The sequence below is a fragment of the Narcine bancroftii genome, chromosome 6 (assembly GCF_036971445.1).
Source record: "Narcine bancroftii isolate sNarBan1 chromosome 6, sNarBan1.hap1, whole genome shotgun sequence".
Lineage (NCBI taxonomy): Eukaryota > Metazoa > Chordata > Chondrichthyes > Torpediniformes > Narcinidae > Narcine > Narcine bancroftii.
Genome location: NC_091474.1, coordinates 209788355 through 209932533, shown reverse-complemented (window position 1 = coordinate 209932533; position 144179 = coordinate 209788355). Strand labels below are relative to the sequence as shown.

At 39.9% G+C, this 144179-nt stretch overlaps 2 long non-coding RNA genes across 6 annotated transcripts; one reads left to right on the top strand and one right to left on the bottom strand.

The window, feature by feature from the left end:
* Nucleotides 1–31002: 31002 nt before the first annotated feature.
* Nucleotides 31003–88337, top strand: LOC138737743 (uncharacterized). Of its 4 annotated transcripts, none has more exons than XR_011341195.1 (4): nucleotides 31003–31099; nucleotides 33232–33351; nucleotides 86387–86481; nucleotides 88002–88337. It is a non-coding gene; the product is annotated as an uncharacterized lncRNA (long non-coding RNA). The 4 variants fall into 4 exon arrangements; XR_011341194.1 differs by having other exon boundaries at nucleotides 86387–86486; XR_011341193.1 differs by having other exon boundaries at nucleotides 86387–86506.
* Nucleotides 88338–108201: 19864 nt separating this feature from the next.
* Nucleotides 108202–131085, bottom strand: LOC138737742 (uncharacterized). Of its 2 annotated transcripts, none has more exons than XR_011341190.1 (4): nucleotides 131019–131085; nucleotides 130761–130912; nucleotides 114324–114399; nucleotides 108202–108358 (listed from the first exon to the last, which is right to left on the bottom strand). It is a non-coding gene; the product is annotated as an uncharacterized lncRNA (long non-coding RNA). The 2 variants fall into 2 exon arrangements; XR_011341191.1 differs by lacking the exon at nucleotides 108202–108358 and adding an exon at nucleotides 110996–111058.
* Nucleotides 131086–144179: the final 13094 nt, after the last annotated feature.

Below are 144179 nucleotides of genomic sequence, written 5' to 3'. Positions count from 1 at the left end.
ACGGGAAGAAAAGAAGAAGGAAAGATGATGGAAGAGAAAGGTGAAGGCCTTACCTGCATGAAAAAGCAGGGATCCGCCGTGGAAACAGGAGCCCGCGCCCCAAGGTTAGTGCAGACCCCGCAGGGTTGCAACCCACTGACCGCGGGACTTCAAAAATGGCTCACTGGGCCAAACAGAGGTGAGCAACTGCGCATGTGCGATGCACACGACAAGGAGAACACCGACGGGAGGGGGTACCAGCTGTGGAGTGAAACTCCATAGCATGAACAGCTGAGAGATGCCCGATAGCAGGGCTCCCAGCTGGAAGACAAAGAAAGCAACAGGAAAGGGAGGGGTGTGAAAGAAAACCAGCCCGGAAGAAGAGGAACAACATCAAGAAATTATGGAAAAGAAAATACCCAACAAACTGAGACAAGCAACTCAACAAGAAAGTTAAAAGAGACACAGATACAAGGAAGAGAAGTAGAAGACACAAACCTAAGAGCAGACACTGAAGAAGTAGAAGAAGAAGAAGAAGAAGAAGAAGAAAAAGAAGAAAAAGAAAAAGAAGAAGAAGAAGAAGAAGAAGAAGAAGAAGAAGAAGACCAAGCTCTGCACAGAGGAATAGGAGGTAAAATGAATGGACAGAACATAGATTTTTTTAAAAATTTCAAGAACAAATGAAAGCATTAAAAGAATGGTTGACACTAGAATTTAGTGAAATGAAAAGAAAAATGAAAAGTACAGAAGAAAAAGAAAGTAGAATAGAGCTGGTCATAACAGATGTAGGGAAAGGATTAGAAAATGTGGAAGAATGTGTAATGGCGGTAGAAATGGAAGTGAATGACTTAAAAAGAAAATTGGAAGAAAGTGATAAAAAAGTTAATGAAGTTGTTAGCTCAGAAGATGGATATAATGGAAAATTATAGTAGGCGAAACAATATAAAGATAGTCGGCCTAAAGGAAGATGAAGAAGGCAAAGATATGGAAGAATTTATAAAAGAATGGATCCCAAAAGTCCTGGGAATGCCAGAAATGCAGGAAGGAATGGAAATAGAAAGGGCACTCAGAACATTAACCCTGAAATCACAGTCACAACAAAAACCAAGATTCATTTTACTAAAATTTCTGAGATACATGACAAGAGAAAATATATTGGAGAAGGCAATTAATAAAATTAGAGAAGACAAGAAAACACTGGAATACAAAGATCACAAAAAAAATTCTACCCAGACATAAGTTTTGAGCTCCTAAAGAAGAGGAAGGAGTTTAACACAGCAAAATCGATCCTATGGAAAAAAGGCTATAAATTTATGTTAAGATATCAGTGGAGCTTAAAATGGTTATCCTGGGGCAGCAAAACAGACTGTTCTAGGATCCAGAGAAAGCACGAGAATTTGCAGAACGCCTGCAAGACAGAAAGAGAGATGAAGAGATGTAACAAGAAAAAAGAACGATGACAAACTAGATATAAAGATGTAAAAATAATGTACAAGTAAGAACTAAAAGAGGGAAGAAAAGGGAAGTAAGGAAAAAGGGGGGATAAAAAGAAAGAGGAGGGGTTTTTAAAAAAATAAGAAAAAGAGAAGAAAAGAGGGGGAGCTTTGTTGTAATGTGAACATAAAAGTCTTTTCTGGTGGTGGTTGGGTGGGAGAGAATAACAGTCACTGCGAAATCAGTTGACACTTTTGCAGTGCGAAAGGAGAGGGGAGTTGTGGTTGCCCATCAAGGGATGAGGAGTGACTCAGAGAGGGGGGTGACACTTGGGTTAAAGGAATTTTAGATGTGGGAATGGTTGAAATATTTTATGTTTTAGAAGTGTTGTCATACAGTGAGTTCAAAAAAGAAAACTGAGAAATGGAAATGGGGAAAAGGGGAAAGGTGATGGTGAGGAAGCGGAAATTAGATGAAAACAGAATATGAGATGGCCATGTTGAACTATATGACTATAAATATTAATGGAATACATAACCAAATCAAAAGGAAGAGGCCATTAAATTTACTGAAAAAAAGAAAAAAATAGATATAGCATTTGTGCAGGAAACACATCTAATTAAAGCGGAACACAATAAATCAAGGAGAGACTGGGTAGGGTATATAAGAGCAGCATCATATAACTCAAAATCCAAAGGTGTAGCTATATTAATTAATAAAAATATACAAATCAAAATAGAGGAGGAAATAATAGATCCAGCAGGGAAATATGTAATAATAAAAATGTCAGATATATTCAGAACTCTGGAATTTGGTCAATATATATGCACCTAATGAAGAGGATCAAAAGTTTCTGCAAGATATTTATTTGAAGATTGTAGATATGCAAGGGAATATATTGATAGAAGGGGATTTAACCTTAATTTGGACTCAAAGATGGATAACATTGGACAAAAGACTAGCAGAAAGAATAAGGTAGCCAAATTTATGCTTAAATCAATGCAGGAAATTCAACTTTTGGATATATGGAGGAGACAACACCCAAAGGAGAAGGAATACTCATATTATTCGAGTAGACATAAAACATATTCAAGGATTTACCTGTTCCAGTTGTCAGCTCATATCTAAGGGAGAGTTAGGAAAACAGAATATAAAGCTAGATGTTATCTGATTACTCACCCCTGTTATTAGCAATAGAACTAGAGGACATCCCACCAAGAACATATAGATGAAGATTAAACTCCATGCTACTTAAAAGACAGGATTTTAGAGAATTTAATGAGCGCCAAATTATAATGTATTTTGAAATAAATATGGAATCAGTGAAAGACAAATTTATATTATGCGATGCAATGAAAGCCTTCATCAGAGGCCAGATAATAAGTTATGTAACTAAGATGAAAAAGGACTACAATCGGGAAATAGAACAGCTGGAAAGGGAAATAGTAAGTACAGAAAAAGAACTAGCAACAAGGGAAGATACAACAAAAAGAAGAGAATTGGTGGACAAAAAAATAAAGTACAAAAATTACAAACGTATAAAGTGGAGAAGATCACAATGAAAATAAAGCAGAAGTATTACGAGCTAGGAGAAAAAACGCATAAAATACTAGCCTGGCAACTTAAAACAGAACAAGCTAAAAGAACGGTATTGGCATCAAGGAAAAAGGACAAACAAATTACATATAACCCAACAGAGATCAATGAAAACTTTAAGGAATTTTAGGAACAATTATACCAAATTAAGAACGAGGGGAAAGAAGAAAAAATAGAAGAGTTAATAGCTAAAATTGAACTACCAAAATTGCAAGAAGAGGAGCAAAACAAATTGATAAAATCATTTGAAATAGAGGAGATACAAGATATATTAAAAAAGCTACTGAACAATAAAAAGCCTGGGGAGGACAGACTCCCAGTAAAATTCTATAAAACATTAAAAGAGTTACTAATTCCTCCTCTCCTGGAAGTAATGAACCAGATAGAAGAAACACAAAACTTGCCAGATCCATGTAAAACAGCAATAATTACAGTAATACCAAAGACAGGGAAAGATCCACTAACACCAGTGTTGCATAAACCATTATCTCTACTTAACTCAGATAATAAGATAATAGCAAAACTATTAGCTAACAGATTGGCCGACTGTGTACCAAAAATAGTAAAACTAGATCAAACTGGATTTATTGAGAAAAGATGAACAACGGACAATGTTTGTAAGTTCATTAACTTAATCCATGCAGTACAAGGAAATAAGAAGCCAACAGTGGCTGTTGCTTTAGATGCAGAGAAAGCCTTTGACAGGGTAGAATGGAATTATTTATTCAAAGTATTACAGAAGTTCATCCTACCAGAGAAATATATTAATTGGATTAAAGCATTATATAAGGGTCCAATGGCAAAAGTGACAGTAAATGGATATATATTGAACCAATTTAAATTAAGCAGGTCAACTAAGCAGGGATGTCCACTATCTCCCTCACTGTTCGCTTTAGCAATAGAACCACTGGCAGAACTGATAAGAACAGAAAATAAAATAAAAGGGATAAAAATAAAAGAGAAGGAATCTAAAATCAGTCTATTTGCAGATGACATCATAGTATACTTAACAGAATCAGAATTATCAATAAAAGAATTACATAAGAAATTAAAGGAATATGGAGAAATATCGGGGTACAAGATCAACCCAAATAAAAGTGAAGCGATGCCAATGAATAATGTGGATTTCACAAAGTTTAAAAAAGAATCACAATTTAAATGGCAAACACAAGCAATCCGATACCTAGGTATTAGACTAGATAATAATCTAGGCCATCTATACAAATTAAATTATCAGCCATTAATTAAGAAATTACAGGAAGACTTAGATCATTGGAAAGATTTACCACTAACACTGATAGGAAGGATAAATTGCATTAAAATGAATATCTTCCCAAGGATACAATACCTATTTCAATCGTTACCAATTCCCTCAACAGAGAAATTCTTCAATGAGCTAAAGAAAACATAAGGAAATTCTTATGGAAAGGGGGGAAACTGAGGATAGCGCTAGATAAATTAACAGAATGGTACAAACAAGGTGGTTTGCAGCTACCAAACTTTAAGAATTACTATAGAGCAGCACTATTAAGATATCTATCAGATTTTTATCAAACAAGGGAAAAACCAGATTAGACCAGGATAGAGCTAGATAAAATAGGGGAGAAGGTACCAGAACATATACTTTATAAATGGGATGAAAAACTGGTGCAATATAGACGTTCACCAGTACTGCACCATCTGCTCAACATTTGGAAGAAGATTCAAGTAGAAAGGAAAAAAACAAATGACCAACTACCAAAGTTACTATTAACGCAAAATCAACTAATCCCTTTATCCTAATAGATAACCTTTCCTTTAGAGAATGGGAGAGAAAAGGAATTAAAAGAATAGAAAGTTGTTTTTGGGAAATAATTTATTATCATTTGAACAAATGAAGTACAAATATGGTATAACTCACAGTACAATGTTTGCATACCACCAACTGAAAACCTACTTAAAGGACAAATTGGGAAACACACTGAGGTTGCCAGAAGGAAGCAGCTTTGAATATGTGATTACAGACACAATGATAATTAAAAGATTTATAACAAACATGTACATCAAGCTGCAAGAGAAAGAAAATGATGAAATAAGCTGTAAACCCAAACAAAAGTGGGAACAAGATCTAAACATAAAGATAAAAAATTGAAATATGGGAAAAGCTATGCTCCTGAACTATGAGAAATACAATAAACACGAGGTTACGCATGATACAATATAATTGGTAACACAGGCTATACACCACGGCCCAAAAGTTAAATAAATGGGACCCAACAGTATCAGATAGATGTTTTCGCTGTAAGAAGGAAACGAGAACAACAGTACATGCAATTTGGTCATGTGAGAAAGTAGAAAAGTTTTCAGAAGATCTAAATAAAATCACAAAAAGCAACCTACCAAAAAATCCAGAGATCTTTCTTCTAAGTAATACAAGAAGTAAAGAATTAGGCCTCGAACTGGATGAAGTCAAAAAAGATTTATTATGATAGCCTTCTTCTTTCTTTGGCTTGGCTTCGCGGATGAAGATTTATGGAGGGGGTAAAAGTCCACGTCAGCTGCAGGCTCGTTTGTGGCTGACAAGTCCGATGCGGGACAGGCAGACACGGTTGCAGCGGCTGCAGGGGAAAATTGGTTGGTTGGGGTTGGGTGTTGGGTTTTTCCTCCTTTGCCTTTTGTCAGTGAGGTGGGCTCTGCGGTCTTCTTCAAAGGAGGTTGCTGCCCGCCAAACTGTGAGGCGCCAAGATGCACGGTTTGAGGTGATATCAGCCCACTGGCGGTGGTCAATGTGGCAGGCACCAAGAGATTTCTTTAGGCAGTCCTTGTACCTTTTCTTTGGTGCACCTCTGTCACTGTGGCCAGTGGAGAGCTCGCCATATAACACGATCTTGGGAAGGCGATGGTCCTCCATTCTGGAGACGTGACCCATCTAGCGCAGCTGGATCTTTAGCAGCGTGGACTCGATGCTGTCGACCTCTGCCATCTCGAGTACTTCGACGTTAGGGATGAAAGCGCTCCAATGGATGTTGAGGATGGAGCGGAGACAACGCTGGTGGAAGCGTTCTAGGAGCCGTAGGTGATGCCGGTAGAGGACCCATGATTCGCAGCCGAACAGGAGTGTGGGTATGACAACGGCTCTGTATACGCTTATCTTTGTGAGGTTTTTCAGTTGGTTGTTTTTCCAGACTCTTTTGTGTAGTCTTCCAAAGGCGCTATTTGCCTTGGCGAGTCTGTTGTCTATCTCATTGTCGATCCTTGCATCTGATGAAATGGTGCAGCCGAGATAGGTAAACTGGTTGACCGTTTTGAGTTTTGTGTGCCCGATGGAGATGTGGGGGGGCTGGTAGTCATGGTGGGGAGCTGGCTGATGGAGGACCTCAGTTTTCTTCAGGCTGACTTCCAGGCCAAACATTTTGGCAGTTTCCGCAAAGCAGGACGTCAAGCGCTGAATAGCTGGCTCTGAATGGGCAACTAAAGCGGCATCGTCTGCAAAGAGTAGTTCACGGACAAGTTTCTCTTGTGTCTTGGTGTGAGCTTGCAGGCGCCTCAGATTGAAGAGACTGCCATCCGTGCGGTACCAGATGTAAACAGCGTCTTCATTGTTGGGGTCTTTCATGGCTTGGTTCAGCATCATGCTGAAGAAGATTGAAAAGAGGGTTGGTGCAAAAAAATGTATAATGTCAACTTGGAAATCAGAAGAGAGCCTGAGAGTACAGCAATGGTACATAGAAATGAATAAATGTATGCATTGGAATAAATAACATATAATTTAAAAAATAAAGTCATATTATTTGAACAAATTTGGGAACCATACATGGAACACAACAGAGAGGCCCTACCATGGACCTCCACCACCTAAAATGTTAGAATGAGAAGAAGATTAAATGAACTGACCCAGTATGTAACAGTAGATGACACAATTTTCTTGTTTATTTTCATTGTGTGATGACATTGTTTAATGGGTTAATTGTATTGTATATGTTGAACGTTTAATGGGTTTGGAGGGGGGTGGGAAGGAGGGAGGGAAAGGAGGGGGGAAAAGGGGAGAAAATGACACTGTGTTATATTCAAGAGGGAAATGTTTGTGTCTACTGTGATTAATATGGTTCATAGAGTGAAAAATAAGAAGAGCAAAATAAGCATTGAGATGAATGTTTTGATCAAGTCAGTCAGACTTCCGGGGGGGGGGGGGTTAACATTACTGCAATAATAGAGTTCCACTGTATATTGTTCTTTTAATACAAAATATGTATTTGACCAGTAGTTTTAATAAAGATTTTTAAAAATTTCAGTTGTATGTGCAGGTGAATGTAACTCGTGTAAGTTGGAAGTTGAGGACTACCTGTAAACAAAGTCATTTTTCCTTCTCGTACCACATCCACTGGCATGAAACATCTGCATATTATCTTGTTCACATTTCACACTGCAGACTATCTTGTTTAACACTAATTAGTCTCTGTACCCCTCTCTCCGTCCAATGTTGCCTCTTCCCCCTTTCCTTCTCTCTCCTATTCATCCCCATTTCCCCGACATCCCCATTACTCAAGATCAATTCATGTCAAATCATCAATTCAGATCAAATCAATGACGTTTCACTGTACATCAATCAATGCATCAGCACACCTGTGTCACCCTTCCATATAGCCAGTCCACATTGACCAAGATGCCTACCAGAGCCAGTCCCATTTGATTGCACGTGGCCTTATCCATATCTGTGTAGCTTCCCAAATATTTTTTAAACATTTTAATTGTACCTTCTTCTATCACTTCCTCTAGCAGCTCGTTCCATATATCTATCATCCTGTGCGTGAAAAATGTGTCACTCAGGCCTCTTTTAAATATTTCTCCTCTAGCCTTAAATCTATCCCATCTAGTTTTAGACTTTCCAATCCTGGATCAAAGACAATTCACCTCATCCATGCTCATGATTTTATATAAACTCTGTAATCTCCCACACTCCAGGGTGAAAAAGGCTACCCTATCCAACCGCTGCTCATTATTCGAGCTCTGCAGTCCCACTAAGGCCATTGTAACTCCTTCTTCTGTTCCGAAACAGATGCAAAAGCTCAGTCAAGTTTATAACAGAAAGTTAACAATCTCACATTGGGTAACCCATATTTACTTACTTCTCCCTCTTATCACTTTTCTGTGGTGCAATGTGTGGCTTCAGCTGAGACAGAGCTAAGTTATTCCCATGTCTGCTCCAAAGGCTGTTGGGTGATACCCTCCACATTGTGGAGCCTATTTCATGCCCAACATATGCTTGATCATGTAGTTGGCAAATAAACTGAGCCTTAGAAATACGAGGCAAGAGTGAGGGAACATTGATAACAGGCTTTGAGCCAAGTCCTTCTCTTTTTCCGGAAACATCTTTATCATGTCTCAGCCACATTTTGCTATCATCTTCAGATCTTTAAATGACCAGACCAAGATATCATTCACGCTCTTATTACACATTCTCATTATTCATTCAGGATGGGGGTATCTCTTGCAAGGCCAGAATTTATTGCTCTTCCTTAATTGTCTTGAAGAATATGCTGATGAATTGTCCACAACTGAATTGCTTGTGGGCCAATTACAAGATATCTAAAAATCAACCAAATATGGCAGGTGTGGAGTTTCAACTAGGTCAGACTAGGTAAGAGTGGCAGATTTCATGCCCTTTAGGGTGTGTGTGACCCAGATGGGTTTTTACAACAATCTGTTCCTTCATGTGATCATGTTTACTAAGGTGATGTTTTTGCATTGAACATAAAAGTGCATTTAAATTCCACTGCTAACTCCAGTTTTTAGATGACTAGTAACTGTGTGATGCGTGATCAATTACACAAAGACTGAAGTTATTGGAAGCTGAAGGCTTTTATTAGCAAGAGATAGACAGCAAACGTTGTGTTGCTGGCTCACACTGACCTGGACTTGAACTGGAGGCAGACTTGTCGCATGACAGACGTCATGGGGAAGAAAGGAGAGGAGTCACAAGCAGGCCAGTGAGAGCAAGGTCAAACATAAAAGGTCATGTCATTTACATACAACAGTGGTTTCAACACACTGTGGCAACACTGTTATGTCTGAAAAATCTTAATCATAATATAGGTTTACATAAGTTGGCAAAATATTGTAGGCTGACGAGCCTGTAATCCTCCATGTTTTATATTCTATAATATGGAATCCATAGGGTGAAGAGTTGCATGGTTGCTACATTAAGAGAATCCATGCAAAGCTTTGCAATGCTATACAGCATTTCTTGAGGAACCCTTGCAGTCTGTCTGCAAGGGGCATTTTGCAACTGGGAATCCTGCCCATAAATCACTTGTTTCACCTCCACCATCCATTGTTTCCAATTGATGAATGGGCTGAAGATACAACATGTCCACCCTGATGCAGATGAATTTCTTTCTCCATTGGATTTGTGAAACTTCTCGTGAAAACCCAGTGACCTGACCCTGATCCCACTGATGTCAACTTTCTGAAGTGGCACACATTAAAGAGTTAAAGTTGCATAAATGTGGTCAAGCTGGAGATGGTGCAGAGAAGATTTATGAGGATGTGCCAGGACTCAGAGGTCTGAGGGAGGGGATGAGCAGGCTAGGGCTTGATACCTTGGAGTGCAGGAGGATGAGAGGTGTACAAAATCATGACAGGAATAGATCAGATAAACACAGAGGCAGGGATCCCCGAACCAGAGGACAAAGGTTTGGGGAGTAATAATAGGAACTGGAGGGGTACCTTTATATAAAGTGGGTGGTGGATGTATGGAACGAGCTACCGGAGAAGGTAGCTGAAGCAGGTACTATTGCAAAATATAAGAAACATTTATATGGATAGGATAGGTTTAGAGGGATAGGGGCCAAATGCAGTCAAGTGGGACTATTGTGGGTAGGATGTTTTGGTGGGCATTGGCAGATTGGGCCAAACAGCCTGTTGCACACTGCATGACCTCTACGACTAATAGCAAAGGTAGTTTTTTTTAAATGTGGAGCTATAATATTGAAAAGGATGAAATAAATTTATTTGCAAACATCTCACTGCTGTGAAGGAGTACAATATTATTCAAAATTGCCCTCCATAAAACTACTAAAATTTGTTTTGATTAATTCATGTTTCTTAAGCGCTATCCAATTGACTTTGCATTTGGACTTATTTACCGTTTAGGTAATTTAATTAGTCAATCATCAATAATATTGTCAACAAAGAAAAATACCTCAGATGAAGGTGCCATATATATTTATTTAAAAGTCGATATCATGTAAAAGTTGATCTCCTATTTTTGGCTAAAAATTCTAGAATTTTCCATATATTTCATTTGAAAGTTGGCCCTAGTTTTTAAAGGTAACAGATTACAGATCAACATTTGCACGTTCCTTATGATAAGAAAATGAATAGTTGAGGATGACTGAACTACTTGTAGAGGTGAGTGCTAGAGAATTGTTACCAACTTTTATCATTATGTTTCTTCCTCTAAAATGTTCAGTCTCGGGGTATAACTAAAAAATGCGAGGAATCACAATGTGTTTGCATACAATTGTCCCTGCCTTTTTTGCTAGTACAGCAAAACCCCTGGTATTTAGCACCTTTGGGGATTGGTAGATGCTGGATAAGTGAATTTTCTGGTTGCTTGAGATTGCATGTTGCATTATTGGCAAACTAATGGAAAGGCTTGCCAATTTTAAAATTCTGTATTTTTACCTATTTATTTTCCACAATTTTTTTTTTGCCTGTTGCTTGAGGCTGCTGGTTGCTTGAATTCCAGATTACAGAGGTCTGTTTTACTGTAGTTTTGTTTGATGTCAATAATTTTACTTTCTATCCCTTTAAAATTGCTTCTGCTTCCTAAGGGACATCCTCACAGGATCTCATCAGTATCTTTACTGTTGTTGATGTTGTAACCAGCAAGGGAGGTGCAGTTCACCCTTATAACAAGAGGGGAATGCTTTCTGACTGCTGGTGTGTAACGGGGGAATAGTGAGATGCAATTTCACAGCGTGTATGTGCAGAATCAGCTAAGAGAGAGCAAGTGCTATAGTGGTCAAATTGTGGCATTGCTTTACGGATAATTGATGCATAATGTTAAACTTCTCAACCGATTACCACGTACCCAGCTCGACACATGGCAGATCAGCATCTGCTTGAGGGACAAATAATCTCTCACTCTGTATTATAACTTTAATTCATAGTGTTTTTGTTCTTTATTCATTTAGAGATCATTTAGACCTGCCACTGAAACAGTATTTTGGATTCCAGTGTGAATTTCATCTCCTGAAAAGTAATATCCATGTAATAGTCAACCCCATAAATTTAACATAAAGAATGGTCCAGAAAAATTCATCATTTACACGAGACTATATGGTGCACAAGGCTGGAAGTTTTTTTGCACCAGGAACACCTGTCAGAAATTTGGGCACATGCTATCTGACCAGTTAAATTAATAGAAAAATCAGAAAATCAATCCACTGAAAATTTCTACTTCGAAAAATCTGAAGCCTTCACTTAAAATTTTACCCCTCAAACTTAACCTTTAATTTTTATCCATTTAATGGTATTTCATTTATTGGATGAGACTTATCAGCTATCAGTTTAAAAAAAATCCTTCTGCTTTCATCTAAGGACCGGATGATTGTTCATAATGATAAACCCCAGGACTTGTGAAACCTACAAAATCTTGCAATGATAGTACAGTGTGCACAAAATTAATATAGAAACACCAGCTTATGGCTTGTTCCTGTGTGATGGGGCCTTTGCTAAGAGCAATTATCTGCTGCAATATAAAACCAATAAAACTATGAGGAGCTGGGTTATGTTGTGATAGGTGCTTGATAGCAATTGGCTTCCGAAGTAAAAATAGTAAAAGGTTCACTCCTTGCAAGGTGTTATAGAGACTTCCACAAGGAACTTAACTTTCCAATGAAAGTTTAATAAAATGTGTAATGCTTGTGCATACAAAAGATTGTGACGATCTATCTCAGCTGTACCATTTGGGGATATTTTTAACCTTCCTCCCTTGAAAAGTAAACAGCCTGAACAGAAGGCTCATTGCCTTCTTCTCTGTGGCATCTTTCCATTGCAGTTACATTGTAAATTAATTGGATTCAATGTCCAAGAAGGGATGGCAGAATTTATTCCACTGGAAATAAGTCGACGTACCAAAGGAGCTAGACATCCATAAATCTAAGTTATCACTTAAAAGTAAATCTAGTCGCAATATTTACAACAATGGAAACACATTGCAATGTTTAAATCATTAACATGTAATAGGCACAGAGGGACTTCCTACAGTGTTTATATTTCTCGATACCATATCCTCACCACCACAATTGTTCATCACCAGAGATGAGGAACTTCAGCAATATGGAGTGATTGCAGAAGCAATTGTTGAACTCCTGAAGGCATAAAATAAATTGGAAATATGATAGATGTGTTGCAAATAACCAATGATATTGATTGTAAAAGGAGAAATGTTTTCATAACTAAAAGACATAAACAAGATGCTTAGCAGCAGTATGCTACAATCTATGTTTTACAGTCAGAAGTGGTGGAGGAAGTAGATTCAACGGTAATTTTCAAATACTTGAAGTTTATTAGAAAGAAAAAGATACTGCATTGACTCAATGAGCTGGATGTCATTCAGTGCCTGATTCTATGGCATTATACTTTTGTTCTGTCCTAAGAGTAATAATTATTTTGAGGCTTGATAATATGTCTAGATTCCTTCCATATTAATTTTCAATTGAATTACTTCATTTAGGTTCTGAATTACTTCAATGTGGACAGTTTTGAATTCTCTGAGTGAAGATTCCTGCATAAGTCTTGTGTTACAGATGACTGATCTCCTTGATGTCCATTGGTGGACTCCAGCTTAATTACCCAGGTCCTTCCAGCACCATTCAGAGATAAGTTTACCTGCTTTACATTATGAAAGCTAAATTTGTCTGGTCCCCTTATTTAGAGGTGTTAAAATAAAATCTCAACAACTAAAATATTGCTTTGCAAAGAAAAATGGGAAAGAATTTCCTGCATTTGTCAGGCTGCAATGAGTGTAGAACCTCAAGAGTTACAAAAGCAAAGCATTATTGATGTGTGAGGTGTCCATTCCTTCTAATTCAACACCTAACACAAGTTCAGAAAGAGCAGCAAGTTCTCTTGTCTGCCAGGTTTTGGTTCCGTACATGAGTGTAATCAAGAGTAACTTTGTGCAGAACTTTCCATCCACTCTCACGATTGGCAAAATGTCTTTCCTCTTTTGTCAATTTTGTGCATCCATATTTTGGGGACTGCACGCTTTTTGTTTCAAAACAAGTTGAGATGTATTTCATGAAAGGGTGCTGAAATTGTACAAAAGAACCAACACCTGAGCAACCTTTCATAAAGAGAAGAAGATTCATGTTATATGATGAAGTTGTCTAAATCCTGAACATTGGTAAATACATTCAACAAATGTGTTGGAAGGAATTTCCTTCCAGCAACAAAGGAAAGTGACAATTCCAAAAATTACATCTCTCCAAAGATGGCTTTTCCTTTAGCTCCTTTCACCCCATCACTCCTGGTTGTGGCAAAAAGTACTATGGCTCTTTATACTGAAATGTTCTCCCCAAACCTATAAAACTGTTCCTGAACCTACTTCAGATTTTCAGATTTCAGATTTATCGTCAGAAGACGTACAAAACATCACGTACAACCCTGAGATTCTTCTTCCTGTAGGTGAGGCAGAATTATAACTTATTGCAAATAAAAACTGTACACAAAAACTGTCCAATGAGTAAACAAATAAAGAACTGCAAACAGATAACAAATGTAAGCAAACTGTGCAATGCAGTGAGAATTTCTTTTAAATCAACAAAGTGCACAAGTAAGAATCCTTAAATAAGTCCCTGATTGAGTTTGTCATTGAGGGGTACCAGCTGTTCCTGAACCATGTGGTGTGAGTCTTGTGGCTCCTATATATCTTTCCTGATGGCAGCAGCGAGAACAGAGTGTGAGCTGGGTGGTGAGGGTCCTTGATGATTGCTGCTGCTCTCTGACAGAAGTGTTCCCTGTAGATGTTCTTAAGATATTCTTCAAGACCTTGTTAAGAATTGATATTTCAGCCATGTTTTCAGTCTCCTTCTCTCATACTTTCTTGGCTTGCCAATAATATGGGTCTAATCACACCTGTGAAGAGCCCAAGATAAATTATAACACTCAGAGCAAGATAAAGCAAATGCAATTGGTGTTGAATGTTCTGCTAATATTTTACATAGAACATTGAATATTTCAGCACATTAAAGCCCTTGATCTTGTGACAACCTCTATATTCCTACCAAAAAAGACTAAGCCCTTCCTACCTCATAACCCTCTATCATCCATGTGCCTGTCTAAGAGTCTCTTAAATGCCCCTAATGTTTCAGACTCCATCTCTACACCCTGCAAGGCATTCCAGGCACTGATAACTGTCTGTGTGAAAAACTTACCCCTGATCTCTTCCCTAAAATTTCCTCCCTTCACTTCATCTACATGTCCTCTGGTGTTTGCTATTCTTGCTCTCTCAGAATTTTGTAGACCTCCATCAAGATTCCTTTCATTCTTCTTCATTCCAAAGAGAAAGTCCCAGCTTTGTAAACCTTGCCTCATAAGAAGTTTTCCAATCCAGACAACATGCTAGTAAATCTTATCTGCACCCTCTCCTTAGCTTCCACATACTTCCACTAATGAGGTGACCATAATGGTCCTTCTGCTCCTCTGTTAACCTTATAGTCTTTTGGTTTGACATACCTCACACTTATCTGGATGGAACTTCATCTGCCATTTTTCTGCCCAACTCTACATCCTATTTATACCCTTTGGTAACTTACTACAATCTTCAGCACCATTCACAACTCTTCTAACTTTCATATTATCCACAAACTTACTTACCCATCCTTCCACTTCTTCATCTAGGTCATTTATAAAAATTACAAAGAGTAGGGTTCCCAGAATAGATCATTGCAGAACTCCATTAGCCACTGACCTTCAGGCAGAATACTTTCCATCCACTACTACTCTCTGCTTTCTACATGCAAGCCAATTTTTAATCCACACAGCCAAATTTCCATGTATCCCATGCCTCATGAATCTCTGAACAAATCTCTCTTGGAGGATCTTGACAATGGCTTTGCTAAAATCCATGCAGACCACACCTACCTTCGTCAATTTCTTTTGTTACCTCCTCAAAAAACTTATTTAGGCTTGTGAGACATGACCTTCCCCTCACAAAGCCATGCTGACTATACCTGAGTAATCTGTACTTCTCCAAATGTTCATAGAATCCTCGCCAATAGTTTGCACACCACTGATGTAAGTCTCACTGGTCTATAATTCCCAGGATACTCCTTATTAATTTTTGAAACAAGAGGATAATGTTTGCAGTTCTTCAATCTTCCAGTACCTCCCCTGTGGATAAGATGGACTCAAAGATGGACTCTCAGGAAGTGGTACGGTTAACCATCCATCTCGAAAGCAGTGTACGCTGGTACTTAGGGTGGATAGGGAGCTGGTGATAAGCAGACTTGAGGTCTATGGTCGAGTACACCCTGTACTGGGAAATCTGGTTCACCATGTCAGATATGCGGGTTAGGGGGTATGCGTCAAGCCAGGTGAACCTGTTGATGGTCTGGGAATAATCTATGACCATCTGGTGTTTCTCCCCACTCTTCACTACAAAGACTTGGGCTTTCCAGGGGCTCATACTCTGTTCTATCACCCTCTCAGCGAGGAGAAGTCTCACCTCGGACTTAATAAATTCTGTGACCCTGGCACTATATCGCTGGCTTTTAGTGGTGACAGGCTTAAAGGGTGAGGTTAGCGAATAAGGGGGGTTGAGAGAGTAATCTTGAGCATGGAGAGGCCACATATCAGATGCGGTGATTGAGTTTGGGGTTGTTGGTCAGCCACGTGGTGACGGATGGGCAGGTGGTACAGACCATGATGGGAGGGTGGGGCCCATTGTACTCCATGGTGGTGCTCTTTAAGTTGCACTGAAAGTCTAACCCCAGTAGGATGAGTGCGCAGAGCTGTGGAGAACTAGGTGCTTGACGTCACGGTATACCATGCCTTGGATAGTCAGTGTCACAGTACAACTGCCACAAACTTAAGCCGATTTGGATTTGGAGGCTAAGGAGATGCTTTGCCTCTTGTGCTTCACCCCGAGGGAGTAGTGCTGAACAGTGTTCAGGTGAATGTAGCTTACCGTGCTTCCACTATCAAATAGGCAGGCAGTGGGGCGGCCGTTTATCTGCACATTTACCTGAACATCCATCATGGCTCTGGAAAGTTGGTATGGTCTGCGTTGATCCAGGGTTACCAGTGCCAGCATCAGTTTGTCGTCTGAGGAGTTCTGCTGGCTGTTGGCAATCTGAAAGATGGCAGCCCCTATGGCGTGCACATGGCACAGTCAACAATCACTGGAAGGGAAGAGGGAGAAGACAGAAGTAACATCATCGCAATCGGAGATCTCTGCAGTGCGCACCTACAAGCATTCCAGGTCCCCGGATGTGGCGGTGGAAGTGACTACATTAAAGATGGCATCACCCACTTGCACGCACTGCTGCTGGCCTTTGGGGTTTACAGACCTTTGCGAGTGTCCCTTCTTCCCGCAACTGGAGCAGATGGCACCTTGGCAGGGCAGTATTTCCGTGGATGCTTGTAGAGGTCAGTTCGAGGCTGGTAGGCGTTTTCAATCCTGCCTCCCAAGATGGCGGCACCCGTGTCCCCCACGTGATGGCCGTGTGTTCGCTGGAGAATGATTCTGCATTGTGGATGGCTTCTTCCAGATTGTTTGCCAGTTCGATTGTTTGAGGTAGGCTCAGTCTTTTCTACTCGAGCAGCCTCTACCTCACGTAATCAGAGCAGACGCCTGTTGCACAGACATCTCTGATCAGCAGCTGGGTGTCCTGTTCTGCACTCACAGCCTGACAGTTGCAATCCCCTCGCAAGCTCCTGCAGGGCCCTGAAAAAGGTAGTGAACATTTCCCTGGGTCGCTGCCTGCATGAGTGGAGTACATGCTGTGCATAGACTTCATTCACCTGTACCTAGTACTGGTCTTTCAGGGTGTCCATGGCTTCTCCGTAGATCTGCCATCCCAGACCATCTGGTAGACTCAGAGCCCAATGTATGAGGATGGTAGATGGAGTTTGTCTTCTTCGTCCTAGCTTGCAGCTTCAGCGGTGCAAGAGTGTGAATTTGTCAGCTGCTTCGGGTTCTCTCGGGTCGATTTCTAGATGATCCAGCTTTAAGTATTTGTGCATGTTCTGAAGAAACAAAGTCTTGCTAATAAAATTGATGCCCGATCAATTAAGCAAAGACTGAAGTTACTGGAACTGAAAGCTGTTATTAGCAAGAGATGGACAGCTTCCCTTGTGTTGCTGACTCTCCCTGACCCGGACTCGAACTGGGGGCCAGCCTGTGGCATGACAGCCTTTATGGGGGATAAAGGGGCGGAGTCACAAATCAGCAAGTGAGAGCAGGGTCAAACATAAAAGATCATATCATTTACATACAATAGTCGTTTCACCACAGGTGTTGTGGTCACTAACATTGAAATGCTCCCCCACTGAGAGGTCTGTCACCTGACCAGGTTCATTACCCAGAATTAGATCCTTTATGGCCTCTCCTCTCATCGGCTTCTCCACTTACTGTGTTAGGAATCCTTCTTCGGCATACCTGACAAATTCAACTTTTGCATTCAGGAAGTTTCAGTCATTATTAGGGAAGTTGAGTCTCCCATACATCAACCCTGTAATTTCTACACAATTCCCAAAATCTGCTCACATATCTGTTCCTCAATGTCCCAAGGGCTATTTGGGGGCCTATAGAGTATTCCCAGCACAGTGATAGCTCCCTTCCTATTTCTAACTTCCAACCACAGTGATTCAGTAGACACTCCCACTGCAGCCTCCTCCCTTTCTATAGCCATGATCGATCCCTGACCAATAATGGTTCTCAGCTGCTCCCCTCTCTTATCTTCCATCCTATTCCTTTCAAAACACCTAAATCCCGGTACTTTCATCAGCCAATCCCGTCCTTCCAACCAGCCAAGTCTCTGCAACGGCCACAGCATCATACTTCCACATACTGATCCATGCTCAAATTTCATTTCCTTTATTCTTCATATTCCTAGTGTCCAAATGGACACATTTCAAACCCTGTAACTGATTCCTTTCCTGCCTGTCCTTCTCACAAAACTCATAGCATCATGCTTTTCACCTTCTGCCCTATTCTCTACGCTCACATTCTGATTCCCACCTCCCCACCTCCACCCCTGCACCACCAAACTAGTTTAAACCCTGCTCTAGCAAACTTGCCCAGTTCAGATGTAGCCTGTTCTGTTTGTACAGATCAGACCTTCCCCAGAAGAGGTCTCAATGATCCTCAATCATTTCAGCTCTCCTCTTCTCCCCCCCTTCCCTTCTGAGCCAAAGGGCCACACTTTGTGCCAGAGACATAACCACCACAACTTGTCCCTGGTAGATCATTTCCCCCCCCCCAAAAAAAAAACCAATATCCAAAGCGGTATACTTACTGCTGAGGGGAATGGCTGCAGGAGTGCTCTGCATTGACTGCCTATTCCCCCTCCCTCTCCTAACAGTCACCCAGCTACCTGCCTCCTGACTTTTGAGGGTGAATTTCTCTGTGAAGTTTCAGTCTAGCATCCACTCTGTCTCCCAAGTGACCCAGAGTTCATCCAGCTACAACTCCAGTTCCTTAGCTATGTCTGTAAGGAACTGCAGTTGGTGTACCTTTCACAGGTGTAGTGTTGTAGGAGATAATTATGCTCTCCCAAATTTCCCACACCCTGTATTCAGAGCATTCCACTGCCCTAGCTGCCATTTGCATTACCTATTCTTGTTAATATGCAATGATCTTACCTGACCTTAGCTTACCAGAAAGAAACTCACCCTCACCCTTTGCTTGCAGAAGCCTTTCAAGCCAAAGCCTCAAAGTCCCACGCCGACACTGAGCCACTCACATACTGGACACACTGGACACTCCTCCAATGGCTGCACTGCTTGGGCTTCTCTTCTTTTTATTCACTGGAGTTAATTTGCCAATGGAAAGGTTCAAAAGAACACAGCACTCCCGTTGTCTATTTACCTGCTCGTTCCGCCTCTCACTCACCGCTTATTCTCACAGTTCCCAGTCAGATGAGATTTTTTTTAAAGTTGTAACTGTTTGTTACAAAGAATCCATGGCTCCCGTGTTCTATTTCTATGTTATATTTAATGTATATTGTACACAGATACCTCTGCCTCCACATGCCCTATTGCATGTATCCCTGTGCATCATTGGATATTATACCAATAGTTTGGTTTCATTGGAGATTTACTGTTTAGTTCTGTAATTTAGCACAATCTGTTGACTTTGTCCATAGCTGATTTGCCATGATAGAATATATTTTATTTCAATTTTATTAAAAGTGCAAGGATAATGGTTCCTCATAATTAGCCAAATGGTCTCCTTCTGTATTTCCTCCGTCTGTAGTTCTTTAATTGAAACACCATTTAGGTGTATTGTTTGCACTTATTATATCTTGTCTGCATCTAAAATGATGTCAATATTTTATCCAGCTCATTTTCGGTTAATTTATGTTATCTAATCCCATAGCTCTATTCCTTCATTTGAATCGTGCTCCAAAGTTCGCTTGTATAACAGGCAATTGGGACCAATGTCTCTGGTCGATTATCAGATTACTGGCTCTTCAGTTCATGGATTCAAAGGCGAAGTGCTGACTAATTCTGTGATGGCGATCAGTGGCATCACTCTAACCTCCTAGTATGTGATTGTATCTCATTCCAGATCATGAGCACCAAATGTGGCTGCAAACTCCAATGCAAATTGAGGAAGCCCTGTTAAATCGAATCACTTGTTGGTGAAAACAATCCCGGTGTCATTCCAGGCAGATAATGTGAGATCTTCCCAGCATTGTAGCGGGGGTTGTAGGTCAATTGGGTGTAATTGGGCGGCATGGGCTCGTAGGCCAAAATGAGCTGATATTTGCTGTATGCTTAATTTTTTTTAAAAATTTTAAATCCTGCCCAATAATAATCTCTGAATGAACATCCCAAAAGTTGCTCAGCTAGCTATTATCATATCGCAGGTTTGGAACCATGCTTTGTACAAGCTGTCTGCTTAAATCAAAAATTCACCAAACCCATAAAAACATACAGCTGTAGGCACCACTCAGTGCTTCAACCACATCTCTCCAGTGAAGTCAGGAATCAGTTATGGCTCTGATGGAAGGTTGAGATGGCAACATTTAAGTTGAGAGGTGGTGGCTCCCAATAAGATTTTTCTGAAGGCCAAGCCGAGATATAGTCGGGAAGTGGATATAAATACAGCAGAGGTTAAGGCAGTATCAGTTCTCTGCACAAGCCAATGGATTCCAAAGACTCCCGGGAATCGTGAGCAGGGGTTGAGCAAGTGCGGTGGGTCTGGCAGTTGGATACGGTGTCAAAATCAGTATCCAGGGAGGCAGTTACTGTAGAGGAGACTTACTAACTCTCATGTTTTCTTGTCTTCACTTTTTTATTTGCATGCCTACTCTTGCATGTCTAAACATATCGAACTACCACAAAAACCTGGTATCCAACACCTATGGGGATTGGTAGATGCCAAATAAGTTAATTTTCCGCTTGCTTGAGATTGAGTGTTGTGTAATTGACAAACTAGTAGTGAGGTGCCAATTTTAAACTTCTGTATTTTTAAAATTGTTTATTTTCCATGATTTTTTTGCTGGCTACTTAAGGCTAATGAGTGATAAAAACTTTACAAATATGGCATACTGAGCAAAAAATGAAATGGGGATCAAAAGGCATCTAAGTGGCGAGAGGGCAAATGAATGAAGCACGGAAGGATCAATTGCTGACCTACTTCCTGAATACACATGAATTTTGATGGTGTGTACCAGCCAGTCATGTGATATCTTGTCACGTAGAAATCCAAACACACCACATTAATATTTTATTAATGCTGTTAAAATCTCCTCAAAAATTCTGATAAATTCATCAAACATTATTTTGATACTTCTTCAAAAACCTTTCACAAAACTATATTGACCTGGTTTGATTTCAGTAGGCTTATCTGCATAACTAGCTATTTCCTTCTTGATTAGCGATTACATCATTTAACCAAGCATAGGTGTTAAGGTAACACTCCATTGTGTCTCTCTCCCTTCTGCAACATGAAAGTTATATTTACGATATTCCACTCTATTGTTACCCTGCCACAATTAGGTGAGTTTCAAAAATCTTCACTTTCTCTACAATCCCTTCCTTGATGACAAGTGTCCCTTTGGTCCCACTAGTTGCTCCAATACCCTGAGTTCCTTTCTCTTTAAATGTGCCCTTGCAATATTGGCTCGCGTAAGAAGATTCCTGAAAGCTGTCTTTGGGATGATCTCGACTGATTGATAGTCTTGTTGGTTACACCATCACAATCCTTTCAGTCAATGATAAAATCATTTCAGTTGGCTACCTTTGACTAATATATATCATGCTATAACATCCATATGCTTCAGACTATGTATTCTCAGCTAAAATAGTTTACTGCACAACATGGAAATCCATAAGTAATTTATTTCTCACCCATTTAATTGCCCAAAAAACCCTTTATGTACAAATCAATATTCCTTCTTCACAGGACTGAGAACATGATTATTGCAAATAAACCTACAAAAACCATCCTGTCTTTAGTGTACTGTGTGATCCTATGAAATTTCTCCAGCGAACAGCTTTTTTTCTCCCATTCGTGCAATGCTTTCTCCTGCCAGATCCAATGTACATTTTAAATTACTTATGGAAATGTGGGCCTAAGGTTCATATTCCTGGTTCTGCCACATGAAAGATTACCAGCCCCATCAAGGAGAACAAGGCCCAGCAACACCTTGTCAAGTGAATCTCGGGGTGAGAATGAAATGGTGCCCTCATCAGTGAGATTCGGCGGGCAGCAACCTCCTTTGAAGAAGACCGCAGAGCCCACCTCACTGACAAAAGACAAAGGAGGAAAAACCCAACACCCAACCCCAACCAACCAATTTTCCCCTGCAACCGCTGCAACCGTGTCTGCCTGTCCCGCATCGGACTTGTCAGCCACAAACGAGCCTGTAGCTGACGTGGACATTTACCCCCTCTATAAATCTTCGTCCGCGAAGCCAAGCCAAAGAAAGAAGAAGACTAAGAATTGGTAAGCTGTACCTCTGAGAGTATAGAAGACCGTAAGTGCTCTATTGTGTGACATTGCCATCTGAGGCAATACGCTGAAACCTCTGACACAGAGGAACAAGTGCTACTGGTTGAGACAAGACTAACCACAATACTTTCAGCTGCACTTAACGTGTATCTCAGGAGTTATACCAGCTGGAAGTTTAAATCCTTTAGAATCAAAACACATTGGCTCATTGATGATTCATTGGGCCCTGGCAAATGAGTTATCTGGATAGTTTTATTCAATCAGAAGAATGTTTTTACCACTATTTTAGGGATTGCATTTATTGTTTAGATCCTTTATAATTAGAGATAGTGATTAGGCAAGTCAAATTCTGTCAGTCTGCTGTTGGTTTGTTTTTCCATGAAAAGAAAACTGACAGCAATTTGAGCTATCACCTTGACTAACAAAACAATTTGGTAAGCGTTGGGTGTCAGATCTAATTAAAGAGAGAGTCATATATTGCCTCTTACACAAGAATAAGAAAAAGTTTGTTGGTGGTGTTGCCTTAAGATGAGGGCTTGAATCCAATAAATGAAGAGTTGATTCATTCAGTTGAATGAAATGGTTTGAATGGTTTGGACTATCCTTAGATGTTAGTCCAATGTTTTAAATAAGAGTGCCAACACATAGTAATACAAAATTATGGGGTGAGGTTTGAAAATAATTATGTCTGTCTAAAGATGATAATGAGTTCAAAGCCATCCCAGAGCCTTGAGTTACACCTAACACTTCAGCATAGGACTGAGAGAATCAGTTGAGAAATAACTATCAAGTCCATCTGGTCATTAAGGACTTAATGGGACTATTTCAAAGAGCTTTTAAGTATTTTTGGGGTCCTGCGTACTCAAACAACACTTTTAAAACAGATGATCCAATCAATATCCATGTTGTTGGGCCCTCCAGAACCGTGTCTTTTACAGCTGCCAAACGATACTCCTAAACATGATACCACAGATTCCAAATGCTATTGGGGGTTATTTCAATATTCTTGATATTTTACTCATTCCTGGAATGTGGGCATTGCTATTAAGGCCTTTATTTATTGTTCACTCATAATTGCCCCTGAACAGGTAATGCAACCCATTTTCTTGACCACCAGCTGTCTATCTTAAGTTAGAAATGGATGTCAGTGTAGTAAATGTAAGTGTACTGTTATGGGTCCAGAGGACCCCAAAACCCAGCAGCACTAGAAATTCATCAAGACAAGTAGTTACTTAAACAAAAGTCATTTTAAATTTTATTTAAACATAAAAACAGGATCAAACTTTAACTTATTACTATTAACCATCTTCTAATTCTAAGCACACGTGTATGTAATGTGTATAAGATTATAAAAGCTATTTGATTCACATTCTAATCTCACTTCTCACTCCTCCAAGTACACTGGAATCAGGTAATGCTTATACTGTCTACTGAATTTAACATTTAGCAGTCGGGAGAGGAGAGGACAGAAGACAGAAAAGAAAAGAGTCGGGGGAAGGTAGGAAAACTTTTTTTTTAAAAAGTCTCTTACCAGGGCCTGAGGGGAGGAGTCGGCGTTGGAGGCGGCCATTGGTCGGGAGGCCGTGCAGGTGAGCGTGTCGGGAAGGTAAGGCGTTTTAAAAAGGCTTTTACCGGGGACAGGGCCTAGCAGTCGGGAGAGGAGAGGACAGAAGACAGAAAAGAAAAGTCGGGGGAAGGTAGGAAAGCTTTTTTTTTAAAAAGTCTCTTACCAGGGCCTGAGGGGAGGAGTCGGCGTTGGAGGCGGCTATTGGTCAGGAGGCCGTACAGGTGAGCGTGTCGGGGTTAATTGGGTAAAAGGCAGATAAATAAGAGGCCCAGCGCGTGAGTGGCCCAGCGCGTGAGTGGCCCAGCGAAGGAGTGGGACTTCCAGGCTTTGGCTCATCAGGCTTCGGCGTAAGCAGGCGTAGAGAAAGACCTTCCTAGGTAAAGTGCATTGTGAGTACCCTACCATTAAAAGGCTGAGCCATGTCCATGGGGTTGGTGCTATGCTCAAGTTGCCAGATGTGGGAGCCATGGGTGACCTCCACCCTCCCAAAAGACCATATCTGTGCCAGGTGCAAGGAGGTGGGGTTCCTTAGGGGCAGAGTTGAGGTACTGGAGCTCCAACTAGATGACCTTAGGCTCACCAGTGAGTGTGAGGAGGTTGGTGACAAGACCATAAACATTTCCACAGGACATACCTGCAGGGGATGTAATGAAACACAAGCATTTAGGAAAAAAATTAAAGAAATGGAGATGCAGCTAGATGATCTGAGGCTAATCAGAGAGAGCGAGGAATTTATTGATTCAACACTCAGGGAAGTGCTTACCCCTGGATTGGGAGGGTCAGGAAAGTGGACTACTGTCAGGAGTGGGGCAAAAGTTGCTAGCTCTGTGGAGAGCACCCCAGTGGCTACAGATCTTAGCAACGAATATACAGTATTGGATGAAGTAGGGGGAGATAACCTGCCAGAGGTAGCGCCAAAGGAGACAGTGGTACGGAAGGAGAAGAAGGGGAACAAGGTGGTCATTGGGGACTCCATCGTTAGGGGAACGGACAGAAGATTCTGCGAACCTGACAAGTGTTCCCGTATGGTGTGTTGCCTCCCAGGAGCCAGGGTACGTGACGTCTCGGATAGGGTTCAGAGTATCCTGGGGGGGAAGGAGACCGGCCAGAGGTCCTGATACACGTGGGCACAAATGACGTAGATAGATTGAAGGAGGAGATCCTGAAGAGAGACTACCATGAGCTCGGAAGGAGGTTGAGAAGCAGGACCTCCAGGATTGTAATCTCGGGGCTGCTTCCTGTACTGTGCGAGGGTGGGGGCAAGAATAATAAAATCAAGAGGTTAAATATGTGGCTGAGGGAATGGTGCAGAGTGCAGGGATTCAGGTTCATTGACCATTGGGATCTCTTCTGGGGAAGACGGGACCTATACAGGAGGGATGGTTTACACCTGAATGCGAAGGGGGCCAATATACTGGCAGTTAGGTTTAATAAAGCTGTCGGAGCTGATTTAAACTAATTTGGCAGGGGGAAGGGAACAGGACTGATAGGGAAGTAGATAGGAGAGAGAATATAGGGGTGGTTCCGATAGACGGTGAAACAATAAGGAATAAGGGAGCTAAAAGTGATAGGAGAATAAGAACGAATGCACCAAGAACCAAGGTGGAGGGAGAAAGGAGGTATGGCATCAAGGTATTGTGTATGAATGCAAGGAGTGTAAGGAATAAAATGGATGAGCTTGAGGCGCAAATGGCAATGGGAGGTTATGACATTGTCGGAATAACGGAGACATGGCTGTGGGAAGGGCAGGTTTGGGAAATAACTGTTCCAGGGTACACGTCCTTTAGAAAGGACAGAAAGTTAAGAAGAGGAGGTGGGGTAGCTCTGTTGGTAAGAAATGAGATTCAGGCGTTTGAAAGGAAGGACATTGAAACAGGTGAGGTAGAGTCTGTTTGGATTAAATTAAGAAATTGCAAGGGCAAGAGGAATATAATGGGGGTCATTTACAGGCCTCCGAAAAGTAGCTCAGATATCGGTAGTAGTATAAATCAGGAATTAAGAGTGGCATGTCAAAGTGGTAGCAATACGGTAGTTATGGGGGACTTCAACATGAAGGTGGACTGGGATAATCAGACGGGGGCAGGAACACAAGAGAGCAAGTTTATAGAATGTCTACGAGATACTTTCTTGGAACAGCTAGTAGAGGAACCTATCAGGGGGAAGTCGATTCTAGACTGGGTGCTGTGCAGCGACGCAGACTTAATAAGTGACCTTGATGTAGGGGAGCCATTAGGGAATAGTGACCATGGTATGGTTACTTTTAAGCTGCAATTAGAAAGGGAAATGGAAAGGAAGTCGGAAGCATCTGTATTTCAGTTAAATAAAGGGAATTTTGCAGCTATGAGGGAGGAGCTATCCAAAATAAAATGGGAAGATACACTAGCTGGGAGGACAACTGGAGAAAAATGGCAGGTTTTTATGGACATTTTTCACAGGATTTAGGACAAATTTATTCCAAAGTGGAGGAAAGGCTCTAGGAGATGCAAATGGCAGCCCTGGCTAACTAAGGAAATCAAGTGCATTATCAAATCCAAAGGGAGTAATTATAAGATAGCGAAGCGGAGTGGGAAATTAGAGGATTGGGAAACCTTCAAAGAACATCAGAGGGTAACTCTTCTTTTCTTCCCTTCTTTGGCTTGGCTTCGCGGACGAAGATTTATGGAGGGTAACTAAGAAAGCCATAAGAGACGGGAAAATGAAATACGAGAGGAAATTAGCAGATAATATTGCGGAGGATAGCAAAAGCTTTTTTAAGTATGTGAAGAGGAAGAAATTGGTTCGGTCTAAAATTGGCCCTTTGAAAATGGGCAAGGGTGAAATTATTACCGGAAACAAGGAGATGGCAGAGGAATTTAACAAATACTTTGCAACTGTCTTCACCAAGGAGGATATAGGTTATAGTCAGTTAGGGGGTAGTGGTCATGCGGTACCAAGAGACTTGGGGAACTTTACTGGGGAGGTAGGGGATCTAATGGATATCCGGATCCAGAAGCAGGAGGTTATGAGTAAATTGTTGGGACTGAGGGCTGATAAATCCCCAGGGCCTGATGGGCTGCATCCTAGGGTGCTTAAAGAGGTGGCTATGGAAATTGTGGAGGCACTGGTCGACATTTTCCAAAGTTCCATAGATTCCGGGGAGGTCCCTGAGGATTGGAGAGTGGTTGATGTGGTGCCGCTTTTTAAGAAAGGAGGGAGGGAGAAAGCGGGAAATTATAGACCGGTTAGCCTGACTTCAGTGGTGGGGAAGATATTGGAGTCCATCATAAAAGGAGAAATAGCAGAACACTTAGTCAGTAATAATAGTATAAGGGCTAGTCAGCATGGATTCCTTAAGGGTAAGTCATGCTCGACTAACCTTCTGGAATTTTTTGAGGATGTGACAAAGAGGGTGGACTCGGGAGAGCCAGTGGATGTGGTGTATTTGGACTTCCAGAAGGCCTTTGATAAGGTACCGCACGGGAGTCTAGTGGACAAGATCAGGGAGCATGGTATTGGAGGTAAGGTGCTGACATGGATAGGAAATTGGTTAAGAGATAGGAAACAAAGGGTTGGAGTGAATGGGTCTTTTTCAGAATGGCAGGATGTGACGAGTGGAGTGCCTCAGGGATCGGTGTTGGGTCCTCAGTTGTTTGTAGTTTATGTTGATGATTTGGATGAGGGGATTGTGAATAACATGAGCAAATTTGCAGATGACACTAAACTGGGTGGCGGTGTGGGGTGTGAGGAGGATGTAAGGAAAATGCAGAGGGACTTGGACAGGCTGGAGGAGTGGGCGGCTAAATGGAAGATGAATTTCAATGTGAACAAATGTGAGGTTATTCATTTTAGGGGAAGTAATAGGAAAGCTGAGTATTATTTAAATGGAGACAAGCTAGGGAGTGGGGAAGTGCAAATGGATCTGGGTGTACTTGTTCACTGGTCACTGAAGGCTAGCATGCAGGTTCAGAAAGCTGTGAAGAAGGCAAATGGAATGTTGGCTTTCATAAAGAGGGGATTGGAGTATAGGAACAGAGACGCCCTTCTGCAGTTATGCAGGGCCCTGGTGAGACCCCACCTGGAGTATTGCATCCAGTTCTGGTCTCCAAACTTGAGGAAGGACATACTAGCTATAGAGGGTGTGCAGCGCAGATTTACAAGGTTAGTTCCAGGGATGGCAGGGTTGTCATATGCAGCAAGGCTAGAAAAACTGGACTTGATTCCACTGGAGTTTAGAAGGATGAGGGGGGACATGATTGAGGTATACAAAATCATCAGGGGGATAGACAAGGTGAAGTCTGATTACTTGTTCCCAATGATGGGGGAGACGAGGACTAGAGGGCATAGTTTAAGAATACAGGGTAGGCCCTTTAGGACGGAGATGAGAAAGCATTTTTTTACCCAGAGAAGTGTGAATCTGTGGAATGCTCTGCCACAGAGGGTGGTAGAGGCGGATTCGCTGACTATGTTCAAAAGAGAGTTAGATAAGACTCTTGTGGGTAATGGAGTTAAGGGTTATGGGGATAAGGCTGGAAAGGGGTACTGATGGTAATGATCAGCCATGATCTAAAATGGCGGTGCTGGCCCAACGGGCCAAATGGCCTACTCCAGCTCCTATTGTCTATTGTCTATTGTTTATGAATTTTCACAAGACTTTGGTGCTAAAAGTTAAATGGTTACCACTCAGGAAGGTTCTTATTGGTTTCAGAGAGAGCAATCTGTTGCTCATTGGACACACACAAACTGATTTACTTCCATCAGTTACTTCAGTGTCTTGCCAAAAAAACTTGCCCCATCCGGGTTTTCCAAATGATAATCTCTTTTTCCAGGTCACCACAGAGTTCCTCATGTTTCCCTTATTTCAGGTGAAACACTCTAGCCAGCCATCTCCTCTTGTAAGGACCACAAGGGTTTTCACCAAACTGAACTCAGAATTCACAACCCGACTTCCAAAATGGGTAACTTTATAGCCCTCATCCAAGAAGGATAATGAGGGTTTATTACATTCAATAAAAGATATTCTGTTTGATATTTCTACCTTTCATACAAGAACCAAAGGAGCAAACATTCCTCTTGTGACCACTCCTCTTTAAACCACTCAGACTAATTGTGAGTGGGCTTGGACTTGAAACAAAATGAGGTTACTGGCAGCAGAGTAATTAAATAAAAGGCCTCAAATTACAACTAATTAAATAAAGTAAGGATACAGAATCAGGTGATGTGCTCTAGCTGCATGATGTGGGAGCTGGTGGATCCTGCAGCGGTTCCAAGTGACCACATCTGCACCAAGTGTTGGTTGCTTGAGGAACTCAGGCTCAATGTGGATGACTTGGAAACTGAGCTTCAAACACTGTGACACATCAGGGAGGGGGAGGGTTACCAAGACACTGCATTTCAGGAGGCAGTCACGTTCATTAGTTTAACAGTTTTAGTTTGGGTCTGTGGTCAGGGAGAAGAGGATACGACCTGGGTAGGGCAATCTAAAAGGTAGTTCTGAAGCAGCCTCAGTCCTTGAGCTTGTCCATTAAGTCAGATATTCTTGCTTCCTGTGTTGGTGAGAGTAGAGATTGTAGGAGGGATGAGCAACCTATCTGTGGCCCTATGGTTCAGAGAGCCATAAAGCCAGGGGTGGGGGAGAGAGAAGAGAAATTTGGGATAGTATCATCAGGGAATTGACACAGTTTTCTGAAGTGAGGATTGAGAGTCCCAAAGACTGTGTTTTCTTCCCAGGTTCGGGCCATCTTATCTGACCTGCAGAGGAATTTGAAGTGGGAGGGATAAGACCAGTCATCATAGTCCATGTGGGTACCAATGACATAGGTGCTGCTGAGCAGCCATAGACTAAATTATAAAGCAGGTTTTCTACCTGAGCCATGTACAAATGGAGGAATTAAATGTCTGGCTTAAAGATTTGTGTGGGAGTAGTTGGTTTAATGCATGGAACACTGGTTCCTGATATTGGGGAAGGAAGGAACTGTTCCAATGGGACTAGATCCACATGAACTGTGCTGTGATCAGAATCCTGGAGAATTGCAGAACTAGGCCTGTAAATAGGACTAATCTAACTAGTAAGAGGGTGGTCTCAACAGATTGGAAAAGTATGGATAAAGCTGAAGGGAAGGAAAGCACTGGAGAAGTTTTTGAAGTCTTCAGAATAAAAAAAAGGACAGAAAATTCAGAAAGGGATAAGCATTTAACCTCATGTCACGCTGAGACAAAATGAGAAGCAGGGTGGTGAATACAGGACTGAAGGCAAGTAGTGTACAAAACAAGATAAGAAGAGCTTAAAGTACAGACAAAATTTGGCAGGAACAACATTGTGGGAATAACAGAGTTGTGGCTGAAAGTGGGTGTGATAATACAGATTCTATCACCAATGTGATAGATTGTAGTGTAGGATGACTGTGATTGGCTGAGAGTGTAGCCACACCTACTGGCAGGTCTTAAAGAATTGCTCCTACCCAGACCAGGTCATTCTGGACTGGTCAACCTACTTGTGATATGCTCCTGTCTTTTAGTTAATAAAAGCCTTGGTTTGGATCAATGTCTTTGGTTCTTTCGACGCACAATACAGAGGGTCACCACTGGGAATTACACATCTAAGGATACACATCCTATCAAAACAAAAGAGACCCAGATGAACAGAGGTTTGGGGTGGCTCTGTGGGTAAAAAATGAAATCAAATTCTTAGCAAGAAGGGACGTAGGATCAGAATATGTAGGATCCTTGTGGATAGAGTTGAGAAATGCAAGGGTAAAAATAAATTGTATACAGGCCTCCAAAGAGCAGCCATGATGTGGAGTACAAATTACAACAAGAATTAGAGAAGGTATTAAAAAAAAAGACAATATTACATTGACCACGGGGGATTTGGAAAATTTGAACACTCAGAGAAAGAACTTCTCGGATGCTTCTGAGTAGGCTCAACCACAAAAAGGCAATTCTGGATTGGATGTTGTGCAATGAACAAGATTTGAATAGCGAGCTGGAGGTAAAAAAAATCCTTGGGAGTTCGTGATCATAATATAATAAAATTCTCTCTTCATTTTGAAAGGGAAAAGCTAAAATTGAATGTGTCGGTATTATAGTGGAGTAAATGTAATTAAGAGAGGAGAAGCCCAAAGTTGATTGGAAGTGGAATCCAGGAGGGAAGACAGTGGGATAACAATGGCAGGAGTTTTTAGGAACAGTTTGGAAGTTACATGATCATTTCATCACAAAGAAAAAGAAACATTCTAAAGAGACGATATGGAAACTGTGACTGACACAGGAAGTCAAAGACCACATAAAAGCAAAAATATGAGCACTCAGTGCGGCAAAAGTTAACAGGAAGCCAGAAGATTAAAAATGAACAGAAGGCAACTGAAAAAGCAGTAAGGGAAGAAATATGAAATATGGAGATAAGCCAGCTAATCATGTAAAAGTGAATTAAGATTAAAGTTTATTTCAGAGATATAAAGAATAAAAGTGAGGCAAGAGTGGACAACAGACCACTGGAGAACAATTCTGCAGAAGTGGTAATGGGGAACAAAGAAATAGCAGATGAACTGAATAAGTAGTTTTTTGCCATTCTTCACTGTGACATGCTACAAATTTAAAAATCTAGAGGAAGTGAGTGGAGAGGAGTTTCTGTTACTAAGGAGAATGTGTTTTGGAAGTGAAGGGATTGAAGGTGAATATATCGCTTGAACTCGATGGACTACACCCCAGGGTTCTGAAAGAGGTAGCTGAAGAGATTATGGAGGCATTAGTAATGATCTTTCAAGAGCACTAGAGTCGGGAATTGTTCCAGAGGATGAGAAAATCACCATTGTTACTCCACTCTTTTAGAAGGGAGAGAGGTAAAGGACATTAAATTATAGGCCTCTTAGCATAACTTTAATGGTTGCCAAGATTTTAGAGTCCATTATAGAGGATGAAGTTTCAAGGTAAAATTCTGAGGTCTTTGAAATGACATGATAAAATAGGCCAAAGTCAGCGTGGTTTCCTTCGGGGGAAATCTTGTTGGACAAACCTGTTGGAAGGAGCAGGACAGACAAAGGAGTCAAAGTGTGGGAATAAATGGCGTTGGCTGCCGATGAACAGTGGTATTCCACAGGGGTCAGATTTGGGACTTTTGCTTTTTGTATCCTACGTAAATTATTTAGATGATGGAATTGATGGCCTTATGGCCAAGTTTGAGAATTATATAAAGTTTGGTATAGGGGGAGGGGTTTAGTGCTGAGGAAGTAGGGACTCTGCAGAGGGACTTGGATAGGTTGGGAGAATAGTCAAAGAAGTAGCAGATGGAATACAGCATGTGGAAGATGATGGCGATCCACTTAAGCAGAAGGAATAAAGAAGTAGCCTATTTTCTCACTGGGGAGAGAATTCAGAAAGGGAGAGGGGCCTAAAGTGATTTGCAAGTCTTAGTACAGGATTCCCTAAAGTTTAATTTGCAGGTTGAGTTGATAGTCAGGAAGGCAAATGCAATGTTATCATTCATTTTGACTGGACAAGAATATAAAAGCAAGGATGCAATGCTGAGGCTTTATTAGACATTGGTCAAACCACATTTGGAGCATTGTGAGTAGTTTTGGCCCCATATCTAAGAAAGGATGTATTTGCATTGGAGAGAATCCAGGAGAGGTTTACATGAATGATACTGGGATGAGAGGATTCATGTATGAGGAATTAGGAGTTCGTCGAGGTTTGGTATGACATCGGAAATCCTGGCACAGATGTGTAGTGGAAAGGGTGCTGACTGACTGCATCACAGTCTGGTATGGGGATATCAATACCCCAGAGTGTAAAGCCTTGCAAAAGGCAGTGGACAAAGCCCAGGACATCACAGGCAAAACCCTCCCACCATCAAGAACATCGACAGGGAGCATTGCCGTCGGAGAGCATCATCAATCATCAAGGATACACACCACCCTGCACACACTCTGTTCTTCCTGCTGCCATCAGGAAAGAGGTATAGGTGCCAGAAAATCTGCACCACCAAGTTCAAGAACAGCTGCTACAGACTCCTCAACAATAAACTCAATCAGGGACTCATTTAAGGACTCTTACTTTTGCACTTTACTGTTTGTTTTGTCTTTCTCCACTCTGTATTACACAGTCAGTTTGTTTACATTTCTTTATTTGTTTGCATGTGTATGCTGCGTACAGGATTTTTTTTTTGCCTTATCATTAAGTCATTCTGCCTCACTCACAGAAAAAGTAATCTCAGGATTGTATGTGATGTCATGTATGTACTCTGATAATAAATCTGAAATCTGAAAATCTTCCAGGCTTGGTTAGCAAACACCATGTTAAGCACATTTCTGGACCTTGTAAAAAATCACACTTTTCTCTTCTAAACACATCAAGATTCCTGTCACAATATACAGAGGTCTGCAATACGACTGCACCAATCAACACAGATGTTAATCTCTTTTATAAAATGTATTTATTGTGCGTAAAAAAAAAACAATTTTGTACATTATACCAATGTACATTGTGCTCCTATTTTCTTATTTAGCAGTTAAAACACAGATGGTAATCTCAAGCTTCGCCCTTCAAAATTGTCCGGAGCATCCAAACTGATCATCATCTACTGCAGATGTTTGATGATACATACGTGCACAGTGTGATGAGTCCTGTGAGTTTAATTAATGTAATAGATTTATTATTACCTCCACAGTTCAACGCCTTTGAAAATAGGACCAATGGTTTGGACATTTGCACTTACTGAGCATCAATCATAATGTAGCTGGAGCATCAGAACTCTTTTTCTCTGGCCCATCGTATAATTTGCCAGACTATATTTCATTTCTACTAAAGATGATATAAAATTGGACAAAGAAAACTATTAACAAATAATATATTAATGTGAGAAATTCCCTTCTGTGCCAAGATCAGTTTCAACTCTCCACTTGGATGGGGAACTTAGTTTAAGTGGCTCTAGGCTCCAAACATTTCTACCTTTTATTTAATGAGGAAGGAAATGCATTTGGGACAGACTTTTATTTTCTAAAAACCCCTTTTTCAGCTCATTTGTTTGAGGTGATACAAACTGCCATATCACCTAACCCTCTGTGGTGGAACACAGCATTGCATGTACAGTATACTGTATAGGCTGGCCCACCTCCAACTCTGTAACTCCTCCCTAATAAAGGCTGAGCCACCCTAGTCTCCTCCCTTCATACCACCCTTGGAACCAGGCCACCAGGGTCTGTGTTTTAAGTTTTATGAAAGTTCTTAATCACTCGTTTCATGGTTATGGATCACGCTACACCCTCATACTTTCTGAATTTTATATAAAATTGCTGGAGAAACTCAGCAAATCATGCAACATTCTTTTGGGCTTAATACATTGATGTAGGCATCAGGCCTGAAACATTGGTTCTGTACCTTTATCCGTGCTACATAAAGAATGCTTCATGACTTGCTGAGTTTCTCCAGCAATTTTGTGTGAACTACAATTACAGCATCTGCAGACTTTTTTATTTATCTGGATGCTTTTGGCTTGATAGTCTCTCTGTCCATGTTTATAGCATGTTTCTGCAAGCAGTGGTGATCTCAAATTGGTAAATAGAATGATTTTATACTCTGCTAAGATGAAATTAAATCAACACTTTTGCCTAAAACTTGTTATTTAAAGATTCTGCATTGAATGTCAGTGCTTCTGTGGTAAACTATAAAAGTGCAACCATTTTCAAGTTTTGCAAATTGAAGAATTACTTCTCTGCTCCTTCAAGCTGTAGGTTCATGTCAGATGTATCCTTAGTCAGAGCATTGCCAACTGAAATCGTTGTTCAATTGCAGAAACCTCATTGACCACTCACGAGAGCTCACAGTTCTGCAAGGCACATTTCAATGTGTGGTACTGAAATATCACTGGATTGATAGATGAGAATAAAATGTATTTCTCCTTGTAATACACAGAAAGTGCTGGAGAAGCTCAGCGGGTCATGCAGCATCCATGGAAAGCAAAAGGGAGATGATGTTTCATCAGGAGGGCTTAGAATCTTGCTTCCTACTAATAGTGCTGTGTGAGCTGGGGCTGTGGGGCAGGGGACTACGGTAAGATGTGCCTGGTAACACTGAAGGAGGAGATCCAAGCTGAGAATCACATTCCAACTCCTTGTCTTCTGAAGAGCATTCGGGGATAATGTTTCCTAAGTCAGTGGTTATGAGATCTGTGACATACTGCGGGAAACGCAACAGCCTTGTATCTAAATAGATTGGCTCAAACAAGGCAAAGTCTTCTGAATTGATCTCCTGAACTTCCTAACATTAAAATTATTCCAGCCAGAGACAGCTATATTTTACAACCTCAGCTGTGGGAGATCATATTGGTGCTTCAACAAGGATAATGCTGAAATAAAAGCTGAATGCGTTCAGGGAGGCAGCATCCACAGCGAAGATAGACAACATGACATTTTTTTGACTGTGCACATCTTGTCACCTCGGTAGTTTTGTTGTAAATCAATCAATCCCCTTAAACCCTACTCTGGCAGATTTCCATTCACTAAAATGTGATACAAACTGCCATATCAAAAATTGGCCATGGATCTATTGAACTGACTGGACAAGTATCCACTGCAGCGATTGGTGTAGCCCTATCATTCATCAGAACGCCGCATGTATTAGAACTAGCTTGGCAAAAGGTTATATCTTAGATTGGAGCTTGCAACCTTGACATTACTATTAGTGTTTCTTTAAAACATGTTTTAAACCTTCAGCACAAGCATGAGAATCTGATGAGGAAGTTAATACTGAGGAAAAGAATGACTTGGTCAGCTGATGAAGGATCTGAGGTCCCTGACAACAATTGTAACTTGTGCATTAATCAAAAGATATGACAATATTATAGGAAATAGGTGGTGAGGGTGAAGAGCAGATGAGGAGAGATGATGTGAAGCTCAGTCAATGAAGTGCATTTTAATGAACATGTTTAAGAAGGGAGTTGGGTGGAGGAGAGATTGATTCAGGGAGGAAAGAGGCTACTCAAATAAAAGTGCAAGCAGGTAAGGTAATAAATCCAGTATTTCATCATGCTCCTGATATAGCAAGTAGATGGTGAAAAGACATTGGTGTATCAAGACACTGGCTGTAGGATACCTATTTGCAAACGACATGAGCTGAATCGAGTTGAAACTGGTCCATCTTCGCTGCATGCAGAGAGCTAAATTAATTGACTTTCCAAGGTACTTGGTCAGTGAGGTGTATTGAGGCCTCAGCAGTGACTCGGCCTTGTGCACAGCTGGGCCACACCCCTAAAATAATGCATTTGATAGGAGTCAAAACTGAAGCAAGAATAGGGCCTTGTAACTGGTTTAAAGTGACTTAATTTCAGGGATATTGAAGAATTGTTGAGGTTGCCTTTAATAAATAAATATATCTGATTTAACAGGTAAGAAAATAAAATGAATTAGAATTATGGAGAAAATTTAAAAATTAAAAGAATTAAAAAGGAAAAGAAGAAAAAATAAATGAACCCACTTTATCACTTCCCATTTCATCAATGGTGCTAGGAATCCCCATTTAAACCAGTGGGGTCAATACTTCTGGTATTCGCTGGCGTAAGATCAGAGAAAGTTGTTCCTCAGCAGTGGAGTGGAGAGACTAAAGCAGTGGTTCCCAAACTTTCTCGGGCTGCTGCTGCTTGGCTCCCAGGCCATGTCCCTAGCATGCCTCCTCCCCAACACATACAACAAACACACACCCCTTTCTTGGTATTAGGTCTATCACAAATTTCAAACAGCAATTAATCTAACATATATACAAGCGTATGTATTTCCCAGAAAAAAAAATTGTAAACCTATTTATGTAGTGATATGAAAGGGTAAATTTACATCTCAACTGTAACTACATTGTATTTGGGCCATCAGGAGCTCGAAGGTCATGCAGCCGGGGCAAAAATCAACCATCGAGCCATCGGGAGCTCGATGGGTGGGGGGGCCAGGGCAAGGATCCATGATGGGGCCATCTGGAGCTCGATGGGCGGGCAACCGGAGCAAGGATAAGCCATCAGGAGTTGGATGGATGGGTGGCCAGGGCAAGGTTCAGCTATCGGGCACTCGATCGGTGGTCAGGACAAGGATCAGCCATCGGATGCTGGATGGGAGGGCGGTCAGGGTGAGGATTTGTGATCGGCCCATTGCAAGCTCGATGGGCAGCCAGTTGGGGCCAAAAATAGGGGTAATCAGTATATTTATATGCAATTTAAATGTACCTTTCAACCTGAAATTAATTTGAAATTCTTACAAGCCTGGTGCATTGGACTTTGCAGACGCGAATGTGCTACGTGTCCAGTCCAGAGCACGTCATCAAGAAAGAAACAAACATTCACCCCCCCCTTTCTCATCATCTCCCCCTTGGATCTTTCCACCACCCCCAGGGGGGCAGCAATGCCCACTTTGGGAATCACTAGACTAAAGCATCAGCATCTGCCTCCCATCACATGCCAGCTTATCAATAATTGCATAAGTTCAGGACCTACTCACCTGAGAGTGTTTGAACACTAGTATTTCCTTCAGAAACATCAACCACAGTCAGCTAGGTTCAGTTCAGTATTTTATCATGTGTTCTTCCACTTTAGAACTCCTGGCAGACCACTAATTTTAATTTGATTAATCAACAACATAGCAAAGAAATTCTTGCAGTGGAACTTCCACAGGCAAACTTGCCAGACATCAGAACTATTGAAACCTTCAATGGTGCTCCCTCACTCGCAGCCACTTCCAAACTCCCAGTCCAATACTGTTTTACTCTGTGCTATGAGGTCATAGTAGTAGTGCAGAAGGCTTCACCGTTTGAACTGGAGTCAAGCAGAACTGTGTAACAGCAGTTGTTAATTTTCAATTTTTTTTTGCATTCATCCAAAGGATTATCTGTGACTATCTGTCACATTTCATCAGCCTCAGGCAATAGATGGATGGGAACCTCTTCAATCTCGGCTCTGGAACTATAGTATTCCAATGACGTGCTCCTTTCGCACATACCAAGAAGTTAAAGGAAACAGGAAACAGATTGTTATCAAGTGTATGTCTGCCTGGAGTAAACTCTTAACTATGGGAGATCATGACTTGATTCAGGCATTAATTCGCTGGGAAAGATCATCACTGATGGACAAAGAGCTGGAGAGCATTGAATACTTTGCAACCTTGGTAGTGGCCTGTCGCAGGAGACTAAAGTTGATGAGGGGATCCAGCATTGTGTCTGACGTACCAGTTTTAAGTGATCAATGTCCAATCATTAAGTGTTCAACGTGCACAGCATCAAGATTTTTTTTTAAATCCCGATGCAGAAGCTTGATCCATATATCCTGTTAAGGCTATGAAACTTGGCTCACCTATAACCTTTGCTCTCCTTGTCCAAAAATGTATATGCCTGCCACATTGTGAGCACAGTGAAAATTCGCTGGGCTGATTCCAGGGATGGTAGGCTTGCTGTAGGAGGAAAGATTGAATAAATTCAGAATGTATTCTCCGGATTTTGGAAAATGAGAAGAGATCACACACAAAATCCTGAGTTTTGAAGGCTGGGTACAGGGAGGAATCAAGGACGTGAGTTCACAGTCACAGAATAGAGGGCACTGAAATGAGGAGAAATTTCTGTAGGGCACTACTATTAACCACTGAGACAAGCTGAAGGAGCGATAGGATTTAATATATAGAAGAACCTTGCTGGCCCAGATCCCAGGAATAGCAGCAAGGGAAAGGTGGCTCGACCTTTATGGCCCAGGACCACAGGGGAGGAGTCATAGGGTACGAGTCATCCATGGGCGGGCCAGCTCCATATATACAACCGACAATGATAACTATATACAATGGAGGAAACATATCACCACAATTTCATCATGCAAAGATTAGTGAATCTCGGCACAAGAGGACCTTGAAGGCTCAGTCACTGAGTTCATTCAAAACAGTGATGGATGGATTTCAAAATATTAAAGGAATCAGGGATTACAAGGATCATGCAGGGACATGCCTTGCAACTGGAGCTTGATGAATGGAGTAAGTTTTAGAACATAGAACATTACAACACAGCACAGACCCTTCGGCCCTTAATGTTGTGCTGACCCATATATTCCTAGCCATAAAAAAACTAAGTCCTCCCTTCCCTGTAACCCTCTTCTTTTCTTTCATCCATGTGCCTGTCCAAGAATCTCTCAAATGCCCCTAATGTTTCATCCTCTACCAACACCCTTGGCAAGGCATTCCAGGCACCCAGAGGCAGCACGGTTGGCATCATGGTTAGCGCAACACCGTAACAGCACCAGCAATCGGGACCAGGGTTCGGTCACCATGCCATCTGGAAGGAACCTGCACATTGTCCCTGTGTCTGCATGGGTTTTCCCCCACCACTCAAAACGCACCAGGGGAGTAGGTCAACTCCTGGGTTATTTCTGTGCTGTATTTGTCTAAATCTAAACTCTCTGTGTAAGAAACCTTGCCCCTGATGTCTCCCTTAAACTTTCTTCCCTTCACTTTGTACAGATATCCTCTGGTGTTTGCTACTCCTGCCCTGGGAGAAAATGGCTGGCTGCCTACCTTATCTATACCACTAAGAATCTTGTCAACCTCTATTAAGTCACCTTCCATCCTTCTGCACTGCAAAGAGAAAAGCCCCAGTTCTGATCATTTTCCCTCATAAGACTTATTTTCCAATCCAGGCAACATCCTGGTAAATCTCTGCTGCACCCTCTCCATAACTTCTACATCCTTCTTATAACAACCTGCCTTCTCCTCCTCCTGCTCATTATGTTCTAAAGAGCTAACTAATGAGCCTGAAATACCTCAATACCTCTCCAGAAGGCTGTTGAAATAAATGCAGAGTGTCTTCTGATGTCAACACCAGCATCACTGAAGCAATGTCAGTATGGATGAAAAGTGATTAGCCTGATGATGCCAAGGATTTGGATAACCAGAGAAATTGCTACAGGGATACCCTTAGACTGAATATTAAGTAGTGTGACACAGATACTTGGACGTAACGGGTAGGGTGAGCATGGAGGCCAAGAGAAATTGCAAAAAATAAACATTATTTTATCACTCTGCTCACCCCTCCCACCTCTGCCCACACTTCCCACACTCGGCCAGCCCACCTACCCCAACTCTCCCACCCCTTCCCAGCTTTACCTTCCCATTCAACTCACCTCCCTGCCCCATCTCACCCACCTACTACTCCCACCCCATTCAGCCCTCCCACCCCTACCCAGCCCTTCTACTTACCCCAGCCCTCCTGTCCTTCCCATCGACACCACCTCCCTTCATCTGTGATGACAAAGAATCTGCAATTCAGTGGATAAGAATCTTAATCGTCAGTGCACTAATCTACAACACCCTCCCTATCCATGAAAATCAATGTTAACGTTCATCAACGATGAAGACAATGTCTACTCTTTCTGCAAAAGCATAGCAACTGGAATTTTTTGGGAATCTCAGGATCCCATTGTATATAATGATGTTAGACAGAAACTGAGCTTGTGTGCAAAAGTTCATACACATGGGATGGGTCCCACCCTTCCATTCCCAATGGATCAATTCCTCCCAAAAGGAAAATGCTCTTTAAATATTAAAGCACAAAATAAATCAATCAACAGTGATTGACTGAATGAATATTTTTTTATTACCTCTTTTCATCGAATCCCAGTGTTTTGAAGTATTTAATCTGCATATTTTTTTATTCAATCATGGGCATGAGGGCATTTTCTTGGCAAAGCAGAATTTATTGACCATCTCTAATTACTTGTGTACTGAGTGGTCAGGCATTCATTCAGAAGGCCGTTAAAGATCAAGTGGGTACATTGTTTGGCTAAGGCCAGTCAATGACCTCCCATGAAATATAATAGGGAGTTAGATAGCTTTTTTCAACAAACTACAAACTCACCAAACATGATACTTGCCTTACATTCCAGGTTCATTGAATCACCTGAATTTACTTGTCTGCTCTGGGAAGATTTGAATTCAAGTTGTCAGATCAATTACCCACGCCTCCAGCAACTGATACTGCAGCTTAACTGTGCTTTTGCACCTTATAAGTGTCACATATCTTACCTATAGATAACCTGATAACCTACATGCAATCCCTTTCCTTTATGCTAGTGAAGCTACCACTTCAATTTCAGAAAAAAATGCATCACAGAATGTACAACTAGTTAATCTATATTGGTGATCGTGGTCAATTATTCCCAACAAGAGCGTAATGTTAGGGATCGTGGTTGCAAGGCAACTAGCAATGCCTTACTGTTTGATTATACTTGGCTGCCACCAGCGGCTGACACAGAGCAAGAGACACAGAGTGCAGGTCTGTAATGGAGGCTTGCAGCCTCATGGCATGCCTCATGGTGCTGTTTACAACAATTTTAAAGCAAAGAACATTTTCTTTCATCCACGTGTTGTCTTAAGAACTCACACATATGAACACAAGAGGAAACAAAGGGTGCTGGAATGTTGTCAGTCGGATGCTATAATTAAATAACATCAAAACATTGGAGCAAGAGTAGGCCATTCGGTCCATCAAATCTGCTCGCCATTTGGTCTAACCATGATTAATCCAAATTCAAGATCGAGTTCCTGTATCCTCCGCCATATCTTTTGATCACTTCAGCCATCAATTATATGGATTTTTGTATTGTGAATATATTCAAATATAAAATTAATATATTTATATCTCTTTAATTCAATTTTATATACCATGTTATAAAGTACCTGTTTGGCTGCAGTAAGAATTTTAGTGCATATGTACATTGCATAATGTGTATGATATTAAATCCTTGTCACCCTCGAGTTTTACAACTAAATCTCCTATTAATATAGCCCTGCTACATTTTTACTTCCACCGCCCCACGCAGAAGGGTAGCACGGTTGACGTAGCGGTTAGCGCAATGCTATTACAGTGCCAGCAATCGGGACTGGGGTTCAAATCCCACGCTGTCTATAAGGAGTGTGTACGTACTCTCCAAATTTTCCCTAGGGCTCAGGTTTCTACCCACCAGTCAAAATGTACAAGGGTTGTAGGTTAATTGAGTGTAATTGGGTAGCATAGATTCATGGGTAGAAATGGCCTGTTATCATGACTCAATGTCTAAATTTTAAAAAGATTAAAAGAACCACCAATTGTGCCATGAACGTGGTTGCTGTTGTCCTAATAAGCCATCTCCTCCAACAATATCCAAAAAGGTAAAGAGAATAGATGTCTACCAGTTATATCGACACTATCTGTCTTCTTTTCCCCAATGCCTTCCTGCCTGTCCGTTCTCCTGCAGCAGTAGGACCAGTAATCCACATATATCTCAGCATGGTTGATACTCCTTGATGAATATACCTGCAGTTCTAGCTCTGTAATGCACTCAGCCAATGTTGCAGCGGAATATACTCCCTTTGCACATGGCCATTACAGATACCTGATCTGCACATAGCAGAGGAGGAGCATGTCCTGGATATGTCAAGTCAAGTGAAGTTAAGTCAATTTTATTGTCATCAGATTGTACAAGTAGAACTAGACGTAACTCACATAGAGACAAACAATGCATATGCAGGACAAGTATTTTATCTATACAAATGAATAAATAAATATTGTTTTGTACATATGAGAGTCTCAGATGGTTAGTGGGAACAGTTCCTTTGGTCATTCAGCATTCTCATTGCCCATGGGAGAAGCTGTTCCTCACTCTGGTGGTGCTGGCTCTGATACTCCTGTATCTCTTCCCCGATGGAAGCAGGTGACAGATGCTGTGTGCAGAGTGGAAGGTATCCTCAATAATTTTGTGATCCCAGTAGATGATGTTAATGGGGGGAAGGAGTCACCAGTGATCCTCTCTGCTGCATTCATGATCCTGTGGATTGACCTCCAATCTATTTCTCTACAGAAACTGTGCTACACTGTGATGCAGCTGGCCAGGATGTTCTTGATTCAGCTCCTATAAAAGGTTGACATAGTGGTGGGTGGTGGTCTTGCCCACTGCAGTCTTCTCAGCAAGTGGGGTCACTGTTGCAGCTTTCTGACAAGAGAGGAGATGTTGAGTGTCCATGATAGGTCGCTAGTTAAGTGAACTCCAAGAAACTTGGTGCTCTCCACTTTCTCAACCATAGAATTAATGTGGTGGTTCTTGAAGTGTAGTGGAGGGTCCTCCTAAAATCCATGATCATCTCCTTCACCTTTTCCATGCAGAGATTCAGGTTGTTACTCCTGTGCCATTTCATTAGTTTTTCCACCTCTTCTCTGCAGTGTTGTTGATGATACCAACCACTGTCCTGTCATCTGCAAACTTGATGATACTTGATTAGTCATGGGTCAGTAGCGTGAACAGGAGCAGGCTGAACAGACAGCCCTAAGGTGTTCGAGTGCTCAGCTTGACAGTGTTCGATGCCCTGCTACCAACCCAAACAGACTTCTCCTGCCATGACTTACCCTTTAATTATCTTAAATTAAAGATTATAATTAGATTGACTCTATTTTGTTGTCAAGATTACCACGCATATTCAAATTCTCTGCTAGAGTTGATGACCTGATTCTTGCTTCCACCACCATCCACCCACACCTCCACCTTCTGCCATATAATCCTTTGTGATTCAGAACATCTGCTTCAACCGTGCAGCTGGTCTCCGAGATATCCCAGCTCCCTTGCAGATCCTCCTCCCCTCACTGCTTCCATGCATCACTGGTGAAGGGGGTCTGTGTTAACCACAAGAAAAAATAACCACATCTGGATATCAACTGGTTAAGGAGAGATAGTGAAGACCCACAGTCATTGCAGTCACACCAGACAGTGCGAGATTTATTTTGCATTGTTCTGGTCTCTTCCAATTCTTCATGACTTGTTAGCCTGGACCAAGTGAAAAGCAGACCAAAACATAGAATTGGAAAGAAGAAACAGAATGAATAAGAATAAAAGCTATTTATAAGCATCAGTATTCTTGAAATGTTATTTCAATTAAGATGCTTGTTGTTGAAATGCATCTAAAGGCAAAATTGAAGATTAAGTTCATATAGCTGACCAAGCCACTTTTGGAAGGAAGGCAATTTTCAACTGGTTCCACCCAGTTCCATTAGTCTCTATGCATGTTCCCTTATGTCTGCCAATTATTGCTGCAAACCACCTCAAGAGATATGGGATTTATTTCTCATGACCTAATGAAGTAGAGGCAGGGTGGTCTCATATCACAGGCTCGAATTCAATCTTTGAAAGGCAGCAAAGTTTACAAAAGATTTATTTTAAAATAAAACACACAGCCAAAGGAAAGAAACTGAAAAATAAGAAAAGAACTAAAATTACTAGAAATATGAACTAAGTAAAAATGAACATTAGATCTATCCAGCAGTTACCAATATGTGTCGAAAGAGAAATGGAGTTAATGTTTTAGATTGATGATTTTTACAACTTTTCATCTGAACTAGAAAAAGTTAGAAAACAAGCATGCTTTAAGTTGCAGAAATGTGTGTATGTGTTTGCTCATGCTTGTGTTTGCGCACATGTGTATGTGTTTGTGCATGTGTGTGTTGCACACACGTGTGAGTTTGCACGTGTTTGTGTGTGTTTCTGCTGCACATGTGGGTGCAAGAGCATGTGTGCAGAGGGCAATTGATGGTGGAGGGATTCAAGATTTAGATTGTTGTCCTGCCTGCAAGATGCACAAAAATTGTTACATTGTCCTGCAAGGGAAAGCAGGAGAAAACAAAGAGAATAGAGAAACACAAAGCTTCAGATAGAATGTAGAAAATAGAACGTAGAACAACGCAACACAGTTCAGGCCTTTTAACCCACCCTGACCAAAGCAAAAAACTGCTGAAGGAACTGAATAGGTCAGAGAGTTTTCATGAGTAGAAGCAGTTATTCAATGCTTTGGGTCAGGACTCTTTCTCAAGACCTACCTTGACAAATGGACCCAAACCAAAATGTTGACTGACCATTTCTGCCCATGGATGCTGCCTGACCTGTTCTTCCCAAAACTCATTGTTAGAATAAAAAGAATGCCTGTGATAGAAATCAGATTTTTTTTTAACCACTTTTTGTTTTTATTTCAAATTTTCAGCATCTGCAGGTTTAAAAATACATTTCGACGCATGTGGACAATCAGAGTTCAGTGGATGGTGAACCCTTGCTGTTCTTTGTCCTTAATATTTTAGGAGACAAGACCATTGGGGACAGTTGTCAAAGTAGCATGTATTTCTTTCAATGATTTGAGAATTCAAGGCAAGGGAATGGATGCAAAAGAGGAATCAAAGCACAAGGTCAATCAGCCATGATCCCTGCTGATTGGCCGGAGCAAGTTTGAGGGGCTGTGGCCAGTTCTTGTTCCTTTTTCGTTACATTCTTTTGATATTAATAGGTGTTCAGCCGGCTGAATGAGTGTAGTGGAGGATTTCTAATTGCAATGATCAGCCTGGGGAAGGTGCAAAAAAAGGAGATTAACAAAAACAGGGGAGATGGAAAACTATCATGATGGTGGGATACAGATAAAAGAGAGTACTGGAAATGCTCAGCAGGTCAGGCAGCCCCTGTGGAGAGAAAAATAACATTTCCTCTGAACTGGCCAGCAGCTGATGTTGAATCGCAAGGGCTCTAATGCACCTTGTCAGATGATGACATGCTGTTCCCCAAGCTTACATTAGGGTTTGCTGGAACAAGCCAAAGACAGGGGTCAGAGCAGAAATGGGATCGAAAGTCAAATGACAGGTAACAAGAAATTCAAGGTCATCCTCGTAATGTAACCAGGGTCATTCAACAATACAATCCCTGATTTGTATGTGGATCCCTCAATGTGCATGGGTCAATCTCCTGCATTTCTGCTCTTGCACCCAGAGCAGAGGTACAGTCATGGAATGGGACAGCAGAGAAATGGGGCCTTCAGCCAGACAATTCATTCCTCTTTATACCAATGCTGCTTGCCAGCATGAGGATCACATCCTTCCAAGCCTTGTCAATTTAAGCTGAGGAGATGGATTCACCTTTCCTCGGCTTCCATATGCTCTGCCATCTTTGATTTATGGTGCCAGCAGACCAATTCTTTGCCCATTTAGCAATACAAAGGAAAATTATTCTGAGCATGTGCCATCTCCACCAATCTTCATACCACACTGCCTTTGGACTCCAAGTAAAGCACCATGCGTCATTTTACCTCCTTGTTATGGTCGAATCACACTCACAGATGATAAGCCTGGATGTAACAGTTCTTTATTCAGTGGACCAAAAACACACCAGAGATCAGATGGATGAATAGGGCCAAAAATCAAAACATCAGGTTTTTTTTTAATCATTTTTAGATAGACTCTCAAAAATATGACAGTGATTAATCCTGGTGAGGTTATATAGATCAGTCACAAGCCTCCCATAGTCCTAAGTATAAATCTGAGATAGGGCACTTGTATTTCAATGGTGTCCAAGTGCCTTAAGTCCAAAATGTTTGGTTGTTCCTAATGCTAGGACTATTAACCTATTGTTACCATGCATTAGTGATTGTTCTCAGACCACATTATTCTCCTTATTCTGATCTAATCAGTATGCTGGGATTTGGACTTTCAATATGTTTCTCAAGGAATTGATTGGAATCCATTTATCACTGCCCTTTATCTCAGTTGTCTCAAGGTGCCTCAGTACGTTTTTTGTACCTTTGGACAACTGTCCTGAGTTCCTCATGCTCATGCCTCATTTGGTCTATTCCAATGTTGAACTGATATATCCCAACACATGCACATGTTGAGGATCCCCTCATTATATCAATACAGTGAATAGTTCCCCAATTACTTACACCAAGCACACAGGGTGAGAATGTACTCTCCATGCTTACACAGTTGTCCTTTGTGTTTTTGATTATTGCTTGTAGGTATCAATACTTTTGAAACTAGATTGGTTCTTGCTAAAAAAAAAACAGTTGTTCCTATATTAGGATATATTTGAAACAAAGTCTCCCACTTCCTAACACAACTCCTTTCTCATTATCTAACCCTAACCCTCTCCACCAGAAAAAACAAAATGCAGGTTATATGACTGTACTGTGGACGACCCTCACTCAAAAGGTGATCTGACCTCTCAATTGTCTATATTTTAATTCTCCATTCCTCTAACTCTCTGACTGCTTTTCCTTTGGTATTTTTGACTCTCAACCAGTGGCACTCACATCAACAACAATTAAGTATTTTCAAAGGTTGGTGTTGAAGCATATCAGCTTCTATCTGAGTGGCAATATGGATCCATTCAATTCACCCATATAGCAACAGGTCTATGACAGATGCAATCTCACAAAGCCCCGGAACACGTGGACAGCAAAGATGCATTCGTCAAGATGCTCTTTATCAACTACAGTTTGGCATTTAACATCATCATTCTCTCAGAATTGATCAGCAAACTGCAAGGTCTAGGATTCAACACCCCACTGTGTAATTGGATCATGAACTTCCTCACCTTTGGACCACAATTAGTGAGGATTGGTAAGAATATCTCCTCCACAATCTCGATCGGTAACACAGCTCCACAGGGCTGCTTTCTTATCCCCCGCTCTACTCACTTTATGCTTATGGCTCGGTACGACTACAACACCTTCAACAAATTCTCTGATGATACCACAGTAGTGGGCTGTATAAAAAGGGACGATATGTCAACATGAAGGAGGGAGATTGAAAACTTGCCTGAATGGAGCACCAACAACGATCTCATACTCCACATGCCTTCTTAATCGCCTGTTGCACTTACAAACTAACCCTTTGCAATTCAGGTTCTTCTTCAAAACAGCATGCTGAAATCTTTCACCATGTAAATAATACTCTGCACTTCTATTTTTTACTTCCAAAGATGAAGACCTCACATATAGCAACCTTGTCTCCATCTGCCAGACCATTGCCCACTCACTTAATTCAACAATAGCTCTCTTCAGATTCTCTGCATCCTTGGCATAATTTGTTTATCCACTCAGTTTAGTGTCAACTTAGATTCCACACAGATCTGTCTTCTAAGTCATTCATGTACATAGTGAACAGTTCAGGTCCTCGCACAGATCCCTATGGCACCCATTGCCAGCCAGTGAAACACCCATTTATCCCAACTCTCTGCCTTCTAACCAATCCTCAATTCATGCAAATGCATTACTTCCAACTCAGTGCATCCTTATCTTATGGATATTTTTTTTATGCAGCACCTTATCGAAAACCTTCTAGAAACCCAGGAATTGTACTATATATACTCCAGCAAATTTGTCAAACACAACCTGCCCTTCCTTAATCATTAAATAATTTTTATCCAGATGTCTCGCTGTTTTTGTTAATGACAACTTCAAGCATCTTCCTGAATATGGACATCAAACTAATGGCATATAGTTACCTTCCTTTTGCTGACATCCTTTTTTAAGCAGTGGTATTAAGTTTTCTGTCTTTCAATCCACTGGGACATGTCCAGAGTCCAGAGAATTTTAGTAAATTGCCACAAATGAATCTAATATAACCATCACCATTTTTTGAAGTGCCCTGGAATGCATTCCATCAGAACCAGGGGACTTAGCTACCTTTAGATTTCAGATTTTAGATTTTTTGTCAGAGTACATACATTACATCACATACAACCCTGAGGGGGATAGCATGTGAGGGGGGATGGGACGTACAATCCTGAGATATTTTTTCCTGTGGGCGAGGCAGAATAACCATTTATCAGTACTGCCAAGCCGTCTGTCTCCCCTCTGGCGAGCCTTGCTGTACTAACATTGGCTGTGCATTATCTCTCCTGTTAAGGACACTCCCCTTGGATATAACTGTAAATGCATCTATTGTCTTTCATTATTGTACCATGAGTTTCTGCTAATAAAAGCCATGATTATTGTTTGACCACATCATCTTTGTCTACTTCATCAACTGGCACTTCAATTTTACATGTAAAGAAATGTAAACAAACTGACTGTGCAATATATAGAGAGAAAAAAATCCAAGTGCAAAACTAAGAGTCTTTAAATGAGTCCCCAATTAAGTTTATTGTTGAGGCATCTGATGGTGGTGGGGTAGCAGTTATTCCTGAACCAGGTGATTCACACCTTGTGGCACTTATACCTCTTTCCTGATGGTAGCAGTGAGAACAGAATGTGTGATAGGTGATGTGGATTCTTGATGATTGTTCCTTCTCTCTAATGGCAGCATTCCCTGCAGATGTTCTTGATGGTGGAGAGGGTTTTGCCTCTTATATCCTGGGCAGTATCCATTACCTTTTGCAGGGCTTTACACTCAGGGGTATTGGTATCCCATACCAGACCATTATGCAGCTGGTCAGCCCATTTTCCACCACACATCTGTAGAAATTTTCTAGGGTTTCTGGTGTTATACCCATCCTCCGCCAACTTCCGAGGAAGTAGAGGCACTGACGTACCTTCTTAGCGATACCATTAATATATTGTGTCCAGGAAATATCCTTCGAGATATTGACTTCCAAGAACTTAAATTTGCTCACCCTCTCCATCACTGATCCCCCCAGTGATCAGTAAATTGTATACCTCTAGTTTTCCCTTTCTGAAGTCAATAATCAGCTCTTTGCTTTTGGTGACACTGAGTGTGAGGCTGTTGTTGGTACAACATTCAGCCATGTTTTTAACCTCCCTCCTGTATCCCTTTTTATATGCTCAACAGTACACTTTAGTGCTAATAATTATATTGAGATCCTCAACTCCCATCGCATCATTAACAACGCTCTTTGAATGTAAATATGAAGATCACTGTGAAAACCAGCACAAATAGTCATTCAAGACCCCAGACATTTCTGCATTGCCCAACATTAATTCCCCTTCATATTTTCCAAGGGGCCTACATTCACATTAGCCCCCATTTTTCCATCTACTTCATTGTAAAAAGAAATCTCTTTTAATTGTGCTAATTTATTTTCATAGTCTTTCTTGCCATTCACTTATTCACCAGCTATTGGAATAGAAGGCCATTTCACACATTGTGTCCAGACAAGTAGCCTGCAGTGCAATCCCTTCCCTTTTCCTTTACAATTCCTTGCAGCTTACACACTCGAATTTGCCCAACAATTATTTGATCCTTTCACTCTTTACCTACACTAAAGAGTAATTTCCAGAACCAAAGAATTTTCTCAAAATGTGGAAGGAATCAGAGCATCCAAGTCTTGATCGGAACGTGTAAAGACAGTTGAGACGACAACTGAAATTTGTTCACTCAAAAGGATGATTGAACCATTAAAGTTCTCTATTCCAGAGAACTGCAGAGAACGAATTATGATTTTTACACACCACTGAGTAATGTGAAATTTTCACAAAATTCCTGCAACGCAGGCTGTGTAAAAAGTTCGGAACACAGATGAGTGACTCATTGTTGACCCAAAATTTTTCCTGTGGCACCCCTAGAAATTTTTGTGGATTGCCTGCAGTCTTAAGTGAACTGCAGGCAATCCGCAACAATGGGTTAATGAATAGCACGTATTCGCTAGTTACCACACTTCCGGTATTCAGTGTAAAATTGCGTAAGGAAATGGAAATTTTGAGTTTTGAGTTTTGGTCGTTCATATGTGAATGGAAGGTAGGAAAAAAAAACATATTCTGAATGAAAAGAACATAAATTCTATGTTAAAAAAAAGCATAATTCATTGAGTTCATTCAAAACAGAGATCGATAGATTTCAAAATTTCAAGGGAAACAAGGAAAATGATGTTAAAGTAGAAAATCAAGGAGGATTTTGATAAATGGCAAAGCAGACTTGAAGGGTGAAATAACCCATTCCTACTGTTTTGCCTTATGTATTGACATTATCTTCTGAATAGCCATGACACCAGAAAGTGGTAAAGCCGTGGAATTCAGTCACAGATGGTAGTTGGAGACAAATCATCTAAATATATTCAAGCTGTATATTTTTCTTAAAACTGGAGGGGTTAAGGGAAGATAGGGAGGACACTGGAAGAGTGATGATCATATTGAATGATGCCACAGGTTTGGACAACTCCTGCTGGTATTGTCTATCCTTCTGCTTTTTCAATATTGATTTCAATAACTTCAGATAAGCACCTTTCCGAATTGCACAAGTACTGGCCAGGTCTAATAAAAAAGTAATCAAACACTAACTCTAACACATAATTTTTTTCTCTGTCCACATATGTAAGACGAGTATTACGCATTAAATAGAAATGAAAAGAAAGCTACGTCTGTCCTGAAGTAGGGGCCTTGTGGCAACACATGTGGCAAATGTAAAATTGTAAGACAACAAGAAATTGGTTAACATTGAAAAATGATAACAATCTTTTCCTTCAGGTAATGTCAGAATTCATGACATGTAAGTTTTACAAAAAGAGTTGTCCCACCACAAACACAAGCGGTCCTTTAATTCTGACAGGAGACATTAGCCAGAGTCAATTTGCAGTCCAAGATCCTGGGTCCAGATACAGAAGAAGATTAACACTATTGAATCTCTTTCTCTATTGGATAGAGCAGTGGTTCTCAACCTTTTTCTTTCCACTCACATACAACTTTAAGTATTCCTTATGCCATCAGTGCTCTGTGATTAGTAAGGGATTGCTTAAGATGGGATGTGAGTGAGAAAGGAAAGTTGAGAATCACTGCTCTGGACCCAATTGTTACTGAAATAATTTGCTTGAGAAAAAATTGTCATTGGTCCATTTCCTTTGGAGTTAGGAAACTGTGCACACAACAAGTCAATTAGTTACGATTAAAACAGTGGTTTACAAACTTTTTCTTTCCACCCACATGCTATATTAATCAATCCCTTACTAATCACAGAGCACTGATGGGATAGAGATTACTCAAAGTGGTACGTGAGTGGAAGGAAAAGGGTTGAGAACCACTGGGCTTGGCCTTTTGTAATTCCACAAAATGTTCACTCTATCCATAAGCAAATAATCCAATATATCCAAGCAGCCTTATCCAATGTATCTGCTCCACAGAACAAACATTCTATTGAATGATTTCCCCAGAGAATGATTATATTGTACAACTGACAGTTGCCTAGAGTATTTGAGGCAATTGATTATGAAACATTTGAGGTAAAATGAATGAACATGCAAGGAAACAGGAAACTTGGGTTTGAAAGAAATACTTTGAAGAACAACTGAATTTAGATGGTCATGGAGCAGGAGCTGGGAAGTGATTAGCATGGACATGAAGGGCGGAATGTCTTCCACTTGTGTCGTAAAAGCTTTTAACTATGAATGCTACTGTTGTAGCAATGTCATGTTTCACAGACCGCATGTACAGAATGCTTTGTTATAACTCTGTCCTTTGTTAATGTGTGTAAACTGCAGGCTGTACATATCCAGGTTACATCTGAGTCGATAGAGTGGAAGTTTCTTGCCAAAACCTTCACCCAGCTTCAGAGGACATACCCTCATGAAAGAGCAAACCCACAAGTTCACTTATTATAACATAACAGTACACTCCGCAGATATATCTCATTGCTTGTGCTCTATAAACTTGCAATATTTCCAGCCGATTTATGTGCTTTGCACGACAAGATTACTGAAAGTGAAGGGAACAAAGCCAAGTGGAATTGGTGCCCAAAAGTGACGAACCATTGATTTTAGAGGCTTTGAGGAATTCATCCCTTGCCCTATTACTGATGACAACATTGGAGTGCTTAAGGAAGAGTGAAATCAAATGCCTTTCTTTTACTCCATATAACTCATATCTGTCCCATTCCTGTTTCCTTATCTGTTATTTCATTCCTTTCCCACTGTGAACGTGTATGAGTGACGTGAAGACCCACGTTATGAAAAATTGCTGATAATCATTTGATAATCTGATGTTTTCTTTAAAATTATGTTAATTATACAATGAAACCACCCAAAGGCAAGCCATTCAATCCATCATGAAATTTCCTGCTCCCTCCTCTTTCCCTGTAGACCATATTTTCCTTTTGGTATTATTCCAATTTATTTTTTTAAGTTCATTTGGGAAGTGCATTCCAATTCCTGACAATATTTGTAAAAATAGTTCTCATGATTGTTCTTGGCCTCTTTGCTCTGTTTACTGACGTGTCTGCTGTTTAGTACTCTACTTATACCCTAATATATTCGTCCCTGGTGACATTCCTGCAAATCTCCTCAGCACCATCTCCAGCCATTGTGATCCTTTAGAAAACTGTACTTAATTTGAGTCAAATAAATGCTTTGCAGTATCTTTGCCTTCACCTTTCTCCAGCCACTCCCTCCCCCCAAACCCCTACTGCTTCCTTCATCCTATCAAAGTGCACCTTTCTCAGCCCTCTTTCTAATTTCTAATTTCTTCCTCCTCCCTCCAGTATTCACCTATCCCTCCCTGCCCTTTAATTCAGACTTCTGCCCAGTTCTTGATATTCTTGCTGTTCCTGATGAAGAGTTTTCAGCCCGAAATGTTGATTATCCTCTGCTTTCCATGGATGCCTCCTGAGCAGCTGAGTCCTCCTGCAATGGTGTCTGGCTCTTGTCCCTCATGAAATGCCTTACTTTTCACTTTATGTTACATTTGTATTTTCCAGCTTTGTGTTACTGTAAATGTTGAAAGTAAGTTTTAGGGAGGCAGAGTTAGCTTAGTGGTTAGCGCAACGTGATTACAGCACCAGGACTGTCTGTAAGGAGTTTGTGCTTTCTCCCCATGTCTACATGGGTTTCCTCTGCATTCTCCAGTTTTCTTCCACCCTCCAAAATGTACAGGATTTTGGCCTCGTCTACATTGGAGAGACTGGCCGCAGACTGGGAGATCATTTTGTTGAGCACCTTAGCTCTGTTCTCCACTGTAGCATGGATCTCCCAGAGGCCACTCATTTTAATTCCCCATTTCATTCGCTTGCTGACATGACTGTCCATGGTCTCATCCACTGCCAGATTAAGACCATCCACAAATTGGCGGAATAACACCTCATCTTCCTTCTGGACATCCTCCAATTGGATAGCATTAACACTGACTTTTCTAGTTTCTGTTAAACCCCCCACCCCACTCTTCTTCCCCAATTGCCTTTCCCCCAGTGTTTTCTCTCTCTCTCTCTCTCTTCCCTCTGTCTCACAGAACCAAAATTAATTCTCATCTTTCCTGTTGTCATGTCCAATTAAACACCTTTTGTTGATCCGACCTTGTACCCCTGCCATTCTTCAGTCTTTATTCTGATGCCTTCCTGTTTTTTGCTTATACCTTGAAGAGCTCAGATAATATATATTTAGCTCCTATGGACACTGCCATGCTAGCTGAGTTCTTCCAGTATTTCTGTGTGTTTTTCCTACAATCACAGTGTCTGCAGACTTTTGTGTTTCACGGGGTTTAATGTTAATTTGAGTGTAATTGGGGCAGCACGGGTTTAAATGGTTGGAATCAGCATCTATCCTGTGGTAAATAAATAAAATAAATTAATAAATGAACAGTAAACCCACCCAAGTCATTACTTACATAACTGGCAAAGAAAGAGATGAGAACAATTTGAAACAGAAATAGTGGGATAACTTATCTTTTTCTATGCTGGGAGGTCAGGTAGGGGAACAATAGGAGAATCAGTCAAGACTTTGAGGGTCAGACCACTGCATGTGAGAGCTACAACCAAATGCTGAGGGGTGAGGCTTGCAGTGGCAATCAAGTCAGGACTAAAGGAGAGACCACTGATTGCACAAGGTGTTATATTTCAGATTTATTGTCAGAGTAAATAGATGACGTCACATACATTCCTTTATTCAGTCCACTATTGTGGTATCGTCGGAAAATTTGTAGATGGCGTTATTGTCGTACCGAGCCACACAGTCGTAGCAGTAAAGTGTAATGTGAGTAGAGTATTACTTTTTAACTTCTTATTACCTCTTATTGCGTCTTACCTGTTGTAGCATGAATAAAAGAGAACAAACACTTTTATTACCTTATAACTAAGGGTAGGGTTTCACAGTAGTCTTCAGAAGGGTTCTGGGTTTAGGCAGGAAACCGAGGTTATAAGTGAACAGATGGGGGAAGAGCCAGGAGGTGGGGTCAGCCATCAGCACAACACATTACCAGTGAATCCTAATTCACTGCACCTGTCAGCCTGTGATCCTCCCCTTCTCCTCTCCTCATTCCCCTTCCCCCCACCCACCTTTTTATTCAGCTGCTATCCCTGATAAAGGTCCCAGGCGCAAAATGTTGGTTACCCTTTACTTTCTGTGGATACTGTGTGACCTGCTGAGTTTCTCCAGCACATTTGTGTACTGCACTTGCAGATTTTCTTGTTTAAGTGAGGGAGGATCATGGCGAGGTGTAAGATTTGTCTGAATAAAGTTTACCTAAGCTGCATCTCCAGTCTGCTCTCAATACTTTGAATTCTACCCAGAAAAGTGTTCTGAAACCAAAAGGCACAAAATTCAAGCTTATTTTGAAAATCTGCTTTAAATGGAAGCATAACATGCGGACCATCAATTTTTTTTTCATTTTAAATTTAAATTTATATTTTAGACATACAGAACAGCTATAGGCCCTTTCAGCCTATGAGCCCACGTCTCCTAATTACACTCAATGGACCTGCAACCGCCATACATTTTGAAGGGTGGGATGAAACTGGAGCACCCAGATGAAACCCATGCAGACACAGAGAGAATGTACAAACTCCTTACAGACAGTGCCTGTTCCAGCACCAGCATCTGGGACCCAGGTTCAAATCCTGAGCTGTCTGCAAGCAGTTTGTACTTTCTCCCTGTGTCTGCATGGGTTTTCACTGAGTGCTCCAGTTTCTTCCCACCGTTCAAAAATGTGCCAGGGTTGTGGGTCAGTGGGATGTAATTGGGTGCCACAGGTTCAACGCCCATGCTGTATGTTTGTACGTCTAAATCCGAGCTCCGGTCGCTGGTGCTGTAACAGTGTTGCACTAATCATGAGGCTAACTGTATTTCTGGTTGGAGTTTTTCAGCAAGACTGAGAGTGCAAAGGGGAGAGAGCCAGTGTAATGAAAGTGGGAGGAGTTAAATAGGAGCCAAATGGGGATTGGTGAGCCAAGGAAGGGTGAAGCATGACAGACAGATGGGAGAGTGAGAGGAGGAGTTGGGAGACAGAGGCAGGTGAATGGCAGGTGCAGGCAAAGGGAGAGAGAGCAAGAGAACAAAAGGGGTCAGGTAGAGGAAGACGGTAAAGCTGGATACAGCTGGATAAAGGGGATGTTGAAGCAAAGTCTGAAATCTGAAGAGCAGAGTAATTACAGCTAATGGGGGAGAAAGGCACAACGGATTGGACTAAATGGAACCGGAGTGGCGGAAGGTTGAACCCTGTTGATGAAATGTGGGTGGAAGAGAATGAACTAGAAGGAAGAGTGGGATAAGAATAGATGGATGCTTCGTGGGTGGGAGGTGTTGATTGGGGAGGAAAAATAAAGGGGGCAAGAACACAAGATCAAAAGACTGGGGATATAACTTGAATTGGGAAATCCTACATAAATACAATGAGCTGTTGATGGCCCAGGTGGAATAAGCTATGCTGTTCCTTTAATTTACTTTGGGTCACACTGTGGAAGATGAAAAGGTCAAGGATAAGAGAGAGGGGGGAAACAGCAGAGGTATGTAGATTGTGGTGGATACTTGTACATCTTGAAGCAATGTATGATGTTGTCTCTTTGCTTTATTGATGGAAAACGAAAAGTGAAGTATAAAAAAAAGGCCAAGGATGAACAGGTCGCTGTGGAAATGGGAAAGGGTGTGGAAATAGCCTGCAATCAGGAGCTCAGGGTGGCTATTACTGACAGGGCCCAACTGCTCTACAAAACGTTCCCCAAGTCTGCCCTTAGTCTCATCAAAGCAGAAGAGGCAGATTGGGAGCTCTGAATGGAGTAGGTGAGGTTGGAAAAGACTTACATGAAACACCAGTCATTCTTTTACTCCCACTAATGCAGCTTGACCCACTGAGTTGTAGCAGCAGATTGTTTTGGGCTGCAGCTTCCAGTTTCTACAGACTCTTGTGTCTCCAAAGTTCAATCCACGCCTTATTTGGATGTCGTCGGAGCTTTTGCACATCCAGGTGCTTTCTTGAATTAGCACATCAGATACACACATGACCTGAAGGGAAAATCCTTGCAGCAAGTCCCAAGACCTTTGAAAATAATTTTCCTTAAAGAGCATAAACAATGCACTACACAATATAATTGGTGTGCCCACAATACTGAAATGTGCAATCTCAAAGAACTCAGTCACGTGAACTTGATATGATTTGCTTAAAAAAACCTTGCTGATTTTCATTTATTAATCTATAATTTTCTAAATGCCAATTAAATTAGTTCTGGGTTGTTGTTTCTAAATGTCTCCTCTCCTCTGAGTTTAGGCTGCCAGGCCTGTAATTACCATGTTTATCCCATTTACAAAACAGTAATATATTATTCACATTGTTCCAGCCTTTTGGCACCACTGTAAACCTGAGGAAGACTGGAAAACTGTGGCCAAATCCATCCTTTTTTTCCATTCAGTAACCCTACACTGACTGACTTCTCTATTTTTATGAGTTACCAAACATTTTGCTCACCACTCTTCACCCATTGTTTTCATTTCTTTTGATGTAATCTTCCCTTTGTGGCTCCATTGGCTACATCCATCCATCAAGCACTGAGAGGTTCAAGGTTCTCCCTTCGAGTTTATTTTTAGAGATACTTGTCCACTCATCCGTTCAAATGTCCCATGCGCAATCTGACTCCCACCCCAAAAAACCCTCCACAACTGAAACTCTCCCAACTGACAACCTACGTCATGGCTCAAATGACCCGAGTGACAACCTCAGAGCATCTCAAATACCCCAAATGACATCTGGCCCTTGTCTCAATGCCCCCAACCAACAACCCCAAACCTGACTCATATCACTATGACTCTGTCTCCTGACTCCCAGTGACAGACTAACAATCCGGCTCCCATCTCAGATATCCACAACATAAATGTTCACCTCCCACTCAACCACACCCAAATTACATCCCTGTATCTGACTAACGACCCCAGAGCACCAATCTGTAGCCAGGTCCATCTCAGGGCCTGATCTGCCATCATTAAATGTATTTATGTGAGGTGATGCCTGAAGAAGACAGCTAACATCATAAAGTACCCACATCACCCTGCTCACAAGCTTTTCTTACTGCTGCCTGAAGTTCTGAACCTCCAGAGACAAGAACACTTTCTTTCCAACATTAATCAGCCTCTTGAATGTCCCCTTACTTCCTTAACCATAAACTATTCCTCCATGCCAATCTATTTATTCCACCTAGACCAATCAATCTGCACCTGGACCATAGCCCTCCATATTCCTCCATTCCCCTCTGATCCATGAACCCATTTTATTTTCTCTTAATTGTCCAAATCAAACACCCATATCCACCACCAACAGTGGCAGATCATTCCACACTCTCACCATCCCTGAGTGAAGAAGTTCCTTCAAATGTTCCCTTGAATCATTTCACCTTTCACCCTTAACCCATTTCCTCTCATTCTTTTCTCTCCCAACCTCAGTAAAGAAAGCATGTTTTCATTAACCCTATCCGTACTCCTCATAATTTTATATACCTTTGCCAAGTCTCTCTTCACTCTCTGATGTTACAGCGAATAAAGTCCCAACCTATTCAATCTGTCCCTATAACTCAGCTCCTCAAGTCCCAGCAACATCAGTGTAAATTTTCCCTGCACTCTTTCAAACATTGATATCTTTCCTGTGTTGGGTGACCATATTCTAGATAATGCTGCCCTAGTGCTGGGCAAATTGACAACAAACAACTGTCTTTCTTCATGCAATGTATGACACCAGTCATTGGAGTATTTTCCATGATGTCCATTGACTTCAGGAGCTCCTTAGTGCTGCAATGATATCAAACCCAATCAGTCTCAATTTACCATGGATGAGTAAGTGTTATATATATTTTTTTTATTTTTCACACTGTGAACCATATCAAGCAAAATATGTACAAATGTTTCTCATTAAATATACACAGTGCCATTTTCTCCCTTTTTTCCCCCTTTCCCTCCCTCCCCTCTTCCCACCCCCCTCCAAATTCCATAAATATTCAACATATATAATACAATAAAACCATATAACAATATCTTCACACAAAGGAAAATAAACAAGAAAAATGCCTCATCTATTTGTTACACACTGAATCTAGTCATTTTGTCTTCTTATCATTTTAGGAGATGGAGGTCCTAGGCAAACTCTCTCTGTTATGTTTCATGTACAGTTCCAAAATTTGTTCAAACAATGTGACTTTATTTTTTAAATTATATATTATTTTTTCCAATGGAATACATTTATTCATTTCCATATTCCATTGCTGTATTCTCATGCTCTCTTCCATTTTCCAAGTTGACATTATACATTTTCTTGCTACTGCTACTGAATCTTTTTTGCACTTTATCCAATTTGAAGCCTAATTCTTTACTTCTTATGTTACTTAAAAGAAAGATCTCTGGATTTTTTTGGTATGTTATTCTTTTGTAATTTTATTTAATAACTGATTTAGTTCTTTCCAAAACATATTCACTTGACCAAATTGCATGTACTGTTGTTCCCATTTCCTTCTGAACAGCGAAAACATCCATCCGATAATGTTGAATCCCACTCTTTTAATTTTTGAGGAGTAATATGTACCCTCTGTAACCAATTAGACTGTATCTTGCAAAACCTTGTGTTTATTGTATTCTTCATAGTTCCAGAACATAACTTTTCCCATACTTCATTTTTTATCTTTTTTTAATCTTTTTTTCACACTGTGAACCATATCAATAAAAATACATACAAGCATTTCCCTCTTAAACATACACAGTGGCATTTTCTCCCCTTTTTTCCTCCCTACCTTGCCTCCCCCCTTCCCACCCCCCTCCAAACCCATTAAACGTTCAACATATACAACACAATAAAACCATTAAACAATGTCATCACACATTGAAAATAAACAAGAAAATTGTGTCATCTACTTTTACACACTAAGTCATTTTTGTCTTCTTATCATTTTATCATTTTAGGGGAGGTCCAAGGCAAGCCCTCTCTGTTGTGTTCCATGTACAGTTCCCAAATTTGTTCAAATAATGAGACTTTATTTTTTAAATTATATGTTATTTTTTCCAATGGAATACATTTATTCATTTCCATGTACCATTGCTGTATTCTCAGGCTCTCTTTTGATTTCCAACTTGACATTATACTTTTTTTTGCTACAGCTAAGGCTATCATAATGAATCTTTTTTGTGCTTCATCCAGTTTGAGGCCTAATTCTTTATTTCTTATATTACTTAGAAGAAAGATCTCTGGATTTTTTTGGTATGTTGCTTTTTGTGATTTTTTTTAATACCTCATTTTGATCTTCCCAAAACTTTTTCACTTTCTCACATGCACAAATTGCATGTACTGTTGTTCCCGTTTCCTTCTTGCAGCGAAAATATCTATCTGATAATGCTGGATCCCATTTGTTTAACTTTTGGGGCATGATATATAACCTGTGTAACTAATTATATTGTATCATGCGTAACCTCATGTTTATTATATTCATCATTGTTTCAGAGCATAACTTTTCCAATCTTTCATTTCTTTATCTTTATGTTTAAAACTTTTACCCACTTTTGTTTGGGTTTATAGCTTATTTCACCATTTTCCTTCTCTTGCAGCTTGATGTACATGTTTGTTATTTCATTATTTCTGTAATCACATATTCAAAGCTGCTTCTTTCTGGTAACCTCAGTCTGCTTCCCAATTTGCCCTTTAAGTAGGTTTTCAGTTGGTGGTATGCAAACATTATACCACGAGTTATTCCATATTTGTACTTCATTTGTTCAAAAGATAATAAATTATTTTGCCAAAAAACAATTTTCTATTCTTTTGATCCCTTTTCTCTCCCATTCTCTAAAGGAAAGGTTATCTATTGTGAAAGGGATTAGTTGATTTTGCATCAATAATAATTTTGGTAGTTTGTGACTTGTTTTTTTTTCCCTTCTAAGTGAATCTTCTTCCATATATTGAGTAAATGATGCAGTATTGGTGAACTTTTATATTGCACCAGTTTTTCATCCCACTTATAAAGTGTATGTTCCGGTACTTTCTCCCCTATTTTATCTAGCTCTATCTTAGTCCAATCTGGTTTTTCCCTTGTCTGATAAAAATCTGATAAATACCTTAATTGTGCTGCTCTACAATAATTTTTTAAGTTTGATAACTGCAAAACCACCTTGTTTGTACCACTCTGTTAATTTATCTAACGCTATCCTCGGTTTCCCCCTTTCCACAAGATTTTCCTTATTATTCTCTTTAGTTCATTGAAGAATTTCTCTGTTAAGGGAATTGGTAATGATTGAAATAGGTATTGTATCCTTGGGAAGATGTTCATTTTAAAGCAACTTACCCTTTCTGTCAATGTTAGTGGCAATTCTTTCCAATGTTCTAAGTCTTCCTGTAATTTCTTCATTAATGGCTGATAATTTAATTTGTATAGGTGGCTTATTATCTAATCTAAAACCTTGGTATTGGATTGCTTGTGTTTGCCATTTAAATTGTGATTCTTTTTTTAAATTCTGTGTAATCTGCTTTACTCATTGCCATCGCTTCACTTTTATTTGCGTGGATCTTGTACCCCAATATTTCTTCATATTCCTTCAATTTCTTATGTAATTCTTTTATTGATATTTCTGGTTCTGTTAAGTGTACTATGACGTCATCTGCAAAGAAGCTGATTTTATACTCCTTCTCTTTTATTTTTATCCCTTTTATTTTATTTTCTGTTCTTATCAGTTCTGCCAATGGTTCTATTGCTAAAGTGAACATTGAGGGAGATAGTGGACATCCCTGTCTAGATGACCTACTTAAAATAAATTGGTTCGATACATATCCATTTACTGTCACCTTTGCCAGTGGTCCATTATATAATGCTTTAATCCAATTAATATAGTTTTCTGGTAGGTTGAACCTCTGTAATATTTTGAATAAATAATTCCATTTTATCCTGTCAAAGGCTTTTTCTGTGTCTAAACCAACTGCCACTGTTGGTATCTTATTTCCTTGAACTGCATGAATTAAATTAATAAGCTTACAGACATTATCCACTGCTCGTCTTTTCTTAATAAATCAAGTTTGATCTTGTTTTACTATTTTTGGTACACAGTCGGCCAATCTGTTTGTTAATAATTTTGCTATTATCTTATAATCTGAATTAAGTAGAGATATTGGTCTATATGATGCTGGTGTTAGTGGATCCTTCCCCGTCTTTGGTATTATTGTAATTATTGCTGTTTTACATGAATCTGGCAAGTTTTGTGTTTCTTCTATCTGGTTCATTACTTCTAGGAGAGGAGGAATTAATAACTCTTTAAATGTTTTATAGAATTCTATAGGGAATCCATCCTCTCCAGGCATTTTATTATTCAGCAGGTTTTTTAATATATCCTGTATTTCCTCTATTTCAAATGGTTTTATCAACTTGTTTTGCTCTTCTTCTTGCAATTTCGGCAGTGCAATTTTAGCTATAAACTCTTCTATTTTTTATTCTTTCCCCTCGTTCTCAATTGGGTATAACTGTTCCTAAAATTCCTTATAAAGTTCTCATCAATCTCCATTGGATTCTATGTAATTTGTTTGTCCTTTTTCCTTGATGCCAATACAGTTCTTTTAGCTTGTTCTGTTTTAAGTTGCCAGGCTAATATTTTTTTGCGCTTTTTCTCCTAGCTCGTAATACTTCTGCTTTATTTTCATTATGTTCATCTCCACCTGATACGTTTGTAATGTTTCGTATTTTATTTTTTTGTCCGCCAATTCTCTCCTTTTCATTATACATCCCTTTTTACTAGTTCCTTTTCTGTACTTACTATCTCCCTTTCCAACTGTTCTATTTCCCAATTGTAATCCTTTTTCATCTTAGTTACATGACTGTCCTCTAATGCAGGCTTTCATTGCGTTCAATAATATAAATTTGTCTTTTACTGATTCTGTGTTTATTTTAAAATATGTTTTAATTTGGCATTCGATAAACTCCCTAAATTCCTGCCTTTTAAGTAGCATGGAGTTTAATCTCCATCTATATGTTCTTGGTGGGATGTCCTCCAGTTCTATTACTAATAACAGGGGTGAATGATCAGATAGTAATCTAGCTTTATACTCAGTTTTCCTAACTCTCCCTTGAATATGGGCCGACAACAAAAACATATCAATCCTTGAGTATGTTTTGTGCCTACTCAAATAATATGAATATTCCTTCTCTCTTGCGTGTTGCCTCCTCCATATATCCATAAGTTTCATTTCTTGCATTGATTTAACCATATATTTGACTACTTTATTCTTTTTGCTCGTCTTTTGTCCAGTTTTATCCAACATTGGATACAAATTAAGGTTAAAATCCCCTCCTATCAATATATTTCTTTGTGTGTCTGCAATCTTCAAAAAATATCCTGTATAAACTTTTGATCCTCCTTGTTAGGCACATATATATTGAGCAAATTCCAAAATTCTGAGTATATCTGACACTTTATCATTACATACCTCCCTGCTGGATCTATTATTTCCTTCACTATTTTGATTGATACATTTTTGTTAACTAATATGGCTACACCTCTAGCTTTTGAATTATATGATGCTGCCGCTATGTGTCCTACCCAGTCTCTCTTTAATTTGTTATATTCCACTTCAGTTAGATGCGTTTTCTGCACAAATGCTCTATTTTTTTTCCTTCTTCAATAAATTTAGTAGCCTCTTCCTTTTAATTTGGTTATGTATTACATTAATGTTTATAGTCATATAGTTCAATGTAGCTATCTTATATCTTGCTTACACCTCTTTTCCACCTCCTCGCCACCTCCATTCCCCTTTTTCCCATTTTCTTCTCTTAGTTTTGCCTTGTTAAACTCAATCTACGACAACACATTTAAAACATAAAATAGCCCAACAGTTCCCACACCCAGTAATACCTTAACCCCAAAAGATCCCCTCCTCTCTGAGTTGCCCCTTATCCCTTGCCAAGCAAGCTCAACTCCACTTTCCATTTGGATTGCGATCTTGATCGCAAGCATCAACTGATTTTGCAGTGACGGTTATTCCCTCTCCTCCTAGCTCGAAAACACTTTTTTTTCCATATATATCAAAGCTCTCTCTTTTTCCCCCCTTCCTTCATTCCCTTCACTTTTCCCTCTTTAGCTCTTTACATATACATTGTTTTTACATCTTTATATATACTTTATCATCGTTCTTCATCCTTGTTACATCTCTTCTTCTGTCCTGCAAACGTTGTGTGAATTCTTGTGCTTCCTCCAGATCCGAGAACAGTCTGTTTTGCTCCCTGGGTATAAATATTTTTAGCACGGCTGGATGTCTTAACATGAATTTATAACCTTTTTTCCATAAAATCGTTTTCGCCGTATTAAACTTCTTCCTCCTCTTTAAAAGTTCAAAACTTGTGTCTGGGTAAAAAAAATATTTTTTGACCCTTTTATTCCAATGGCTTATTAACTTCTCTAACTTTATTCCTTGCCCATTCCAGTTTACTTTCTCTTGTCGTATATCTCAAAAAGTTTACTAAGATGGTCTTGTGTTGATGTGTCAGTGGTTTCGGAGCTAGTGTTCTGTGTGCCCTTTCTATTTCCATTTCTTCCTGTATTTCTGTCATTCCCAGGACCTTTGGGATCCATCCTTTTATAAATTCCTTCATGTCTGTGCCTTCTTCACCCTCCTTCAGCCCCACTATTTTTATGTTGTTTCGCCTACTATAATTTTCCAACATATCAATTTTCTGAGATAACAACTCTTGTGTCTCTAATTTTTTGTCACTTTCTTCCAGTTTTTCTCTTGTCATTTATTTCCATTTCTACAACCATTTCACATTCTTCCACATTCTCTACTCTTTTCCCTATTTCTGTCATGACCAACTCTAAACTTTGCATTTTATCTTCTGTTCTTTTTATTTTCTTTTTAATTGCACTAAATTCTAATGATAACCATTCTTTTAATGATCTCATTTGTTCTTCAAAAAAAGCATTATCTATATTCTGTCCATCAGTTTTACCTTCTATTTCTCTGTGAAGATCTTGGTCTTCTTCCTCTTCTTCTGTGTCTGTACCTGTGTTTGTGTCGTCTTCTTCTCTTCTTTGTGTCTGTGTCTCCTCTGTTTTTCCTGATGAACTGCTTATATCTCTTTGTCGGACCTCCTCTTGCTGTTGATCCTCCCCTCCTGGGCTGCTCGCCTCCTGTCGTTGATCCTCTTGTCGGTCACTCATCCATCTTTCTCCCTCATCTGTTTCCTCGCTCCCTCCTCTGCCGCCTTTCTCATCCTCCAGCTGAGCACCCAGGTGTCGGGCATCCCTCAGCTGTTCGCGCTGTGGCTGCCCGCTCCTCTGCTGAGCCCCCCTCCCGTCGGTGTCCTCTTTTTCCTTTGATTGCACACTGTGCACACGCGACTCCTCACACAACTGCGCAGTTGTGCGCTTTTGTTTGGCTCCGAGAGCCATTTTTGAAGTCCCCCGGTTGGGAGTTTGCGACTCCACAGGGCAAGCACAAATCTTGGGGTTCGGGTGCTCCTCATCACCACAGCTCCCTGTTCCTTTATACAGGTAAGGCCTTCTTCTTTCCTCTCTGGCGACTTTTCTATTTTTTTTTTCAGTTGTTTTTACTTTCTCCTTCTTGATGCCATCTTCTTTCTCTTCTCTGTAACTTTATCTTATTTCTTATATTTTAATTTTGTTGTGCTTTGTCTTTTCCTAACTTTTTTCCTATTTTTCTGGAGAGGGCTGGTTTTCCCGACCAGCCACTACTGCATCACGTGACTCCCCCACTTGACAGCACTGTTAACAACATATTGCATTGGGTCAGTGGGACAACAAGTAGAGCTGCTGTCTTACAGCTTTGGTGACCCTCGGTTCAATCATGACCCCTGCTGCAGTTCTATGTAGAGTTTGCAAGAATTCTCTATGGTGCTAAGTGCTTCTTCCAGTTGCTCCAGATTCTAGTAATAACCCAAATATTTGTGAATTGGTTGGTTGATTTACTGCTGTAAATGGCTCGAGTGTGTGGGGAAGTCGTCACATTTAGGAAAGGTAAATGGGCATGTAGGAAAATAAATGGGATTCAGATAATTAGGTGTTCAATGGTCATCATGGATTGTGGCTGAAGGGCCTTTTTCTGCATTTTATGACTCTTTGTTGATTGTTGATGAGCTGTAACATTAAAGGTAATTAATGCTCCCTTGAGCATGTTTACAGATAAAGCCCCTGACGGGTGACTTCTTACTAAACAGAGACAGGAAGCTCTTCATACTGGGCAACGCAATTGCTGTTTCACACAACTTTACTCAAACAACTGCCACGAGACCAAGTCATCTTTACCAAAGGTTTATATGTTACTTCAGAGAATATTTACATTTACAATTTTAAACATGCATTTTTTGACCTATTATTTTATTCTTATTTATTTTATTTTTGTTTTTATTTTCATCAATTGTTTTCCAGGTTGCTTGAATTCCAGATACCAGAGGTTTTACTTGTATATTGATCAATAACGAGTCATATTAGATCTGTCCTCTTCCTGAACAGAACATCCAGAGGGAGTTTTCCACATTATGGGGCAAATACCATTGTTGCTAACAATGCTGGAACTGCAGGGCGAGAGGCAGAGCTAATTCTGCAGTGCACATGTTGGCTGATTTCATTGACATTGTTCTGTTCGCTGCTATTTTAAAAATTTCATTCCAAAATCAAAACTGCAAGGATACCCGAAATCATAACAGAAAAGAATGGAAATGCCTTGTAAGTCAGACATCTCTGGAAGGAGGACAGATCAATAACTTTTCATCAGAATGGGAAATAATTCAAAATAAATTAGGGAGTGAAAAGACATTTCAAAACATAACAACAGGAAGCATTAAAAACATTTTAAAAATTAAAAGAAAAATATGACAACTATAAACATACAAAAACATTGAAACATTTGAACAATTAAAACAAAATACTAAACTGATGGCAGCATCTGTTCCCCGGTGTTGAATTTAAATCAGAAGGATTTTTGTGAAATGCGGGGCGGTTGGGGTGGGGTGGGGGGGGGTGATCTGCTCCAACTTCATGCTGCCTGGCTGAACTGCGTGAGAAGCCCATTGTTGGCCTGTAGTGAGCAAAACTGACGTAGCTGAATGCAGTTCAGGTGCCTTGCGTTTGGATCCACAGACAGAAGAAAGCACTAAGCTGCTTATAGTTTTGGCTGATAAAAGTTGGAATTTTCAACTTTTCCCCAGAAGATCTTCGTTAACTTAGAGTGCACAATGATGTTTCTGTGGTTCAAAGAAAGATAGTAGAAAGACTGAGGCATTTGGCCTTTACAAAGCACTATCCTCTGTGCTCCACAATAATCACAGCTGCAACAAAAATAAGATTGGATGTTTATTGGATTCTAACCTGTCTGGCTTTAAAATCAGGTTCAAGGCCAGATAGGCAAGAATGAGTAAGTGGGTGAAGAATGTTAACTGGGGCTGAAGTTTGGGTGTAGCATATACATTTTGTTTATTTGTAATGGACATGGATACATTTCAGTTGATCATGCATTTTTAGGTTCTAGCAGAGCAAGGATCTTTCATACTATTCAGAATTAATAACCTTTATAAAGCTTCACTTCCATATGTTTTTTTTTAACTCACTTTTGATTAGTCAAAATTAAAATCACTCAATTTGGCCCAAGATTCTTCTAAGCTCTCCTATCGAAGATTTCATCAATTTTTTTTTAAGTTGTAAATACTGTTTTTCTTGGGTTGTGTTTTCAAAAGAAGCACATTGCTTCCTCATTTCGAACATCAAAGAAACATTGAAGAGCATTGTAAAATGTTTGTTTTCGTAAAGGCATAATATGCTTTGATCCACGAACAGTGGAACAGAGTATATATTTATGCCTTCACAGAGTCCTGCTTGGATAACAGTGATACATTAATATAAGTGGACCATTGTATTTGGGTAATGCCAAAGCTTGGACATAACGCATATTGTTCACAATTTGGAGGACCTGAGTCATGGCTGTCAAGAAATGTCTGGTTCTTAATTGGGAATTGCTCATTGGAAATTGCTCATTTGACAAGTATTATAAACTCAGTAGTCTGGGAATAAAATGTAATTCAATTACAAGACGGTGGTAAAAAAGTGAGTTAACCATCAAAGTTCCTTTAAATTTAAGCATTAGTAATGAGTCATAAATTTTATTGAATTGTCTCTCTTTATGAGACAAATATTACAGTTTGAACTCTTTATACAGATTGGTGGGAGTTGGCATTGAAAAGCTACTTTTACTAAATAATCAGGATTAACATCAAATATAAATTAAAAGATAGATCTTTCATAACCTCAGGCAATCTTATCCATTACTAGAGAAATAAACATTGATTAGGATAACAGAAAGAATTCTTCTGAACAGTATACCTAATGATTAATAACTCTCTCAGTGCTATGCTGATAGCTTAGATTACTTGTTCAGGCCTCTGACGTACAAATTAAACCTACAGCTTTCTCAATCAGGGAAAGAGTCTATCAATTCAGCTACAGCTAAGATTGTTGACATACTTGCTTAATAGCTGTCAGCATCTGGATATATTAAATGTATTGCCTTCTGATTTAGAATGTTTTGATATACATCAAGACAATTGTTATTTTTCCAGTTAAAGGTAATTGAATAATTATGCAGCATTAAAATAATGGAAGCAAATTCATGCCATAATAGACCCAATCACTGTGGGTGCAGATTCAAAATGCCACAAGACTTTAGGAAGACCAAACAGATTTGATTACTGCTTTGCTGAGCGCCTGCTCTGTCTGCAGGGGTTGGCTGGAACTCCTGGTTACCAGCTATTTCAATTCCTTTGGCCACTTATGGAACAACATGATATAGCACTTGGGTAGCCTGACATCAAAGGTGTGAATATTAAATTTTCCAATTCAGTATCAGGTATATTGTCATGAACATGTGTCACAAAATTTGCTGCTTTGCAGCAGGTTTACAAGTGCAAAATTGCAATAATTTTTGGTTCTGTATGTAGAATATTTAAAAATAAATAATTAATGCAAAAAGAGAAAAAAGGTGAGGTAAGATCCATGGGTTCATTGTCTATTCAAAAATCTGATGGCGGAGGGGAAGAAGCAGCTTTTGTAAAATTGGGGATTCATTTTCAGGCTCCTGCACCTCCTTCCTGATGGCAGCAGTGAGAAAAGGGCATGGCCTGGGTGGTAAGGATCCTAGAGGATAGAGGGTGCTTTCTTGAGATACTGCCTCTTAAAGATGTCCTTAATGATAAATAACCCCAGTTGGTTCCACTTACCATCTATCCTTCAGTCATTCTCATATTCATTTATTTCTCAACCACCTCTAGCCCCCACCACTAGGGATCTCTTCCCCTAACTGACTCACTACCTTCTTTTCTCCTTGGCATGGTTGGTGAAGTGATTAGCACAACGCCTTTAGAGTGCCAGCAACCGGAACCAGGATTCAAATCCCCTTCGTTCTGTAAGGAGTTTGTTCTCCATTTTTTTGTGTGGGGTATTTTTTTCAGGGGCTTCAGTTTCGTCCCAGCATTCAAAACGTACTGGGGGTTGTAGGTTAATTGGGTGTAAATTGGGCGGCATGGACTCATGGGCTGAAATGGTCTGTTACTGTGCTGTATGACTAAAACAATTATCTTTTTTGCCACTCCCCAACCTTCCTCACCTTACTTTGATGCTTGATATCTCCTCCATTAATCTTAACATTGAAGAAGTCTTACTTGAAACATCGATTGACCTATTCTCTCCATGGATTCTATCTGACCAGTTGAGTCCCTCCAGATTTTCCCTATTTGTCTATCCTTTCTATGATTATAGAAATGGTTAATCATATTTTAGATCTGTAACTGTTCTTAAACTTGTAGCTTCATGCTTATTGTCATATACATTGTACAATTTGATAGAGGTCTACAAAATTATGAGGGTTATAGACAGAGTAAATGTGAGTAGGCTCTTTCCACTTTGATTAGGAGAGATAAATGCAAGAGGACATGGCTTTAGGGTTAAAGGTCAAAGGTTTAGGGGAAACTTCTCTCAAAAAGTGGTGGGAGTGTGGAATGGTCTGCCAGCTGACTCGCACACGTTTTAAGAATAAATATATATATTGCATATATATATATATATATATATATATATATCCAATTTATTCTTAAAACGTGTGCGAGTCAGCTGGCAGACCATTCCACACTCCCACCACTTTTTGAGAGAAGTTTCCCCTAAACCTTTGACCTTTAACCCTAAAGCCATGTCCTCTTGCATTTATCTCTCCTAATCAAAGTGGAAAGAGCCTACTCACATTTACTCTGTCTATAACCCTCATAATTTTGTAGACATATGCATGTATATATATATATATATATATATATATATATATAGATGGATGAGAGAGGTCTGGAAAGTTATGATCAGGGTTCAGGTTGATGGGACAAGCAGAATGATATTTTGGCACAGACAAGAAGGGCCAAATGGCCTGTTTTCTATGCTGTAGTATTCTATTGTTCTATGGTTCTACAAACATATGCACTGAAATTCTTACTGCAGCCAAACAAGCATTTGTAAAACAAGCTATAATAGTTTAATTTAAAAAGACAATAAATATATAAGATAGCAAAATAATTCATATTCATAGTAATCCAAGTGCAAAAACAAGATGACTTGCAATATTTCAGTCAGTCCTTTTATGGTGTTGGAGCAGTTCATGATTAGTGTAATGAGTAAGTTATCATTTAAGAGCTGTTCAAAAAGAACAGTGTTCAGCCTGTGAGACCAATTCCCCTAGGTAGCCAGAAGGAAAGAAATACTTCCGTTATGCAACTCAAGGCCATGAGGCTCTCCAAAATGCTTTACAGTTTTTTTTAAATTCATGCATAGAGTGAATAAATCACTCAATAAGCATTGAGCACCCATCTGTAACTGCCTTTAAGTTACCCTCTTGAACCATTGCCAACAGGCTGAGTAATTGAATAAAATAATGAAAGCAATGACTAATACTTCAAATTAATTATTGGTGAGTAGGGGAAGGGAGCTGGGAGGGTTCTAATAAGGGGAAATTGAGAAAGCTAATGAGAAAGAGAAATTTGTTATTTTAAGATTCTGAAATGGAAATGAAGACCCGAGTTTATCAGGAAGGGATTGAGCATATCTATTTCCAAGTGAAGTCAGAAATTGAGCAAGTTGAAGGTTCTTTATCTGAACTCCTGCTGCATGTGAAACAAAAAAAAGTGATGAGTCAGTGCAGAAATCAAAATAAAGGGGTACCACTGAATAGCCATTATGAAGACATTGTTGTAAAATAACAAAGATCAGAATTTCAATATTCCAGATAAGCTGACTTTTGAAAAAATGGTAAAGTGAAGAAGGAGGACAGACAGCTGGGAAAGAAATAGGCATTATAAAGGCAGCATAGAGGAGAGATCTCAGCTTCAGGTTCAACAACAGCATATTTCCATCAGCTATCAGTCTCTTGTACTTCCCCATACTACACTAGATATAATGCTACTCCAAGACCACCAGACTCCACTACAAATGCATCTTTGCACTACCAGACCACTCGGATTATTTATTTATTTGTTTATTTGTCCTTTTTTCTCTCTCTCTCTCACTCCCTATTGCAGAAAAGTCCCTGCTATGGAGATCAGTAGATGCTGGATAAGTTAATTTTCTGGTTGCTTGAGATTGTGTGTTGTAGGATTGGAGAATTAATGGTGAGGCGCATCAATTTTAAATTTTCGTATTTTTTTTTACCTATTTATTTTCCTTTTTTTTGTTGCTGGTTGCTTGAGGTTGCCAGTTGTTTCAATTCCTTATAACAGGGGCTTTACTGTGCATCTATTATCCTTGTTTTCCTCTTTGTGGCATCTAAAGTGTTAATTATATATTAATTGTCATCAGAGTGTTTTATGAATCTGGGAGGCTACAGCAAGTAAGACTTTCAATGCATCTGTACATTGAACATGACAATAAGCTCATCTTTTATTTATTCATTGAGGTCAAATTGTGTCCGTGGTGAGAGAAAAACCACAATAATGTTTAGGGTTTCCAGAATTTTCTGTTTTTATCTCAGATTTTCAAAACTTTATGTTAATTTTTATTTTCAACTAATGATAAGATTTGTTTGTATGGTGTAGCTAAAATCAAGAAATGGTGGAGCATGTAAACTTTAATCTATATGTAATGCCACGACTATCTTCCTTTATAATTGTGTGGAGAGACTAGAAAGTTGCTGTTTATGACTCATTCAAAAAAGATCTCTACCAAAGTTGAGTTTACAGAGGTTTATTAAAACTTATATAGATTACTACATTATTATAACTTTGTTATATGGCACTAAACTATGATTAAAAATTGAATGATGCTTAAAACAATATTTAAAACAGTCTGTAAAAGTTTTCCAAATATTTCAAATCCCTCCATCCTCACAGTATTGTTTGCATGCCTGACACCAGACTTTCTGCTTAAACAAGGAGAAAGAGCTTTTGGGTTGGCATTGAGAACCTCATGCCTGTGCATCAGGAGCACACAGAAACCCAAAGTAAATGGTGGAAGATGTGCACCACCTTGCACATTAATCTGTCTCTAATTTCATCAGGCACTTCCTGGACCATCTTGCAAGGGTATGCATTTTCCTTATTGGCTTTATCAGTAACCTGAGAAGCCACAGGAGCAAGATCTTCCCAAGAAAGAACAAATTAAGAAACTATCTTACAAGTAATGGCAAACATTTAAATAATTAATATATTGTTCACAATAAATATCTGTTCCTCTAAGATTTAAAAGTCCACAGGAGAAACAATTGAGCTGCACTTAAATGCAAGTCAAAGGATGAGATCATAGCCATTGGTTTATGATACACCCCCAAAAAGGTAAGAGGATGGGGGATATTTCAGGATTCACTAAAGGAGATCAATAAATTGACAAGGGAAGAAATGGTTGGATAGAGGAGTAAGCCAGCAAGAAATAAAAATTCAGTTGATGTTTCTGTAAAGCGTGAGAAGGAAAAGACATGAAAGTTATTGTGGATCCCTTACAGACTGAGATGGGAGAAGTTTAACTGGGGAGAAAAAAAAACAGAATATGTCACAAAAAAAAACAGAATATGTCTCAGATATAATAAAAGCAGTAGGTTGAATGAGTAGCATAAAAATATTAGCATTGGAAAAGTAAAATAATGGGACTGAAAGACGACGAGTTGCATCCAAAGGTTTTGAAGAAGATGGCCATGGAGACAATGGATACAGCAGTTGTCATTTTCCAAAATGCCATTGATTATTACTTGCTTAACAACAAGAACCATACTGCATGCAGATTCATTTATTGTGAAGTAAATAGATACTTCTTGAGAATATAGAACATGGAGCAGTTCTGCACAGGAACTTTCAGCCCTTGATGTCTGCCCTGACCATGAAGCCCAAATTAAACTAAAAATGCTACCTGCATATGTTATGTATTCCTCTATTCCCTACATATTCATGTGTCTATCTAGAAGCCTATTAAGTGAATCTATCATATCGGTTTTCATCATATGATGCTTGTTCCAGGCATCTCCACTCACTCTGCACATCTCCTTTAAGCTTTCCCTCCTAATGTTAAAGTATTTCTTCTCATTTGTAGCATTTTAATCCTAAGCAAAAGATTGTTTCTATCTTTTCCATCTATGCTACTTCTAATTTTATAAACTGTGTCAAGTCTCCCCTTAGCTCCAGAGAAAACAGCCCAAGTTTGTGCAGCATCTCTTTATTAGCTCCAGTCTAGATACCATCCTGATAAATCTCTTCTGTATCCTTTCCAAAGCTTAAACATCCTTCCTGTAATGGGATGACCAGAATTCTACACATTTCTCCAAGTGGTGGTTAAAAAGTGTTTTATCAAGTTCAGGTTCATGTTCATTATCATCCGATTAGACAAGTACAACCCATCAGGGGAGGCACAGTTAGTGCAGTGGTTAGTGCAATGCTATTACAGTGCCAGCGATCGGGACCGGGGTTCAAATCCCATGCTGTCTGTAAAGAGTTTGTATGTCTTCCCGTGTTTGTGTGGGTTTTCCCCGGGGGCTCCGGTTTCCTCCCACCCTCTAAAAGGTACAGGGAGTTTGTAGGTCAATTGTGTGTAATTGGGCAGCAGGGACTCATGAGTTGAAAGGGCCTATTCTCATGCTGTATGATTAAATTAAATTTAAAATTAAAACAGCATTTTCCAGTCCTTAGTGAAAAAACACAGCCAGATATAACTCGTACAGACAAAAAATACGTGCAGAAAAATAAATATTGTTTTATAAATAGTAGGGTCTCAGAGAGTTAGTATGAGTTGTTCATTCAACAGTCTCATTGTCCATGGTAAGAAGTTGTTTCGCAGCCAGGTGGTTCTGGCTCTGATTCACCTGTATCTCTTTCCCAAGGGGAGCAGATGAAAAATGCTATGGGGAAAGGGAAGGGGTTCTCAACGATTTTGCGCACAATGACATAGCTGGCCAGAACACTTGATCATGATCCTGTAGAAGGTTGACTTAATGATCTTCTTAGTCTTCTCAGAAAGTGCGGTTGTTGTTGCACCTTCATCTCCTGTCAACTGAAAAGAAGTTTTGATTTTTGAAGTTTACATCACAGGACTGTGCAAATACATGAATAAAGACGACTGCTGGCCATGGGGAGATATTCACACTGTCGGACCAGAATGTGGGTAGCAGAATTCTCATACATTCAACTAGGGAGATGGTTTTATTTGATCACCGACCATAACTCCTTCAGGCAAATAGTCAACTTCTCCTTTTTTTCTTCACAGATGCTGATGAAAGGTAAATGTATATTTCCAGTAACCTCTGATTTTACTTTGGGTCTTTTAATTTGTGTAACAGATAAATGTTGACTGAGAAAAGTTTCATGCATCTGTGGGCAGAGTGCTCGGAATTCCTGCAATATACAATTTATATTTCCTGAGCTATGTTTGCCTTTCAACAAAATTAAAACTGTCCATTTAAGCACTAAAATAACATTAGTTATTAAAATGGTCCCATATCAGGGTTATTGCCACATCTATTTGCCTCTTGCAGGATTCCTGTGTTGTCAAATCCACCCAATGACATGACCACCAGACAAATTCTGATGCACTAAAGTATCCAGTAGCTAATTCTAAAGGGTACACATCCAGGGTTGCCAACATCCTGGTGATGTTCATTCAGTGCTGGTTTGGAGTGAGTGGAGTTGAAGGAAAAAGCTTGCAAATATGCTCCCCCTGAATTTACATTAGGTCAAGGCAGTTGAAGAATCATTTCCGGAAGCTGTCAGCAAGTACCAGAAATATAAGTTAGTTTATACAAGCCATTGAAGCAAACAGAAAAGGTGAGCATGCAAACGTATGAATTGCCACACTATGGATCATTGCATTGATTATAAGGGCTCTTGGGTGTTCCAGTGACTGAAACAGAGAGTGTAATTCTACCACTCCACATCCTGTCATTACAACACCCCTTCTGTTACAAGAGTTCAAATCAAGACTCTCCATTAGAAATGATCATCTACGCTTTCTTTCTTTTCCACATATTAATAAATACATTGCTTTTTTTCTCCTTTATTACAAAATTTTCCAACAATTGAGGCCTCTTTTTATCAGACATTATTTGCTGTGTTATTCATATTTTAGGTGTAGCTGCTTGGTGCTATGTAATATATTGTGGCAAACTGCATAGAAATCTGTGTGGAAAGACAGTGCTGCAGAGGGTAAAAACTCAAATGCGGGGGGAATGCAGCAGGTCTCACAGCGTCTATAGAGGGTGAAGATATATCAACTGCCTGCTTCATCCCCTTCCTCGAAAAAGGGCTCCAGCCCGAAATGTCAGTAATAATTCTTTATCTCATATGGACGCTCTAAACCAAATGAATTCCTTTAGCATTTCTAGGTCTTTGCTGCAGTCACCACATCTGCAGTCTTTTGTGTTTCACTCATGCTGCAGAGGGTTCCTTGTTTTTTTTGTTGATGCATCTACTATGTTCAGCAGCCCTGCTTGCATTCACTTCGCTTACCCGACAACAGTGAGTGCATTTCATGAAAAATTCACATTGAAGAGGTGTAAAGAACACTGTGGCGGCACTAACCTTGAGCTTCAAACCCCCCTCATTTACTCCGACAACAACAATTCTGTCCATAGCCTCATCTGCAATACTCAAAAGTGCTGGAGGAACTCAGCATGTCACACATCATCTTTAGGAAGGAACGCGACATAACCAACATTTTGGGCCTGAGCCCTTCATCAAGGGCTATATTGTCGTGTGGATTGCACTGCAATCACAGCATCTTCAACAGTGGTTCTCAACCTTTATCTTTCCACTCACATGACTTTAAGTATTCCCTCTGCCATCAGTGCTCAGTGATTAGTAAGGGATTGCTTAAGTTGGGATGTGGGTGGAAAGAAAAATTTCAAAAACCACTGCTTTAATCATACTTGATTGACTCATTATGTGCACAGTTTCATAACTCCAAAGGAAATGGGCCAATGACAATTTTTTTCAAGCAAAATATTTCAGTAACAATTGGTTCTTGAGCAGTGATTCTCAACCTTCAATTCCCATTCACATACCACCTTAAGCAGTCCCTAACTAATCACAGAGCATCGATGGCATAGGGATTACTTAAAGTGGAGTGTGAGAGGAAAGAAAAAGATTGAAAACCACTGGTCTACAGACTGTTCTGTTTAACTCCTCAGGCTCATCCATTGTCAGGGTGAGAGCAAAGCACTAGCTTAAGGACCAACACATCACATTCCTCTGGGACAGCCTTAAATCTAACTGCAGGAACAACATCTGGTTCCACTTTTCCGTCTCTTCTTTATGTACTCCTGTCCTTTTGTTTCTTTCTTGAACTTTTGATCTCTCACTTCCCACACACTTCCCTTATACGCGGTTCCCCCCTCACCCCTCATTCCATGGCCTGCCTCTGTAGCTGTCCATCAATCTCCCACACCCCTGTCAGATTTCAGATATATCGTCAGAGTACATACATGACATCTCATATAACCCTGAGATTCTTTTTTTGCAGGTGGGGCAGAATTACCACTTACTGGTAGTCCAAAAAAACCCATAAACAAATAAAGAATTGTAAACAGATAATGAATGTAAACAAACCAACTGTGCAATACAAAGAGAATTTAAAAATATCGATAAATGCACTAGTAAGATTCCTTAAATGTGTCCCTGATTGAGTTTGTTGTTGAGGAGTCTGATGGTGGAGGAGTGGCGGTTGTTCCTGAATCTGGTGGTGCGAGTCTTGTGGCATCTCTTTTCTGATGGCAGCAGCAAGAACAGAGCATGTGCTGGGTGGTGTGGATCCATGATGATTGCTGCTGCTCTCTGACGGCAGCATTCCCTCTAGATGTTGTCGATAGTGGGGAAGGTTTTGCCTGTGATGTCCTGGGCTGTGTCCGTGACCTTTTTCATGGCTTTACTCTCAGTGGTATTGGCATCCCCATTCCAAACTGTGATGCAGCCAATCAGCACCCTTTCCACCAAACCTTTAGAAATTTGCCCGGGTTTCTGGTGTCATTCCAAACCTCCACAAACTCTTGAGGAAGTAGAAGTGCTGACGTGTTTTCTTCATAATGCCTTTAGTGTGTTCGGTCCAGGAAAGATCCTCCAAGATAGTGACTCCCAAGAATTTAAAGTTTCTCACCATCTCCATCTCTGATCCCCCAATGATCACTGGATTGTACACCTCTGGCTTTCCCTTCCTGAAGTAAACAATCAGCTCTTTAGTTTTGGTGACATTGAGTGTGAGGTTGTTGTTGGTGCACCATTCAGCCAAGTTTTCAATCTCCCTCCTGTATGCTGACTCATTTCTTTATGCAGCCCACTACAATGGTATTGTCAGCAAATTTGTAGATGGTGTTATTGTCATACCGAGCCACACAATGGTAGCTGTAAAGTGCGTAAAGTGAGTAGAGTAGGGGACTAAGAACGTAGCCCTGTGTTGCTCTGGTACTGATGGAGATTGTGGAGATTTTCTTACCAATCCTCACTGATTGTAGTCTGGAGATGAGGAAATCCATGATACAGGTCTTCGAGTTTGGTGATCAATTTTGATGGGATGATGGCGTTAAATGCCAAATTGTAGTCGATAAAGAGCATCCTGATGAATGCATCTTTAATGTCCAGGGGTTTTTGTAAAGCTAGTGAGATGGCATCCGCCATAGACCTATTGCTACAATAGGCAAACTGGAATGGATCTACATCACCAGTCAGACAGAAGCTGATATGCCTCAACACCAGCCTTTTAAACAAAACAACATCACTGTTGATGCAAATGCTACTGGCGGATAGTTATTAAGGCAGGTTACTACACTCTTCTAAGGCATTGAGATGATTGATGCCTGTTTGAAACAGATAGGTATCACGCCCTGGTGTAATGGAATATTGAAGCTATCCATGGATACATTGTTAAGTTGGTCAGCACAGATTTTTAATACTTGGCCAGGTGCTCATCGGGGCCAGATTTTTTCCTCAGATTCACTCTCCTGAAGACAGCACACACGTCATCCTCAGATACTGACGTTTTTTGTCTTCTACTCAATGCCACCAATACCCTATCACTTGTTGGCCTCCCTCAGCTTCTTTTCACTGTTATATGCATAAATTTTTTTAAATTTAGAGATGCTACAGAATAACAGGTCCTTCCAGCAAATGAGCATATCCAGACCAAATACACCCATATGACCAGTCAACCTACTAATCCCATTCATATTTGGAACACGAAAGGAAACCAAAGCACATGGAGAGAGCCCACACAGTACAAACTCCTGACAAGACAGTGTCCAATTTGAACCTAGGTGGCTGACACTGCAATAGTGTTGCACCATCAGCCTCATTAACCATAGAATATCACATTTTTCACTTTAGTTTTGACAAAGGGTCCAGACCATTTTTTTTAAAATTTCATTTATTAGTATCTTCATACATTTCAAATTAGCATTAACATTATAATTAACATTATATAATAGATACTAAATGATTCTCAAATTTTCATCCCCCCACCTCCCACCATCCCTAACCCCTACAGATAGAAAAAGAGATAGAAAAAAAAGAACACATCTATCATAATAATTAAACCACATTAATAATACCATAATATATTTCTTGATGAAAATGCCATATTTACAGGGGGGGGGGGAGGATTGGATTAGAAGGTCTTGATTAGTTATATAAGTAATTTTTTCTAATGTGAGAAAATATTTTATTTCATTAAACCATTCCTCTATTTTTACATTACTTTCCAATTTCCACGTTTTATCCACACACTTTCTCGCTGTTGCTTGACTCAAAAATCTCTTTTTATATTTATCTAATTCCATCTTAATATTTTCATCATATATATTACCCAAAAGAAAAATTCTTGGATCTAATTTAACCTCCACTTTTAATATCTTCTCTAAAATAACACACAATTCTTTCCAAAAATCTTTTACCTTTTCACACAACCATACTGAATGCAAGAAATTACCAATCTCTTTTTTACATCTAAAGCATTGAGCAGAGAAATTTAAATTACATTTACTCAACTTATAGAGTGTATAATACATTTGATGTAAAAAAAATTATATTGAACCATTTGATATCAGCATTAATTGCATTAGTTACACTATCTCTACACAATTTCATCCATATTTCTTCTTGAATTTATATATTTAAATCCTGTTCCCACTTCAGTTTAGTTTTATACAAATCTTTCTTTTCCTTTATTTCTTGTAATTTATTATACATAGTAGTTATAAACCTTTGAATAATAAAGGTATCTGTTATAACATATTCAAATTGACTATACTCTGGAAGTCTCAAATTCATTCCTATTTTTTCCTTCGAATATGATTGTAATTGATAATATGCAAATATTGTAATTTGTAATATCCAATTTCTTGTTAACTGATCAAATGTCATAAACAGTGAACCTCTAAAACAATCTCGTACCCAAATTATTGAATGCCCACAGATGCTGCCTGATCTGCTGAGTTCCTCCAGCAATTCGTTGTTTGCAGGCGAACAGTACCATCCAGTAGCACTAGCTTCTACTGTAATGAAATGCTTTGAGAGGCTGTCATGGTCAGAATTAACATGTACCCAAGCAAAAATCTGGACCTGCTGCAATTCTCCTATTGTCACAATCACTCTGCAACAGATGCAACATCACTAGCTTTCCACTCTATTCTGGAACACTTCAAACACCTCAGCTTCTTTTCATCCACTACAGCTCCCTCAGTGCTGGTCAAGAAGCTACAAACTCTAGGCCTCAGTACCCTGCTCTGCAACTTGATCCTTGACTTGCTCATTGGATGTCCACATTCCATACAAACTGAAAACGACGTCTCCTCCTCACTGATTATCAACACAGGCACACCCCAAGGACATGTGCTTAGCTCACTATACTCATTATACACCCATGACTGTGTGGCCAGGCACAATTCCAATGCTATCTCCAAGGATCTGTTCTGGAACCTCCATGTTGAGGCAATCACAAAGGCACATCAGCTTTGTGAGGTGTCTGAGGAGATTTGGTAGGTGTACCTTCAATAGCATTCTGGCGAGTTGCATCTGTGCCTGGTAGGGAGGCGCTAACTCTCAGGACAACAATAACTGTTGGTATCCCTCTGGTTAGCATCACAGGCACCAGATTTCACTCTATCGAGGACATCTACATGAGAAGGTGTCTTTAAAAAGTAACTTTGATCTTCAAGGACCCCACTACCCAGGCACAGGGTACAGGAGTCTGAAGATGAGCACTCAGTGGTACATGGACTGCTTCTTCCCTGCTGCCATCAGATTTCTGAAAAATCAATGAACCAAAGACACTGCCTTACTTTTCGTGCACAAAATTAATGTTGTAAGATGGCTATAATATGAATGTTTGCACTACGATACCGCAAAACATCGAATTTCAGACGTGTTCATGACAATAAATTATGATTCTGAAAAGTGCTGAGTAAATGAAGAAGCTGTAATATTTCTCTTCTATAGTCATAGAGTTTCATAATATGATTTCCAAGTCAATACATGCCAACCAAGTTACCCATCTGAGCCCATCCCGTTTGCCTGCAAATGACCCTTTCCTGTCCATGTACCTGTTCAAATGTCTCATAAATATCATAACTGTTCCTACCTCGACTATCTGGCAGCTCACTCCACATCCTCTGTGTGAAAAATATGTTCCTCTGATCTCTTTTAAACCTTTCCCACATGGCTTAAATATATGCCCTCCAGTTTTAGACACCCCCCCCCCCACTAGAGAAAAGGCCATAACTATTCATTTTATCCATGTCCCCAACAATTTTATATTCTTCTATCAGGTCTCCCTCTCAGTCTCCTTGACTTCAAGGAAGAACGTTCCAAACTCTGCAGTCTTTCCTTTCTTTGGATTAGATTCTAAATTTATGTGATGGTATGAAATAAGTCCTGATGTACTGATAGTGAGTCTTAAACTTTTCATGTTGGTTTCAATGAAAACAAGTACATTATAAGAAATGTAACACAAGTAGCTAATTCTTAAACATGTATCACAATATGCAAAACCTACTCCTCTCGTCATTTAACCCTTTTCCTAATATCATAAAGTTAGGTTTTTTTGTACCTTTAAAAACCTTTCCATTGGTTCAGTAATTGGTCACTAGTGGCTGCAATGGCTGGTGCTAAACATGCAATATTACGATTGCATACAAGGAAATAATTTTAAAATTTTTTTATTGAATTTTTAAAATTTAGACATACATCATGGTAACAGGCCATTTCATCCCACGTGTCCATGCCTCCCAATTTACACCCATTTAACCTACACCTCTGCTAGGTTTCAAATGGTGGAAGGAAACCAGACCCCCTGGGGAAACCCCACGCAGACATGGGGAGAATGTACAAACTCCTTACAGACAGCATGGGATAGAACCCCGGTCCTGATTGCTGGCTGTAAATGCATTGCGCTAACCATGCAGTCCAAACTAACTGCATCCAGCAGTGCAACTCAACTAGATAAATTTGTGCTTGGCTAAGCAAATGGTGCAAATGCAATAAATTTTGAAACATTTTCGGTTTAAATTGCAGGTTTAGTATCAGTATGTAGAAAACCACACAAGAACATTGGACAACCCAGTGACAACAGTGTGATGAAACTTGGGTCAGTTCAGATTTCAGATTCACAATTTATTGTCAGAGTACATACGTGACAGCACATACCACCCTGAGATTCTTTTTCCTGCAGAAGAGGCAGAATTGCCACTTACTGTTAGTGCAAAAAAAACTATACAGACCATATACAGGTAAACCAATAAAGAACTGTACCAATTGCGCAATACAGAGAGAATAAAAAAATAATAAAGTGCACAAGTAAGAGATATTAAATGAGTCTCTGATTGAATTTGTCCCTGAGGAGTCTGATGGTGGAGGGGTAGCAGCTGTTCCTGAACCTGGTGGTGTGAGTCTTGTGGCATCTCTTTTCTGATGGCAGCAGCGAGAACAGAGCATGTGCTGAGTGGTGTACATCCTTGATGATTGCTGCTGCTCTCCGATGCCAGCATTCCCTGAAGATGTCATCAGTAGTGGGAGGGATTTTCCGGTATCTACTACCTTTTTCGGAGCTTTACACTCAGGAATATTGGTGTCCCCATACCAGACAGTGATGCAGCCAGTTAGCACATTTTCCAGAACATATCTGTAGAAATCTGTCAAACCTCTGCAAACTCCTGAGAAAGTAAAGGCACTGATGTGCTCTCTTCACGATGCCTTTAGTGTTTTTTGGCCCAGGGAAGATCCTCCAAGATAGTGACTCCCAGGAACTTAAATTTGCTCACCCTTTCCACCTCTGATCCCCCAATAATCTCTGGATCAAACATCTCTGGCTTTTCCTTCTTGAAGTCAACAATCATTTCCTTAGTTTTGATGACATTGAGTGCAAGATTGTTGTTGGTCCACCATTCAGCCAAGTTTTCCATCTCCCTCCAGTCTGACTCATCACCTTTCTTTATACAACCCACTGCAGTGGTATTGTCGGAAAATTTATAGATGGCATTGTTGTTCGCATTGAAGACTCACAGCATTTCCAATGCCTCTGAAGAGAAACTACCTCCATATGTAAAGTCAAGCAAACTTAGTCACACACGAGTAATCTTGCTGGTAGAGCAAGCTTCCAGTGACTCAAACGTTAACAAAATTGAATCCTTGTGAATACCCCCTTTTCATAAAGTATCCACATAGCCATCAGCAGAGAGAACTTTGACAGACAGCTGTCGGAGAAAAAACATTTAAAAAATAAAGATCATAATGTTGAAGTCTCAATAAAAATTAGAAAGCATGCATCTCAATTTCTAAAGATGATTTTGCAGTATTTTCAATTTCTTTTAGTACCACGGTCTCTGAATGTGTACAGTACATAATCATGGCTAGTAGTTCAGTGCTGCTATGGCTGTGGGTGTTGCAGGTCCAGAACCCTGTGGACCTTCCAGTTTGTTCTTGACATTGGATTTGATGTAGAAGATAACACAAAACTATACGAGTCCTCCTGGTATCCAAACCAACATTCTTCTTCCAGGCAATGCTACCAAAACCAAATCAACTCAATTTCTGATTGGAGGGCAGAGCCCCAATATGGACTGGGTTGCTTGATAACCCACATGATACTGAAAACATTACTGCAAAGAATAATCCTATCAAATAGTATTAATTGAATTAATTCCATCAAGTTGTATTTGACAAACAAATTATCATTGTTAATTATTAGTCAGCCAATCAAACCACAAAAATCCTCATCAAGGGAAACAGTAATGCACTTTATGTCTGGATCTGTCACCTCCTTCCATGATTCACCTGGCACTGAAGGGTCAGAGGTAGAAGTGTGGAGAAGCTTGGATGTCAAATAAAATTCAGGCCCTGATCAAGAGCAAGGAGGCGGAATGGGCAGGCAGAAAAAGCAATCACATGTATTTCGGGAACTGATGAGCAAGCTAAAAAAATTAATCAGGGCAGAATAAAGAGGACAGGGGGGGTAGCGCTGGCAAATAATATTAAGAATAATCCCAAGAGATTTTTTTAATAGATACGTATACAAAAAGATTAACCAGAGAGAAAATGGGAACCCCCAGGAATCAGTGCGGTTAACTCTGTGTGGAGCTGCTGAAGATGGGCAATGAGTACAGTCAATGGCCCAAGGCCAAGTACAGGCAGGCTGGAGAGTGCACTCCAAGTAATTTACATGTGGCCAACAGCAAGGTGTGCACTAATGGGTGGGGCAGAAGCAAACCTTAATTGGCCTCTAGTGTGTCCATTGACTAAGTAGGGGGCAGTGCTGTCACATGACAGCCACAATCCTTCCCAATACAGAAGTCTAATGGGGTAGGACCTGTTTTTACTTCAACCGGGGGGGTCTGCAGTCTTTTGTGCTTTACTTTGGGCCTATACCATGAATGGCAGGCATCTAGGAAGTGTTGTATAGCAGAGGGATCAAGGAAAACCTTGAATGTGACAGCACAGGGAGACAGGAGTAGTCAAAAAGGTTTTTGGCACATTGGCCTTCATCATAGAAGTGGTAAGGTCATGTTGGAATTGTATAGGGTGTTGGTGAGCCCATTTGGAATATTATGTTCGGTTTTGATCACTTTGCTGTAGGAAATGTATTGTCAAGCTGGAGAGGCCACAGAGAAGATTTATGAGGATGTTGCCAGGACTTCGAGACAAGAGCTATAGGGAGAGGTTGAACACTAGTGCTTTTTCTCTTGGAGAATGAGGGGTAATTTCATAGAGATATACAAAATCATGAGGAATAGATCAACTGAATGAAGAGAGTCTTTTAATAATAATACACTGGCGCTCTGCACAGTTGAAGAAAGCACAGTCACCATGTTGAGGGTTGTTAATGACTATTTATTTGAATTTAGCGCACATCACTTTAAGGGCAGCACGGGCTCAGTCACCACGTGTGTGGTGACGTCATAATCACTACCTGAGGTGCGCGCTGAGAGGGAGGTTTGAATCCGGAAGAACCCCTGAAGGCCCTGCCACATGGCACCGCCACAACACACAAAAATTCCGGAGGAACTCAGCAGGTCTCACAGCATCCATAGGAGGTAAAGGTATATCACTGATGTAAATGTTGGTGATATACCTTTACCTCTTCTGGATGCTGTGAGACCTGCTGAGTTCCTCCAGTATTTCTGTGTGTTTTTCTACAAATCATAACATCTGTAGACTTTTGTGTCTCACTACAGTCTTTTGCCCAGAGTAGTGGGGGGGGAGGGGTCAATAACAAGAAGACATGTTTAAGTTGAGGGCAAGAGACTTAACAGGAACCTGAGAGGTAACATTTTTACACAGATGGTGAGTGTATGGAATTGGCTGCTGGAGGAGGCAGGAACTATTGTAATGTTTAAGACAAATTTGAACAGGTATACAGATAGGATGGCTTCAGAGGGATACAAGCCAAATGCAGGCATGTGAGACTAAAGTGGGTGGGACATTTTGGTTGGACTGATGGGCCTGTTTCAATGCTGCATGACTCTATGACAGTTGATGGGATAACAGGGACAAGCCTCATGGAAAGGAGATGTGCCAGAAAATGTTTGCAAAGTTTAATATTGTGCGATGTTCCAGGATTAAAGCACAAAAAGCACAAGGGGCTATTTAATAAAGCACAGTGGAGTTTAATGAAACTACTTAAATCAATGGCAAACAAAATAAAATATCACAGTATGAACAAGGCTTAGAGGAATGAATAATTAAGTTCTCAAGTTTAAACTCGGGCTTTTTTATATATTTTTTATTAACTGTGTATGTTACCGACATGTTACACTGTCAAAATATTTGATTCATTCTTCAGATTTTTAACATTTCTAATTTGACATTTGTAAATTTGGTCTGTTATCAGTTGACTCACTCAAATGGGCCATTTCTAAACCAAACTCTCTCTTTTGCCTGAGACTCATAGCAAAACAAAATATACCAGCAAAACCAGAGCCAGTAATGTTGAAGCATAAGGCGATAAGAGCATAATGCATAAACCCCCTCCCCCCCCCCCCCCCCCACACACCACCCATCCCTTATATTTCTCTCCCTCCCAGCCCTATTCCCATAAACAAGACAGGAGAAGAGATTGATCCCAAGAGAAGCAAGAATCATAAAGATTAGTATGGCAATGCATGTCCACTCTTCACGACATCACCAAATTTGTTTGTAGATGCAATAAATCACCTTCAGCTGTTGCCATCACAATTTCACGGCTTTGGCCAGAACTGATGCTGGTGTTCAGCATAAATCTTTCTGAGAAATACTGACCAGAATTTTAGTGCACTGCTCTCTCTTTTGTTCGGTCTATTGACTGTCACTTTGGCAGTATTTCCTTGGACTGAAACATTCAGTCTCCTAAATAGCATGTTTAATTTGCCGAATGTTGCTCTTAAACAAATACCCGAGAATGAAATGAAAACAATATGCGAGAAATATTCAAGCAGGTCAAGCAGCAGAGAAGCAGAGTTAATGTTTCGAGTCGATGACTTTCCATCACAGCCCAGTATGAAAGCTGCCTCAGTGTGTGTTCCTCTCAGTGAAAGAGTGCCTACAAACAAGCCGCTAGTGTACTATAACTGAAAAACTGCTTTACAAAAACTCTTTCATGAAATAGAGAATACCAGGGGCCAGGAACTTATATAAAATAAACAATCAAGTAGTAAAAGCTTTTGAGTGAAGGACATGGGAGTATGGGTCAGTTACATTAGCAGCTAGGTGATTGATTTATGTTTTTGTATAATACATAAACATTGTGCACTGTTTTTGTCCAGGAAATTCTTCAAGACTGCTCCCACACTGTCATTCTTACCTCCGTGGGCAAGGCACACAGCTGGAACATTTACTACCCTCCAAATGAAGGCAGGCAGTATGGTGAAAGACATTTTTTATTGGTTTGTGAGTTGAGTTAGTTCTGAGAATGATACGCTATAAGTTCACATTAACATTTGAAGTGATTTGCTCACACACATTATGCAAATTGCGGTAAACATTGATAATGAGGAATAATATAATATATCAATAGTATCAGGTGAGCAGAACACTGTCAGGGAATGATGTCATAGCTACTTTGTCATTTTCTCATTATCTTTCTTTTCATTTATCTGTAATTCAACCTACCTCTCCATTCACCTTCTTAACTATCCATCTATTTTCCATCCAGCATTCAGAGTTTACTGTGTCAAGGAGAACAATGTTGTTGAGATATAGATATATATAGATATCTATATATATCTATATATATATATAGAGAGAGAGAGAGAGAGAGAGAGAGAGAGAGATAGATATCTATCTATATCTATCTATATATATAAATCTATATATATAAATAGATAGATATATATAGATAGATATCGATAGATAGATATCGATAGATCGATAGATAGATAGATATTGATAGATAGATAGATATCGATAGATAGATAGATAGATATCGATAGATCAATAGATAGATAGATAGTAATCTATAAAAAGATAGATAGATAGCTATCTATAGATAGATAGATATATATGCTATGTAACTGCAGTGTCATTATCCCATCATGAACATTCTGAATTCTGAGTTATTTCCAGTGATCTGACCTGCTCCATCCATGACGACATGACTGTCCAGAAAGTGCACCAACACCTCTACTTCTTTAGAAGGCTGAGAAAGTTCAGCATTTCTTCAAAGTCCTTTCACAATTTCTATAGGTGCACCACCAAAAACATTTTAGCTGAATGCATCACATTGTGATACAGGTGACGCTCCATCCAAGATTGGAAGAAGCTGCATTTCGGCAAATGCAGTGTAAAACATCGCCCAGACCTCCCTCTTCTCCGTCAACTCCATTTACACTTAATGCTGCCTTCAATAGGCAAGCAGCCTACTTAAGGACCCATATCACTCTGGACACACACTCCTTTTCCTCTTCCCGTTGGGGAGAAGGTCCTAGAGTGTAAAATCATGCACTAATATGTTCAAAGGCAGTTTCTTCCCCATATTAGTGGGGCTTCTGAATAAACCTTATAATCTTAATCTCATGCTGCCTTGTTATGTACTAATTGATCTTTCACTGCTATAATATGTCCTGCAATATGATCTAGCTCTTCTACTCTATACAGCTTTATGTATGTTGGAGTTGATTGGTGGACTGCCCATAAAACAAGGCCTATGATATGATTATAAACTTGATTTATTGTGACACTGATAAAATAAATAGCCATGAAAGCTGTGAATTATCGTAAAATCCCAACTGGCATCAGTAAGCCTGAACAAGGTTCCACTCTGAAATGAGCTTGAACACCAAATTCAGCAAGAATCCTGATTATGCTTCCATGTACTATCCAGAGACACATTGCTAGTCTGCTTTCAGCCTTTCCAATGATGGCGTTATTATCGCCCTACAGGACACTGTGTTCTTCCATGATTGGGCTAACAAAAGAATAGAAATGTGCAATTGAAGAAGGTTTCAGCAACATTGGGCATGAAACAAAGGAATGCAGTCATGTCTCAACTTGGACTATCGAGAATTTTCAATCCAACCTTCTCCAATCAATTAAACTACATCACTTTTTGTCACATTCTGTATCATATAAATGAAGGAGGCTTTAATTCAGTGCTGTTGTCTGTGTATGATGAATAGCTGTCCAGGATTTGGTCCATGACGCTGCAGAATGATTTACTTTAAGTACTTTTGAAGGAACATGTCTAGAATAAGGCATAGTGGAAAATGTGTGTCATGAATGGCATGCATGTCTAAAAGAGTGGAACTGAATGCAGCTGGATTGTTGAATGATTACTGACAGATCACAAATGAAAGAGTGCAGGCAGGCAGCCAATTTCAAAACAATGTCAATTTATTGCAGAACTGATATCCTGTGTTTCAACTGTCAACATCGAAGTGCCTGAAGACACGAGAGTTCACAATTGCGTATTTTTGGCTGAAATGGTCCAATCAATATTAATTACATTTCAAATCTAAAATTAGGGTCACCAAATCCAGTTAAGATCAAGTGTAAAGGCACATCTGTCACAGACTGTTGCTGGGTCAGGGAGTGAAAAGGACAGAGACAAATTGGTAATTTCCTTATTATTGACCCAGAGCCGAAACATCTTGCTCTTCGGGGAATTAATCTGATTTATCCAAATGATAATGGTCACCAGTCCAATCAAAAGCATTTCACCTGTAAATTCATCAATCAACCCATGCTTTATTTATGTTCGACGACATTATGTGAAATCCTCAAAACTGTAACTGCAAAATGAGCTAAAGTGCACTTTAAATACCTTCCTCATGAACTTTTGGCATAATCTGTTAGTTTTATTTCAATGACTATTTAATAGCAATCAAGAGAGTTAAAGTGATCTAATATAAATATTTTCAGGATCAAGAGTAACTTTATTTTATTACAATTTCATAGGAGCAAAATAATGCATTGAAAAAAAAATCAACTCCCTACCCCTCCAAAAAAAAAGTGGTGTTAATAGTTGCTTTTATCAGTCCATGCCGTTTCTCTGGATATTCTGCCATTTTCCTGCCAAAGTTCTGACAGCAGACCTGGAGAATACTGGCAGAATCTTCATGCCCAATATGAATTTTGCCTCGAGTAACCTTAGCAAACATTTCCTCTTTTCAAAATTATTTGAGACTATTTGGCCAGCAAGTGATGATGAGGGAAAATATTCCATGGCTCAGGCATTTTGAGAAATAAAAGTTCACAGCACATGCTAAGCGACACAAGCCCAATTCAGAGTATTGGGTTGGAACATTGCACAAAAATTTCAGCCCCATGGGAATGAACAGAATTAACAGAAACTTCCAGTTTAAAATGCTCATTTTTAAACACAAAAGAAAATACTACAACTACATTTATCTTAAACAGTTTGATTTATTTTTAAGTATGTACTTTTAATTTTGGAAATTTGACTAATTAACAAAGAAAATACAACTGAAAACTATTTTACATGGCATTTCTAGTAATATGTGAGAAGAGTGTCCAGATTTCCTATCTACATCATTTTCAACACATAAGCAAATGTCCCTGATCTGGTGACTGTACAGAGGGGTGGAAAATAAATGAGGCAGATACTATATATCACAGTGCAGCACCTGTGGCATTAAAAATGTCACAACCTACAGGAATAATAGACCTTGTGGGTGCTAACAATTATGGCCCCAATAACATTTAGCCCACTATTCCATTGCAAATGGCCAACTTTCAGTCTGGATGTCATTGCCTTCAAGACTTCCATGTTTATACATTGCATACAGAACATTGTTGAGATTAAGTGTTGACCAATTCCACGATTGAACTCAGCACTAAGTCCATTGATAGTATTCAATCAGACTGACCTCGATTCAAAAGGGTGTTGAGGGAAAGAAAGGCTCCCAGAGACCTTCGGGCACTGAAATCTCAGGAGCTCAATTTACCAATGGATTGAACATGAGTCTATGCACCGACATGAGAGACGTCTACATAGCAACGGGGTTTGGCGGGCAGCAGCCTCCTTTGAAGAAGACCGCAGAGCCCACCTCACTGACAAAAGGCAAAGGAGGAAAAACCCAACACCCAACCCCAACCAACCAATTTTCCCTTGCAACCGCTGCAATCGTGTCTGCCTGTCCCGCATCGGACTGGTCAGCCACAAACGAGCCTGCAGCTGACGTGGACTTTTTACCCCCTCCATAAATCTTCGTCCGCGAAGCCAAGCCAAAGAAAAGAAAGAACCAGTAATTAAATTTTATTTTGAATTCCTCGTGCTGCTCAAGGGGTCCGCCCTCTTAGCTGCAGTGTGAGAGGCCCATGAGGGAGCCTGGGGGAATCTGAAATCGAAGGCTTCGACATTCAGGGCTGCTGCTTCCAGGGTTTGGGCCACTTCCACAGTCCTGGTTAGGGCATAGATGTTGTCTTCCAGCAGCTTCTGCCAGATGGCCCCCAAGCGTAGCCCTCGAACAAAGGCATCCCAGATCAGCCTCTTAACCTCCTCTGCACCTACCCCGGGTTCAACCAGACATGGTCGGGCCAACTCTCGCAAATGTCCCAGGTAAGATTCAGCCGTCTCCCCGGGTGGCTGGGCTCAGGTGTTGAGAAGGTATCTTGCACAGACCGCATTCATGGGGGGCTTGTACAAGTTCTCGAGAGTGTCCATTGTGCTCTTGTACGTGGAGCAGCCTTTGGTTACCTGGAAGGCATGGGGACCCAGCTTTGACTGGAGTAGGACCAATCTCTTCCGATCAGAGTCCAGGATGTCGCCCTCATGTGCCTAGATGATTGCCTCGACTGCGTGCTGCCAGATCTCGAAGCGGGTCTGGGCTTCTGGGTGGCGTGGGTCGATCTCGAGGCTCCCTGCGTACAGGAGATTTTCCATAGCCACCTTGGGAAAATTTTGTGGATTAAATTGTGGTGCACTATTAGCCAGAATCAGACACACACAAAGATAAAGACTGTACAACAGGCTTTAATCCATAAAGACTTCCACAGAGCCAGGCTGGCTGTGGCTGCAGCAACTCTGAGTGAGGCCTTGGGAGGCCAGCACAGGCTTATATCCCGGAGGGTGATTGACACCCGACCGGGTGGGGCTTGATCCATTCAGGCCAACTGATTGACAGCCATTCAGGTGTTGTCCTGTCCCCTTACACTCCTGTAGGTACAGAAGTTGCCCCCTGCAGTAGGCCGGTGGTGTACCACCACAGTCAGTGCACCGTGGGGTCACTCCCTGTCCAGTGGCGCACAACCAGTTAGTGTCACCATCCCCCAGGCAACGCGTGTCGCCAACCGTGGGCTTCTCTTCAGAAAGGATAGGGAGCCCACATAATCTTCTGTTGGATGACTGGGGTAGCGATTCTAATTGCGTAGTTGCTCAGCCCACTACTTCATCATGTATATTACACTTTTATGTATTCTTACATGGCAATGAAAGGAACCTTGAAACTTGAAAGGAGCAATGCATTTCATTTCTAGCCACTCAGTCTATGCCAGCCACAACTGGCATATAAAGAATACTGTGATGAATTTGAATGCAGTCACACAACTTCACAGAAATGATAGAAAACTACCACAAATGGTTGGTCATTTTTCTTTTTGTATCTTTCAAAATGACTGAGAATATCCTTGCTGCAGATCTTTTGATAATCTTTTGCTGTTACGGAGTCAAAAATTGCATGCCTGTTTCAGAGATCTGGCATTTCGTACATGAGTGATGTGATCATCCCATTGGAGCCAACTGAGCTCAATAAGAGTCCCACTGCTGGAGCTGTTGGCATCAGAGAACGTATTAATATTGACTCACATATTCTGCCAGTGGAGTTGAAGGATTTTCCAGAGACAGTATTGTTGGTATCTCTCCAGAGTTTTAAAATGCCTGCAGCAGGTGTTTTGTTTCAGAAGCAAATTGAAGGGCAGTGATTACTGTTGGTAGACCATGAGCTCTGTGCTTGACTCGTGGTCTTAATCTTCAAACATTCTTTTCCTAAGATAGCTAAAAGCCATGCTTGTGCACTAAGGCAGCATCAATGGCCATCTTCACTGAGTTGACTCGCCTCATATGGAAAGTGGTCCATATTTTCTCGGGTCTTTTATATTCCGGGAAGGTGGTAAATGTTACATGGTGGTGTATGTTGGTAGATGGCCTTGTTTTGTGGATTTTTAGCTTTCTCAACTGCTTCAGTGAATTGGTTAATAGAAATTTGGGCATTGAATCCAAAAGCATAACAGCTACCACAGTCTTCCAGGGTAGGGCATTCTAAACATACACTATCTTCTGATTGAAGAAAGGGCTCATTATCTCAGTCCTAAATAGCCCACACCTTATTCTATAACCCCTAGCTCTAAACTCCTCAGGGAGTGGAAAATCCTCCATGCATCCAGCCTGTAAATACCCACAAAAATGCAATAAGTTTCAATGAACTCGCCTCTCATTGTGCTAAATTCTGGAGAATCATAAACACGTCTACTCATATGGAAAATCTGCTCTTCCTGATCCAGTAAATTTTCATTGCACTCCTTCAAAGGCAAGTTCCTCCTTTCTTGGATAAAGATTAAAAAAAATGTTTGGCAATTACTTGGAAAAATTAGACCAATTTGAGTATTCAGAGATGGTATATGGAGATGAGATCTTGTATACCACTGGAAAAGATAATGTATAATTTATGTAATGATTATTCCTTTTTTAGTAAAACTTGGAGCCCATATTTGGATTATATAGAGTTGAATTATATTAAATCTCTTTTCTGCACATTAGTGGTGTTGTTCCGAACCATGGTAATTAATTGATGAATTTTGTTATGTCATCTCCTCTTTCTTTCTTTCTTTCTTTCTTTCTTTCTTTCTTTCTTTCTTTCTTTCTTTCTTTCTTTCTTTCTTTCTTTCCTTCTTTCTTTCTTTCCTTCTTTCTTTCTTTCTTTCTTTCTTTCTTTCTTTCTTTCTTTTTTTGGGGTTGATGAGAGGGGTGTGGTAAGGGGTGGATGGGTTAGAAAAGGGGAGTGGGGGGTTGTAGGGGTTTAATTTTTTTATATAAAAATATCATATATGTATTTTGTCTTTTTTAAGTTGTATCCATTATTGTATGTTTAACATATCTATCATGAGTTAATAAATAAAATTTTCAAAAAAAATATACAAAAATTGGGCGCAATATTCCAAGTGACCTCATTGAATTCCTGTATAATTGCAGTAAGACTTAGCCTACTCCTGTATTCACATCATCTCATAATAGAATTTAAATTTTAATTTTAACATTTTAAATGTTTACGTTTAGACATATAGCACGGTAATAAGCCTTTTGGCCCACGAGCCCGTGCCATCCAATTACACCCAATTGACCTACAATCCCCGGTATGTTTTGAGGGGTGGGAGGAAACCAAAGCCCCCAGGGAAAACCCAGGTAGACATGGGAAAAATCTACAAACTCCTTACAGACAGCTCAGGATTAAAACCCCAGTCCCAATCGCTGACGCTGTAACAGTGTAACACTAACCGCTACGCTAACCATGCGCCCCAATGCAGACATATCATGTGCCTTCCTAGTTGCTTGTGCACTAAGGTGAAACCACTATTGTACATATTTGTCATATGTAAATAACATGACCTTTCCTGGTTGACCCTGCTCTCACTGGCCGGCTTGTGACTCTTCCCCTTTCTTCCCCATAAAGGCTGTCATGCCACAAGCCTGCCCCCAGTTCAAGACCAGGTCAATGTGAGGGACCAACACAGGGATGCTGTCCATCTCTTGCAAATAAAATCCTGCAGTCTCAACAACTTCAGTCTTTGTGTAATTGATCGTGCATCATGCACTCCATGCTGGTTTCCAATAAATGTCCACAAGACCAGGGGAATCACAGAAGAGAGAGTGAGAAGGGAAAGAATTAAAGGGAGGTGAGGGGCATCTTTTTTTGCATCGACAGTGGTGGGTTTATGGATCAAGCTGTCAGAGGAAGTTGTAAGGAGGGGTACAATTCTAAGTTTTAAAAGACATGGAGAGCAAAGGTTTGGAGGGATATGGGCTGAACACAGGCAAAAAGGACTAAGTTAGGTTGGCAATTTGTTCGGCATAGACAAGTTGGATCAAAGGGCCTGCTTCCCTGCTGTGGAACTCTATGACACCTGCTCGCCTAGGTATCTTTGAAAAAACAAACCATACAAGCTGTCATCATTTTAAAAATATTGCACTTTTTTGGCATGTACACCAAATTTCTTGCTTTCTATTTTGTGTTTATGTAAATGAGATCTCTACTGTAAAGTAGCCAAAGAACCAAAGAGGATTATGGGAGAGGATACTTAGTAGGACTACAAAGGATAAGGAAAAGGAAATGATTGGATGAAATTATTCTGCTGACCACTGACAAGAATACAATGAGCCAAATCATCTCCTTCTGGGCTGTAATGTCAGTTACTAAGTCAGCAGTGGATTGTGTAAGACCAAGAGGATGACTTTAGCTTTTGATGATCTTACTACGTGTGGCTGTTAACTGCTGAGGAAAGTGCCACTTCAACTTGATGGGCTTCTACTTCCTTAAGAGAGTATATCTCTCTTTGTAGGAGGAGTTTGGCATGACACCAAACACTGTCGAAAATTTCTGCAGATGTACTGTGGAGAGCATTCTGATTGGTTGTATCACTGTCTGGTATGGACGTGTCAATGCACAGGAAAGGAAAGAAACACCAGGAAGCTGTTAACTCATCTGGCAACATTACCGGCACCAGTCTTCACTCCAAGAACTTTTACAAGAGGCAGTGTCTTAAGAAAGCAGCCTCTATCCTCAAGGACCCCTACCAGTGTTCTTCACACTGCTACCATCAGGAAGGAGCCTAAAGAGGAGGATACAGTGGCACAAAGATGAACCACAGACACTATCTCACCTTCTCCTATTTTCTTGCACAATTTATTTATTTTTGTTACATAATTTATAGCAATATTTGCACCTTAATGCTGCTGCTACACAGCATTTTTGGTGATATGAACATGACAATAAATTCTGATGCTGATATCACAAGGTTAGAGCACATAAACCTTCAGGTATAATGTGTTAGTTGCAATTGAAGAGTGATTGGTCACACTGAAGCTGAAGCTCCATGTCTTTGAAAGTAAATGAGTGAATCTTGTGATCAGTTTCAAAACACCATTGGAGATTGGAAGCTGAAAGATGCAAAATGTCCATCTTCACTACAAGCAAGAATTGTTTTGGAGACCTTGTTTGAATTCACAGTACGTGGAGTTTTCCTGCTTTTAATAACAAACGGCAAGTGAGTCAATGCTATTTCCATAGCTACAATGACATAGTTTACTTGAATGTTTTGAGTCTGATGAATGGCTCTATTGACTTACATCTTTACAATGAGAACACACTGTAGCTGACAGAACACCTCTGAATTTTCAAACTCCTTTGCTGGGGCAAAGTAATTTAAATGGATGGTCTGGAAGCTTCAGAGAACAAGAGTACCCAGACAACCTACTCCCATTCCAACATGTCCGTCCACGGCCTCGTGGCCCCACTCCCGCGCCAACATAAATTTCCATAGCCTCGTGAGCCACACCTAATATGTTTAACACCCAAAATAAGTGTAAAAATAAACAGCAATTACGACGTTTGATGAGCTAAGTGACAAAATAAGTCTGGTCTAGAAACTTCTTTGATCTCAGTCACAAAAGTACCAAATAACTTAGCTGGAGTGGTCTGATGTAGAACAACGAACATGCCCCATTGTCTTTCAGTTGCCTGATGTGTATGACAATGTGTCATGGTAGTTTAAAAAACAATCTGTGCAGCCTCATGCTGTGTGCTCTCTACAGACTGTATTTTTAGTTACATAGCTTTTTCAATTTAAAACCAATTATTGTTTTTAGTTTACATTTGAAAGGTTTTTTTTAATGCTGCTTCTGCTTTGATTCATGTCTGCCAGCCACATTATTGCATAACTCCTAAATAATCCCTAACACCCACAACACACAACTCTTCTGATGAGCATGGGATTTATGGATGTTCCAGAATGTGGAAAACAGATCAGACAAACCTGAAAAATATGCAAGAGTATTGTCAGCCAAAAGGCATTCCTCGCACTGATAATAAGAATAACAGAAACAAATATGGCATGCTGAAGCAAACAATAACAAGGTCTATTGGATTGCTTAGCTAAAATGCATGAGGCAGTCAGAATTTACAGAAGATGCTCAAAAGACACTTGGACAGATATATGAATAGGAAGGGCTTGAAAGGATATGAAACAATTGCAAGCAAATGGGACTAGCCCGGAAGGTGAACTTGGTCAGCATAGACGAGTTGGGCCAAAGGATTTGTTCCATGCTGTAGGACTCTTAGGTACATTGTGAGTGAAATTTTCTCGCCGTGTTGAAGGGTCAATGTATATAATCCTTCAGTGCAAATATGTTTACCTGTTTTTAAATTGTGTTCACATCTTTATTTCTTTGAATGGGGAAGTAATTTGGAATAGTTTTGTGAACTGCTAGATAAAGTACAATTTTAATGGTAATAATTGTACCTGTCTTAAGAGATGTGACAAGTCAATTTTATTCCTGTAACATGATTGGTATCGAGCAATAAAGACCTGCAGTTTAAAAATAAAGCTTATGTTCATTTGAAGCTCCACATCCAAGTGAGTAAGTGAGTTACAGGTCATTACCTTGAATGACAAAGTTAAAAAGGGATCAGATTTATCTGATCATTACCTTGATTAAAGCTTTGTTTATTTACATCTATTTCCCAACTGCATTACCACCACTGGTCACCAGACTCTCTGAAGACAGCAGATAATCTTACTCAAAAATGAAAGCTGTAAAGATCCTTTCAAGATTAATTATTTAAAATAGACACTTCCAAAATATCAGAGTATGTGTCAAATGAATATGAATATCATCTTCTCCCAGAGACCACAGCCCTGAATACAAAACTCTCACAATCCAATCGGGATCATTTCTACAGTTGCTGTTTTTGCAACCCGTTCTTGGAGTCCTTTTTATCTTCAGGAAAAAAACTAACCCTGATCTCAGAAATAATTGCAGCATGAGTTATGATGATCCTATTCTAACATGACATTTTCAGTGAACTCTGACTGAAGATCTCCTTGGAGTCAGCAGAGTCTCCACAGCTCTTCAAGCAAGGTTAATGGCCGAGAGGAAGCAGCTCTGGGCAATTTTCTAGCCCTTGTCTTCATGCACCATAAAGCGGCTATTCATCACTGTTTCTCAGCTGCCGTTCACTTGGGGCTACATTAGCTTTTTGTTTGATCCTACATTCCAGCCTCTCCCAAGTTCTCTTGGTGGCAACCGTGAAGCAACATCAGAACAATGATCCCTTTTTAACTTTGGCATCAAGATTCCCAGCATGAGACGCCAGAAGTTTATGATGAAAGTGTCGACATCCAATAAAAATCGAAAGTAGCAGCTGAGATTTTGCAGTAGTGGATAATTTTTCAGGGACTGGAGCAAAATTATGAAGTTCAATAATCTTTACAGATTTATCGTGATATTTTGTAATTGATATTTTACCCTAAAAACATCACTTCTCATTTTTGCAATTAGAATCTGACCTGATGCCACATATGGAAGATAGATCCTAACGCTGAATGATTCCCCATTGGAGCTCACTCTTCCTCTCGTACCTGCAAAGCTGCTACAAATACTTCATTCCAGACTAATTCGGGACCTCCCTGTATATTTGTATCTCTGGCAGTGTAGGACCAGCTACCCACGCAGCCAGCCACTAAATATTATTGTTGTACTAGGAAAGAAAATAAGCTTTCAAAAGTACAGTTTGTGATGTTACACTTCATTCTGGGCCAAGAAGTGCGCACATTAACAATTCATCTGCTGAGGATCACAAGCTATAGATTGTTACCAGCAGCAACTTTATTTCATTGGACCATAAATTTGAACAATTACCCGATGATTTTGTTTTAATTTTCTGACATCAGAGGGCTACAAAAATAAACTTTCAATTTATAGTTATTATTTTCGGTCATTGTGTTCAACAATAACAAGCATTGCCTGGACAATTGTACAGACTGTTTTTACAGCAATCCTTTCCCCCATATTAAATAATCTGATTTCATTGGAATGAGATTAGCATTAGAATTTAAAGAAACTAATTGGAGAAAAAAATCTTCCAATCAAGATAACTTAAATCAATATTTTGAATCATGAGACTTTTTTTGTAAAAACTGGCCTCCAAAGACAATGTGACTTATTGACATTCAACATGTAGTGTGGGAGTGGAGAGAATGGGAATGCAGGGCTTTCTGAGAATTTTGTGGGAAAATGCCAGGTGGAAGTTGGAGGGGTGGGAATGGGGGTTTTGAGTGAATCTTTCAATTGTCCTCTCCTATCTCTCAGCCAATCTGCATTCATCAAGGTGAAAAATGCTGAGAGAAGCTTCCCCTGAAGTACAAGGTGAGAATGAAAGCACTTTTCTACCAGGAGGCCCAATGGAAGGAATACAAGAATGTATCCGCATCTTCTGTGGTGGTACACCACCGGCCGACTGCAGGGGGAAACCTCTGTACCTGTAGGAGTGTAAGGGGACAGGACAACACCTGGCCGGCTGTCAATCAGTCGGCCTGAATGGATCAAGTCCCACCTGGTCGGGTGTCAATCACCCTCCGGGATATAAAGCCTGCGCCGGCCTCCCGAGGCCTCACTCAGAGATGCTGCAGCCACAGCCAGCCTGGCTCTGTAGAAGTCTTTATGGTTTAAAGCCTGTTGTACAGTCTTTATCTGATTCTGGCTAACAGTGTACAACACCTCCCTCTGCTGTAAACATCTTTAGAGCATTTTGGCCTCTTGGTTATGGATTCTCGTAACATTCATTCCAAGATGTGGGTTGCCTTATAACATTGATGTCCTTGTAATAGTAGCAACTGAGAGACAAGGCCTGTTCTTCAGGTCAAGAATGGTCAATAACATTACCTTGGACCAGAGACATGTACTGGCAGGTTTGCAAAGAATGAGTGGGTGGAGGTGTGGTGAGAACAAAATCTGACAGCTTCTTTATCAATTTAATTTCACATTTATCTGAGCCAAATTCTTATTCCCATGGCCTTGAGCTGAGGTTTTGAACTCTCTGTCTCTGATTTATGCACAATTCTCCAGAATCCCACTCCATTAAAATTGCTGTTCCTCCACTTCAGGATAATTGTGAATTTTGTCAAGAATTATTCATGGTGTTCAATTGATGAAGGTGATACCTTAACAATGAGAACAAAATTATTCTCCTTCCGTTTGCCAGATATTTATAAAAGATCCCCTTCAAAGAAGAGCTCTAATAGTCACTGTCTTCACTGGGTGAAATACACTGTTGTGACCTGAGTATTTCTCAGGCAAACTATTAAGTTGATTTGGTTCTGAGTTGATTCGGATTGATTCGGAATTGTGCTTCTCACTTCAGTCTGATTAAACGATGGTCTTTTCCATTCAGCAATGAAAGCAAAAAGGCCATCATTTCCACCTGGCAAGTAAAACACAAAAGTCTGCAGACACCTTCTTCTTTGGCTTGGCTTCGCGGACAAAGATTTATGGAGGGGTATGTCCACGTCTGCTGCAGGCTTGTTGATGACTGATGCGGGACTGATGCAGGCACGGTTGCAGCGGTTGCAAGGGAAAATTGGTGGGTTGGGGTTGGGTGTTGGGTTTTTCCTCCTTTGTCTTTTGTCAGTGAGGTGGGCTCTGCGGTCTTCTTCAAAGGAGGTTGTAGCCCGCCGAACTGTGAGGCGCCAAGATGCACGGTTGGAGGCGAGATCAGCCCACTGGCGGTGGTCAATGTGGCAGACACCATGGTTGAAGTAAAAACACAATGCTGGAGAAACTCAGCTGCTCAAACAGTGAACTTTATACAGCAAAGATAAAGATACATAACCAACTTTTCGGGTTTGAGCCCTTCATCAAGGCATGGAAAAACATCAGCAGCTGTCCAAATGAAAAGGTAAGGGGGAGGGGTAAGGCAGGAGGTAATAGGTAGAGAAGGGAGAGAGGTCACGGCGGCCAGCAGGGGAGGGAGGATGACTCAGAGTGAGTAGAGGTTGGAGAGCTGAGGGAAAGAAGACAAGGGGAAGGGAAGGGAGGGAGAATGGAGAGCAGATTAGCAGAAACCAGAGAAGTTTATAGCTGCTTTCACTTGCAGAAGAGGATACAGCCGTGTGGAATGGTCTATCAGTGCTGTGCTGTCCACCTGAAAGGGACAGCTGCTGGAGACTCGCCTTGAAGTGCACTCCAGCTCCTGTCAGCATGAGATCTCAGGGCAGGGGCGGCCGGTGCAGGACGTCAGGGCAGGGGCAATGGAGAGGGGGGCTGTCAGGCGTGGGGAGGGGGGCTGTCAGGCAGCGGGGAGGGGGCTGTCAGGCACAGGGAGGGGGGCTGTCAGGCGTGGGGATTTGTGTCGCTGGCTGATTGTCATCAGTCCACCCCCTAGTAGCCACTTTCAGGCGGCTGCATTCAGGTGCCTCAGGGGACTGCTGAGATGTGAAAATTATACCTCCTGGAGAAGGGTTGGTGAGTACTCCTCCAAGCCGCAACAGGCTCTTTCGGGTGGCTTCCTGACAGCTGCATTCGGGTAGAATATGTGGCTTTACATCGGGATATTCTGGCCACCTGAAAGAGGCCTATGTTAATGCCATCTGGCTGGAGAGTGCACAGACAGAAAATCAAGTTTTGTTCCTCCAATTTACGTTTGGTCTTGGCAGGCCAGACAATGCTAATGGCAACTTTTTGTCTGCCTTACAGCAGGAAAAAGCTAAAGTAGATCGTGAATGTGATATTTGGGGGGGGGCGTGGCAAGATGGCGTAGAGTTTAGACGTGTAATCTCGACCTCTCTGGCTGGACTTTTAAGTACCCATTTTTTAACCCTTTGTTTTCAAGTTTAAATTTCTTAAATTTAAGTTTAAAATATTAAGGAACTATTATGGCTATTAATGGAAAAAAGATTAAACCTCAAGTGCAGAAGAAGTTACATTTTCGAAGTATTGAAGATTTGAGGCCTAATCAACTAGCTACAGCCTCAGGTTTAATTTCTTCAGTGCCTAAACGACAAAGACTGCCTGTGGGAGCTGAAAAAAAATGTCTACTATTCACCAAGTGAAGGATAGCGCTGGAATTACCCGTTCTCTGGAGGAAGGTGCATGTTCCCAAGAAGTGGATCCTGATTCTGGAAGCCTTTTGATTTTAACGGAGGGAGCACACAGGAAGATGACTTCATTGTCTGAAATGCTTCAGGCAGCACTCCAACCTGAAGATATCGATTTCCTCCATGATTTTGCAAAAAAAAACAATGAGCTGCGGGGGGTAGAACAGCGGCGACCCCCTGAGGAAGTCGGAGTGCCATCGCTGGGAGTCCAGACCAACAGTAAAACCTCTAAAATGCCTTTTGTTGAGTTGCAGCAGGAGCTGCAGTTACCTGGTTCTGCCACTACGTCAGAGAAATCAGGATTGAGCTTTTCTGAACTACAATATATGCAGTTAAATGCTGTCATTCAACCCTTACTGAATGAAATAGCCCAAATGAATGCTAAAATAAGTTCAGAATTGAATACAGTTAAAACACGTGTGGAAGCATCTTGTGAAGAATTTTAAAAATTTCAGTCTGCTTTTTTGGAATGTAAACAGCAAGTGGTTTCTAACACAGAAAAAGTGTTGAAGGTTGAAAAATCAGTTATAGAATTACGAGAACGTGAGAAGGAGTTAGAGAGGAAAATAGACCATTGGAGAACCAAAGCAGAAGGAATAATGTGAAAATCGTTGGTTTGCCAAAAGATATAGGACAAGATCCTCTTTGTTTCTTTAAAGACTGGATCCCACAAGTACTAGGGCAAGAATTTTTTTCTGGAGGCTTGGTATTGGAAAGAGCTCATAGAGCTTCAAGAAGAACACCTTTACCTGATCAGCCACCGAGACCTGTAATAATTCGATGTTTGAATTATTTGGACAGAGAAGCAATACTTTGACTAGCAGTGCAAAATGCAGAGTTTTTTTTAATCCTGATTTGAGTCAAGAGGTCATTCAACGTCGACGTCGATTTAATTCAGTTAAAGAAGTTTTGTGGTGTAAAGGTTATAAGTCTACTTTTCACTATCTGGCAGTGTTGAAGGTGTTTTATGGAGACTATCAATCTCGGCTTTTTGAGAATGATCATGAAGCAATGATTTTTGCTGATTCATTGTCAGATGTAAGAGGACAAAGACGTAGTCCACCATTGTCTCCTAAAGAAAAATCTGGTCGTTCTGGAAATGGAAGAAATGGCTGAAATGGGAAAAACGGGAATGGAAAGAGTCCAACTTCTTTTGAAATGGGACCTCCAAGTTTGGAATCTTTTGGATGAATGGAAGAATTTTCTTATTTTTATTTTACTTTTTATGTTATCATGATATTTTGATGTTATTCTTTGTTCGGCTAGGGAGGGAGAGATTTGCTCTAGGTTCTACTAGTCATCAGCCACTGGTGGGTGACCCACACCCAATTTTTGTTTAGGGATTACTACCTTTTGGTAGTTTTCTTGGGGGGAGGTATTTTTTCTTTATTTCTTTTTATTTTCATTTTAGTTAGCTTTTAACTTGTGACTTTTTTCTCCTATTGGAGGGCCTATATACGTTGATCTGATTTTTCATATAAAGATAATATTGGTATTTAGTAATATTAGTAGATATGTCAAAGTTGAAGTTTGCTACTTTTAATGTTCAAGGTTTAAACAGTCTGATCAAGTGTAAGCGAGTCTTGGCATATATTAAGAAAATGAAAATTGATGTGGCTTTTTACATATGTTTGGTAGAGATATGATTTTACCTGAAATGACTAAATTTGAGACTTTTTTTATGAAGGTACCAGAGAACGTCAATTATATTTAACACCTGAAAAATTTAAAAAGTATGGTTTTCATGAATCAGATTTGTGATTTAGATGTGGTAATTCTGTAGGAACTTTTTTTCATGCTGTCTGGTCATGTATACATATATATATATATAATCTTTTTGGAAGAAAATTCAATTGTTTTTAGAATACCTGATTAAGATTAAAATACCTTTAGATGCGACAGTATTTTTATTGGGCAGTTTGCAACCTCTGAAAGCTTTGGGATGAGATAAATTTCAACTTGCTTTTGTATATTTAGCTTTATCTGTAGCGAAAAAATGTATTGCTAGTACGTGGAAAGATACAAATGTGAATGATATTAATAGATGGCATAATGAGATGAAATATTGTTTAATAATGGAAAAAATTACATATGTTTCACGTGATAATTAGTTTTTTTAATTAATAAGTGGTTGTTATATTCAGAATATCTACATTTCAATTTACGTTGATTAGATCTTGATATGTATGTTTAATTTTTCCTTAATTTTTTTTCTTTATGACTCTCCTTAGGAGAGCTGGCTGAAAGGGAGGGGGTTATATTTCTTTTCTTTTTTTTTCTATATAAAAAAATAGTGTTAATGCTTATGGTTAATTGTTATATATGTTATCTACTATTTGTATTTTGAATGAATAAATAAAGTTTTTTAAAAAATGAATGTGATTTTTTTTAATGTATTATTAGGTGATAATAAAAGGAACAATGAACTGGAATTGCAGCTACCTCACATGGGCAGAGATTTGGGTTCACACCTCATGCTGTCTGTATGGAGTTTGACCTCATGAGTTTCCTCCGGTGCTCTACATTCTTCCCACATCCCAAAGACACACAAACTGGTTAGTTAATCACTTCCTGTAAGTTGCCATAATGTTTTGGAGACTGGTGGAATTGGGCATTGATGATTTAAAAAACTAGGATTGGAATAGGTTTAGTGTAAACAGGCAGTAAAGACCGGGTGGGAAGAAAGGTTTTATTTCTGTTCTGTATTTCTTCTCTTCAGGTTGTCCTCATGCCATACTGTTTCTTCCAGTGTAATCTGGGGGAAACCTACCCCTTTAACCAATCAGGAATTTCAAGACCAGGCGTCAGGAGACAGAGGCCCGGTGGAACCAGCAGAAAGAGCTGGATCATCTCATAAGTTACGCACCCCTTCCTGCCCAGGCCAAGCACCTGTGGGCCCCTATGTAGCAAAATCAGCAGCGCCCCCAACCTGTGGCCCTCAGAACTGCACAACTAGAGTGAAATAAAGTCAGGCTCAATATCGAGGGGGAGAAAAGTTGCCCGCTGACTGTATTGACCTGTCCCAGATTTCATAGTACACTTCAAACTGGCTGCACTCCCAGAAAGGTTTTGACAGCTGGTGAGGTCCGGTCACCCAGACATACTAACGTTCATAAAAACTATTTAAAGCAGCAGCTAAGCAAACTTAAATTATTAAATTGTTTTAAAGGTTATAAGAGATAACAAAAGATCTACTTTAAAAGATTTAAATGTAATTAAACTGAATTTCATCAAATAAAGGTGTACTCTTCCTGCTTGTTCGGAAGCTGTATCCTTCCACTGACTTAAATGGGGACAAAGACTCAATGGGGATATTTCCCATCTTAAAGAGTTCACTAATCCTGAAACATCGACGGTCTTTTGTTTCCCGTTGGGTTTCTCCAGCACTTTTGTGTAATCCACTGATACTTTGCTGGTGCACAAGGTTGACCCTTGTGAACCCTGAGCTTTCCTACAGCTAATGATTAAGAGCCAAATGATTTACACAGACCCACCAATTTTTAAAAGAAGCCCTGCTCCATTTTGGAGATTAAGTGGACAAGAGCAAGTCTAATTCATGCTGTGTTCTATTCCTCCACATGCTGCAGGAATCTGGGTCCCGAACATTTTTAATTTCTTCCACATTTTTCAGATCCAGAGTTTGAGTCCCTTAAGCTCATTACAGGATGTCTGCTACTCCATTGCCAGGATTTCAGAATGAAAATGATTTCAGGAGATTAGAGCAGTGCGAGAATTAATGCAAGTGAATTTTCTACATTTATTCACTGATGTCTAAAATGATTTTGTACAGCTGTTTATATTTCATAGTATAAAGAGTCAGATTACCCACCGATTAATAGAACTATCACTGGACTCCATGAGGCATTCACTGAGGTGCTGCAGTGTCCCAAGCCTGGCAGACAACTGAAACAGAAGGCAACCAAGCCCCAGGCATTTGCTCAATTAAATGCTTATGAACCAACAGACTGACTTTCCAAAACAAATTTAAACATTTTAAACATCTTATTGAATTTTACATTGATTCAAGTTGGCGCTCAGCGATCCCTTTGGAGAAAATGTTTAATAAGGAAATTAAGATATTTGAGAATTTGCAATTTTCTATAGGTTGTGTTGGGAAGAAAGTGAGAGAACAAACTGATCTCATAAAACATTAGTCATGCTGTGGAACAGTGGCACACTAAGTCGGGCTGCTGCCTTACGCAGCCCCAGTTTAATCCTGACCTCTGTCACTGTATAGGGTTTGTGCATTCCTGCTATTATAATGTGAATTTCCTCCATGTCCTTTCCATTGAATCAAAGAAACCCTTCGACAAGGTACAGCAGTAAAATCTAACCAACGTTTTGGGCCCAAGCTCTTCATCAACCTTGCCAAAGGGATCAGTCAGAAATATTGGTAACCCTTTGTGTCCTAAAGAAGCTGCATGACCTGCTAAGTTTCCTTAGATTTTCAATAGTGTAGACACTTCTTTTATGATGTCAGAGTATTCTGTGATTAGTGTAACGGGGGTGGGGGGGGGGGGGTTCAAGAGCCTGAGAGCACCTGCAAAGAACCTTTTCTTGCTAGTTTCCAAACTTATGTCTTCCTGTCTGAAGGTAGTCGTGAGAAATGGTTGTCATCTGGGTGACAACCCAATCAATGGATGTCCTTCATTATGTGGCTACCTTCCTGAAGCAGCACCTCACATAGATATCTTCTATGGATGGAAGATCAGAGTCTGTGATGGAGCCTTCAGTATTCCTGGGCAGTCGAATTCCCAAACCAGGTTTTGATGCAACTAGTCAGTATACTTCTGCAGTGCATCTGTAAAGGTTTTTATTGAGTATTCAATAACATTCCAGATCTCTTCAGACTCATCAGCTTAGCAGCATCTGTTAGAAGAGAACCCAGTTAACATTTCTGCAGGGACTCTAACTCCTTGGCATGCTCTTCCACCTACTCCACACTTCATACACTATGTAGCATCCTTCAAAAGGCTCAAAAGTTCTTCCATATTGGAAAAACATATGGGTTTATCAATTAGTTGAACATTAAAAAAATGTCCCTGGATTGTCAGCCAGGGGTAGAATCTTCAGCAAGTCCATGGGAATGTAAGGAGCATAAAATGGAATCTGTGTAAGATTCATCTGAATGGACGGTTGATACAGACTCAGTAAGCCAAGCGGCCTGTTCCAAGCTGAATGATTCTGTTTATCAGAGTAAAAATGAGTCTCCTGTGAGAATCTTCCCACAATGAGATTGAATTTTAATGCACTGAAGCTGCAACATGCTGGTGTCTGAGGCTGTAAGCTATGAATCAATAGGAACACTTAATTAGGCAGAAGCTTAGGGCTCCTGAGAGTTCAGCAGACTCCCACTTCGGCCCTGAACACTGCATTGCGTCAATAGACTCGTCATAGATACAGTGATACAGTGATCCAGTTTTATTGATCAGTTGACCGGTCTAGTTCACAATAGCATGAAATGTAAACAGCCATACAAATTATTTTTGCACAGGAAATCATTTTGTCACTTGCATTGATTCTGACCGCAACTCAGAAAAAAGAGAGGTTGTAGTGAAGTATTCTATACTGAGCTATTATAGACATCAGTGTACATGTTCTGGAAATCGTTGTACACATCGTCGAGTTGATGTATACACTGGGAAGTCAATGTACACACTGTAGAGTCTAATGCAAGACTGACACCTCCAGGATTGCATGTTGGGCTTATGTATGTTACTGCTTCTGTCACATGGATCAGAAGTGATGTCATCAGCCCAGATTAAAACCTGTATGGGATACAGGTCAATTTTCAACGTTTTCCACAGCACTTCTGACATTTTGGGAGCCGGGTCACTTGCTGGTAAGTGACCCCCCCCCCCAGAACTGGAAATCACACTGCAGACCACCCAAGTCGATATTTTTTTGTTTGGGCGGCCTTCCTCTCCACCACGGTGCCTGAATCATAGCTGATGCATCCATATCCAGATGGGCAGGTTTGAGGCAGTCAATTGCAAAAGCTTTTCTTTACCTCCAATGTCCAAAATATACATCAAACCATTGCATATTGGTACCTCGAAGGGACCCTCATAAGGGTACTCCTTTCTGTTCAAAAACATATTTGCAGTCCTGCAAATTTTGCGGTATATTGGACTGGCCTGATTGTGCTGAGATGTTGCTATGGGCAATAAAGAACCAAGTTTCTTGAGGAGCTTGCTTAGGTCTGCAGTGGGCGTCTTATCCCATCATCATGAGTGTAGTACAAATTCTCCTGGTACTATCAGGAATGCGCCATAGACCAGCTCTGCCGATGAGGCATCTCTCTTGTCCTTAGGTGCTATTCACATGCCCAAGAGTACCCACAGCAATTCATCAACCCAATTAGTCTCTACTGATGTGTCATAAGGGCTAATTTCAAATACCAGTGGAACCTTTCTGCTAGTCTGTTGGATTGTGGGTGGTACGCAGTTCTGTTGTGCAACTTGGTTCCAAGCAGGGTGGCCATTGCTGACCACTGGCTCAATGTGAATTGGGAACCCTTGTCAGACATGATGTCATGATGTGTGCTGGCATACTGAAACGTGCTATCCGGGTGGAAATGAGGGCCCTAGCACAGATGTTGGTAGTCATGTCTGCCAGTGGAACTGCCTCTGACCACCGCGTGGCCTGATCCACTATAATGAGATGGAAACAGGAACCATGTGACACCAACAGGGGGCCTACAATGTTCACATGTACATGGTCAAACCTCTGATACATCGGCTCAAAAGATTGTAGTGGGGCTTTCGTGTGCTGCTGGACTTTGGACATCTGGCAACGAATGCACGTCTTCACCCAATCGCTGACTATTTTCAAAGGCCTTGCCAACAAATCTGTGGCTACCATCTGGACAGTCATTCTGATCAATGGATGTGCCAATCCATGTCCTATGTTAAATACCTGCCAGCTCCCCTGAGCCTACTGGAATTTCTTCCAGCTGCAGGTTCGAGTCTGCTGTTCTGTAATGTGGAATTTCTTCTTCTGCCTGTTGAACTTTCATGAGCGCAAAATAGTCCATAGCTTGGGCTAGCACCTGCATGGATTGTATGTCCGGGTGAGACAGCATATCTGCCATATGTTGGTCTTTCCCAAGGTGTGTTCGATGGCAGTCATGAACTCTGAAATATATGATATCTCTGTTGATGAGCCAAGCATGGATTTTTTAAATACTTTATTGATATACTTTAAACCACAATATAATTATATTATATTCAATTGTAAACTATTTTTTAAAAAATTATTACATGTGGTAATATTCTCCCACCCCCCTCAACCCACCCTCTCACCCTCCAAACCTAAAAAAGAAATAAGAAAAGAAAGAAAAAAGCTGGAGAATGCCAAGAAATAAAAGATTTATACAGAAAATTCTATGGGGGAGAGGGGGTTACCAAGACATGAGGCCTTTAGAGAGACAATCATACATGCAAACTAAAATTTTGTAAATATGGGTTCTGTGTTTTCCAAAAAAAATGATATTTATCTCAGAAATTATAAGTAATTTTCTCTAATGATATTCAACTGTAAATCACTGCATGCCCTCTTCCCATGCCTACATCTATTTCTGACTTCCATGATATTGCTATACATTTTCTAGTAACTGCTAAACCAATTAACACAAATTCAATTTGATAAATATTTAAATTCAATTTTAGCCTTATATCTTTAATATAACTCAGTAAAAATAACATCAGGAGCCATAGGAATTTGACGCTAGTAATTCATCCCAAAAAATTACCTATTCCTAACCAAAATTGTCTAACTTTAGGACATTGCCAAGTTGAATGAAAAGAAGATTCCAACTGCAGATATACATCTAAAACATAAATCTGATATGTGAGAATTTAATCTATTTAATTTTTGTGGAGTCAAATATAACTGATGTTAAAGGTTATATTGAACAAGCCTATATCTTAAAATTCCATTTATAAATAAAATCTTGGGGATCCATATCTTCTATTGCATCAAATTCAACAGATGTCCAAGCTGGAATACTATTTAAGTTAAACAATACATTTATAAATCCCGATTGAGCTGCTTTATAATAATTCTTAAATTGAGGAAGGCGCAAACCCCCAAGTCATATTTCCAAGTTAATTTTCCAAAGAAACTCTAGGTATTTTATTTATCCATAAAAATTTCCTAACCACTATATTTAAAATCCTTTTTAAAAAATTAAGGAATTGGAATGGGAATTGATTGAAAAAGATATTGAATTCTAGGAAACACATTCATTTTAACATAGTTTACTCTACCAATTAAAGTAATAGGTAAGTTATTCCATTTTTATAAAATCAACAACAATCTATTAAGCAAAGGTAAATAATTCAATTTATATAATCTTTAAAATCATTATCAATTCTTTTTTTGCATATTTTATTTATTAATCAAAATTTGTCATACAATAAAAATACAAACAAGTACATTATCAATTCTAATACCTAAATATTACTGGCCAGCTGAATGTTGTAACTATTTTAAAATATGTTCAATCACCCACAACTAAGGGCATAATCTCACTTTAATCCCAATTAAGTTTGTAACCAAAGACTTCTGTTATGTGCCCAGAGGACCCCAAAAATCAAACAGCAATAGAAATTCACCAAGACAAATGGTTATTAAACAAAAGTTACTTATAATGTTCTTTAAACATAAAAACAGGATCAAACTTTAACTTATTACTATTAACTTAACCTAACTTAACCCCCTTCTAGTTCTAAGCACACATGTATGTAATGTGTATATGTTCAGGAAAGTTCTTTGATTCACAGTCCAATCTCACTTCTCATTCCTCCAAGTTCACCAGAATCAGGCAATTGTTATACCATGCACAGAATTTAACATTTATGAATTTTCACCAGGTTCTGATAGAAATAGTTAAATGGTTGGTGCTCAGGAAGGTATTCTGAGAGAAATTTGTTGCTCGTGGAACACCACAAACTCATTTACTTCCATCAGTTACTTCAGTGTCTTGCTGAAGAAACTTGTCCCATCAGGATTTTACAAATGATAAACTTTTCTTCCAGGACCACAGAGTTCCTCTTGTTTACCTTATTGCAGGTGAAAACCTCTAGCCAGCCATTTGTTCTTGTAAGGACCACAGGCTGAACTCAGAATTCACAACCCACCTTCAAGATATGATCTAAACAAGCTTTGAAAAGTCACTGCAGAAGTCAGTTCTCTCTCTCTCTCTCTCTCTCTCTCTCTCACTCTCTCTCTCTCTTTCTCTCTCTCTCTCTCTCTCTCTCTCTCTCTCTCTCTCTCCCCCTCTCTCTCTCTTCTCTCTGAAAAATTGTTTAGTCTTTTTTTTCAGACAGATTACAGCACCAGACCCAATCTTCTCAACCTGTTCATCTGTTGCTTTCATAACAATAATCAATTTATACCTGCTTTTGAAGTTACTTAACAATGCATTTCCAAAATAGTTTTTATTGACTTTGAAAAGCATTCAGTGCCTCATTGTCTCAATTTCAGCAAAGATCTTACATTTTAAATTAGATCTGTTTGGTGAAGTGTTTGTTTGTTACCTACACTTTAATCCCCCACAATCTATCTCCTTTAAAAGATATTTATATATAATATAAAATATAATATATCCATCAATCTTCCCCCATTCCTCCAATCCAATCTATAATTCGAATAAAGAATTTTTAGAATTAGTTAAATAAACCAAATATCAAGAGCAAATAAATTAATTTTATATTCTTCCTGATACATTTTAATTCCCTTAATCTTAGAATTCTGTCTAATAAGTTCAGCTAAAGGTACACTTGCTAAAAATAAATAAATCCAGGGACAAAGGACAACCTTGTTGATTTGATCTAGTTAATGGAAAAGAAGCAGAAATATGTACATTAGTAATAACTTTTGCAATATATATATAAAGCTTTAATCCAAATTATAATTGTAAAACTAATACAAAACTTCACCAATACTTCAAACAAAAAGTTCCATTCCAACCTATATAAAAAGCCTTTTCCACATTCAGTTACTGCAAGACAATAATCTCCTTTTTTCTGAATGAAATTAATTAAGCTAATTAATCTTGTAATATTGTCCACAGAATACCATTTTTTATAAAAATCTGCTTGTTCATTATGAATTAAATCAGGCAGATATTTAGATAATCTATTTGCTAACAATTTTGCAATCATTTTATAATCTACGTTCAATAAAGTTATTGGACAATAAAATACGGGATTTAACAAGTCTTTATCTTTCTTTGGTATAACTATAATTATTGCCATTGAAAAAGAATGTGGTAAAGAATGGGCTTTCATTGCCTGATTTGATACCTCCATGAACAGAGGTATTAAAGGGAAGTTAAACATAAAATTCAGATAGAAAACCATCTTCTCCTGGAACATTTCCATTCTGTAATGAACTAACACTTCATTAAATTCTCTTATTGTAAAAGAAGCATCCAAATTTGTCTGATCTTGATATGCTAAGATAAATAAATTTATCTGAGATTTTTAAAAGTTATCAATCTTATCCTCATCTCCAATAAATTCTGATCTTTCTAAATTGGAATAAAAAACTTTTAAAACATCATTAATTTCTTTAGGTTTATAATTGTCTTTGATCTTTTTGTAACAACATTAATTATTCAAGAAGATTGTTCAGTTTTTATCTTCCAAGCTAAAACTTTATGAGCTCTTTGATTGCTAGAACTAAGCAAAGATATTATGAATTAGGACAATTTTTTCAGCCCTTTAAGTCTGAATTGCATTAAAATGAAACTTTTTCTTTATTAATTGTTTTCTTTTCTCATCTGAAGGTTTTCTTTGTAATATGTTTTTCAAATCTTGTATTTCCCTTTCTAATTGATTAAACTCTTTGGTATAATCTTTCTTAATTTCCAATGTAAAACTTATTATTTGTCATCTTAAATATGCCTTTAATGCATCCCAAACAACAAATTTATTAGAAATAGAATTTGAATTTATTTCTAACATCTCCTGAATATGCTTCCTTATAAAATTACAAAAATCTGTTCTTTTTTAACAATGTTAAATTTAATCTCCATCTATAAATTATTTGTACCTTTTCCAAAAATAAATGCAAATGATCAGATAAAATTCTGGCCTTATAATCCACTTCCATAACATTTCCTTGCTATTGTGCCAAAATTAAAGATGAATCTATCCTACAATAAGAATCAAATCTATGTGAATAAAAAGAATAATCCATTTCTTCAGGGTTTAATCTTCTCCAAATATCTATTAAATTCAAATCTTTCATAACATTCAAAATTGCCTTAGCTGCTTTAGTTCAAATTACTGATTTAGTAGTTTTATCCAAAATTGGATCCAAACAACAACTAAAATCCCCTCCTACCAATATTTTTTGATGAGTCTCAGCCAAATGCATAAATGTATCTCTAATATTAGGTGCATAAATATTCATCAAAGTCTAATATTCAGAACAAATTTTACAATTTACTAATACAAATCATCCCAAAGAATCAATAATCATTTTATGAATTTTAATAGGTAATGTTTTTCAAAATAAAATTGCTACACTTCTCACTTTAGAGTTAAAAGTGGAAGCTACCACATGTCCAATCCAATCTCTTTTCAATTTTGATGTTCTTTATCAAATAAATGAGTTTCCTGTAAAAAAGCAGTATCAACTGTAACTTTTTTTATATAAGCTAACACTTCCTCTTTATCAATTGTTAAGACTATTAACATTATAACATAAAATTCAAAGTTTTACTATTTGCCATTATATTGATTGTTTAAAAAAATGTATATATCCTTTCTACCTCTCCTCTTGAACCTCACACTTTCTAAAATCATTGAACTCCTGGCATCTCCATCAAGAAAAAGAGAAGAAATATAGAAAAGAGAGAAAAATGAATACAAAAAAATCCCAAAAAAAAGCAGTATTACCACCCTCCATTGTGCGGGAAGTGTCTCTCATTGCTTTGTGGCTCACAGCTAATGAAGGAGAAGGGGAAAAAACCCACCTCCCCTAAGGAGAAAAAAACAATTTTCGATAGCATTCATCATCTTCAGGTAAAGACTGCGGCTACAAGATCCTTGTAAACTTGATCATCATCATTAAGGCAAGCAATTTCCTACTGTATCTCCTTATCTGACATTTGCTTCTTCTCCTTATCTGATCAAAACTGAGTGTGGCATTTGACCCCAACATTAGTTTCTTTCTAATCGCTCTATGGGCTCTATTCAATTCAAGACCATTTGGAAAATTTTCATGTCCCAAGGTCTCCAGAATCCATTTTTGAAAAAAAAAAGCATTGCATTAGGATCTTTAAAACCTTCTGGCAATCCAACAATCTTCACATTATTTCTTCGACTATGTGAAGTGCCAGTTGATGAAATAGACAAAGACAATGTGGTTAAACAATAATCATGGCTTTTATTAGCAGAAACTCATGGCACAATAATGAAAGACAATATATGCATATACAGTTATATCCAAGGGGAGTGTCCTTAACAGTAGAGATAATGCACAGCCAATGTTAGTACAGCAAGGCTCACCAGAGGGGAGACAGTCAGCTTGGCAGACATTCACCAGTCTCCCCTCGGCAGAAGGGTTAAAATCAAAAGGACAGCTGCTAGGAAAGACTGAACCAAGCGATACATGGATACCATGTTTGGCCTTGAGATACTCTAACAGCCAAAATACGCCAGTATCTAGCAAGCAATCAAAATATAATGAGATATTTTATGAATATGTCAGCCTATCAGGTTATTTACAAATTTTGGTGCTTCGTCTCAAAACAGGTGGTTCCTTTGCAACTTTGGGAACTGGTACAGGTCCTGGGTCTGTAGTGTGGGAAGGACTGGCTTCTGGATCCGCTCCAGAATCGCCAGCATGAGGCAGTGGAGCCTCAGCATGGCCATCTGAAAGCTTACTAGGGGCACAGGCTGGAGGGGGTGAGTCGAACCTCTCAGGCTCACTTTGAGTAGGAGTGTGAGGAACGGGCGAACCAGGCGAGGCCAGATTTTTTAGGGATGCAGTGTTAGTACTCCTGTCTGGGAATTTAGCATGAGCATAGTTGGGTTTAGTATGCAGTAGCTGAACTGGTTGGATTAGGGGGTCTGTTTTACGCACCCGAGTGTGGCTCTTCAGCAGCACGGTTCCAGGCTCAGATAAACAGGCTGGCCAGTCCATCACAGTTCCTGATTTCCTAGGAAAGGGAAACATACGTTCATGAAGTGTTTGATTTGTTGCAGTACACAATAAAGACCGAATAAAATGTAGTGCCTCAGGCAGCCTGCCACTGGGTAACAGGGTAACCATATGTTTTTAAAGCAAGATTAACAGTCTTCCAGACTGTAGCATTAGCACTTTCAACCTGCCCATTGCCCTGCGGGTTGTAGCTCATGGTACAGCTGGTGGCAATCCCTTTTCGTAGCAGGGTTCACCGCAGTTCAGCGCTCATGATTGCTGAATCTCTATTGGTATGAATGTAATTGGGAAAATAAAAAATGCTGAAAATTCTGTCAAGTGACTTAATGACAGACGCTGACGAGACGTCAGGACAGGGTATCACAAAGGGAAACCTGGAATATTTGTCAATTAGAGTAAGGAAATATACATTTTTGTTGTTGGAAGGTAACGACCCTTTAAAATCTAAGCTAATCCTCTCAAAAGGTTGAGTTGCCTTGATGAGAGTGGCCTCTGGAGCTTTGAAGTATTGCGATTTGCATTCTGTGAAAACAGGACAGCTTTTAGTCAGTTTCCTGACTTCTTCCAGAGAGTAAGGAAGGTTGTTAGCCCTTTTGTAGTGGAAGAACCTCGTGACTCCTGGGTGGCACAGTCTGCTATCGATCTCTTTTAGCCCCTCCAGCTGAGCACCAGCAGCAGATCGTGACAATGCGTCAGAGGGATCATTTAACCTGCCCAGTCTGTACTGGATCTCATAATTATAAGTTGAGAGTTCTATTCGCCAGCGTGCCATCTTATCGTTCTTGGTTTTACTTTTGTATTTAGTAATGAACATGTAGGCTACAGATTCCTGATCAGAGACAAGAGTAAATTTTCTGCCGGCTAGAAAGTGTCTCCAGTAGCGAATAGGTTCAATAATAGCCTGGGCTTCTTTTTCAATGGCAGGATGTTTAAGTTCAGGTCCGCGTAACGTGCGGGAGAAGAATACCACAGGTCTACCCTTTTGATTAAGGGTTCCTGCCAAGGCACAATCTGAGGCATCAGTTTCCACTTGGAATGGAACATCCTCGCCAATGGATGAGAGTGCAGCTTTGGCAATATCAGCTTTAATTCTCTCGAAAGCCTTCAAGGCCATTGGAGAAAGAGGAAAAGATTTAGTGTCAAACAGAGGGCGTGCCTTTGTGGTGAAGTCCCGAACCCATTTGCAGTAGTTGGAAAAGAATCCCATACACCTTTTAAGGGCTTTTGCTGAGTCTGGGGGTGGTAACTTCTTAAGGGGGGCCATTCTTTCCGGGTCGGGGCAGATTTCGCCCTTGCAGACAATGTAGCCCAGAATGGGTAGGTCTGTCGGGTTGAACAGACATTTGACCTCGTTAAATGTAAGGTTGAGTTCTTTAGCTGTTGCTAAAAATTTCTTTAAGTTGTTGTCGTGCTCAGCCTGTGTTTTCCCACAGATAGTGACATCATCCAGATAGGGAAACATACCCTGTAAGATCTAACAATCTTATCCATTTCCCTCTGAAACACTGACACACCATTAGTGACTCCAAAAGGTACCCTTTTAAACTGGTATAACCCCCCATCAGCATCAAAAGCTGTTTAGGGCCGTTCCCTTTTCTTAATTGGGATTTGGTGGTAAGCTGCCTTGAGGTCGATAGTGGAGTACACTTTGCATTGCGCCATCTGATTAATCATTTCATTGATGCGTGGGAGAGGGTAGGCATCCAGGTTAGTGTAACAGTTGATTGTCTGGCTGTAGTCAACAGCCAGTCATTTCTTAGTGCGATTTTTCACAACTACCACCTGGGCTCGCCACGGACTCTTACTGGGTTCAATTACTCCCTCTTTAAGCAATTTCTGGGTCTCAGCGTTGATAAACTCACGATCGTCTTTGCTGTAAGAACGGCTCTTAGTGGCAATCGGCCGACACTCGGGGGATAAATCAGTGAAAAGGGAGGGAGCTTTGATCTTTAATGTGGACAGACCACAGTAACTAGTGCGGGGGATGGTAAGTGTAGATAGTGGCCCACTGAAATTTAACACTACACTGAGATTGAATTATCTAGCCCCAGTACCACAGGGGTGCAGAGCGTCAGAGTAATAAAGAGCCACACATCAGCCAGGTAATGTCCCTGCAAATTTAAAGTAATTTTACATTTATCCTGTACAGTTTTTGTAAGTTCATTATAAGCCATCAATATCTTTCGGTTCACTGGATATCTCCACAAATTTAAGGCTCTGGCAACTCTCTTGTGGATGTAGCTGTCAGCACTCCCCGAGTCTCTTAGACAATCAAGAGTCTCACCATTCATCTCACCCCTTCATAGTCAACCGTTCCAGTCTGTAACATTCCCCAAGCTTTGGAGACAATTGAGCTATCACAGGGGATCTCACCTCGCCGTCACTTGAAGTCGATTCAGCCTGCTCGTCTGAAGATTCCCCCTTTTCACAGTTGTCTTCCATTCCTGCAGCTCTACGACGCATTTTCTTGGTGCTTCTCTTCTTCTTATCAGTGGGAGTACTTTTCGCCTTACACATTTTAGCAAAGTGGCTGAGTTTCCCACAATTGCTGAAGGAAGCAAATCGAGCCAGGCACTTCTGTCTGGGGTGCCAGCTATAATCACAGAAGTAGCATTTTTCAGGAGTTTGCCTTTTTCTTTCTTTCGGGGTTCCAGCACTCCTGGATGTTTCCTTTTCAGTTTCTAGCATTTCACTGGACCTCTTGGCATTTCTCAGTGTTTTGGCTAGAGTGACTGCCCAGTCATAGGTTAAGGGCTCCGTCTCCAGCAGCCTCTGCCGGATGTAACTAGAGTCAATCCCGTTGACTAAAGCATCCAGCTTCAAGGCATTGTGGTGTTGTTGCACATTGACTGCCCTGACATCACATTCATTTGCCAGTGAGTCAAGAGCCAGTGCGTAGCCAGCATCACTTTCCCTGGCTTTCTGGTATCTAGTCAGCAACTGGTATCGAGCAAGCACCACATTCCGTGGCGCTGTATAGTAAGCAGTCAGATGTTCCCGGGCTATAGCCAGAGTGTTAGCTCCTTGCGTTATGGTGAAAGGGACCTCACCCAGCAGAGAGTTCAGGTGGCCCCACTCTATCGTCTCATCGACCACGTTGTTTTGAGCCATGTAGTAATCGAAACAAGCAATCCAGTGGTTGAAAATTTCTCTGGCCCTCGGGGCAGACTGGTCGATCATCAGCCGCTCTGGCTTGAGAGCTGCATCCATTTCTGCTAATAAAATTGAAGTGCCAGTTGATGAAGTAGACAAAGACGATGTGGTCAAACAATAATCATGGCTTTTATTAGCAGAAACTCATGGGTACAATAATGAAAGACAATAGATGCATATACAGTTATATCCAAGGGGAGTGTCCTTAACAGTAGAGATAATGCACAGCCAATGTTAGTACAGCAAGACTCGCCAGAGGGGAGAGACAGGCAGCTTGGCAGACATTCACCACACTATGATTCTCTCAAGTGTCAATTTTTTTGTAAAAATTATTTCTTTCAACACTCCAAGCCATAACTGAATCTTCCAACTTATTAACCACATCTTTACATTGATCTCTTTAACTTTTTGAACTTGCTTTTTCACATTATCAACCACTTTAACATATCCCTTCTTCTCTTCCTTAATTATCTTCATCTGTCCTTTAACAAATTCAAATTGAGTTTTCACATCCTGTTTAATAGATCCATATTATAAATCCATTTTCTAACTCATTGCTTGCAACTGATCTTCAATTGCCTGCCCGTACCTTTCCCTTTAATTTCAGGTACCTTTACTGCCCAGCCTCTTCTTGAAATTGAGCCTGTTGATATTGTTCTTCTGTCTCCTCCTCCAATCTCCTTTGCTCTTCCTCTTCCCGCTGCACATCGATAATAGATGAAAAAAAGTGTTTCCTGCTCAACCTCCAGGTACAAAGGAGCCCTTTTTATTCCCAAAATCATCCTTGTGAACCTCCTCTGAACCTTTGCCAACGTCAGCACATCGTTTCTTAAATGAGAAACCCAAAACTGCTCACAATACTCTAGATGAGGTCTCACCAGTGCTTTATAAGGCCTCAACATCATATCCTTACTTTGGAAACTATAAACCATGTCAGTGTGGCAGATCAGAAATGAGGGAATATCTTTATTGCAGGGACTGCCGCAGTTCAAGGCCACAGTTCACAACTTTCTCAAGAGAAGAACAGTGAATATGTATCTTATCAGTGACACTACATTCTGTAAGTAAGATCTTCAAATCTGACATATTGCCTAGAACCTGCTAGCTTCATCAAAATCAAATAATGAAAGTATGGGCAAAAGTCCAAACAACATCCAACTCAGTTGCAATACGTCTCATCTACATCCAGGCTAAAATCATGCACTTCCTTAACAATCCTTCTCCAAACATCCCACATGTAGAAATGTGTGCAATAATTACTAACCTGCCTTTGTATTTTTTTTGTTTTGTCTGAAACCTTTTCATAACTTAAGATTTCAATTGAACTTTTTGATTAACAATAAACAAATCAGCATAAAATTAGCTTTGGAGCAGAGTTACTGGAGTCTAGAAAATGTTGTTGTCTGTCACTCAATGGTTAATTGAATTATTGGAAATTCCTGGGAGAGTTTACTCTTGTCTGTGAATCCCCAAGTTAGGATTGTTTTTGTGAAAAGAACTTTAGGTCATGTTAGTGCACGGAGATACTTCAAAATTGGTTTCTCAAGCTGTACATCATTTTCACTAATTCCCTCACTGAGACACAAAGCCCAAGTGAAGAGGACTTTTTATTGTGGCAGACAATTTGTAGCTGAATTGCAAACATGATGTAAAAAATGTTTTAAGACAATGTTGATTCTTAAGATAATAGGACTTTTCCAATCTTAAGAGAACAGTTCTCCTTAGCAGCTAATAGATAAACAGTGGTAAACAGAATATAGAAGTTTTCGCTTGGTTTAGAAATAAAACTGTTCACTGAATCTAGTCTTCCAGCAGGTCAATGTCATGGATGGAGGAAGTCGTGGATGACAAAGATTTTGTTGCAAATACCTGAAAGAGAATGGATTACCGTAATCCAAGGTGATTAAAACAACAACGTGACAAAGAACAAAGGCACTATTCGAGGAAGGGAAATTGGAAGAGAATAGAGATAGACTTTGTAAATCAGGGGTGTCAAATTCAAATTCACAGAGGGCCAAAATTAAAAACTTGGACTAAATCGTGGGCCAAACTAAATATTTATTGAAATTTTTCAACAACATCTGCATGTTTTCTCTTCTTTCAACATATGTAATGTTAAACTTTTTCTTATTAAAATAAATGTTTAATAATAGTTTTGGTTAAACTCTTTCCAGAAGAAGCATTAACAAATGAGAAATAAAATATAAAATAAAGTTTGCTGTAAAACCAGACTTCTTTTCATCTCCTCCACCTTCTGGAGCTTCTGCTTCTCGTTCAGGTCCTTATACCTGCCCTGGTGTTTCGTTTCATAGTGTCGTCGTATGTTATATTCTTTAACTACAGACACGCTGGCTCCACACACAAGACAAACAGGTTTGTCCTTTAAAATGATGAACATATAGTCTGCCTCCCACTGTCTTGAAAGGTCCTGTTTTCTGTCTTTCGTTTGGCCATTTTTCATTAGGGGTTTATTACATGTGAGTTGGGCGACAGGTCGCAGGTGCTAATGAAAGTAAAGAGAGGAGGTGGGGGCGATTAGCGGGCTGACGGGCCGGCGCCAACGCATTTGCAAAGCATTCTGGGATTTGTCGTATTAGCTGTGCATGCGCTATACTGACGCGGCGGCCAGCGGGCCAGCTCTAATACATATTTGATATGATCTTGCGGGCCAAATATAATTATATCACGGGCCAAATTTGGCCCGCGGGCCTGAATTTGACATGTGTGTTGTAAATGGTCAAGGTTTAATGGCAAGTGCTACAAATAGAGTACATTTGCTGAATGGTGCAGCATATGATTATGTAATGTGACTAAGAACAAAGTTCATAAGGTTTCTATGTTAGGGGATAAAACAGTGAGGAGTTTTATACATTACCATTCAATTAAATTAGTTGAAACTCTTTCAGTATTTGTGATGTGATTACCTGTGGTAATTATTATTTTTTGAATATTTTATTTATAATTTTCCAGACTTGGACTCAAAGAGCTTTCAATAATATTATTGTCCATGAGTACAATCAACACTGATTACAACTTATTCAAATCCATACTACACAGATTCCTCTGTTGAAACCAAATTTCTCTCCGTTCCTACCCTTCCCCCTCCCATCGTCATGACACATGACATTTAACATTTAACTAGTCAAAAAAAAACATCACAGGACAATAAAAATATTCACAACAATGGAATAAATCATACATCAGGGAGTTATAGGTTTGTTGCGGCATGGCAGCCCGGGTCCAGGATGATTCCTTTACCTGACTTTACCCGGCTGGAATGAGGCAGGTCCCCAGCAACCCCCCCCCCCCCTCCCCCCCACTCCCCATTAACTGAGGAAGAAACAGGGAAAGCAGAGCAGTAAGGCACAGCAGTCCTTCCTATAAAGTTTAGATATGATTGCCAAGTCTTTTGGAAAAACTGCAGTAATTATTTCAAGAAAGTGAAAGCTAGAACTACAATTAGGAAAATTTGTATTTTTGTAGATTGAAGTGGGGATTGGAAATTGCATCATGGTGCAACAGGGTACTGAAAGAAAAATGCAAGAGTTTGGAGGTGTTTGTAAAAGCAACATAGTAGACAATGGCAATGGAGTGGAATTAGTAATGATACAAGAAAAATAAAGATGATTTTTTTTTCTCCTTTCATCAGAAAATGTTACGTTTATTGGGTTAGATATTGTCTGAAGGGGAAACATCATTGAAGGCAGATGGAAGGGAAAACTGATGATGCAGAATATTTAGGAGATCGGTTTGAGAACTTAAGCGAGAGGAACAGAACAGGTGCTGTATTTTGGAGTTTAAAAATTTAACCAGGATTAATTTTAGTTTATCATTGATGATGACAATTTTCTGTGTGACAGTTTGTGTTATATTTTATATTGCATATAGGTATGTTTTAAAGGAGATAAATAGTGACAGGTTTTTTAGTGCAGGTCACATACAAACACTTCAAAATAGATCTCATTTAAAATGACAGAGCTCTGCTCAAACCAGACAGTTCAGGCTCCGGGTGCCTTTGCAGAAACTTTGAAGAATGCCTATAAGGACTTCACATGTAGGTGTTAATTGGACATGCTGTGGATTAATGGATTTCTTTTTGGAAAGCAACAGATGAACAAACTCGGAAGATTAGGTCCAGAGCTGCAGTCTGAGTGTAGTTGGCTGTTCTAAGAGGGTCATGCGATCTTCTCTGAGTGAGAGAGAGAGAGAGAGAGAGAGAGAGAGAAAGAGAGAGAGAGAGAGAGAGAAAGAGAGAGAGAGAGAGAGAGAGAGAATTCAGTTCCACAGGTCAGCAGCAGCAGCTGGGACTGGAACAGGACAAGCTGGCAAGCTTGTGGAAAAACCTCATTTTGAAGATGGGTTGTGAGTTCAGCCTGGTCAAAGCCCTTGTGGTCCACACAAGAGGAGAGGACTGGCTGCATAATGTTTCACCTGAAATTAGGGAAACAAAACGGAACTCTGTGGTGACCTGAAAGAAAGAGGTTATCATCTGGAAAACCCTGATGGGGCAAGTTTCTTCAGCAAGACACTGAAGTGGCTGATTGAAAGGGATCAGTGGTGGGTGTCCAACAAGCAACAAATGTCTCTCTGAAATCCGACAAGAATCTTCCTGGGTGGTAACCATTTACCTTTCAAGCACCCAATTATGTGCACAGTATAAGAATTGCCTAATATCGGTAAACTTGAAGGAGTGAGAAGTGAGATTGGACGGTGAATCAAATAACCTTTGTTTTGAACTTATATACACATTACATACACATGAGTTTAGAATTAGAGCAAGGATCGACAATGAGATAGACAACAGACTCGCCAAGGCAAATAGCGCCTTTGGAAGACTACACAAAAGAGTCTGGAAAAACAACCAACTGAAAAACCTCACAAAGATAAGCGTATACAGAGCCGTTGTCATACCCACACTCCTGTTCGGCTCCGAATCATGGGTCCTCTACCGGCATCACCTACGACTCCTAGAACGCTTCCACCAGCGTTGTCTCCGCTCCATCCTCAACATCCATTGGAGCGCTTTCATCCCTAACGTCGAAGTACTCGAGATGGCAGAGGTCGACAGCATCGAGTCCACGCTGCTGAAGATCCAACTGCGCTGGGTGGGTCACGTCTCCAGAATGGAGGACCATCGCCTTCCCAAGATCGTGTTATATGGCGAGCTCTCCACTGGCCACCGTGACAGAGGTGCACCAAAGAAAAGGTACAAGGACTGCCTAAAGAAATCTCTTGGTGCCTGCCACATTGACCACCGCCAGTGGGCTGATCTCACCTCAAACCGTGCATCTTGGCGCCTCACAGTTTGGCGGGCAGCAACCTTCTTTGAAGAAGACCGCAGAGCCCACCTCACTGACAAAAGGCAAAGGAGGAAAAACCCAACACCCAACCCCAACCAACCAATTTTCCCCTGCAGCCGCTGCAACCGTGTCTGCCTGTCCCGCATCGGACTTGTCAGCCACAAACGAGCCTGCAGCTGACGTGGACTTTTACCCTCTCCATAAATCTTCGTCCGCGAAGCCAAGCCAAAGAAGTTAATAGTAATAAGTTAAAGTTTGATCCTGTTTTCATGTTTAAAAATAATTAAAAGCAACTTTTGTTTAAGTAACCATTTGTCTTGGTGAATTTCTATTGCTGCTGGGTTTTGGGATCCTCTGGGCCCGTAACAAATGGATCATGTCATTTCTTGTTCTCACCTTCAGACATGCATGTGTGAATTTCAATAGCACAGTATATTGTGAAACAAATATGTTGTAAAGCAAGATCTCCAGTTCAGATTCCATAGAATGGAACATGGTTTGAAGTACAGAGAGATGCCTGAATTCCAGAGAATGATGATTGGTTTTAAATTATGTTTTGCTTATGCAATGTAATTGCAGCGGATGAAAGGTGGTGCCTGGGTAAAGATGAGTAAGTGATGATGACAGATGAAAGCACACACACACACACACACACACACACACACACACACACACACACACACACACACACACACACACACACACACACACACACACACACACACACACACACACACACACACATACTTAAGAGCTTTGTGGATAACAACTATTATCTGGGAAAATGGATCAGGGTGAATGGTGCAAGGTCGACCTAGTCACTACCATTTCAGCTCATCCCATCCTTGGCTCCATGGTGTGTTATTCACCATCAAATGCAGTTACCAAACGTATGCCAACAGCACCTCCCATCAAGAGAAACATGGGCATGACTTAAATGGCATTGCCTCCACTTGCAAATCGCACACAGTCTTCACAGAAATATATTGTTCATCTTTCATTTCCACTGAGTAAAAAGGCTGTAAATCTTGACCCAGATCAGAATGGGAGTATGCTTTTACTGCACAGTGCATCGGTTCAAGAAGGAAGAACCTTACTAATTTCCTGACGGATAACTGGGGTTTTGAGCAAAATATGCCAACTCACTGGACAAATGTTTACCGCATTCTGCAAAATGTCCACAAATTGTGACCAACCAAATCCAAAAGGAAAATGTTATCTTAGATAAAATAAAAATTGCCAAAAATAAATACTAAAATAAAAGGAAGGGCAAGGAATTGAATGGATTGTAGATTTATTCAGAGAGGAGAAATCACCTATTCTGCTCTGAGAAGAGCATAATTTAGAGGAGAGTACAACGGTGAAACAGTTATCCACCAAAACACCCAGTCTGTCCCATCGGTTTAATCAGAACACCACTATCTGCAATTCACATACCATCAGGCAGTCTGTTAGGAAGAGCTTGTTTCAAAACAAGTGTTGTTTGTGCAATCTATCCTCTACCGCTAAAATAGGTCTTGTATCTATAGCCCCTTTCACACTTGCATCCCAATAAATCAGCCATTCAGTGTCCCAGGATAGGAATGGAGGTTTGGCCTTTCACACTAAACCGCTCCTAACTGGGACACTGAACGCTTTCGCACTTGCACGGGTTTATCCCCTGTGTTTGGTCTCTTGTACCTTTAATAGAAAGTGCCTGCAATGCAATTGCCCATTTCAAACTTGCCTGATCTCAACGCCGGCATCTGCAGACACTAGGGATTGAACTGGGGTCAAGGCCGGCAATCCCCGGCGTGAGATGACGTCATCTTGCACTGGCGTTGAGCAGATTTTGCTTTCAGACTTGCCACTTTAAAGGCCGATTGGCGTTTGATTCCTCAGATCACTGGCAAGTGTGAAAGGGGTTATGATTTATTTTACATAACCTTGGAATGATACAAAGCACTTGATTGGGAACAATACTCTTTCAAACTAGTCAACATTGTAACAGAGAGCAATGTGGCAACAAATCTGAATGCAGCAAATTCCCAAAAGAGCAGGAGGATAGATGAACAGCAAATTTGCTTTTGGCAGTTTTGGTTGAAGGACAAATGTTGGCTAGGACATCAGGAGACCTTGCATTTCTTTGATTACACCCTTGAGTTTTTCTTTATAAAGCAGATGGTTAAATTACTCATCCAAAACAATAATTATAGTCTTAATCATGTTTATGCTTCACTTCCATTTTATGGGTTCTTTATCTTGAAAATTAAAAACTACTTAAAAATAAATGTAGGAGAATTAGAATCCAGGAGTCTAAGTATTTTTAAATTTGCTCTTTCCAGTGGCTTCAGTGCATTATAATACTTTTGCGTAAATATTTTATGACATTTGAAAAAATATACCTTTAGTAAGGAATCAAGTTTGCTTGGAGATACTTGAGATTAAAAATTGAATGTTTGGAGGTTGTTCGCTAAAGTTAACAGAAGGAAAGATAAGGTGTGGTGCCGATAGGCAACCATAGTCAAATCTTTTCCTGCCGGGCTGAATTTTACCCTTTTCTATTGGCTGGAAACTTGGCTGCAACTGTAACCAGTGTCACAGAGCACCACCTGTTTCAGGAAAAGATTCTGGCAACATTGGTCTTAAAATTAGCACTGCAATGCATGATTAAGATCGCTGTACAGGAATCTCCAAACTTGTTTCAGCAAATATTTATTTAATTTGTTAACTTTTGGTAGGTATTATGCAACTTATTGAAAGAGGAGTAGATTACTAGAAGCCTCAAACCTACTCTGCCATTCAATATGATTATGGCAGATCCTGTACCTCTCTCTATATTTGTTCATGTTGTTTAATCCCATTTGTCCCCAATAAACAATTGTAACTTTGAATAGACTCAACTCCACCCACCCCCTCCCCCCAACAACTCAGAGAATTCCAAAGTTGTACATCCCTTTGGATAAAGAAATCTTAGCCCTATATGTCAATTCCTTATCCAAAGGCCTATAGTGGAAACAACTTCACGTCATCAACCCCTTTATTTTCTCTCCAGCTGCTCCAGGTCTGAATGAGCCACACTCTTAAATTTTCTAAACTCCAATCTCACCCAATCTCTTCCCTGAGTAACAACTCCCTCCCCACAAGACTTTGACTAGTGAACCAATGGTGTGTTGACTGCAAAGCAAGCTTTAGGTGCAGAGGAGAACTGTCGGTCATGCTGTTCCTATGTATCTGCTGCTCTTGTTCTTCTCAATGGCAGTGGATGAAGGGCTTTTGTTGCTGTTCAAAAGACTAGGCCAAACTACATTTTTTTACAAGCTGATATCAAGGCAAATATACCATATATTTAAGATGGTGGATGGAATTTCTGTATAGTTTCTTCAATGTCCAAGAGATCTCTCATCCATATATCTATCTTAATGTTTTTCAAACATTGCAATAGTATCTGCCTTAACTACTTCCTCCAGTCACTTGTTCCATACATCAACCATCGTCTGTTTTAAAAAGTTAGAATATTGTTTAGCTCTTGCATCGTGCAGGCAAGGGCTCCTTCATTGCCTGATAGTTTGGAAATAGTCCTGAGTATTGTGTGATCACTGGTAAACATTCTCCTCTCCAATTTATGATGGAAGGAAGGACATTGATCAAGCAGCTGAAGGTGGCTGGACTAGAACACTGCTCTGAAGAAGTTCTGCATCGAGGTCTAGGTTGATGGGCTTCCAACAATCATGTGTGTTTTTCTATATACTGTTCCAGCTAGTGCAGATATATAGATATATCCTACTGGTTCCCTTAACTTTTGATGCCATTCAGTTAAATGTCACCTCTACGTCAAAGGTGATTACTTCCATCTCATCAATAACTTTTGAAATTTATCACAGGAAAGTGTGATGCTAGCACGGCCATTATTAATTTTCTTGGAAGATGCTGACCTTAATGACCCATCTTTACTAATCCCATTTACCAGCACTTGGTCCAGAGCTTTTTATAATTAGGCAATTCAAATGCTCATCTAGAAACTTTGTATACTTGGTACAATTACCTGCCTCCATTACTCATCCAGATTTCAATCACAGTCCAGGTGAAAAATGTCTTCCTCAGTTCCCCTGTAAACCTCTTTTCCATTATTGCAAACATGTGATGACTAGTTTTTGACATCTGCTGCAGGGAACATTTCCCACACCCTACCCTTTCTATGCCCTGCATAATTTTACAAACTTCATTCAGGTGCCTCCTTCATCCTCCAAGGAAAACAAGCCCAACCCATCTGGACTCTCAGCATAAGTGAAACACTCCTTCCCAGACAACATTCAGCGAAATCTCCTTGGCACCCTCTCCAATACAAACACATTGTACCAATAGTGTAGTGACCAGTATTGCATGTTGTATTCCAGCTGCAGTCCAATCAATGTTTTATAATCACCTGCCTACTCCTATATTCTATGCATTGGCTAATAAAAGCCATCATCCCTCATGCCCTCTTCACCAACTTATCTGGGGGAAGATTAAGCAGTTTAGGACTTTATTCCCTGGAGCACAAAAGAATAAGAGGAGATTTGTTAGAAGTACACAAAATTATGACAGAATAAATGCAAGTAGGCTTTTTCCTCTGAGGTTAGGTGAGATATAAATCAGATGACATGGTAAAGGGTGAAAGGGCAAAAGTTTAGGGGGAATATTAGGGGGAACTTCATTGCATAGAGAGCAGTGGGTGTGTGGAACAATCTGATGGTGAATGCGGCTCACTTTTAACATTTAAGAAAAATGTAGATGGGTACGTGGATGGGAGAGATGTGGAGGGCTATGGACGAAGTGCAAGTCAGTGGGACTAGGCAAAATAATAGTTCAACACAGACTAGAAGAGCAGAAGGGACTCTGTTCTATGCTGTAATATTTTATGATTCAGTCACCACCATCAGGGATCTTTCTTTTCCTCAATACTTTCTCTGTCCTTATTGGATCTCCCAAAGTGCATCATCTCACATTTCACCAATCAGTGCTCTTCCCAATTTACTAACTGTGATAATACAGGATACTATAACCAATGTATATATTTGTATATATTTACATATATTAGTAGTGATTGGCCGAGAGCCGTGGCCACGCCTACTGGCAGGTCATAAAGGACTGCTCCTAACCAGACCCAGGTCAGTCTGGACTGGTCAACCTCGATGTACTACGCTACAGTCTTTTGCTAATAAAAGCCTTGGTTTGAGTCAACAAGTCTTTGAGTCATTCGACACGTTACACTAACTCATCAATATCTTTCTGTAACCTAACAGTGTGCTCCCCCCATCAACAATATATGCAATTTTCATGACATTTGCAACCTCATTAATTATATCCCTTGTGTTAACATCCAAATCATTAATGTATACAAGAAACAACGAGAGTTCCTGTGATACACCATGGGTCACAGACATCCAATCACAAAAGCAACGCTCCACCATCACCCTCAATCTCCCATTATTAAGGCAAATTCAGAACCAATTTTGGATCACTTTACATTTTCCCTTTTTTTTAACCAAAACCTTATTTTGTTTTGGAGCAGCACACAAAATGCTGGAGGAACTGAGGATGGTGTTTTTGATCTAACACATTAACTGCTTTCCCCGGCTGCTGCCTGACCCATTGACTTCCTCAAGCATTTTGTGTGTTGCTCTAGTTTTCCAGTATCCACTGTCTTTCTTGTTTGCTTCCTTTGGTTCTGGACACCATAGAAAGGTTCAGGGCCCCCGAATAATGCAAACTCCTGCTGGTCCAATGCGGATTTCCCTGACTTAAAGGTGGGAGTCCAATCTGATTAGACCTTGTCCCAGTTCAAAGAATGCTGAACATTCACAAGAGCGAAAGATGAGCATAATTTCCAATAGTACTTTTTAAATATTAATTGAGGATTTAAATGCATTTAATTGTTTTAAATGTTTTCCAGCAATTCTGTGTTTTAAATTTATTACATTTTTTAAAACAATTTCTAATATTTTTGACAGAATACATAATTTTAATGGTTTTGGAATGACCAAGGGTCCATGAATGCTTTACAATTGGAAAGGCCAATTGGTGCAGTGACTTTCTAATTGCCTATCACCAATTATCCAGAGGAATAAAGATTAAGTCAATTAATCACTGATTTGCATTGAAATGTGAACATATTTTGCTACTGTGCCAAGTTTTAGTGGAAAATGGCATAGAAATGTTCAAATTTATACTAAGTCAACCAGCAGAGAGTAAAATCTTAGGTCACAGTCTCACTATTTTGCACCTCCTATGAATGCTGCCTTTACTGTATCCCTACCACTTGGGCTGAACCTATCAGGTGAAGATTGATGCATTCCTGACAGAATTCCATTCTATCCTATTCAAGCCCATCCAGGAGGTTGGCACACCAGCAGTTCCAGAGTAAATATCTGATGCAAATAGTTCCCCTGTTGGAAAGTAATAAAAGTTTATTCAAGGTTAGCCTGCCAGATATGATCGGTGAAGTGATTCAGTGGCACAAAAAGTCAACAGAACTTATTTGGAGTAAACATATTGATGTTTGTTGGATTTTGGTTTGAATGTAACATTTGCCTTGTAAACGTGGCATAGATATTGTAAATTTCAAAACTATAAAGTAATAAAATGTTGGATTCTCTGGTCTTTGTTTTAAAGTGACAAAAAAAAGTCGCATCTTGCTGTAAGTTCACTGTTGTCCTAGTTCTCCTGAGGGAAGGTTTCAAACCCAGTGGTCATGTGCAGATTGCAAAAGGAAGAAGGAATTGCATTGGACTCAACTGTTCTGGAGAAGAGAAATTGTATCAGCTGCCAAAAGTTTGGCAAGTTTGTTCTAATGCCTGTCTGCCCAATGTAAATTCATGACACCTCCTTAGTCACACATGCAAGTTCCGAGTTATGAAGAAAGAAACATGCCTTTCATGAAGTAAGCTATGGTCACAAATTAAATATTGGAGATTTTGTTTGTGTATGGAACTGAAAGAATAGATAAGTGAGAAGCAGTAGGTGAGGTGTATTTGGATTTTTAGAAGATCATTAGTGAAATCTCATTTAACCTTAAACAACATGAAATTGAAAGTGAGATTTAGGCATGGAATGAAAATGTGTTAATAATCAAGTACAGGAGATCAGGAATAAATTGAGTTATAGAATCATAAAGCTGTACAGCATAGAACTTGTCTGTACCAACAAAATTCCCCATCTGAGCTGGTCCCACTTGCCCTTACTTCCCCATGTCCATCTAACCCTTTCCTATCTATGTAGCTGTCCAAATATCTTCTTAAATGTCATCATTTTACCCATCTCTACCTCTTCCTCTGGCAGCTCACTCCATATAAATGGTTGCAGGGTGGTGACAAATAGGGTGCCAATAGGATCAGTGTTTGGACCCCAATTATTAACAATATTTATCAACTATTTCTCTCTCCATGTGCACAAGAGGACTGAGTAAGCATGGCCCTGAAGCTTGTACTTCACAACTCTTATGTTTCTTTCTTTGTGTGTTTCACTGTTCAATTGCCCTAATTTCATAGCTTTTGATTTTGTTTTCTCTCTCATTCACAGTTTAGAGGGTAGCGTAAAGCTATTACAGCTCCAGTAACCAGGATTCAGATCCAATACTGTCTTTGAGGATTTCACACTTCAAGCGCTCCGGTTTCCTCCCATATTCCGAATGCATAAGGGGTTAGTAAGTTAGTTGGTGACATGGGTGTTTTTAGACAGCCCAAGCTTATAGCCGGAAAGACCTGTTACTGTGCTGTATCTCTAAATTTTTTTAAATTAACTGCTGCCATTCACCCAATGACTGAATGATGCCTATGATCCTGGCCTCACTCTATCAGAGATGCTACATTTGTTCTATCCATCCTTCCCTCATCTACTCTACAATTTAAAACCATCTTTCTGCTAGTAGTAACAAAGAGTCACTTACCTGAGTTTTTAACTTAGTTTCTCTTTCCACAGCTGCTGCCTGGGTGACTTCAGCATTTTCTGGTTTTATTTCCAGGATGTCTCTTTTGTTTTCAGAATTTTAAAAGTGATAAATTGGAAAATGTTGCTGCACAAAGAGATCTGAATGGAAACCTAAAGCAAATATGCCACAACAGCAAACAGTTAATAAAAAGAGGAAAATGACATTTTGCCCTTCTTTGCAAGAGGTTTTGAGTACGGAGAAAGAAAATCTTCTTACCATTGAACAGGGTCCCAGTCAGTATTATGTACTCTTTGGAGCTTCTCACTGAAGAAAGGATATACTTGCCATAGAGATAATGTACCGAAAGTTCACCAGATTGATTCCTGGGAGAGCAGGTCTGTGATATAAGGAAAAATCAGATAAACAAGGTTTCTATTCACTGGAATAAGTGATCTCATTGAAATATGTATCATTTTGAAGGGGCGTGGCAGCTTGGATGCTCTGAGGCTGTCTCCCGGGCTATGTATCTAAAACCACAGACTTATGGGTCATAAATCTCAAAATATGGGTTGTAACATATTTCTTCATCCAGAGAACCATAAACTCTACCCCACTGAGGAATGTGAGATGTAATTAGCTGCATATATTTAAAGGGACAAACAGATTTCTAGACAAAAAAGATGTTAAGGAGTGACAGTGGGTGTTGAAATAAAGGATCATTTGCAAATGTATTAAATTGAATGGTGAAGCAGGCTCCAAGGATTCAGTGGTTTTACTCCTCCTCTTACATTTCTCAATTTCAATATTTCTATGCAAATGTCCACTCACTTTGGCAACCATCAGCTTGTACAACTGAATGATTCTGGCCAGCCATTACATTCACTATTTTAGGCTCACTGAAAACACTCCCATATTTGATCTAAGGTAACATTATATATCCTGCTAAAGCAATTGCTTTAGATGTCTGTCATCCCTAACACAGCATCACAACACTATTATGATCTCTCACTTCTACCCCATCTCACTTCTACCCCCATCTCACTTCTACCCCCATCTCCTCTTCTTGCCAAACCCGAGGGGGTTTTTGTGGCATTGTGGAGTGAAATTCGAAACAATTAAAACAGCTTTATGCAGACTTCATACATACAAGGCAAAACTAAAAATGAAGTCATAGGTGCCAAAAAAAACCTCTTAAATATAAAATGAAACTTGGAGGAGAAAGTTTCCTTTCCCAACAAAGAGAAACAAAGCAACTTTAGTGCTATTTAAAGTCATGCTGCTGGCATATGTGACTGATGTCTGTGATAGATTTCTTGAACATGTTATTTTTTGATCAGTTCCTGTGCCATGAGACAGGTCAAATTAATGATCTTGTAGTTAGGGGTCCTTTTGGAAAGAATAATCTCAGTATGACTGTTCTTTTATGCAGCTGCTGGGTGCCATTGTTTGATCTAAAGCTCGTCCATTATGTTTAAACAAGGTGGGCTGCAAAGGGACGAGGGAGGAGTTGGTTAGTGTAGACTAGGAGCACAGGTCATATGGTAGGATAGATAAACAACTAAAGACTTTTCACGGTGGCAAGAAAAGGTATGTTCAAGTTAAAAGCAAGGACAGTGAGGGTGGGTAGAGCCAGCTTTGGACATTTAAGGAAATAAAGAAAGCCATCAAACTAAAAGCTCGTGTGTCCAAAATCACCAAGACTTTGGAAAATTGGGAAAACCTAGAAAAGCAACAGAGGAACACTAAGCAAGGAACAAAAGAAAAATCAGAAGATAGATTATGAAAGTAAATGAGCACAAAAACAGATTGATTTTTTTTTAAATCACAATTTTACAAAGAGGAAAAGGGTGGCTAGTGGTTCCTTGGAGAATGAGAAGGGGAAATTAATATTCAGTTATGTGGACATTTCTGAAGCATTGAACTTTGATAAAGGGCTTAGGCTCCATATGTTGGCTGCCCTTTACATCCAACAGATGCTGCATGACCTGCTGAGTTTCTCCAGCCCTTTTCTGTATTGAACCAGTATTTTGTGTCACTCTTAATGTGGTGGACACTTCTAGCCTGCCAAAGAGAGATGTTGTGAATGCAATGGGAGGTGAGGACCTCGATACTTCTACTATGACTAGAGTGGTAGTGCTGGGTAAGTGTGTGGGATTTTAGGTAGATAAGCCTCCTGATCCTAATAGAATACTTCCTAGGGTACTGAAAGAAATTATGTAAGTTATCGTGGAGGCGTTGCTGATAATTTACCAAATTTCTGGGCAGATCCCAGCATATTGGAAGATAGAGACTGAGACTAGCACTCCCTTCTCCACCTACTACCTCCTGCATTTGGGACCATGCTCCTCACTCCACCCCTCCTTTCCTTAATTTTTTTGGTCAGACACCTGCTGACATTTTTCCATACTTGATGAAGGGCTGAAGACCAAAACATCAGTTATATATTTTTATCTTTGCTCTATAAAGTACACGGTTTGACCTGCTGAGTTTCTCCAGCTTTGTGATTTTACTTCAACCATAGCGTCTGCAGACTTTTATGTTTTACTTCTTTCAACAAGATGGTGAGGAAGGTAGATGGTGTGCATGCGTCCATTAGTCGAGGTACTGAGTGTAAGAGTTGGGACCTCAAAACATTGTTTAGGCTGAACTTCGAATATTGTGCGCTGTTCTAGTTATCGTACTGTGGGAAGAATATGATTAAGTTTGAGATGGTGCGGAACAGATTGCCTAGATGGGAGGGATTCTATCACCAGGAGCGACTGAATAGGCTAAGTATTTTATCCCTGGAGTGAAGGAAGCTGAGCAGTAGCATTATAGAGTTATATACAATTATGAGAGATTTTGGGCAAGTCTGTTTCCCAAGGTATGGCTATTTAATAAGAAAGGGCAGAGATTTAAGGTGAGAGGGAGAAGGCTTAAAGAAAATCTGATGGGTATTTTTCACACAAAGAATAGTTGACATCTGAATGAGCTTCCAGAGAAGCTGGTGAGGTGGGAGGAGTAACAAAATTCAAGAAGGATTCACCACTTCAGCTGGCAGCTTGTTCCACACTCTGTTCCCCTGAATGTTCCCTTTAAACATTATCCCATTCACCCTTTTATGCATGTCCTTTAGTTCTTGTCTCACCTAACCTCAGTGAAAAAAAGCCTGCTTACATATGCTCTATCTATACCCCTCTAACAAAACTCCCCTTATTGTTCCACACTCCATGGAATAAAGTCCTAATCTCAGTTCCGGAAAAATCCTTGTAAATCATCTCTGCATTCTTTCAATCATATTAACATCTTTCCTGTAGTTAGGTGACCAAAACGGGTGAGCTTGGTACCTCATGCTACTGCTGGGAGTTTAGCCTGTCAGTGAGCATGATGTTCTTGGAATCCAAATGTAACACACTTATCCAACCATGTGCATTATTTATTATACAAATAACATCTACAATAACCATTCTCAACCATCTTATCGGCTATGACCCACCCCCAACCCCCCTGTGAAGTACTCAAAGTCTGTAAGGAGTTTCTATGTTTCCTCTGGGCTCCAGTTTCCTCCCACAATTTAAAACACACAGGGGGTGTAGGTTAATTGGGTGTAAATCGGGCACCACAGACTCATGGGCCGAAATGGCCTGTTACCGTGCTGTATGTCTAAATTTAAATTTTATTTATATTTAATTTAAGTTTAAGTTTTGTTTTCTTCTGTACTTTTCTCCTACCAATTACATAAAAAACAAAAAAGATATTTATGCTATGTGAGGTGAAAACAAAGCTTTTACTTAAATGTGCTGTAGCTCCAGGGATGCCATGTGGCTTCCATTGAGAACTGCTGATCTAAAGTATCAGTTCTTCAAGCTGCATATACTGAGAGCAGTTACAATTTTCCCCTCTTCCACACAAGGTTAATATGCTTTTCAATAAAATATCAATGATGGAAAGATTTAGAAACCATCAGTCTGAAGCCATAGAGAGATACAGTGCAGAAACAGCAGCAGAGGTCAAGATTGAGGGTGGATCACAATGAAATGCATCACAGTATATAGGAAGGGAATTATGAGTGATCACACACCTGTCCACATTGATGGGACAATAGTGGAGAGGGTTAGATCATAGCCTGGTTTGGAACAAAGACTGCCCAGGAATGCAGAAGGCTCCAGAAGGTAACAAGCATAGCCAGGTCGATTACTGGCTCCAACCTTCCACCCATCCATGTGAGGTGCTACCTCAAGAATGCAGCCAATATCACAAAGAACCCTGTCACCAGATCACAAACTCTTCTCACTACAACCTTCGGGAAGAAGGTACAGGACCCTGAAGACCAACACCTCTTAGTTCAAGAACAATATCTTTTCAATAGCTATCAGGCTCTTGTACCTCCCCTTTGTTGCACTAGTCAGGGACTGCACCGACACCTTAGAAGGAGTATTGAGTGTTGAGTATTTTATTTGCAATACAGCAACCAAATATATATATATTTATGATCTACTTTTTGTATATATTGTCTCTTCCTGATTCAATTAAGTATACCATTCAAGTTATTTTGGTTGGTGGTGTAACTGCATTTTTTTTTGATGTAATTGCATTTTTTTTCACAATGCACTTTGCTGTTGCAAGTAAGAATTTTGCTCCATATTCGGATTGCAAAATGCATTTGTCAATAAACTCAATATCATTATGACGGTGCGGCAGAAATCCCCAAACCTCACATGCCTACTATTGGAAGGACCATCGCTATGCAGGAATTGTCTGTTTATTCTGCTGCCTTCTCTATGACTTCAACTTTAATCTATATTCCTATCACTTGATTTTCAATGTGTGCACTTCATCTTTTTGAGTCAGAGAGTAGAAAACCTCCAGAATATAGATCAACCTCCTTGAACTGGACTTTTCAGCAGGCTCCCTCTCTTTGACCAGTGTGAGAATTCAGCCAGTCATTGGTTTTAGTGTTAACATCAGGCAGTCACATCAGAGCTTTAGAGCTTTCTGGTTAAGTCGAATCCTGTCACATCATTTTCTTTTTTTAAATTTTCTTATTTTTCACACTTTGAACCATATTAACCAAAATATACACCAACATTTCTCTCTTGAATATACACAGTGTCATTTTCTCCCCTTTTCCCCCCTCCCCCTTTCCCACCCCCCTCCCAACCTATTAAACATTCAATGTATACAATACAATAAACCCATTAAACCATGCCCTCACACTATGAAAAATAAACCAAAAGACTGTGTCATCTACTGTTACACACTGGGTCGGTTCATTTCGTCTTCTTCTCATTCTGTCATTTTAGGGGGTGGAGGTCCGCGGTAGGCCCTCTCTGTTGTGTTCTATGTTGTCAGATCATTTTCCAAGAAATCTTGTGTTTGAACTTTAAAATGTACAACAAAAAATACATAGTGTATTTAATAATTTAATGAGCAAATAAACACAATGGGAATTTGAATAAAATCATATTTTACTGAACTTGATTAATCTTTGAATAGATTGTACTGAACCACAGAAATTCTTCTATTCCAAGTTCCTAATTTTTAGTGAGTGTCACTTTAAGGGTTAACACAGTCTGCAAACATCTCATAGCAAAACTTTTCACAGCTCACAGATGGAAAGACATCATTAAATATTGACTATAAACATAGTAATGCTCTGGAAGAAGACAAAAGGACAATGGTCTTTATTTAGGAGAAACAGATAGTGAGTGAGCCATGTAATTGAAAGTCACATGATTGGGACACTTGTAGAAACAGTATTCATTAATGAGAAACCAGAAGTGAAGTGATTTTGTGTGAAATGGAGACTTCTGCTTTTTCTCTTTGTTATGGGAAATATTGAACCATCGTGACCATTGCTTTTGATTAACCCATATCAGGGTAAAGGAAATAAGATCATCCTTGCATTTGGATTGTGACCATTCTGACCCATGCCTGGGTTTTGGAAGCATCATGGAAGTCACATGTTTAATTTTCCCCTATGCAAGGAAGAGGGGAATTGTGACAATCATTCATATGAAAAGACATTTCTATGGAAGCAATTCAACAAGGATTTATAGGTTTTCAGCAGTCTGAACACAGTCTCTCACCTCCTTCATAATTCTGTACCACAGTTTAAAAGTGAGGTTTTACACAGGATTTTTAAGATTGAAGTTTGGGAATTGACTTTCCAGAATTGTGCCTAAGCTGTAATAATTTGAGTAATACACACACACACACACACACACACACACACACACACACACACACATACACAAACACACACACACACAAACACACACACACACACACACACACACACACACACACACACACACGTATATTTGCACATAGTTGGGGTAAAGTTTAGATTTAATTAAGATGTTATTGGTAATTATTAATAAATATTGTATATTATTTTAAAGATAGCATTGTCTTAGTGAATTTCTATTGTTGCTGGTCTCTGATATGACATTTCTAATTTTTGGCCACAACTCCAGATAAGTTATTACAAAACTGCAGATATTCCAGAAGGGCATTGTAAATCACTGCTTACATCATCTCCATGGTTTCTTGCCAGAGTGTTTTTTAAATGATCAGGAAATAATGGAGTTTCTTGTCAGGAATACATAATTATTAGACCATACATTTCTTTTCTAAATGTCAAGGCTCTCTTCTCCATATCAAATTACTATTGAATTTAAGTAAAGATGTCCAGCAGCTTGGTAGATCTGAATGAATATGCTTCAGTGGTCATTGGCTTTATCAGGAAATGCTTGGACAAACGTGTTCTGACTAAGACTATTCAGATGTATCCTAACCAAAAGACATTGATGAAGCAAGAGTAAACTGTTTAAAACCAAATCTGTGGTGTTTTGATCAGGAGACATACAGAAATATCAGGTACAACCTCTGAAAGGCTATCTATCTCCAAAGCAAAGAGACAATTCTGGACCAAGCTAGAGTCTCATATAAACACATGATAACTGTAGCAGGGTTTGCATGCCATTACATCCAATAAGGTGAAACAGGGCAGTATCATTAACTATGATATCCCATATATCTTACAGAGGAGATCAATACTTCACGTTCACTTTGAAAGGGAAAACAATCACAAATCCTCACAAGCCTCCTCACCACCCCACCCCCCCCATGACTCTGCATTCTCAGGTTCTGAGGTTTACATGAACAGAACCTTCAAGAGGGTGAATCCTTGGAAAACGTTTGGCCCAGATGTGACCAATTCCTTAGAACTTATTCAAACCAACTAGCTGGAGTTTTTGTGGACATCTTCAACTTTTAAAAGCTCGGCAAAAAACGTCAGGAGATCTCTTTTCTCAATGCCTTCAGGAATTCCAACCAAACGAATATTTTGTCTTCTGGAACGGTTCTCTGAATCAATGCTTTTCAGCTGGAGTGCTTCTAGTTGTTTAATTGCTTTGGAAAGTTTCTGTTCGACCTCAGTCAGTCTAATCTCTTTTTGTTGAACTTCAGTTTGAAGAGCTGCAATTAAGGTATGTTGTTTTTTGGTTTCAGCTTCTGAGGCAATTAAAGCTGTACGAAGTTCAGCTAAGTCTTTTTTGCGACAAACATCTTTGAATTCATCACGAAAGAATTTTAAAAAGTCAGTGAAGGTCATCTCACTTAGTTTAATGTCTGGTTGTTTCTTCTCTCGGCCGTTACCTTCTTCTGCCCGGGTTTTAGCTCGTGTAGCTTTTCCTTCAGTCATTTCTTCAAAATTTTCAGACTCAAGTATAATTAGAAAGATAATAAAGATCTTTCTGACTTCTGTGAAGTTAGTTCAAAGGTGGATACAGGTTAAAAATAGTATATTTTATGGAGCAAAAACCAAAACGTGTTCACTCCATGAGCGCCACCTGGAGACTCCTGCATCTTCAACTTTTAGCTAAGACATTCAGAGGTCCCCACCTGCTGTAAAAGGGCATCCATTATTCCAGTGCCCAAGAAGAACAAGATGACCTCCCTCATTGACTATTGGCCGGTAGCATTGACATGTACCAGCACCAAGCTGTTGTTCATTGGCTACAGATCAGTGTTCAACATCATCATCAACCAGCAAAACTCATAACCAATTTAAAAGATGTGGAACTCTGCTCATAGCTCTGCAACTGGATCCTCAACTTTCTCATCAGCAGACCCCAATCAGTGCAAATCAATAATATCATCTCCTCCACAATGACCATCAACGCAGGCACACCCATTGCTGCATGCTTAGTTCCTTACTCTACTCCTTGTCTACTCATGACTGTGTAGCCAAATACAGCTCCAATTCAATCTACAAATTCATTGACGATACTACCATTGTTGGCTGAATAACTGAAAATGATGAGTCAGAATACAGGAAGAAGTTTGAGAATTTGATTGGGTGGTGCCAGAACAACATTCTTCCTCTCAATGTCACCAAGACAAAGGACCTTATTGTTGCTTTTATGAAGCAGAGGCCAAGCAACCACATAGCTGTTTTCGTTGATGGGATGGAGGTCAGAAACTTGGGTTTCCATATTTCAGAAGATATCTCCTGTATCTTTGCTATATAAATACACTGTTTGACCTGCTGAATCTCTCCAGAAGAATTGTCTTTTTAATCCAATTAATTGTTTAGGTACATAGTTGTTTTTCAGTTATTGTTTATAAAGTCCCCACCCAGCTGCTATAACAAAGAATTTTGGTACATATCCACATTGGTTGATAATGAGTTCATTGTCATACACATAGTACAATGTACATGTGCCCACAATTCTTACTTATGCAGCTAAAAATATATTTATATAGTTATTAAAAACTATAAAAGAAAACTAATGAGTTTAAGTTAAAGGAGACAATAAATACATAAGATAAGTAATAAATATTTATAATAATTCCAGTGTGAGAAGTGACTTGCAATTGTGCAGAGAATCCATGATTAGTGTACTAAGGGGATGTTCAAGAGTGCGATAGCTATTGGCAAGCAACTGTTCTTAAAATTAGAGGTTCTGGTTTTCAGTCTTAATGGGTGTGTATGTTTCTGATCCCTTTTGAATGAGGTCCGCCGATGAAGAAGTTTTGTTCAAGTGAACCGGTACGGACTTGAAGGGCCAACATGGCCTGTTTCCGTGCTGTAAACGGTTATATGGTTATATGGACAGAATCCCAGGTCACGATTATTGCTGGGGTGATGGTGGTGAACGCTGAGTTGCCGTGAATGAACAATGATCTGGCATGATGACAATAAAAATTGTCATCTCTGATATCAGTGATACTTTTCCTCTTTGCAGTTAAGCAACCAGTTAAGACATTGGTTGACCAAGGCCAAGAGACCTAGTTAAGATATATTCAAATACCTGCCTGTTTGTAGTAGGAATTTAATATGGTACTATCAAATGTACTAATGCTTGTATTTAATTATAGAAAACTCCATTGAAATCACGACTAATCCAGTTAGGCATTTACTTATTAGGACATGGATTTATTATATAATGACACAGGGCAAGAAGTAATCCAATAGTTCAGCTCCTATTGACGTGTAATAATGCATGAAAAATTGAGACACAGAATTGATCAATTTGGAGTTAAAGCTTGGATTTTATAAAATTTATCATGAGTAAACAATCAAATACTTTATTTCTTGATCATAATGCCATAATCCAATCTGGAAAATAAAAATGTTAAGGAAACTTTAAAGGATCTCATTATATCATTTCCATAGGCAAGTAGTCTGGAGGATAATAAGTTTATCAAAACAGCTGTGGATGTGTGTGTTGCCATCAAATCATTCAGGGTTTTCTCCAACCAGAAGCCCTGGATGAACAATAAAATCTGGAACCTGCTGAGAGCCAGATCACAGGTATTTAAGTCCGGAGATCCAGGTTAATATAGAAGAAGCAGGTATGACCTATGAAAAGCTATCTCCCGGACCGTGGATATTCTGGATGAAAATGGAAACAACTTAGGATACCTGACAGCAGTAGCAGGGCCTAAATGACATAACCTGCTACAAAACCAAATCTGGTGCAGTAGCAGGTGGCAAAACTTTGCTCCCAGAGAGAACTCAATGTCTTCTACACCCAATATAACACTGTAACAGGGATTAATCACCCCTCTGCACTGCCATGTCCCCTGATGATCCTAACCTGTCCATATCTGAGGATGCCTTCAGGAGAGTGAATCCGAGGAAAGCATCTGGTCCAGACAGAGTACCAGGCCGAGTAATAAAAATTTGTACTAACCAACTTACCAGTGTATTCATGGGTATCTTCATTATTTCACTCCAACAGGGCATGATACCCACCTGTTTCAAACAAGCTTAAATCATACTGGTGCCCAAGAAGAGTGTAGTAACCTGCCTTAATGACTATTGACCAGTAACACTTACATCAACAGTGATGAAGTGTTTTAAAAGGCTGGTGTTGAAGCATATCATTTCCTACCTGGGTGGTAACATGGATACGTTCCAATTTCCTTTGCCTGGCAGCAGGTCTATAGTGGACCCACTGATTCTACACAAAGCACTATAACATGTGGACAGCAAAGATGCATTCATCAGGATGCTCTTTATTAACTACCATTTGGCATTTAATATCATCATCCCCTCAAAACTGATCAGCAAACTCCATGACCAGGTACTCAACACCCCACTGTGTAATTGGATCTTGATATCCTCATCTCCAGACCACAATGAGTGAGGATTGGTAAAAACGTCTCCACAATCTCCATCAGTCCCGAAAACCACAGGGCTTCATACTTAGCCTCCTGCTCCACTCACTTCACACCTGCGACTGTGTGGCTCTGTATGACAATAGCCCCATCTACAAATGTGCTAACGATACCACAGAGGTGAGTGGTATAAAGAAAGGTGATGAGTCAGCAAACATAGAACATGGAACATTGACAACTACAGATAAGTATTGAGGTTTAAAGGCCTTTCAATACTCAATGTTGTGCCAACCCATATATTACTGAGAAAGATTACTAATCCTGTCCTGTCCCGTAAAGCCTCTTTTTTCCTTCCAACCATGTGCCTGACTAAGAGTCCCTTAAATTTCCCAATGTTTCATCCTCCACGACCATCACTGGCAAGGCATTCCAGGCACCCACAACTCTCTGAGTTAAAAACTTACCCCTGATGTCTCCCCTAAATTTCCCTCCCTTCATTTTGTATATGTGTCCTATGGTGTTTACCCTGGAAAAAAGTGCTGGGTGTCTACCCATACTATGCCACTCATAATCTTGCAGACCTTAAATCTCCTTACATCCTTCTATGCTCCAAATAGATATCTTGTCTCGCAAGACTTATTTTCCAATCCAGGCAACATCCTGGTAAATCTCCTCTGCACCCTCTCCATAGCTTTATACATTCTTCCGATAATGAAGAGTCCAGGGCTGAACTAAATACTCTAAGTGTGGTCTCACCAGAGATTTGTAGAGTTGGAACATGACATCTCGACTCTTGAACTCAATCCCCCATTAATGAAGACCAACATCCCTTCGACCATTTTAACTATTTTATCAACTTGTGCGGTGACTTTGAGGGATGTATGGATTTGGAGCCCAAGGTCCCTCTGTTCATCCTCACTCTTAAGTAACCAACCATTAACCCTGTACTCACCCTTCTGGAGGGTCCTTCCAAAATGCATCACCTCACACTTATCTAGATTGAACTCCATCTGCCTCCCTTCTGCCCAACTCTACATTCTGTCCAAATCCTTTTGTATCCTACAACAACCTTCAGCACCAACCATAACTCCTCCAACTTCGTATCATCTGCAAACTTACTGACCCATCTTTCTGCCTCTTCATTCAGGTCATTTTTAAAAAATCATAAAGAGCAGGGGATCCAGAACAGAACCCTGCAGTACTCCACTAGTCACTGATCTCCAGGCAGAATACTTTCCTTCAACTACTACTCTCTGCTTTCTAGCTGCAAACCAATTTTTTATCCATATAGCTAAGGTTCCATGCCTCATGACGTTCTGAACAAGTCTTTCATGGGAGATCTTACTAAAATCTGTGTCGACCACATCTACTTCCTTACCCTCATCAATTTTTTTGTTACCTTCTCAAAAACTCAATTAAGCCCATGAGGCATGACTTTCCCTTCACAGACCATACTAACTATCCTTAAGTAGACTGTACTTCTCCAAATGCTCATAGATCCTATCATTAAGAACCCTCTCCAAAAATTTGCACACCACTGATGTAAGACTCACTGGGTCCATAATTCCCAGGATTCTCCCTATTACCTTTTTTCCTAAACACAGGGATTACATTTTCCATTCTCAATCCTCCGGCACCTCCCCTGTGATCAAAGAGGACTCAAAGATCATAACCACTGTTCTCCTCCCTCACTTCCCACAGCAACCTGGGGTATATCAGGTCCAGCCCCGGGGACTTATCAACCTTAACATTTTTAAGAAGATCCAACACTTCTTTGTCCTTAATCTCAAACACGAACCTGTTCTGTTCTGACCTCACCCTGATCCAGGTCCTTTTGTCTTGTGAATACTGAAGCAAAGTATTCATTTAGGACCTCCCCAACCTCCTCCACTTTCAAGCCTCTTTTGCCCTTAAGTATCCCTCCTTCTATCTTGTTGTCCTTCCATTCTTCACATAGGCTTGGAACACTTTGGGGTTCTCTTTAATCCAACATGCAAAGGCATCTCATGCCCCCTTCAAGCTCTCCTAAGTCTTTTCTTAGCTCCTTCCTGCCAACCATAATACTTTTTCTGCTTCCTTATATATAATTTGTGCTTCCTCCTTCCTCTTAACCAGCTGCCTCACCTGTTTTATCAACCACAGTTCCCTTTTCCTACCATCTTTCCCCTGTCTCAGTGGGACAAACTTACAACTGCACATAACAAGCAGCAATAGACAATAAACCAGACAGTGTTTAATTTTAAAACACTGATTTTATTTCTAACTCTTAAACTATCCTTAACACTAAATCTATCCCAAGCTATGCACAGATGTTCTAGTGTGTGTGTGTGTGTGTGTGTGTGTGTGTGTGTGTGGGTGGGTGTGTGTGATATACCCAAACCATTACAGTCCAGGCTAAAATCTACAAAGTTACTTTAAAGTTGCAGTTAGGAAGTGCCAGTCAATATTAGTGAAGTATCCCATAACAACAACACTGTATTTCATGCACCATTCCAAAATCGGCTATTTGGACGCCTATAGACAACACTCAGTACAGTGATTGGTCTGTTTTCCACCCACTGAAAGTGGCAATCCTGAAGGAAGCTAGAGTCAGATAAATGAATGCCAGCTCTCACAGGGAGTGCAGGCCATTACAGCCTACAAAATGAGGGTGAACACTCGAAGAGCTGAACACCTTCTATGCCCGCTTTGAGAAGGGGGCTTACCAGGGCTTAGGCCTACTTGGTTCGGCTGGGAGTCGGAGGAGGAGCTTGGAGAGAGTCGGGCTGTGAATCAGAGGAGGAGGAGCTTGCTGAAAGTGACAGGGTTAATTGGTCAAGGGGCCAA